This window comes from Talpa europaea (assembly GCF_964194135.1).
Source record: "Talpa europaea genome assembly, chromosome: 4".
Classification (NCBI taxonomy): domain Eukaryota; kingdom Metazoa; phylum Chordata; class Mammalia; order Eulipotyphla; family Talpidae; genus Talpa; species Talpa europaea.
In genome coordinates, this window is record NC_140070.1 from 10,843,715 (window position 1) to 10,987,893 (window position 144,179).

The window sequence follows — 144,179 nt, forward strand, 5'->3', positions numbered from 1 at the left end:
CACCTATCCATCCATTTAGGACTATTCTCAAAAGAGTAAATTGTACAGAAATACCTACCCAAATGTGTAGATGCAAGAAGTTTACTTTGACTTCATGGAAATTAAAAACGAACAATATTAAGACACATAGAAAAGAAGCCCTGGAAAATTAATCATCAGATGTTAATTTAAAAAAAAGACACTGAAATATAGTCTTTGATTAATTTCTAGCTTATTTAATCAAACTTAATCTAGTACCCACTGCACAGTAATAAGTTTATTTAATAATTCAAAAAACATATTGCATTTTTAATATAATCATTAATGCATTCAACAAATATTAAGCATCTGCTATAGTCTAGATTTCACACTAAATAGTGGCCATTATCTTGACTATAGTAGGAAGAGACAAACAAATAAATGAGGAGGGTGAGTTTGTCATAATTAATGTGTAGGAAATAGCTATGGTACCATGAAAAATGAGCAGTTTGGAGATTTTAGCCTTTATTTCATATGACCTTTCTATCCAAGAAACTGGCTAGATATATTTTAATTTGAGGAAGTATAATATTCTTATGCTTTCATTTAATGATAATATTAAAAGTGTTTTAGAATAGCTAAAATTCTCTGATAAGTACATTTAATTTTCTCAATAAAAATATTTTTAAAGATATAGTAAGTAAATGTATTTTTAAAGTAGGTGACTTTTTGAAAGAAAAGTTAGTGGTCAATCAAGAAAAGAATCAGGTCTTCTTGAAGTATAGTAAGTTTTGTTTTTTTGATTATATTTGGTTTCTAAAACAGTATTGCTATTCAAATAATGACAGACTTTAAAAAATTGTGTATAGGGCCTCCCTGGTGGCGCAGCGGTTGATTGAGCGCTGGGTTGCGAAGCTGCCCGCGGCCTCTGCGGTGCCGGTTCGATCCCCGGCTGCTCCCCAGTCACCAGAGGAGGGTCCCACATGGCGCGCAGACTCCTCCTGCCGCCCGCTGCTCCCCTCAGCAGTGTATTTTGGTCCTTCTGCCTGCTCTGCTCCCCGCTCTGGCTCTGGTGAATTCTCTCACCCTCCTGCGCTTCTGACTGTACCCAGTGCTTGTATAAACAAAAACAAACAAAATAAAGAAATAAATTTTAAAAATATTAAAAAAAATTGTGTATAGTGTGCTTTCAAAGAGTCATTGAAAAATTGAATTACTAAAAGTTGTATAAATTTTCTCAATGTACAAATATTTGAAGGGATCAATGATAATTCTGAGACTTCTGAAAATTTGTGATTTCAATCAGAAAACCAAAATGTGGAAAGACATACTTTTAGTAATAAAATATGGAAACAAATCCAAAAATTCTTTCTTTTCACTATATGTAAATAAGCTTGTTGACTAAAGAATAAAGAAATATTTTCACTGTCCTCATCTGAGAAGATTTGGAAGTGATCAATTATTTCAGTTAAATATGGAATTACAAAGTAATTGATAGACCAATAGCTCTTGGAATTTAAGAAGGAATCATTAGTGTAAAAGAGTAAGAAGACATTGGTAGAATGTAGTTCAGTCATTAAAAATATTAAGAGATTAAAGTGGGGTTTTCAGAATTAATATCTGAGGGAATTTTAGAGAAAAGCTAAGACTTGAAGAGTGAACATTTTGATTTTGGGTGACAGTAATTAAAAGCCACTATAAAGATCTAATAACACAGGTATTAATATTTCATTTTGAAATATATGAATAAATACACACACTTTTCCAGTTTTCTAAGACCCCATGTAAATGGTGGGGTGGGAAGCAGGGGAGATGCAGAGAGACAGAGATAAAGACTAGACAGATGATGTAAGATAAGATGGACTATATGACCTAGTTGTCTTTCTCAAGAACTTACTATTAAGTTATGGAAACATGTAAGAAAAAAAGGGGTGAGAATAGCACTGTGCCTCTAGCAACCATCCCCATATATCCCCCACCTTTATCTTTTTCTTTCTTTCTTTCTTTCTTTTTAAATAATAAATTTTATTTTTATATTCCCCATACAATTGCAACCCCCCCATTTTGACCCCAATCCCTCCCCTTCCGCCCCCCACCCCCCAAAAAGTGTCTCTGGTTCATAGTTTTTTTGTTGATTTTGATTTTCACTTTCTTATAGTTATTCATTTTCCTGGTCCCTTATTTAAGTTTTCTAGATTCCTGCTATGAGTGAGACCATCCGGTATTTTTCTTTTTCTTTCTGGCTTATTTCGCTGAGCATGAGCTGTGTGGAGATTTCTGGACCTACTAAACATAGAGCTTCCATATGATCCAGCAATTCCACACCTTTATCTTTATTAGAATTCATATTACGACTGAAGGGTATTCAATTCACTCCAGGTAACTACCCTTCTTGCCGAGAAGCTGGCGAGGTTTGCAAGAGGATTCTAGAAGCAGCTGATACTCGCGTTCCGTTGATGCCCATGCACCCCAACCTGGGCTCTGCCCTAATCCTACTGTTGCTTTTAACACTTGCATTTCAGTGGAAGGTCAAAGAAAGGAGTCCCATCCCCAAAGCCCTTTCGTTACTAAATTGTGGTTTAAAAAGAAAAAAATCCACTGACTCTGTTCATAGCCCTGAGGTCTCCTTCCCCTAGAACTCCGTCCTGTCGCGGTTTAGGCTCTGCACCAGTTACTCGCTGCCCTTTTTTTCTCTTTTCTAAAGGAAGAAGTGCTAAGCACCACCTCCCATCGTGAGTGGCCCGTCACTCGGTCCCGCTGTGTGGTGGTGATTGGCGGACGAGACAGTGTCGCCTGGCCCCGCCCTCGCTTCCCTAAGCCGCGCTGGCGGTCTGGGGTTTTACCCAAAGGTGGAGAGTGGGGTTGGGGCGGGCGGCGCTTGGAGCAGGTGCAGAAACATCCCTTTTCTTGCTGTTGCTGCTGCTGCTGAGGCTGTTCTGTCTCATGTCGTGGATGTGTCAGGAAAGGACTCTTTCTTTGCTTGTAGAGCGCCCATGAAATGTTGCCCTGAATCTAGGCACTTCAGACATTTCATCCCACCCCTTATTCCGCGTCCACGGTACAAATCACCTGTACATTTGCAACCCAGTGCATCTCCCTTTTGCTCAGTGCTCAGAGAAGGGGTCGAACGCGAATTGTTAAGTGTTGGAAAAATCAGGGCCTCTCTGGACTACGTGGAGCTGTCCAAGGTGCTGAAGCTTTCCAGACATTTGTCTACCAAATACAACACGGAGTTAGCTTGTCCATTTTCGTTGCCAGCTTTCTCGTTCCCCATGCCTTGGATAAGGCTAATTTCAGGATCGTGAATCTCTCTGCGTATCATGGCCCACGTGAGACACTTTCGGACATTAGTTTCGGGATTTTACTTCTGGGAAGCAGCACTGTTACTCAGGTGAGTCAACTTGCATTTAACAGTTGGAGTACTAGGTTGCAACCACTTGTTATTGATGGAGCAATAATACAATTCTACATTGACTTGTTGAAAGTATCCCTTAAATCGTATTTTCTGTCTAAGTCTAATGAGCAGTTTATCTATTGAGACCTCTGAAAACATATAACTTTGTTCTATTTTTACTAACTATTGTGCTTTAGTAACTGGCATCTTCTATTACTTGCAGCTGAGATTGCCTTAGCAAAAATATTTCTGAAACCTAGATTTTCCTTCTTAAATTGATTTTAGAATTTCCTCTTTAAAAATGACAATTTGGGGGTTGTTATTCTCATTTTAAAAGTTACCGAGCATTTAGTAACTAGAAATGGGACATACCTTTTAAAAGGAAAAAAAAAAAAAAAGCTTTAACATGGTTTTTTACTGATCAGAGAAATTCTGAACATTGTTAGTGTAGTCAGAGATTGAGAGAGATAAATAAAAAGATAGAGGCTTTGCAATTATTTGTCAATGAGCTCAGTTCAGGTAACACATGGAGACAATATCATAAAGTATTATGCATGTTCTATGTCAATAACAATAATTTTGAAGAAAGTAATATTATAGAGACCTATGTTTTATGACATGTCATTTTATTGTCATGTCCAATAATATTTGGCAGACTTTCTTTTTCTAAAATTAAAGAGTAGAAAAGAGGCTAGGGAAAAGAACAGGAAATTTCATCCCTATTCTAATCACACAATGTATAAACAAGATGCTGTTTATATAGATTTTTGAAGCACCTATATAAATTTTATTACTATCTCATTAAAATTTCCATATTTATGGTTCACTATTTTAAGATTATGGAAGTCAAATGAAAGAGTAACCACTTGTGTAAACTGATTTCCATTTGAAGGATATAGATATTCTTTTCTGTGTTGTTATGTCAATTTGTCATCTTTGGGCACCTTAGAAAAACATAGAGTAACTCATAAAAATGTCTTACAAAAAATTACATTCTTTTGAGATGCCTATAGTAAAAGGAACTAGTTGTGAGGGTTATATTTCTGAAGTTATTGATTTTTTCTGAAGGGCTTGAACCATCACAAACCACAATATATTCAGTGAAAAATATCTCAATATGAAATAGTAAATTTTTGTAGCATAATTGTCACCAATGTTATGTGTAGTGATCAAAACAAAATATGCAGAACTTTCACATATTTCAAAATTTCATAAAAAATAAAAACTTATAAGAGAAATTGGTCATTTTACTATACTTACTGCTTTTCAGTATCTTAAGTGATAATTATTTTTTCAAAAAATAAACATAACTTAGTAGGTACTTATTTTTAGGAAAATTGATGTCAATAACTATAATGTTTTGTTCAATGAGATCAAATTTGTGTAATGGCAATTCACCATGCTATTTGTTAAAACATCAACCTTAGATATATAATTTTTATTACTAGAGCCTCTGACATTGGTCAGTTTTATTGAAATTCATAATAATTGCACTTCAAATTGATGATCATGTTTATAAGAATTTATCTTTATTGATATTGAATAATTTTAATTAAAATGCTTTTTATGAATAGTCCAAAAATGTAGTCCCTTGATAAATACATAGCTAATGTAGAAGTTGTGCGATATATATTCAATTTTTTTGTTCTCCTTTCATAAAGTGAATAGTATTTTTCTGTATCCTAGACTAGTCTTAGATGAAAGAGTAAGTCACTCTATGAAGAATTTTAATTATATGTAAAAATAAATAAATAAATAAATAAATAAATAAATATGTTGTTTTCAGTGATGGCATTTGAAAGACAATTTCATATAGTAAAGAAAGTGAAACTCCCTCTACTGGAAATACTTTGTAAATAAGTATCTTTATGGACACTGTTCTTTGTTCAAGAAATATATTTCTGATGTATTTAGCAAAGAAGAAATATGTAAGGGAAAAAAATAAAGACAAAAAGATCATTGATACTAAATCTCAAATATATCTTCATGGCTTAAAAATATTACTTTTGGGGTACTTTGGAAGCAGAAACAACAGAAAACATATGTCACTACAAACATTTTTTCTGTAATTTTCAAAGATTTTAAACAATTTTATTGAGATATACACATAGAAAAGTGCACAAATAAATGTATCCATGTAAGTAAAGTTTCACAAAAGTCACACCCCCATGAGAAGAGACCAGTGTATAAAGATGTGGAATTGTCAACATCACAGAAGCACTTACTTCCTACCTCTCACCATCATTTCCTCCCCTAAGTACAACCTTGTTCAAAGATAATCACTGTCCAGACTTACCCAGCAAAAGGTACATTTTTTTCTCCTTTTGAACATTGTATGAATACTAATTTGAGTCTATTTTATTTTTATGAACAGTGTGCTTATGTGATTTATTCATTATTGTTTCTTGTAACATTTATCCTCATTGCTGTATGGTATTCCATCATATCAAAACATCGCAATTTATCCATTATCCTATTGAGAAATATTTGGGTTCTTTTCAGGTTTTGGGTAGTATTACTCTGAACATCATTAACCATGTCTTTCTGTGAATATAAGTGAATGCATGTATTTTGAGGACTGTATGGGCTGAGTCCAAGAATTTATCTAGGAAATGATTACTGGATCATAGAGTTGTATGACTACGTTTAGTTTTACTAGATTTTGCAAGTTTTGCAAAGTAGTTGTACCTATTTATGCTCCTATAAGCAATGTAAGAGAATTCCTGTTGCTATTACCAGTACAAACCTTGACCACTGCAATATTGTTATAAAAATTTATATTATTTTTTTGGATTAACATTACAAACTCGCTTTTACCTTGGCAAAATTTCTACTTTTTAATACATGAATTTTATTAAGACAAAAACAACGGAACAAAAATAGTTACTACTATGACACACTTAGAAATTTACTATGTCAGATATAAGAAACGTAATTTTAGAGGGAAGTTTTAGAGAGTGTAATTCTTTAAATAAATACAACTGAGAAAAATGTACAAACTGCAGGCATAAGAATATGAATTTCCACAACCCAAATGCCCAGAAATAAATGACTGGATCAATAAGATGTGGCATATATACATAAGGGAATATTATTCAGCAATCAAAAAAAAAATAAAATCGTGCCATTCGCAGCAAGGTGGATGGAGCTAGAAGGAATTATGCTCAGTGAAATAAGCCAGAAGGAAGAAGAAAAATATTGGATGATTTTACATATAGCAGGAATACAGAGGAACCAAATAAGACATCAGCATAAAAAATAATAACAGTACAAAACACAACAAAGCAAAAGCAGACAATTATAAATCAGAGACATGCTGCAGGGAAGGAGGCAGGTGAGAGATCAGAGGGAGAGAGGGCGCAGCACAGGGGACTGAGGTGATGGTGCACGAGTACATCGGTGAAGGAAGAAAAATTAATTAATAAAAAAAGAGAATATGAATTTCCAAATAGTAAACTTTTAAAAGTTTCACACTTTGCTCAGATATTGCTGTGTTATGAAACATTTCTATGGCTTTTGGGTTCTAGTTCTTTCATTAATAAAATAAAGAACAAAACACTAGTGTTCAACTTTCTTTGAAATGCAGATAAATGATGATTATAAAGTTTTCAGAACAAATTCCAAAGCAAATGAACTGCCAAGACTATTTTGTTTGAATTGATTATTTGTATGACATAAAACTTTAATTTTCATCTTTACAGTTTGACACATTTTTACAAAAGTACAGCTTGACATTTTTCATCTTTACTGAGCTGATCTGAACAGAGACTTGCTACTTGAATAAATTATGGTATATTATGTCAAAAGCTGAACTTGTGAATTTCAGATGTCATAACCACAAATAAAATGTTTTCTTGGTTTATTTCAAAATCTAAGAAAAAATTTAGCATATGATTTCTTGCTCATGCTTTTGGTATGTTTTGGAAGATGGGGGAAAATCCTTTTTAATGCTGACTCTATTTTCTTCTGTAAGATATTGAAAAATATACCTCAGGAATAAACTTATATGATGGTTTCTTACATGAAGATATAATAACAGGACTCAATATAGTTTTAAAAAAAATTGTGCTAGAAGTAATATTTCCTTTCTTTGTGTCTATAATCATACATTTTCCAAGCAGAGAAATATCATGACCCAGTTCTCTAGTCCATGCTTCAGTTTGCCCTGCGGATTCAAAAACAGGCTGCAAAATATTTTCTCTTCTATGTCATTTTTCTCTCCCTTAACAAAAAGACAAAATCTATGTACTGCAACAAGTCAATCAATACGCGTATGTTCAATAAATAATCTTAAATTATTCAATAAGATCCATTCACCAAATTCTGTGCAAGAGTTTTTGAGTTGAATACAATTTTGCTATGGATAGATGATTGATAAACTTCCACCTTTTCCAATATGCAACAGAGCTTAGCTAGTGAGAAATACAAAGTGACAAAAGAAAAAAAATGCAAACAGCAACGTTTCAGGAAATAAGCTAGTTACCCAGAAAACTTGTGCTGGATCTTGTAAAATGCTGGTCCATGAATGAAGAGAATATTCTTTGCAAAATAACTATAGCACATGTAGTGTTTTTAGAGAATGGTGATGGTCAAAAACAGTTGACAATACTCAATTATTTTCCACTAACAGATATTGAGTTGAATCCACTAGTAAACCTGCAGAAATATGGAACTGTCACAACTTCCTTTTGCAATGGGATAGGATAAAACTTAGAAGCAAGTAATTTAATTATAATTGGATAGTTATCGCTACAGGAATGGTCTTGCAACTTGGCTCAAAATATCTCAATATATCCTATTATGGTAATAATTTCATAATATTTGTAAATCAAGCTATCAGGCTGTAAGTCTAAGCTACAACAGTGATTATGTCAATTATATATCAATAAAAGCTCCATGAATTCCTGTCTTTCATAGGTAGCACTTACATCAAAATTGTAGTTAATCATAACTTTGCCATAGTAATTAGAAGCTGTCATGATTACTTTAACAAATAATGACCAAACACAAAACAAAAAGGATTATCTGTTTCTATTAGAATTTGGAGGCCATATTTTTATTTTATAAAAATATGGTGTCCTTAAAGAAAAAAATAAGGTGGGAAATTTGGATTTTAGAAGAAAAGATAACATTGAACTTTGGGGTGTTTGATGTTGGAGAAGCTAGCGGTAGAACTTGGTATCTGCTGTCACCTGGGAATGTGTAGATAATACTTGTATTGTAGATTTAGCAGTTGAACTTTTAAAGGTAACCATGATTTGTACAAAGAAGAAAGAATACAGAAAATATTTACATTCAGTGAGGTTGAATATTCAGAGGCAGGCACAGAGAAAAAATATTCAGAGTATTCATTTTATCTCCAGAATATTTAATTAAATGTCATGATTAGAGTAGATGCTCAGTAAGCAATAAGCACTGAGGTAGCATCTTTCTGTCATATCTATTATCTATCTATCTATCTATCTATCTATCTATCTATCTATCTATCTATCTATCTATCATCTATCAGTCATCTATGTATCTATGTATGTATCTATCTGTGTATCTATCATCTATGTATGTATGTATGAATCTATGTATGTATGTATGTATGTATGTATGTATGTATGTATCTATCTATCTATCTATCTATCTATCTATCTATCTATCTATCTATCTATCTATCTCAGTGTCTATCCATTCATCCATCCATCCACCTACCCACATATCTAAGATTTTAGCTTTGAACTCTATTTAAATATATTTTACTTGGAGTGAATAGTGAATCAAGTCTTGTGTTTGAGGTCCCATGAGAGCTATGATTAAACAAATCTGTTTATAAGATATTATCTATTCTGAGAAGAGGTTTTAAAGCATATAAATGGGAAGCATCTAGTAGAAAAGTAATGGATTCACCTCACTTTAACATCATTATTGAACAATGTATTGTATGATGGATTATTTCAAGGTTTTTTTTTCCATTATTGACTGCTAAAGAGATGTATTTAGATACTTTAACTTTTTTTTCCAAATTGCCCCCCAGAATTGTAATACCATAGAATACTGTAAACTTCTCTACATATGAGATATATATATAGGTATATATATATATATTATAATAGACAAGATTAGGAGTAAAGAAAACAACACTAAATCTTTCACAAGATCTTTCACTAAATCTTTCACATATGTATGCTTTGATATATATATGCTTTGATATATATGTTATGATATATATGCTTTGATATATATCATATATGTGATATATAACATATATATGCTTTGATATATATCAAAGCATATATACGTGTGTGTGCTTAAGAGGATATAACATAGTAAAAGTTTCACTAATTTCTGAAAGGAAACATTATTGTCATTTTTTTCCAACAGCAGATTAATTTCAAATAAATAACTCTTTACAGGCATAACTTAAAAATACAGGAGGAAATTTTGTGAAAGATTTAGTGGTGTTTTTTTACTCCTCATCTTGTCTATGATAATGTATTTACCCACTTGCCTCATCGCTGTTTTCTTACACAGAAAACTTTCTAGGACAAAATTCTACCATGTTCTATTTGCCCATTACTTACCTACGCCTCACTTTTTCCTTTTTGGAATCCACCACATATTTACTAAACAAAGCAGTACTGAGTTTTCTTGTTCTGGAGCTCATAGATTGTCGACTGGCAGGCAGCAGGGTTGGCAGCGGTGGGATCACGGAAAGATGACTCAGAGGTCTCGCACAGCAATGTGAAGCCTAGAGGGGCTGCACAGGAAGTAACAAGTGACTTGCTGCCCCACCCAAAGGCAGTGGCATGTTTATTAGCATTGAGTACAAAGGTGGGGCAAGTAAGTAGGACATGACCATGCCTGGGGGAAGCAGTCATTGGGGATGTAAGCTAGGGTGGTGTGACCAGGGAAGGGGGCTCCATTGTTCCTGCTGGGCAAAGCATATTATCTCTATTCTAATGCCTGCCTGCTGTTATCAGCAGACACAATAGGTCTATCTATTTTAGTTATGTACATTGTGCATGTCTTTGCACTGAAAGAAGACAGTTAAATAACCATTGTAAATAATAATAAATATACATATATGTGTGTATGTGTATATATATAATTATATATATATATATTATACAGATATACAATCTGAAGGCATAATATTCCAGAGTTAAGGGATATGTACAAAATGCTGAGGGTAATAAGTGTTTTGAACATCAGAGAAATGACAATAAGCCAGTGATCTTCATTATTTTTACCACAGGAGCCCCAAGTTTTCTTTCTAACAGATCTATGCTTTCTGTTGTTTGGGGAGTCATTTCTAGGGAATAGCTACATGACTTGTAGGGTGCCAAAAAACACCTGCAAATAAATATTCTAATAATAAGTTTCTCTATTACAAAGGGTTGTATTCTCATTACTTGATTAGGAATAAAGGATTCTGATAAACTACTTTATATTCACGTGTTTTGTTGATGTTAATATATATTCTTGTCAATCTATATCATTTACATTCTGTTCTATGATTAGAATTCTGAAGACTAACATTTAACTATTGGCAGATTAAATGAAACAAAAAGCCAAGAAAACAAGAGATTTATGACTTTTCATAGTTTTGTAAGCAAACAATTATAGTCCTGACAAGGGAAAGAAGAATGATGTATGGAAAATCCAAAACGTAAAAAAAAAGAATTGATCTCTATATATTACTTTTTTATTAGAAAATAATAAAACATGATTATGTGTTTCATGATATTTTCCACTATTTCTTCAATCTTTCCTTTTAGAGAAGGGACTTACTTTTAGTTTATTAAAACCTGAAGGGACCCATCTCTGTATAGTATATCCCACTGCCTACTAAGAATAAATGAACTTCTGTGCCCTTAACTTGCCTCTTCTTTCATCTTTTGGGAAGAATGGAGAAAAGTGAGGATTATATGGCTAAAACTATTAGAAATCTCCCTCAACTTTATGTTGTTTCTCTGTAACAATCTTAAAATACTTTAAAGATAATGAAATGCATTTTTTTTCTTTTATCTCCCTGAAATTTAGGGTAGCTGTTTTTTTTTCAGCAACTCTTAAACAGAGAAAGAATCATCAAAGACATTGGTTCTGCTAGCTTGGCTGGTATCTCCTGAGACTCTCAGAGAATCATGTTTTATGTGTAGCTTAAATATTTCCCCTAAAAAATAACATGTGAACTTAAAATGCTGCTCTGTTTCAAAAGGCTAAAGTATATCCGATTGTCTATATATTTTTGTACAGTTATATGTCAGCTTCCAGCAAAAATTATTCAGGAAAAGCTTAATTGATCATGAAAAATATTCAAATTTCTAGAACAAATAAAAATGCAAGCTCAAAAATATAGTCACTGTAGTAAACAGAAGATGAAATCCATACCTCTATGGGAAATAGCTTATTTTTGATGTTTTCCAGATTGATTTTTCTTGCATTCTGTCTTTTCTGTGCATGTATTTATGCATGTTGTGTCAAAACAAGAAAACATTTGGAGAAAGGAGATTCAGAGTGTTGGGGAGTTAGCATGCGCCCCGGCCCCACTTAACTAGGGTGGAACTGAACAGCCAGGTAAAGCCATAAAACAAGGAAGACAGGTGGGCTAAGAAAGGAGAAAATGAGAGCACTGAAAGAGGGGCCTCTTGATTTTGTGGCCCGATTTGCATCCTAGTACTGCCGGTAAGAGATACATGGAGGACAGACTTGTAGAGACAGTGGAAAGACACACGTGGGTGAGAGGCATGTGGGGAAATTGACAATGGCAGATTTTATCTTGATGTGGTCTCTCCTTTTGTTCCAGCTTTCTGGGATCTGCTTCAGAACTTTTCTATGGTTCCCCCCTACCCCATAAGGTGGAATAACCTTGTGGGAAACTTTCAGGCCTCAGGGAATGGGTGATTTGGGGTGTTTTATTGCAAAACTAATAAATTTTCTTCTCCTCTCTTTCTCTCCACACTAAAATTATGATTTGCCTTTGTATGCTTGGAAGACCAGGTCCCTTAGAGCATGCACCCAGTTATTTGGGGGGTGGTCCATGGGTATCCCTCAGTCATGTACAAATAAGGGTCAGGTCTCAGTTCTGTCTTCGAAGGGCTGAGTGAGTCTTCTGTAGATTGAGTGGTTGTATCGAATGTGTGCCGCCTTAATGCTACAATGTGAACAGCTGTATCCATCTGCAGAGTACAAAGTTTTTCACTACCGGTATACCCCTTAAAAGTTGAAGTTCCTAAAATGGTGCTATTCAAACCTGAACGAGCTTATGAGTCATCTACAGGGCTTGATAAAATGCAGATTACCATGTAGTAAAGAATTCTGTGTTGGAATTCAGCATCTGCATATCCAATAAGCTTCCAGGTATGGTTATCCTGCTGGTTAAAGACCCACACTCAGAGGAGCAATGGGGAAGGACTTTGCCATACCTCCATGTCCCAGTGGGTTTGAAGTATGCTGTATGTTCATAGTTGTCTGTTATGTGGGGGCTGGAAGAGCTAGAACCAGACTTGATGACTTGATGAGTCCCCAAGCTTGTTTGTTTACCCCAATGGGAAGCATCTCTGTGTGCTCAAGTATGAAAAGTGTTGGGAAGCCCTGTCCCAGAATTCCAGCCATCCAGTGCCATCCATCCCCTGGTCTTGTAGCCTGCAGCCTCTATGCTCAAGTTTTCCATTAACTGCATATCGCATAAGCATGACATTCTCTACATGTATCTGGAAATTATGATACTTTCCTACATGACTGTTCCTCTTCTTTCTTGTTCTATGTTCATCATGCTCACCTAAACACTAAAAGTATGATTATGAGGACAGTCCTAGATTATTCTCTTCTTTTGTCTAATTAGCAGGCAAGCCTTTTCCTGTCATTTCTCACATCAAGGAGAATCCACATAGGTGCAGATTCTAAAGACAATGGGGCAAAATGAGGGTCTAGATGCTTGGAGTTGGAATGGTGTAGGGACCTGGAGCTTTAAGGATTGAGGAAGTGGGTCTCACATAAGGAGAGGGGGCTCACACGCTGAAGACTAGATGCTCTGTAATTATACATTATGTATATATAATGAATATATACATTATAATTGTATACAGATACAATTTTATCTATCACATACATGGACTTCTTCAACCAAAAAGTCAATAATTTTTGGTTAAAATGCTAATGCTGGCAAATTTCCTCTAATTTTCACTCTTCTGCATTAACAGAGCAAGTTAAAGTAGTGGTAAAATTTGCCCTAAATCTTCAGGGTCTTGATTGACCTCAAATGGAAATTATCCACAAGCCAAAGAGATATTGGAGAATCTTCAGAATATCTTGAGATCTAATATTCTCTCTTTTGCCCCAATTTTAGCTTGTTTTACCAAATTAAACATTCACTACTTGCCCCGATGCCAGTTTAGCCCTCCCCGCTGTCAACATTCTTTTAAGTTCTCCATATTATGTCTTCCGTGGTATTTCGGAAACACAACCCAACCAGGCCCCTTTGCTACTTGGGCTAGTTCCCTGTGCTTTAGTGAAGCGCTGATCCTTAGGCAAGAACCTAAGACATGAACTGTTGCCTCGGATTTCCCTTTCGATATACTTCCAAGTTCAATACACCACTTCCATTTACCACTGCATGGCCAGCCTTGGCTGCTGGACAGGCAACCTTGCCAAAGAAACCGGGAAATCCTAAAGTCTTTGAAGTGCCTTTAAAGAGAAGCCTCTTTCTCTTTTCTAGTGTCTGGAAAGCAGCAGAGATGAGTAGAGTCAGAGCGTTTATCTTCAGTCACAAGGAGGAAACCCCGTGGCACAAGTGGCAGAACTCATGCACGGTCGACCCTCATCCCACACTCGGCCTGCTCACCTCCATAGATATTCTTTTTGTTTGTTTGTTTTTGAGACAGAAAAAAATGTTGACATCAATATTACCGCACACTATTAGCTGCACTAGCACAGCAAGGGCTCTTCTGTTCCAGTTTACTTTCCTGCCACTTGACACCTCTCACATCTGTAATGGATTTTAGAAAAATAGTAGATTTTTATCATAAAGGCTATGATTTTCACATAAGGTTAAAAATCATAGCAGTGTTAAAGAAAGATGATCAGGGGCTCCCCTGGTGGCACAAGGGGTTAAGATGCAACCTATAAAGCTATTTGCAGCCACTGCAGCGCAAGTTCGATCCCTGGCCAGGGAGCTACCCACATGGCGCAGCAGATCTCTCCTGACTCGCCCACTGCTCCCTTCAGTGGTATATTTCAGTCTGTCTGATTGTTCCGCTCCCCACTCTGTCTCTGGTGATTCCTCTCATCCCCTGAACCTCTGGCCTGTACCCCAGATCTTATATGCATAAATGAATATATATATATAAAAGAAAAAGAAAGATGATCATATTTCTGATTGAGGAGGAGAGAACTAACACAGAGTTTGTCGCAGAACCTAACAGAAGAGTCTTGAAAATGAAAAGTGATCAATCATATAAAATGCCATAAAAGCAAAATGCATACAAGATGATTCAAGTTAATTGGTGATTTTTTTTCACATACATTTTTGGTTAAAAAAAATACACATGCAAATATATGTCAGCATAAGATAGAATGATGAATTAAAGAAAAAGGGTGGATTTAAATTCATTTTATTCAAGAGACTACTAGACAGGGAAGTAATGGTGGACACAATTGAAACAGGCATCTATTGATTTGCTTATTTAGTTGTTGTTTTTTTAAATTTTTAATGGAAAGACATTTGACTTTGTTTAACGATTAGAATGAAGAAGTCTAGGAAATGCTTAGAAAAAAAACAAGAGGGATAAAAGAGAAGGGACAAAGTCACTAATAAAAAAAAAAGAAGCGTTTTAAGAACAATAATTGAATGGTAGTTTGAACCTCACCAGTGCTAAGTCTTTTTCTGGGAAGAGATAGGTGGTTAGAGTAGATACAGAATACGACAGATTAATATGTGCTTAAGCCAGAAAGAAAAAGAAAAATACCAGTGGTCTCACTCATAGCAGGAATCTAGAAAACTTAAACAAGGGACCAGGAAAAAGAATAACTATAAGAAAGAAAATGTCAAAATCAACAAATAACTATGAACAAGAGACACTCTATGGGGGGTTGGGGGGTGGGGGTGGGGAAAAGAGGGCTTGGGGTAAAAATAAAGGGGTTGTAATTGTATGGGGAATATAAAAATAAAATTTAAATTAAAAAAATGAATATGACAGATTATAGATATGGGGGTTGTGATTTCATAATTCAGCAGCTAAATGAGCAATGATCTTTCTGAAGTAGGAGGCAAGGTCATCTGCAATAAAGATGAATAATGAAACAGACAGTTGAAGCTGAGTCAACAGTTAGAAAATACAGAAGAGTCTGCACGGCACTGTACAGTACCAGGCTATGCTCACAGCTCCTGGGGGACTTGGTGGAGCCCCTTACAGCTGATCCTCCACCACTGCAGAGGAAAGGAATGAAGCCAAGAGACATGATTTCATTCAAATCATCACACTGATCTAGGAGGCAAAATCAGAGGTAGAACCCATATCATCCAGTTCAAATTAACTGTTTATTGTCTCAAACGAGCACTGAATTCAGGCTATAAGAAAGTAGGAGAATGAGCAGATCTCTTTAAAAGGTGAAATGTGACTCAATTTGAATCACAAATCTATTAATATCTCCATTGAAAAATATAAGATCAAGATCCACTTTCAAGCGTTTCTCTGTTCTCATAGTTCTGTACCTGGTCACCAAGCTTGGCAGCACTGGCATACGTTTTATTCTCACACCTCTGAACCCTCTGCTTTTGCATCTTGAACGTGGCTGGCCCTTTCCCATAAAGCGTCGTCTCCAGGGATGTGTTTTGCTTGATTAAAGGAAAGCATATGCTCTCAATGCCACAGGAAATAGCTTCTATGATCTAGAAGCTTTTAAAAACCCTTTGCTTCCTGGGTGCTGTAAACACTTTGCCCAAAATAGTTTGGCCATGTACATAGAAGGAGGGTGAAAAGTAGGGGGAGAGCAAAGGATGTGGGATAAGGGGAGAAGACAGAGAAGGATGAGAGAGTGGGTAACCCGGGCTGAGTGTCAGCTGCAAATCCAATACTAGCGTGAGTGATTGTGTTTTACTGACTTTACTCTTCCTATATTTTACTTTATTTTTAAAAAATTTATTTATTTATGCATACAAGAACTGGGGTACAGGCCAGAGGTGCAAGGGTAAGAGGATTCACCAGAGACAGAGTGGGGAGCAGAACAGGTGGATCTATGGAAATACACTGCTGAGGGGAGCAGCGGGTGAGACAGGAGAGGTCTGTTGTGCCATGTGGGTAGCTCCCTGGCCGGGGATCGAACCCGTGCTGCAGTGGCTGCCGATAGCTTCAAAGTGCTGTGCTGAATCTCTTGCACCAACCAGGGAGGCCCTCTTTCCTACTTTTTAAAAATATAGTCCAATGTAAACCTTAGTAGATAATCAAATTTTCAACTGAATGAAATTGAATAAAAAAGTTCTCATTGCTGTATTTAACTTTTCTTACCTCCAATTTTAATCCTTTTTTTAGCTCTATTACTTTTTCCCTCATGATGTACCACTTCTCTCTGCTTACATAAATGAATGGTCAGGCAAAGTAGCTTCTTGCACACAGAAAGGAAAAGGTCCAATCTCTCTTGAATATGCTTTCATCAGAACACCTTCCGCTGAAAGCAGACATTAACATACACATTTATAGTCAAACTAAAGGGAATATCTGCCATAATCTGAAATAGTGCTCTGCTGGGTTCAATATTATTCAGGAAAAGAAACTTAGTATGACTCCACTTTAATATTCTGCCTACATCTCTTTTCAAGTTAAGAGACTCTAGAGATTGGTGCTTTTACATATCATGCTTTCATGTCTTGAATCTTATTGATGTGGGGATTTATAAAAAAATGGATTTTGTTAGTAGGCATGGATTCAAACACAATTAGTTGAAAACAGAAAGTAGAACCCAAAATAAAGCAGTACAATTTCTGCTGTATTATTTCCTTTCTTTGTAAATATCTACAATAGTTAAGATTTAAGAAAAAGATAATTTTTGTATCATTCATCTCTGACTGGTGGCATTAAAGTTGTTTTTTACCTTATTTTTATTGAATTTCTTGATTTTTTTGTAAAATGCACATAAATTAAAAAGAAGTTCATACAACATTTTTTATTTTTTAAACAAGCTTTGTGTCAATTGTGGATTGTAAAGGACAGGGAGGTGTTTTGCCAAATAAGATTCAGAATTTTAAAAAAAATTATTGATCATTATTTCCCCTTCAGTTGTAGAAAAATGATCTTGAAACCACTCGGGGATCTTTTGATAAGTTAAACTGGTTGAGGCTTATCTGGAATATAAGTGACCAAATACTCTTGAACTTCAGATGATCCACCCTTTCTCAATGTAAGTTCTACAAAGTTTCTAGAAGTTATAGCAAACACTATTTTAATAATACTCTCAATCAAGGTTTTAACTATAACACTTTCCAAATGTATGCCTTAAACTTTCCAAAGATGTCCTTCCTCAGTCTCCAGACCCATAGGACTCATTTCCTGCTCAACACCTTGGATGTGAAATAGACATCTGAAACTGAAGATGCCCCAAGCCAATCTCCAGATTCTTGCTCCCAAATGGCTCCATTCAATTCTCCCCATTTGTTAATATCAAATCTTTCAAGTTACTTAAGCCAAAAAAAAAAAAAAATGCAAAACAACCCACGGACTTAATCACTTTTTTTTTAAAGACTGTCAGAAAATCCTTTTGTGGTGAACTTCAATATGCTCCTGAAATATGATCACCTGTCATGACGTCCAATGTGACAACTCACTCTAAGCCACTGTCACCTGGACTGCTAACATAACCTAATATGCGCAGGCCAGCCCAGCCACACCAGCCTGTATGTAACATATTAGTCATGGTGAGTCTTTATAAATGACAGCCATTCTGTGTGTCCATGCAATGCCTTAAAATCTTCACTCAGTAAAAAACATATTCCTTCTAGAGGCTCTTATGCCCCTTTATGGTTTCATATACCATTAAACCCTTTGATCTTCTATCTGCTAGCTCTGTCCTACTCCCTTTTCTGTGATTACATGCAGCATAGCTATCAACACAGGAGTGCAGGTTTCCTTTCCAATTCATGTTCTTGTGTTTTGAGGGTAGATACCTAGGAGTGGAATTGCTAGACCATAGGATCATATGGCAGGTCCATTTTTAGATCTATAGAGGAGATGAAAACCATGTAAATAGAACAGATATATTGTATATAAAAAATACTTACTGATCAAAAAGAGAAAGACTGGGTAACCTTTTCTTTAAGGTTTTTCATTTTGTCTTGGCTGTGATAGATTTTAAACAATTCTTATATATTTATTATAATCCATTACTTATTTTTTCTTTCTGAATAGAAGCTGTACACGGACTTAGAAGTGAAATAGTACAGAGAGCTTTAATGCTGTTCATAGCAGCTGGTTGCAACTCTCTTTTACTCAGCTGTCCTTCCAAACAATAACCTCTTTGATAGATTGATTGACTTTATAAATTATTCTATTGCAGCAATGCTGGTTTATAATACATATGTTTTAGGGGTACAAATTTACAAATCTAAATATATGTTTCTGCATCACACCTACCACAAAACATCTGTTATCCTCTACCACAATCCATTGGCCACAACCCCCAGCCCTTCTCCAGGAGTATCAGTTCTATAGTCAGATTTCTAGGGTTTGTTTCAGTTTAATTTTGTCTGTTCTTTTGTTTTGCTTTATCTTCTACATGTGAGTGAAATCATCTGGTATTTATCTTTTCCCTCTGACTTATCTCACTTAGCATAATACTTCCTGGTTGACATCTCTATTTTGCCGCAGTATATTCTCAATGATTTCCCCATTAAAGCATTTGTGCAGGAAGAGTATTCAATTCCTTGTAGTTGTGGCTGCTTAGTTACTTCAGACTTGACTCAGCTAACTAGAATACCGATTTGTTAACACAGAATACAAATAATTTTCACCAACAACTTTGAAGATTTTCTTGTCTTGCAGCATTAAGAAATGCTCTTTTAACAGTTCTGGTCACATTTGTGTGTGTGTGTGTTTGTGTGTGTGCGTGTGTGTATTTTCTTTCAAAAGCTATCAGAATCCTCTTGTCATTCTCAATGTTTGGCAATTTAACAATATAGTGGGTCCAGACATAGTGCTCTATTAATACAACCTCCTTTGAACTCAGTGGGTTCATTCATTTAAAAAACAAACATGTTTTCATTTATTTCTGAAAATTCCCTCACCTATCTCTCTATTATTTCTTCTTTATCTTCCAGAACTTTTAGGATTCTCTCATTTTTTGATATTTCCTTCCTGTTATCTTCTAAAATTTATACCTCTTTCATCATTTACTTTTAGTTTAGTGGACATTACATTACAAAGGAGAGGTAATAATCACATGCTTGCTCTTGAACTATTTTAAAATGTTTTATTTAATTACTCATATACATATATTTAGAACTTTAATGTATCTGGGGTTTATTTATATTCATGGTGTAAAGTGAGAGATCAAGTTTATATTATTTTCTTCCAAAGAGTGTTGATTGTCACAACCCTATCAGGCTGAAGTAGCTTCTCTGCCCAGAACTTTCTCACCTCAGATTCACTCACAGCTCATATTTCAATTCCATGGGAAGTTTTTACTGACCATCCCACTTAATGTGGCCTCTCTCTCTCATTTTCCATCATCCTATTTTCTTCTAAGGACATAGAAATTATCCTGACTACTTATATCTCTATAGTATAGGACCATTTCTTCTACAGTGAGATGCACTCCTTGGCCTTTGAGATTTTATTGCTATTTTATTCTACTGCATTTAGAGTCTTTACTTTCTGACACTGCACATATACAACTAAAGGAATATAGGAGTATGTGTTTTACATGGGTTTACATATACTTATTTTATAAATGCATATGTAAATCTCTACCAATGCATATGCGTGTGCATATACACACATATCTATATGTATGTTATATATATAAAATAAACCTTTTTTAAAAAAAGATTTATTTATTTTATGTAGAACTGGGGTGTAGGCAGAGGTGGGGAGTGAGAGAATTCACCAGAGACAGAGTGGGGAGCAGAAAACGCAGAAGTAGATCTACTGCTTAGGGAAGCAGCAGGTGAGACAGAAGAGGTCTGCTGTGTGCCATGTGGGTCAGCTCCCTGGCTTAAGATCAAACTCAGGCCTTCGTGGTGATAGTGTTGAGACTTAACCCTAAGGCCACCAGTGAGGTCCATAAAATAAAATCTTAAGGAGCAAATATTCTTTATTTGTACTATCTTGACAATCAACTCGTTTTACTCTCGCTAGTCTACACTTCCAATTCTTATCATTGAGCCCTCCCTTAATTGCTTGCTAATCTTTTTTGTCTGGTTAATTCATAGATTTAAAAAAAAACCTGTTTTTTGTTGTTATTTTGGGAAATGAACCATAGTTTTGCTGAAATGCTTACGCATACATCTAATAGTATAATGATTTTTGTGTATACTATTACTAGTTAAGTTTATAACTTTAAGCCTCACTGTTATAAATGACTAATTGACAATCTTGATCTCAAATTAAAAAAAAATACCAGTATGTTTAAATAGAATATAACATGAACTATAAATTTTTAGAGAGGAATTTCCTACAGTTTTCACCTGATCTTTTCAAGGAAGATATCACTTTTTTGTGAGGAAATATGAATTAGCATTCAGAGAAAGACCCTATGTGCTCTACTTCTGAATGATACAGTAATTTGAAAATCAAATAAAAAATACTTTTACTGCTCTCTGGAGCCATCCTAATTGAATCACTGCCTGGTAGAAAGTATCATGTCAACACAAAACCTTACCTGAACTACTTGACTGAGGACCTAACTTCTATGTTGGTGATGTTGGTAAAGTATGTTATTTATTGGAAGTTTATTGAGTTCCATTTCAACCTATTTTATTATCATATAGGATCTTGGTTAGCAAAGTATACTGTTTATCCCCAGAGTTATTTATCTTAAGTACTCTTTATTCATTTGTGCCAAAATTATTTACCTAATATCGCCATTTTCCATTCTCCTTGGTGTTGAACATACAGCAGTATGTTCAATACAGCACTGCCCTTACAAAGTTATCTTCCAGAAGAGGAAAACTTCAAAATAAACAAGTAAATAGCACTGTAGATAATAATACATTTTATGGAGAAAGTAAAACAGAAAGAGAGAAAATGTAAGAAGAAATTCTTAGCTAAGGGATTCAATTAGAACATTCAGAAGGTGCCATTTTAATGAAGGCATAATGGTGATAGGGAGCAATAAATGTGGCTATTGTGAGAATATTGTTCTAGGCAGAAGGACCATTAGGTAAAATATGATTGCATATCACTGAATGTGCTTCTTAATATAGACAACCTAAAATAGTTTAATTTCTCTGAAATATTTCAAAACTTGTAATTCAGAAAGTCCAAAATTATACCCATAGGTCAGTTATAGAAACACTCAACTCCCCTTATCATTCTGCCCTATAAACAGAAGTTCCAACACATAGTTGTCTGAAAGCTGAGTCAATTTATTACTTATCTATTGCTACATAACTCATTATTCTCAATTTAGTGTTTTAAAACAACAATATACAATTATTAGCCTCAAAGATTCTGTGGATCTAAATTGGGGAACAGCTTAAGTGGGTGTTCTACAGGATCTTCATGAGGCTACTATCAATATGTCAGCCCTGATTGAGTTATATAAAGGCTCAAGTGTGACAGAGAATCTGATATCAAGATGAGTCAGATGACTGACAACTTGGTAAAAAAAAATTTTTTTTCTCAATTTTCTTTTCTTTTTTTTCATTTTTTGCATAGAAGAACTGGGGTATAAGCCAGAGGTGTGGCGGGTGAGAATATTCATCACAGACAGAGTGGGGAGCAAAACAGGCAAATTTATCGAAATACACTACTAAGGGAAACAGCAGGAGAGATAGGAGAGGTGTGCTGTGTCATATGTGGGTCAGCTCCGGTGGCTAGGGATTGAACTCAGGCCCTAGTAGTGATAGTGCTGGATTTAACCCCTAGGCCACTAGGGAGGTTCCATTGGTGAAGTCTTTTGGTAGAAATGCTCAGTTTCCCATCTGAGTGAGTTGGGGAAGAGCAGAGAATCCAAAAGTGAGCTGGATGGAAATGGTGATGAGTTTTATGACCTAACTATAGACTTCACACACCATCATCATCACCTTGCATAGCCAACATGTATGAGGATATAAATTAAAGCCCATCTTTGAAGGGAAGAGTGTCAAAATATGCATTTTTTAAGCTATGATAGTTATGCTGGAGATGTTCCTTTTGTTCATATCCAAAGTTAAACTATATTTTTGTGAATTTTATTAGTTATTTATCTCTTTGATTGTTATATTCTTCTCCAACTCCACTGATATAAAAATTAGTCAAACTATCCTTAACTCTTGCCTTGACTACTGGAATTGTTTCCAGGTGGTCTATGAAGACAAATGTCCATGGCAAGATCTGTAATGTATGGCATGACATTGTCTGTACAGCCTCCTTTGTTATTAAGTGGAAAACCTGTTTCTCTAATATTCATTTAATCTATTGTGTACTCAGCACCACAGGTGCTAGAATACTTTCTCTTGTATCTGTCCATCCAGTCTTTTCCTGCCTGAAATCCTGTACTACTGTTTGCATAACTACTCCTAGAAATTTTCTTTGTATTCTACAAAAATTGATAGACTTCTTTTGAATTATTTAAAATCTTGCTAGAATACCAAAATTGAAACCAAACTATTGAAAAAAGACAATAAAAACCCAAAATTACCTTGAATAGTGAATAAGTAGTTAAGTTCTCAAAGACTGTAAGTCCAGAATGTGAAACTATTTATGAAACTACGGTGCACAAATGTGCCAATTAAGATTCGTACACCTATATATTTTCAATATAACTTGGAAACTCCCTTACTAATGTAGCTTCAATCATGAGCTGAATCCATGGTCTGGGAAGGGTCAATCAGATTGTTTCATGATGTTTAATTTTTCCTAAGGCTTGTTTATATTTTGTTTACTTGGGTTTCCTGAGATACTACTGTAACCATCCAAGACACTTTTACATAAATTTTCACAAGTAATTTTCTTTTTATTACCATTTAATTTGCCCCTTACCAAAAGAGTCATGGTATCAAATGCAAAATCCAAACATTGGCAAAACAATTTGGCATTTTCCTGAGGAAAAATGTAGACAGACTTATTTATTTTACTATTTATCTGAGAAAAACATGTGCCATTTTAAGACTCCATTTTGTGCTGGTAAAAGAATGTTTGGCTTGCCCAAGGCCAAACAACTACTTACTGTCAAAACTGGAACAAAACATAAGCCTCCTGGCTGTCCATCTGGAGCCTCAACCATTGTACCAAGATGACTTCTGTGTAATTATCTTGTGCATTCAACACAAAATAAGAACTGTTAAGTCTATTCTAAGCAATTTTCAATGTTTCTGAAACACTTAATTAGTTTTCTTTAAAATAAATAAGTCATTAAGAAGCTACAAATCAGAGAGTTAATTAGCTGTGTTATGGCCTTTTATTTGAAATAAGCTGATGCCAAAACTGTAAAGTAAACTTGTACCCATGAGAATAGATCGTTTTCACAAAAGTTATAATAGAATTCCTCCTAGAAGTTATAACAATTACCAGGAATTTCAAGCCCAGCATTTTGAAAGTGTTTAGTAAAAATGAATGATTTTATAATAAAAAAAATTTTGTAGATAAAATAATTTTTTTAAGATTAAGAATTAAGAAACATAAAGTAACTACGCTACCTTATCTTTTCTCATCTAGTTTTACTATTGAATAGAGTTCTCACCCACATATCAGCTCTTCATAGAAAAACACATAACATGTAATTAATCACTGACAACTAACAAGAACCCACTAATAAGCACTAATTTATGTAAATACTGAATGCAGCCAACACTGCAACATCAGGCCTGGTTAGAAAGGCACCCATTACATTTCAGTTCATAACTCTCCAGTTTCACCATTAAATGATGATTTTCAAACATTTACCTTTGTTGATTTGTTTCTCTTTTAAATTTCTATATCTTTCTAGATGTGGAGAGTTGTATTCTGATATTTTACCTCTATCATTGTAATTAGTTCATTTCAAAATATTTGTTCAGTTAGTAGTCAGGGATTACTTCTGAGGCTATTAAAATAAACAGGAAATAAGAGCATATTTTGAATGAAATTTTAGAAGAACTAATGTCAGAACAAATTTTGAAAGTCATGATTATTGCAGTTGCCCAAACCAATTTTTTGAAATATCAAAAGAAACTAAGAATTTAAAAAGTAGTAAGAATAAATTATCAACCTTAGAAAAGATCAGAAATTTTATGTTACTGAACTAATAATAATCTTGTTTCTGTTACTCATTCAAAAGGAACACTTGAGACGCTGTGAACAGACAGTGCTTTTAGCATGAGGGTTTGACACATTCAACCTGGAATTTGAGATAATGCAAGTATGATGTGTGTGTGTTTGTATGATATGTGTGTATGTGTGTGTGTGTGTTTTGTGGCACAAGTTCTGATAATCTGGGGTGATGGTAGTGATTCATGTTGCTTCCTTTCAAGTCTGAGGCATAAACAAAAGAAGTAGGGAGAACATGGAATTTTCATGATTATTAAAAGTCAAGTGCAGAAACATCCTTTAGTGGACAATATGACATTAACCACAGAAAATCTTCTCTTGTATGGATTCTCTATGCTGTCTTTCTGTGGGTGTCCAGGATTCCAGGGTTCTTTACATGATGACATACCAACAAGTGGCACATGTCATTAGCACAGCAGAACCGACCACCACTTGAGGGAAGAGAAAACCACAGACAAACTATATACGGAGGATATCTCTCTCCACTCCTGGGAAATATTAAAAATTTCATCCCTCATGTTAGCACAAATATCGAACTTTTGTAATAGCCTGTTCAAGTGGATAGTTTTTTTTTTTAATTTTAAAGATTTAGTTATTTATTTATACAAGCACTGGGTACAGTCAGAAGCGTGGGAGGGTAGAGAATGCACCAGAGCCAGAGCGGGGAACAGAACAGGCAGACTGACGAAATACACTGCTGAGGGGAGCAGCGGGCACAGCAGGAGAGGTCTGCGCCCCATGTGGGACTCTTGCCGGCAGCCGGGGATCGAACTGGTGCTGCAGAGGCTGCAGGCAGCTTCGCAACCCAGCACTCAACCGCTGCGCCACCAGGGGAGGCCCCTTCAAGTGGATTGCTTTGTATGAGAGGAAAGATGTGACTTTAATTCCATTTCACGATTGTTTTTAGAATGTAGCATTTGAAAAAAAATAAACTTAGGATAATAAAAAAATTAATAGAAAAATAAAGACATTTGGAAAGTGGTATTTTATGAATGAATGTAAGTAATTTTTATCACTAAAATTTAGCTTTCATCTATTTAAAGAAATAAAACTACTTTTATCTCATTATATTATAGGCATAAATGAACATATCTGTATAATACAGCTAAAAAGTATCTAACTAATTTTTGAAAATGCTCCATCAATACTCCCTCATGTTGATATTTAACACTTTCTCCCTTTTCTCCCTTCTCTACATATATTAAAATGTGGGTGGTGGAGAGGGAGGGGGGCTGATAAATAGGAAGATGATTAGATAGATATGGGAAAACCCAAAAGGCAAAGTGGTATCCTTTGTTTTCAAAGAATATTTTTACCTTCTTTATGAAAAAAAAAAAGATTTAAATCCTACAAAATAGTATTGGGTAATGCATGCCATGGGAGTAAATACAATTATAAAACAAATATGAATAAAAGCCTGGGGAGACATCATCTCAGGGACAATGTCAGCAAAACTAGAGGCGCGCAGACCTCCATAAATCCCTACCCAAACTAGCAAAAACGTTGAGAACCAACTTTTTCAGTATTCCTGCAATTAATCAGAGTCTTGCAGTAATCCACGAGGTGATTTAGTCAAGTAAAACATCTGAATGTTGGGAGAAGCATAGGACTTGCGGTGTTATCACTTCTTGCTTTCTGTCCTCTCTCTCCAGCTCCACAAAAGCATTAAAAGCCAGCAGCCAGCAGTCACAGTTAAAAACAGCAAACAAGCAGCTACTGCAGACTGTAGAATGGAGTTTACCTCCTGTAAAGCCCTTTTCTTAGAGCTCTATTTGATCTGCCTGGAGATTCTCTGGAAGGCTCCACTTACAAGATTGCTTTTATTTAACCTACCTGGGAGCTAACCCTGTGTGAAAAACCTTTTCCCTGAAAGTGTCAAATACATTTAGAGGCAATTTTTTAACTTTACAGATGCCTAAGGCATTGGGTGACAGTGGGGATAAACAACAGCCCAACCAAAAAGAAGAAAAAGAAAAGAAGTGAAGTAAGTTCCAAGAGGCCAGCAAAGATACACATATTTCTAGGCATTTAGACGGTCACGTATAAGCACAGGGCAGTAAACATTTCCGCTGTTAGGGGGTGAATTGCGTCCTCCCGATATTCTTATATTGACCCCCTAACTTTGAATGCCTCAGGAGGTGACTTAATTAAGAGATAATTAAAGTAAGGGCAATTCACATGGGTGGACCCTACACTGACTGTTGTCCTTTAAAGAAGGGGACTAGGATACAGACATAGAGGAAGGACCACATGAAGAACAGAGAGAAGATGGAAATTTACAACACTTAGAGAGGGGTTCATCAGAGGAAATTAATCCTACAATGATTTGATCTTAGACCTCTAACCTTCAGAATTATGAGAAAAATAATTTGTTATTGAAGTCACTCAGTTAGTGGTAGTTGGTCAAGGCAGTTCTAGAAATTTGATACACCATATGGTGTACATGTTCTGAGCAGACCAGTTGTTCTCAACTCCGGCTGACCTTTAGCTCCTATGCGAAGAGGAGTCAAGACTTAGGCAAAGTTGCCAGCTAGCTACCCACTCAATGTTGATGGTGTGGCCTCATGAACACAGAAGCCCAGAATGTGCTGCAAGGCTCCAGGAATTTAAGACAACACCTGTCCAGCTACCAGCTGATGTCTAAACTAATTAAATAGATATTCCCAATGATAAAGAATATATAGACTTTACAGAATTAACTCAGGAAAGTCCATTCAAAAAACACCTAGGGAGAAAGCAGAGTGCGATTTACAAAGTGGTCACATTCTGTTATTCAAAATGTCCAGTTTTCAATAGAGGTAATGAGACACTCAAGGAAACAAAAAACTATGGCCCAGATACTGGGACCAAAAAAACCCCAAAAAACAATAGAAACTCCCCTGAGGAAGCAAAGACACAGGCATTACTAGACAAAGACTTTAAACAAGTTATTTCAAATATATCCAAAGAGTAAAAGGAAACCACGTCCAAAGAAATAAAATAAAGTATGACACTAATATCTCAGAAAATACAAAAATGCAACTAAAACATTTAGCATATAAAAACAAGCTATAGTGTAACTCTGGGGTAGAAAAGTAGAGTAACCAATATGAAAAAAAAAAATGACTGTGAGGCTTGTATTTATGTCTTAGGGCTTCCATCACAAATAACCAAAAATCAGGTAGCTTCATGCAACATATATTTATTCTCTCACAGTTCTGGAGGTCAGATGTCTGAAATCAGTTCACTGGATTCAAAACAAGATGTGAGCAGTACCAAACTCCATACAGGGGGCCTAGGAGAGCCACTGTTCCTTCCTCTTCCAGCTTCTGTTGACTGCTGGCTTGCCCTCGTGGTGGACACATTGCTCTTTTCTCTGCCTTTCTGTCACATAACTCAAGCTGGGCTAACCTGGATAAGATCTGATAATCTTCCCTAAGGAGTGAAAATGAGAGAGATTGCCCATTCAGCATAGTTATCTGTTATTTTTCAAAAAGTGAGGGACAGGTGTTAATGGTTTAGAGTCAGTAAATTGGTATATTTGTTGATAGGAGAATATAGTTTATTTTCCCATAACTGAAAGGATATTGCAAGGGAGATAAAGAATGTTTTTGAAGCAGCAGTAGGAGCTATTTGAGCATCTATAATGACTTTCTGTTCTGTATCTTGGACCATGGAAAATGAAAACATATTGCTTAAGAAAAAAGGTAAAAGTTACTTAAAATCAGATGGTAAAGGGATTCTTTTAGAAGATAGTGGTTTCTTTCTTCTTATTTAATACATTAGAATAAACTTTGCAGAGATTTCAATGGCAGGGAGTTCAGCTGCTCAGTAAGAATCAGAGATAAAAGGTGATAAGTAATATGAAAGCTACAGAAAGGGGAGAGAAGTTTCCGTTTATGGAGAAAACCAAAAAAGACAAGAGTTCAGGTCACTGGGGAGAAAATGAACTTAAATTCCAGAGCTAAAGAACCTCTAAAACAGGATGTAAGTTACTAGGTGATGATACTTGTAATACTATGCTATCAGAAATATCATTCTCATGTTATCCTTGATAATGATTCTAAGACTGTGCTAATGAATCACTGTGCTTATGTGTGTGATAGACAACTCTAGATGATGACTCTAAGTCCATTTTCACTTCTTATGAAAATTCTAGAAGGAGGAATTCAAAAACCTGATCCTTCTGAAATCAGGTGGTGACCACAAAGGTTCAGGGTTTAAAAAAGCTCTGAGTCGAGTGACAGAGGTGGGAGGATGTGATGATTGACGGTGTCTAGGAAGTAACACCAGCATGAATATTTCAGTTTTAAGCACCATGTGTACTCAGAAAGACTGCTTCATTTCCAGGAGCAAAACTCCATGGATGGAAAGAATTGTTTGATCTTAGTAAGCCGGCTCAGGTCTTCTGTGGACCAACCCAGGGGGTAGAGTTACACTCATGGTTTTCTAAGATGAACAGCTGCATTAAAGGAAAATATTTGAATTAAAAAAGTACAATACTCCTCTACTTTTCTCGGAAACAGGTTCTCATTATACACTATCCAGGTGCACAGATGACATTTATGGTAATTTCTCAATTTTGATGCACAAATTTTAGATCTGAACAAAATGTACTGTCGATCAATAACAAAGTAGAAGCAGGAAGAATTTTTAACAGTAATGATACTTATATAGGAAACACTCTAATTTAAGAAAAGAACATTATTTTTTAATCTAGCAGACAGAAATTTTATTATTGTTAGGAAAAATTCACAAAAGCTGAAAGGTGATATTTTTCTTCAATAAAAGCAATAATAATTATATTTCACAGCTGGACCTTCATATTTTCTTATGCCTGGAGCACTGAGGATAGTTTTAACTAAAAATTGCAATCAGAAATAAAGTTGGAGGAAATACAACTTCTGACAACCTAATCTTTGATGTAGCTTTGTTTCCAGAATCAACACAAAATAATGTCTCTTCTCCGGGGCCTCCCTGGTGGCACAGGGGGTTAAGGTGCAACATATGAAGCAATCCATAGCCACTGCAGCACGAGTTCGATCCCCAGCCAGGGAGCTACCCACATGGCACAGCAGACCTCTCCTGCCTCACCCGCTGCTCCCCTGAGCAGTGTGTTTCAGTCAGTCTGCCTGTTCTGTTCCCCACTCTGTCTCTGGTGAATCCTCTCACCCCCTGCATCTCTGGCCTGTACCCCAGTTCTTGTATGCATAAATAAATAAATCTTTAAAAAATAATGTCTCTTCTCACGTTTAGGTTGAGTTCATATGAAAATTTATAAATATTGACTGTGTATCTACAAATACCAAACTGACATTAGGATATTATTCACCATATAGTGTATCATGGAGAGATAGAGGATCACATAGTGTATGATGGAGAGATAGAGGATCATGATAGAGAGATAGAGGATCATATCCTCTTACATGTGGACACTGTATCACACCCACCAAGGTGGCCACTTTCCTCCACCACCATCCACTGGGCCCCTCCCACTTTGCTCTCCACCTGCCCCTTGCTTATTATTGTGGCCTAAATTCTGCAGCCAGATTTCCAGGGCTTGTGTTGTCTGTCCCACCTATGAGAAATCATCAAGTATTTGTCTTTCTCCTTTTTTGTTTTCAAAGATTATTTTTGCTTAGCGGTTTTATTTCATACATGTAGGTGGCAGTCATTAGGAAGACCTTTATTTGTAAAATTTGTATTTTTTTTTCTGTTTTGTAACCAACTTTATTTCTGTTTTGTAGTTTGGTTGCAACTAAGGAAACAGACAGTGCAAGATCTCGAAGTGCTCCCATGTCACCATCTGACTTTCTGGATAAATTAATGGGTAGGACATCCGGGTATGATGCAAGAATCAGACCCAATTTTAAAGGTAACCGCTCTGCTTACTACTATACATGAAATGTGATCTCAGTATGGTTAAAGAGAACTTATTTGTAAATTGATTTCACCCGGAATTCTAATGCTTATTTCCAATAAACCAGCTCTCTCCCTGTTAATCTCACAATTCTCATTTTATTGTTTATTTTTTATGCACTAGTTTTTTATAAATTTTAACTTATCAAAGTGTCCACCATGGAAATGTCTAATCTGTGTCACTTGATTTGTTTTATTACACATGATTCCCTCCAAATCCTTCCAGTTTTCTATAAATGGCATTTTTGTCTTTCCTTGTGGCTGAATAGTATTCAGTGTGGCTGTAACACATCTTCTTGATCCAATCTTCTATCAATAGCCCTTTAGTTTGCTTCAATGATGGATTGTAAATAATGTTGCAATATAGTAGAACTTACACATTTTTATATTGTTGTTTTTTTTTTGTGCTTTGGCTAGATGTCCAAGAGTGGTGTATGTATAAAATAACGTCATTGAAAAGTACGTTTGACAAGTTAAGAAATATCCAATTATCCCTGTAACCAGCAGTTTCTTGTTTCTTGTCTCCTTCTTCATATCCTGTTCTTTTTTTTAATTTTCAAGTTCTCTCTCTCTCTCTCTCTCTCTCTGAAGAATTTAATTCTGTCATTGTGTTTTGGTCTCATTACCACAATCCTTGATTGTGAGATCCTAGAGGTGCTGTCACAGTTTGCCAGGCAGGTGCTACTTTGTATGTGTAGCTCTTTTTCTTTTATGACAACAGTGAAAACCATGTAACTAAACTTGGTAAAAAAAAAAATAAATTGCCCCCAAAATAATGAAAAGCAGTAATCCCTCACCTCAACAGCCCCCACTCAGAGATCTGCTTATCTGAGACAGTCCAGAATAAAGTTGGTTACTTCTGGTGAGTCCCTGATTGCTTTCTAGATTCCTTTGTACTAACTTTGTACTTACTAATTGTAAGATTCCTTTTTACTAATTAGATGTGAATTTAATGCCTCTATTCTTGCATCCCTCCTCTTCTGTTTCTCTTTTCTGCCAAGTGATTGTTCTAGTCTACCTGTGGGAACAATTGTTTTCATATTGTTCATTTTCTTTAAGCACTAGTTTACTTACATGTGGTAGAAGTGCTGTTTAACTCAGGAAGGATTGAATTGATTTGCATGAGGGCTGACATAGTGCTCGCTCTCTCTCTCTCTCTCTCTCTGTGTGTGTGTGTGTGTGTGTGGGTGGGTGGGAGTCTGTAGGTAGTTTCTCATCCTGGAAAGGGAAATCTGAGACATGTCACTGCCCTGGCCAGACCATTGATCTAGGTGACTGCCGAATATCAAAAAGGCTTTCATCTGGATATGTCCAGATGCCAAATTTCAGCTGGCTATAGCTTTGAGGTACTGCCAGGAAGCTTGTTTCACCCAGTTATCAAGAGTTATTTCTCCATTTTAATATTCTTTTTGCAAACAGAAAATGACTAAGTTCTAGGGATCTGATGCATGGCATTATGATGATAGTTAACAATATTCTATTTTATACTTGAAAGTTACTGAGTTGATCTTAAATGTTTGTCACCATGGAAAAGAAAGAATAATTACGGGAGATGACAGAGATGTTAGCTAATGCTGGGTGGCAATCATATTCCAATATGTAAGTGTATCAGATCAATCCATTGTGTGCTGAAAAGCTCACACAATGTTACTGTCAATTATATCTCAATTAAGCTGGTGGGGGGAGACAATTAAAGAGTCTCCTTAGTGTATTATTTCAGGCATTTCTGTATGCTAGTCTTCCTGCCTAGAAAGATTCCTCTTTCTTCATCCCCTGTGGCCTGTTCTGAATAGCTGCTTATTCTTCCCCCAGCCCCAAGGACTTGTTAAATCTTATTTCTTGTGCTTCCACAATCCCCCATGCTTCCTTATCCGCTCTGTCTGTGGTAGCTGGTTATAGTGCTACATTGCACAGCTCATGCCAGTAAGATAGTAAATAACAGGGGAAGTTAAGAATGTGACATCAGGGCCAGACTGAATGGGTTTGCATGCTATCCTAACTACCATGAAAAACCTTAATCTACCTGTGCCTCAGTTTTGGAATCTGCAAAGTGGAATGGTAATAGAAGCTTGCCTTGTAGAGCTATGAGGATGAAATGAGTTCAGATGTGTTTAGCACACATGTAAGATGTGTAGAACTGTGCCTCATACACAGAAAGAATTTTTAGGTGTTGACCAGCTTTGTGGTCTTAGTTCTTGGCATTTCTGAGGCACCCAATTATTGCTTCTTTGCCTATTTATATGAATCATCATCATGATCTGCAACTAGCTCTGGCTGTCATTCGGTGAGATGAGGATTTTCTTGAGATACTTTTTTAAGAAAGGCAGTATCAATTCATAGAACCCTATTATTTCCAATCACCTTAAGAAACTAGGCTTGCAGGGCCTCCCCTGGTGGTGCAGTGGTTGAGCACTGGGCTGCGAAGCTGTCCGCAGCCTCTGCAGAGCCGGTTCGATTCCCGGCCACCGGTGAGGGTCCCACATGGTGCACAGACCTCTCCTGCCGCCCGCTGCTCCCCTCAGCAGTGTATTTTGTTGGTCTGCCTGTTCTACACTACTCTGGCTCTGGTGAATTCTTTCACCCTCCTGCGCTTCTGACTGTACCCAGTGCTTGTATAAATAAATAAATCTTTAAAAAAAAGAAATAAAGAAAGAAACAAGGCTTGCAAAAAAGTAAAAATAATAATAATAATAATAATAATAAATGGAAGCTATTTCCACTACTTCAGTAATTCTAAGGGCTCAAACCCAGGCCACTCTTGCCCAATGGGAACATGGATGAGAAGTAGGGAGCTTTCTGACACAGGTGATCAGGGTCTTTCTTATAACCACCTCCTATAAATGGTGACCCTAAACATAAGTTCCTAGGTTGTTCTTAGTACTTTAGTTTCTCTTTCCACACATCCTAACTTGCACTCATTTTAGGCTTTGCTCTATTTCAACTGTCCATCATTCTCCTAGCTTTATATCATTAAATGAATGATGACTTTCCTCCATTCTCTCGGGTTCGATATGTTTTTTCATTTTTATTTGATAACATGAATTTTACGGTCTCAGAAAGAAAATTATGTTCAATTTCCCATCTTGAAAGAAAGGCTTCCAGGCATCATTTGAAAGTAGAAGTTAGTTTTACAGATAAAAAGCAATTGAATAGCAAATAAAAGTACCGCCATAAACCAATATTATTTCATCATACTATTCTACCAGTCTTTGCCACATTTTACTTCTTTTCATTAACCTTGTTGTTTGGGCCTTCACAATGGGATCAAATATTCTTTTTATATTTTGTATCTATTTTTTATATTTTATTATAGCCTGAAACTTTATTTTTCTTTGATGTAGTTCATTATTTGTTTTGATTCTTTATGCTTTGATTCACATGAATGATATTGTTTTGATATTTGTCTTTCTCCTTTAGACTTATTTCACTATGTTTAATAACCACTGTGCCCATCCATATTGTAGTATTATTGCAATAATATTGCATAATATACATATTACAATATTGCAATATACAATATGGCAGAATTTTATCTTTTTTTAACCAAAGAGCAGTGACCCATTTTTTATATAGACCACATCTTTAACCACTTATCTGCCTTCAGTTGGTTTTTGATAACCCTTATGTCTAATTTAGATTCAAGCAGAAAGTACTGGTACAGTAGTCATTCTGTCTCCAACTGTGATTGCATTTTTTAAAATCTAGAGATTGCATTTTTTGGGGGTTCACAAAATGTTATCTCACATAGTGGCATCATTACATAATAGATGTCAAATGTATCATATGATATACATTATGATATTTATATCATAAAAACAAATGACAGAATATTGCTTTCAATTAAAAAGGGTGTGACTTTAATATACTACATCAAGAATTCCTTACAAAAGTCATTTTTGTGATCACTTGAGTTATTTTTTGTTTATCTGTTTGTTTGCTCTAGATCTGCCTGGTGGGTAATTTTTCCCCAACATGCATCACAATAATATCATTGCCAAGACATTGCATTGTGCTTTACTGTTTTGCCTTCACCCATCTCTGAACTGAAAAGCCATGTTCTGTTTCTTTATGAGACATCTAAAAGAAAACATGGTGCTGAAAACATCTGCAATTACTGCCACTTATGTTTCATGCCAACACTGGTTTAATGTAATGACAATTTAAAAGCCCCATTGCCATATGGATGCTATAGCAGTTATTTGCTCTGTGGCTAAACATAGCAGTGTGTTCGATGGATATAACAGCTTTTACATTGGCACGGAGACCTAGCAGATTGGCTGAGGACTGCTAAACAGGTGCTCTCTGTAATGGCAATGAAAGATTTAAAATCTTCACTGAGCTCATTCATTCTCTACAACATTTTTGAATCTACATACCAATAGTTAAGGTAGAAAAACTACTCCGAGATTGTTGCCTTGATTGAAATGGATCAGAAACTTTTTTTTAAAAGATTTATTTATTTATGCATACAAGAACTGGGGTACAGGCCAGAGGTGTGGGGGGTGAGAAGATTCACCAGAGACAGAGTGGGGAACAGAACATGAAGATTGACTGAAATACACTGCTGAGGGGAGCAGCAGGTGAGAAAGGAGAGGTCTGCTGTGCCATGTGGGTAGCTCCCTGGCTGGGGATTGAATTTGAGCTGCAGTGGCTACGGATTGAATTTGAGCTGCAGTGGCTGCGGATAGCTTCATAGGTTGTGTCTTAAACCCTTGCGCCACCAGGGAGGCCCTGAAATTCATCAGAAACTTAAAGTATAGAAAGCAGAGCCTTCTGAGTAACCTCATAGCACTGTATCCATTTCATTCTTTGTAATCTTTAAAGTATTAGTCCAGGTAAGTCATTTAGCAGCAAACAACAATGATAAGAAACACTGGCAACAACTATAAATCTAAGTAGAATATTCTAAGTAGAATATCTGGTACCCAGATTGGCAATATTATATTATTTTAAGTGTCCAACATTGAACATAAGTTATATAATGTGCAAAGGAACAGGAGGAAAATATGACCTATACCCGGGGAAAAAATCAACAGAAACTCCCTGAAGGGGCTTAGGTGTTGGACTTACTCAGACATTGATAGTCATTAGCACACCAGAATCAAGAAAAATCTAAGATCCAAAGAAGTTAATGACTAATATCATGGTCAGCATTATAGGAGACCATCAATTTCTGATTTGCAATCCAGATTATTCCGCAGAATAATTGCCTTCATTTATAAGCACCACACCCAATTATGTACAAATATACTTTTCTTTATTAAAATGAATAAGGAGGAGCATTGAAATATTTGAAAATATTTTTGATGAGTATCTAAATGCACTTATGTTTCAATCTTTTTTTCAGGCCCTCCAGTTAATGTCACATGCAACATATTCATAAACAGCTTTGGTTCCATCGCGGAAACAACCATGGTAGGCGCATTTACTTTGTTAACAAGTTCACACCCAAGTAATTTATAAATATGTTACATTAATGGCAATTTTTCTACAAATGTTATCTAACGTAAAGCCAAAATGAATGAGATTTTAAAGATAAAAGGTATAATTAAATTGCTGTACATCACAGGTAATGTTTCACTTGGAGATGGCATAATAGAGAATAATTTTTAGTGCAAACAAGACTGAGTTTTTTCACTTCAATAATTAAATATTAAATCTCAAGATAAAACTAAAATTTTACCATAAAATTTAGTTCTTTTCAATGGTCTTTAATAGCAATATATGCATAACAATAAATAATTTCATGTTTAATTATTCTGTATACTTATAAATGTGTTTATAACATTACCTTTAAGTATTCTATTTGATTTTTCCCAAATGCACATGGTATTTACTCAAACATTGTAAATCTTGTGCAAATTGTAGTATATGCCTTTATTTAAACTTACTAAACAGAGACTTCACTGCTATGTAACTAAGAACATTTTATATAATCAAGGTTTTTAAACCAAAAATTACCATTTCAGACCAAATTTACTCTGTTTGGAATTGTACAACTTTCTCTGAATAGCATGTTGAAACTCTTCTGTTCCCTGTAACTTTTACTCTCCACTTTAGCTGCAGTAAAATGCCAAGGTAGACACACAAAACACTCAATGTATGTAAAATTGTCTAACAGGAAATTTTTTTAATTGAAACTACATATGGTGGTTCTTAAATTACCTAGAATTATACTCCATTCCTAAATTTAGCAAGTATAATTTGCATTAATTTTCAAAATTTGATTTTAGCTAAAATAGGATATGAAATACTTAATGATTTATTAGCTTCCGAAACTGATATTAAGAAAGTAAAGAATCAGGCTTACTTTACATGTCTCAAAGTGATTTCATAGTGAATTATCAAAGGAAAAATAATCTAGCATGCAAACTGCACAGTGATACAGTGTGGGGGGGTGTATATATGTGTGATATTTCAGAGACTGTTTTGTTTCAATGCTATTTTCCTCATATATACAGTATTCGGTCACTTAACTTCTGTCATTCTGTTCAAAATCAACCTAGAATAATTACAATAAAAGCATCAGTGTAAAAAAAAAGGACTCACATACGTGGGCATGCTACAGTATATACGTTAACATGAATGTGTGCATCTTTCTGTAAACAGAGAAAATGTATACATTTTCTTATGCTATAAGCACAGTGTGGGTCTGATGCAATTCTGGGATAGAATCCTGTTTCAGAATTTGACATAATCTGCATTCTGCTTGGCTACCTGCTCCTGGGTTACATTCCACCTTTGGACCCACTTGATCCAAATCCTATTTAAAGATAAGGAATCTCTGCTAGCTTATTTCTCCTTTGACTTTCCAAATTGCTTTTCTAACACCGGCAATTTTCTCATTTAATTATTATTGCACAATCCTGAAACTGGGATATACATGTATACTTTTTTTTTTTTAAGTTATCATTTGGGAGGCTTTTTTTTCTTTTTGTGTAGAAGAACTGAGGTGTAGGCCAGAGGTACAGGTGTATGCCAGAGGATTCACCAAAGACTGAGTAAGGAGCAGAAGAGGCCGATTGACTGAAATACATTGCTATGGGGAGCATCTGGTGAAACAGGAGAGGTCTGCTGTGCTATATGTGGGTTAGCTTCCTGGCAGGGGATCGAACTCAGGCCATAGTAGTGACAGCGCTGAAACTTAAACCCTAGGCCACCAGGAAGGCCCTGATTGGTTCTTTATGGAGACCATTATAAAATATATGAGCTTTGGCGTGAAAACATAACATTTATAGAAGTGTGAACCTACAACTCCTATAACAAAGACAGTGTTATAAACCAACATTACCACACCAAACATGATTGAAAAAAATTAAAATACCATCAGGGAACAAGAAAAATGCATTTAGTCCCATTTGAGGTAATTACTTGACTCTTAAAATCTTTCTACTAGATGTTCTGCTTCTTTTGCCATGTTTTTTAAAGTTCCATTGATTCAAATTTTAACATATTTTGTATCCACTTGCACCACATTGTTTTTATTTTAAATATCTGTTTGCATATTTCCAATAGAATAATTTCAGATTTCATTTTAGCTACTAAGCTCATCTTTTCACAATGTCTGTTTGTATAATTCACTTAATGAAGTGCCAATCTTTCTCATTTGAGTAAAATTTCATTATTCTTACCATGTAGTCATCAACTTTTTTTTTAACAACCTAGGGAAATGAAAGTTGGTGTATTATCTTGAATTATGATTTTCATTTTCACCAGAATTAACCTTTCCATCAAAGAAACCTACCGATATGGCAGGACAAACATCTAATTGTAGGTCATTTGGTCTTTGTCATAGGAGTCACCTAATGGTCATCCAATTCCCCTCTTCTGTCCTTCAAGCCCCAAACCCTATCCCACTCCTGAACTCAGGATACATTCCCTCACTTCCCTCAGTGGAATCAGAATCTACATGTAGGTAGATTCCCCAAACATACGTAATTAAAGTTGTTTTTTTTTTTCTCCCACTAATCTGCCTGATGTTAATTGCATTCCTAGACTAGTTCAAGAAGACAGAAGGATAAGGGAAATTTCCTTCCTTCCCCACATCATCAGTAGAGCCTCCTCTCTCTTCACCATTTGGCAATACGACCTTGGTGAGAGAGGTACCTCTATGCTGTCTTTAAAATTTGTGATGATAAAAGTTGTTCATAATTATCTTTGTTACTTTTGAGAGTCAAAACTTAAGATCTCCACATTAAATGCCTTCAAGTGACAATTAAGCATGCAAATCTGTGATGAGTTGTGTTAAGGTTTAGATGGCAGGAAGAAAGCATTTGAAAGTTGGATTTTTGTTTGTTTGGTTTATATATACTTATGTTGTAGTTTGGGTGTGTCGATATATAGCAGTGATGGAAAAAAGAAATGTTAGCTCTTCCTATCTTCAGAGAACAGATGTCTCTCCATCTTGTTACGCATATGTTAGAGTTAACAGAATTACTCTGCTATGCACCATAAGTCAATATTTACTCACTGAGCTATTCGTTGCTCTTCATCAGTGGCCAGAAATAATTTACTTTTACAAAACAAAAACAAAAAAAAGGTGTTTTGGTAAAATTGTTTTCAGGTGCCTGTATACAGAGATGAAAGGCAGGATTAGGTGAGAGTCTCTGAAGGGCTGTCATGATCTTGAAGAATTGTCAATCTGTAAAGTTTTTCAATTTCCCATACAAATGACAGGCTCACGTTTTATTTATCTTTTATTTTTTAAAGATTTATTTATGCATACAAGAACTAGGGTATGGGACAGATGTAGGAGGGGTAAGAGGATTCAACAGAGCTAGAGTGGGGAGCAGAACAGGTGGATCCACTGAAATACACTGCTGAGGGGAGCAGCGGTGAGACAGGAGAGGTCTGCGGCCACACCATGTGGGTAGCTCCATGGCCAGGGATCTAACTCATGCTGCAGTGGCTGCAGATAGCTTCATAGTGCTGATGCTAACCCCTTGCACCACCAGGGAGGCCCCGAGGCTCACATTTTAGTTGTAACAATCATCACACACAGGTAGAAGCCACTTTAATTATTGGAATTTTAGATTCTCCAGAGAAATCTCAGCCTTATCAATAAAAAATTGATGGTGTCAGTTTATGTATTCTTAATGAAATGTCTTTAAAATTTTATACATTCTTTTATCTAAGTGCGTTTTATGTCAAAAATGTATTAATATGCAAATATGCATAGGTAATAACATAAGTAACACTCAGGCACCTGTCACCACTTTAGGAAATTAATCTTTATAAATAACAAGAATCTGACCATTTACTTCTGCCCAAAGCACTGTTTTCCTACCTTCCAAAAGAAAGCCTTCTTCCTGAATTTGATATTAAGACATAATTCCATTTAATGTGTATGAATAAACTAAGTGACTATATAGTAGTAGTGACATGTAACATGAATTTTGTTGGTTTGATGTATGTTTTTTTTTGTAAGCCATGCTTGTATTTGTATACATTTCAGTAAATATTCCATAATATGTTTATTTATCCTACATTTGCCGGATATTTTGATTGTTTCTGATGTTTTTTGCTGCCAAAAACACCCTCTGCACTGAAAATTTATTGCATGTTATATTCTAATAAACATAGCAAGATGTCCTTTAGGTATCTACTCAGGAGTGGCTATTCAGTCTTAAATACCCACTAACACTTTGTGAGATTTCCTATTGTTTCATAACTCTCACAGCTAGCATTTGTCCACTTGGGACTCAATTGCTGTTATCACATTCTTCCTTGTACAGATAGAAAACTATCTATTTTTCTATTGTGTACATTTTACAAAAGTTTTGTTTTTCAAGGAAATCATCTATTTCATAATATATTTTCAAATTATTGATATAAACTTATTTACAATGCCTTATTCTTTTATCAATTTTTATCTTCCCAGTTGCTCTTTCTCTGAAATCTATTACACTGTATATTCTATGCCTCATTATGTCCCTCAGTTTCTCTTTATCATTCTACATATGCTACATAGTCTCAATCTTTAAGAACTATCAATAAATGAATTATTGAAAATTTATAAAAATTCCAAATAAGCTGTAATTTCATATCAATCTGTTTTGGATTCCTCCTTTGTAAATAATTCAATGACTTACTTAGAGGCAATTCACTCACATATTATGACAGTGTTAAGTTTCTCTTATTCTATTAGTATGGCATTTAACATCTTGTACTGATTTATCCAATAAACTATCAACATCCTATCATTTTATTCAATTCACTTTTAAGGTCTATCTTTTCTTTTTAAAAGATTATTTAAACAAATATGGCATTTGTTTGAAAAAAATAATTACAGGCTCTCATTAGCAGCAACATTATGCTGCAACTCTATGTTCATCATAACTAGGGGGACAGGAGGACTGTTGGGGTGCTGGGGTGGGTGGGTGTGGTGGCACACACCTGCAGGTGTGAACCTGTACCTCTGAATCAGATACAGAGTTGAAGACCAATGTTACCTCAATAAAATCAATAATGAATAATACTTTTTTTAAACATTTATTTATTTATGCATGCAAGAGCTGGGGTACAGACCAGAGGTGCAGGGGTGAGAGGATTCACCTGAGACAGAATGGGGAACAGAAAAGGCATATTGACTGAGATACACTGCTGAGGGGAGCAGTGGGCGAGTCAGGAGAGGTCTGCTGCACATGTGGGTAGCTCCCTGACAGGCTGGGGATTGAACTCATGCTGCAGAAGCTGCAGACAGCTTCATAGGTTGTATCTTAACCCCTTGCGCCACCAGGGAGACCCATGAATAATACTTAAAAAAAAAGGATAATTCTTTTTTTTTTTTTTTTATAAATTTTATTGTTATATTCCCCATACAATTGCAGCCCCCCATTCTGACCCCAATCCCTCCCCTCCCGCCCCCGCCCCCCTAAAAGTGTCTCTGGTTCATAGTTTTTTGTTGATTTTGATTTTCACTTTCTTATAGTTATTCATTTTCCTGGTCCCTTATTTAAGTTTTCTAGATTCCTGCTATGAGTGAGACCATCCGGTATTTTTCTTTTTCTTTCTGGCTTATTTCGCTGAGCATGATCCCTTCCAGCGCCATCCATGTTGCAGCAAATTGCATGTGTTTATCTTTTTTGAATGCTGAGTAATATTCCATGGTATATATGTACCACATCTTCTTGATCCAGTCATCTATTTTGGGGCATTTGGGTTGTTTCCAAAGCTTAGCTATTGTAAACAGTGCTGCTATAAACATAGGGGTGCAGGTGTTCTTTGGAATTGATGTTTCTGTGTCCTTTGGGTAAATACCTAGGAGTGGAATTGCTGGGTCATATGGAAGCTCTATGTTTAGTAGGTCCAGAAATCTCCACACAGCTTTCCACAGTGGTTGGACCAGTTTGCACTCCCACCAACAGAAAAGGATAATTCTTAACACAAAATTTTAAAATATGTATGTATATAAACACACACACATACACATATATTATGGGTAACAAAGTATCTTTTCCAAAAAAGAGAACATTGCAATTGTGATCTGCTCACCATCTTAGATTGTCAGTACAGTCTCTCAAAATAAATAATTTATTTATTTAATTATTTAATTAATTGTACCAATAAATAATTAATTGTACCATCAGGTTAATATTAGCAAATACTGCCCAAACTTGTTTTTTTTTTAATTCAAATCTTCCTAGGTAATTTTATAATATTTCCTCAAAAAGTATTTTTTCAGCTGTATTAATAAATTCATAGGAATGCTAAATCTTTTTAGGGAGAGTTCTTTATGATGAGTATGATGTGAAACTACAATTCCTATTATATAGTATGTATATTAGCAAATATCAATGTTTAAAATAAAAATATTAAATGCAGTTATTTCAGATATGAATTAGATTTCACAGCAATGTTTTTTTTTTTCCATAACAATTGGAAAGGAATATATATCATCTGAGCAAAAATTCATTTTTTCTGTCCTTTTGTATACTTTCCCCAAAATGAGTCATAGATTCTTTGTATTTCTTGCTAATGAGCTAATTTCTTGTAAAGGTGCATTCACTTCATGCATGTCATAATGGCATTTGGTAACTGTTCCTGTGAATCCATATTTCTGAGTTCAATAATGTTAATGCAGAATATGATTAGATTGATGTTATTCCTCTTCCTTTTAGAACAGCCTGCTATCATTTTATCAGTAAGATTATGTCTGCTAACTTCTTATCTTCACTGCCTTATTTTTCATACTTTGTGTAGTAAGTTAAACCTAACTAAATATAAAAATGGCATCAGTCTGAAAGATTTTTAATTTCAAGCATGAGTAACCAGTGACTGGCAGTATGAATGTGTTCTGAACTATCATTTATAAGCATGAATCAGAAACAGGGAATATTTATGGAAGTGTTGCATAAAGATAGGTATGCATGAAGGTTACACATCCTAGTGACCCCATAAGAAAATGAATAAATCGCTGCCTGCTGTATTCATCCACACATCACCCTTATAATCATGGAGGCTCAAAAAGAGGCCGCCGAGCCAATTCACACAGGTAAAATTTCTTATAAAGCATATCACAAAGAATGCAATTGTTTAGTTTTGCTGTGATGTTGCTAAAACAAAGAAGATATTTAGAAGTGTATTTTCAACACTATGGTGGGGGCAGGGAGATGCCAAAGAGAGACTTATGCTAACAGAAAGAAAACTGTGGAGCAGGAAGTTGACAGCACAACCCCCTGCAAATTTTCTCCTTTATTCGACCATCTATCTCTGTACTTTCTTTTCACTCTGGCTACAGAGATTGAAAGGTTAATTGCCTTTTGTTTAGGCATTTGAAAGATTTTGGGCTGGAAAGAAATGATGATTACAGGGGTAAATGCGGTGACAAAGATATATGTCACTTAATTTAACTCCCCTCTCTGCCTATTGTAAAACTAATTTTGTAATGGGAAAGAACTATTATCTGCACATGGTACTCTAGAGAAAGCTCTTGTACTGGTGTCATTGTTACCAATGAAGATCAATGAAGCATTTTTCTTGGACACTTTACATGACATAGAAAGGATCCTGATTCTCTTGACCGGTTCATAGCACAGGTGTTCATCCTCAGAGTCAAGACCATCCTGCACCTCTTTCTTAGAGAAATGGATTTTCTGAAGGAAGAGACTCCAAAATGTCATTTCCACCTCTGAAGCTAAAATGGGCAGCGAGATGGGGAATCATGTTCTCTAGAATGATTGGCACCAGTCATGATTTGTTACTCAGTTGTGGATTTAGCATGTCAATTAATGTTAAGTACTTGGCAATCAATTTAAATTGCAAATTCCTCTTCAGCTGTGATGCAGAATCTCTGACAGATGAATGAGTTAAAGTTAATACTGACACTCTCTAGACCAGTTAGGTGACAAGTTTTTGTTGCTGTGATGAAACTGGCAGCCTCTCCACAAAACAAGTCAACTACGTATGCCTCAGATAGGCTCGAACAAGCCAGGCTGACAGGACCTCTGGCTGTGGCACAAATGCCCTGTCAAATGGAACAGATGTAGGCAAAGGAGTTAGCAGCCCTTGTTGTTTAGGGAGTCAATTAAAAAATGGAAAATTCCTACTGAACAATCACATGTAGATGTATCAAAACCGAGGCCAGTCCCTAACGATTTGGTTTTAAAAATATAGAGAAAATCATATTTTTCTCAGTCTCATAAAGGAGAGTCGATGACAAACCACTTGTTCAAAGAAAAAACTGAAGACACAGATTTATTAGCACATATTACTATCATTTGCATCATTACTATCATTTTTTTAAATTCTCCTCGGGAGGTTTTTGGAATATTACCAACATTGCAGAGTGTAGCTAAAGTATTAGACAAACACACTGCCACAAAGTTAAATTAAGAGGTCTAATTCACAAAAATGAACTTATCACATCGATCAACATTGAGTAGATAAACTACATAAATCCAAGAATAAGTCCTGGGCAAACTTCATCTGTAAAACCCACTTAGTTTCTCAATAGAAGATAATGATGTCTTCATTGTCCTCTTAGGTTAGGGATGACATTTTGAAGTGCTCGGATCTTCTTCAAATCTCCCTGCCTTTTTGGGACTCCTCCCTCCATGGACTTTGGAGCTAATAAAGAATTCTCTCTATTCTTCTTTAACTGAACTCTCAACTCTCTCCACTGGCGTCACCTCTTTTGCCTTCTTGGTGGTAGGCAGTGATTTCTAGAAAGCCTTTGTCTGGGACATGACTCTCCCTCAGAGGAATGAAAAGACCACCCAGGTCCCTCTCTCAGTTGGAGAGGACAGTTAACATTTTATTTGGTGGAAGTCATTTTGTTAGTTTCAGTTTGTTCTTTGACCAGTTTTTCTCTTTTCTGGAATCAATTTCTTTATTTTTTTAGACTTATTTTTATTTATTTATGCATACAAGAAGTGGAGTGTAGGCCAGAGGTGCAGCGGGGAGGGAGAGGATTCAATAGAGTAGGGAGCAGAACAGGCAGATTGACTGAAATCCACTGCTGATGGGAGCAGCGGGAGAGATAGGAGAGGTCTGCTGCGCCATGTGGGTCATCTCCCTGCCTGGGGGTTGAACTCATGCTGCAGTGGCTGGTGATAGCTTCATAGTGCTGAGACTTTAATGCCTGCGCCACCAGGGAGGCCCCTTCTAGAGTCATTTCTTATCTTTTCAGGTCTTCCTGTGGTTTCTGCCCACTCAGTCTTTCAGTGATCCCTGAGGAAGAAAGTTCTTCATGCAGTGCTCTCTGATAGACTCTCTATCACACGCATGCTCTATACATATCTCAGTAAGCAGCTACTAAAAAGTCTAAAAATTCTGATTCTAAATATATTTTACTCTTTATCATATTTTAACTTGCTATAAAGATAATTGCTATTCCTCACTCATGCACTATAAAATTAAATATGATTAATCAAAATTTGACAGCAGGCATGAAAAGAAATGAATATACTTTGCATCCCCTTTTCTCTTTAGTTTTCTCGAAGGCAGTGTTTCTTAACCAGGTTTTTGTTTTTCATTATGACTCCTCAAGGAGACTTTTTCGACATCTTTTTCCATAATTGTCCCCCCCCATAAAATTTTAATTCTCCAGATATATTGCATAGTTGTTTATATACACTATGTATATTTCTGAATTATACATAAGGAGAAAATGATTTTTTTACCTACCGACAACCAATATTGCTACCTTGGGAACAATTTCGTTCTCACTGAGAATGTGTCCTCTAAAGCACATATTCATAGGGGTCCTTCTGAATATACTCGCCCAGGGCTAATATTTCTATCCTGTTTGCTTGGCAACATATGACAAAGCAGTGGAAACGGGACTCGGGCTCTGAGTGTTGTGTGTGGGAGGGATACGTTTTTATGCTCATAGCTACTTGCAACACTATCCATACGAATGTACTGGCAGCCAAACTATATTCTCTCTTTTATTAATGATTTCAATTATTCTCTTTTAGATGCTGGTTTTCAAACATTGTGTGTGTGCACACACATCTATACTAATTATAGGTATACTCAGATTTCTTTTCCATATCTGATTTGTTCCCTTTTCTGCTTCTGTATGGCGGTTGTTTTTATTTCACTCAGATACCATTGTTGTCTTTTTTTTTACTATTTGATAAAATTACTCTCAAAACCTTTCCATGAAGCTCCCAAAATATTTGCCCAAATATTTCTCCAACTTGCTCCTGTGGCAACAAATCTCTGTGAAATGCACACAGTTCACACAATATATGATATTACTTAGTGAGCAGAAATTTCTAGAAAGGTGTGATTAACTCAAAAGTAGATCATTTATTCATAGATAGATAGCTATATAGAGCAAGTTTCATTTTTCTTTGTTATGATGGCAAAAGAATAATTTTTACTAAGAGATTGTGTCTTAGGTAGATCCCTAAGGAGAAAGTTCTTCATGAGACACTTTTAAGAATTGCCTGAAAATGTCCCTGAGAATTTGAAGAATGGCTCACTTATTGAGAAGCTTCTAAAAGAGATAGCCAGGGTTCAGGTACCAGGTTTCTGTTCCATTCTCACTCCTGTACCCATTTACCAGCATCTGGCTGAGGAAAGCTTTTCCTAATCTTGATGCCTTGTTTCACTTTCCACATGTTTTCATTCACAACACCTGAGGTAAATAGTTCTGGGCATGCTTATTTGTTTTACCCTCAGTCTCACCTATGACCCATCTCCCAATTCTCTCCCTCTTAATTTTCCCACTATTCCTTCTAGAATGTCTATTTCTTGGCTAACAACTTAATTTGGTTAACAACCCCCCACACACACACACATATACACACACTTTTTAATAGAGTATCTCCAATTTTAGTATCACTCAAGGAGAGCTCCCTCCACTACCTCCACAACCCTTGAAGAGCATATATTCAGTCCCTCAGAGCCTGAACTTCAAGTCAGAAAGTAGTTTCAATATCTCTCTCGGTTCTTTCTTCTACTTCTAAACTCTTCCTCTTCCTCCTGCTTTGAAGCCACTATCTTTGTCTCTCCACATTCCTTTCCTGTTAAGACTTGTCCTGTACGAGTATTGTGGATGTTCACTCATTTCATCTAAGATTTGGGCAGCTGACTCGTAGTCTTATCTATCGTCAGGTCTGCCTTAATCCTAAGTGGATGTAAAATCCAACCTTCATCATCCCGACTTTCTCACTTTCAATAAACGTCTTCCTTAAAAATTTAACTTAAATTACCACTTCCATGGATATACCAACAACTTGGTCAAAACATAGAATTTCCTTCAAAGTTTGGCTGAATCCAAACATCTTCACCTCAAATGTTAATTTCTAATTTGTTTTTCCTGTATTGCAACATGAATTGCATAAAACCACAATAAACTCAAAGTGTTTTATAATTGTATCATCAGAGCAACAATTAAAATGCTTATAAAAATGTTGGTAGGATTGGCAGAGGCAGCTCTAGTTTGACCATCACTCAAAATTAGCAATCTCTTATTACTTGATTAATGGGTCAAAGCACCATACACAAATGTGATATACACTTTACCACAGTATAGACTAAGTGGGAGCAAAACAACATATTTTTTTATTTTTAAAGTTTTCCATATGTGTTACAATCCTTTAATGCCCTGAAATGTTATTGAAGTCTCCTGGGGTTTATCCATATTCTCTGCTTCTTATAAAGGCATCTGCTATTTTCTACTATCCTATTCTAACAGCATGAGGTCTTCAATATAGTACATTAGTGGGATGTCTTTTATGCTGGCTGATCATTGTTCTCATAATCAGGGCTCTAGGGTACAGAGTTGGATCTATTTCTTTTTTGCAAAACAACAACAATATCTCTACTAGATGAAGCTAATGCTTCTGGTGTACTCTGGCATAAGGAGGTAGGAAAAATGTACTTAATATATCAGTCATAAAACAGGTGCCAGTGGTTCTATTGGTTTGTTCCAATAGAGAGATTACACATACAAGAGCAGCCAAAATAGAAGTAATCAGTTGGAGGAAGTTGAAATAATCCATTGTCACTTTCCAAATTTCAAGTGTCTTCAATCGAGGTCAAAACAGAAGTTAGATGGAGATGTGAAAGGATCACTACCCTACTATCAAAAGTCTTCAAAGAAGTCTCTCTTTTCCTTGGCTCTGCCATAAATCTCATGTGCTCTTCAATAACATATTGGCAAGAAAGGACTTCAGAGAATTCCACGTCTTCCTACCTTACTACACGTCAGAAGAGATTATGTGAGGATTCTGCAGGTGATGAGAATATAGCTATATCACCTCTATATCTAATTTATTTAGCTGTAAACATATATTTATATAGATATATTACTATCTACTTTATTTGTATCTTCATCTATGTATCCAGATCTCTAGCCATTCATTTCAGAATTAAGAAAATGAAACAATGGAATCACAGAACCAATATGAGATAAGTTCTCATCCAAATTTCACCATTACCTGATTCTTTCGTAACCTGCCACTCTGACATGTTCACAGTAGCAATACTTTGTATGTCCAGGAACTGGAGTTAACCCAGAATTGTGGTTCAGTGTTCTCAGAAACATCGGTCTTGGTAGTTCCTGTTTCTCAGTATACAGTCAAAATAAATTGCTGCAGGTCCCTGTAAGAAGAATCACAGGATGCATTTGTGATGTGACATGATGTTCTAAATGGTTCTTCTCCAAAGGAGCTGGAATCTATGAATTCACTGATGTCCTCTGACTAAGTGAAAGCTTGTGTTTTTCTTGGTAACTTAAGTAAATCCTTTGTCAACCCTAGAGCTCTTTTGATTATTCAGAGCAAGTGGGATATTCCTTAATGAGCTACCCATATATTTAAAACCTATTGAAACAGGTTACACATTTTCAATCCATTTCTTTTTCTCTTTTTTCCCTAAGTCTATATTGCTTCTTCTATAAGTGACTAATAGATATATAGTATATCAACTTCCTTCAGCACAGGTCCCTGTTGGTTCCAGCTTTCACTTAACAAAATAAGCAAACAATTAGAACCACTCCAGGCGATTGAGTGAGCACAGAGAATACAGCATCGTTATAAATGCATTCATATGAATAGATTTAACCAATTCTAAAATTTGATTTCACACTCCATGGTCTCATACTCTCAAGACATATTTCACAATTAAATATTTATGCACATATAAATTGGGAATATCAATTCCTTGGGGTATAAATCTCCTCCTGCAAGGGTTGGCTGTGATGGGCTCCCTGCCTGCTTTTGGGCTCTCCCCCTCATTATAGTTCTGAGGGCCACGATGGACTGTGAAGGTGCAGTACAGGGAGGATGAACATGCCCTGCCCCTCCTCTTGCTGAACCCTCCTCACTTTTTCTGCAAACACAGGCACAGTAGAGTTTTGTGGTTCAAGATTTTGGGAGTTTTCCAAATCCTTCCAAATTTCACCACTCTAATTATTGAAACTTCACTCTTTCCCAATCAAGACCCTAACATTTACATATGTCACCCTGCAAGAGAGTGACTATAATGTGCTTTCCAGTTTAGTAACTCACAGACTTATCCTTTGCATCTTGTTTTCAGCTATACTGTCTCCACTTAGGAAAATAAGAGAGTCTTTGAGGAAAAATCTTGAACTCTCTAACCATGGCTTAACTTAAGAATTCAAATTTCTAAACTAGATTCTATTTTTGTCAGTAAATATACACGTTTTCCTCTTTTTTTTTTATTGCGGCAACAATGGTCTGCATCACTGTTTGTTTAAACTCTCAGTAAAGCTAGAAGCAAGTAGTCCAATTCTCATACCTTGACTCCCTCATTTCTACCTGGTTATAATTTGCTAGTGCCCTTAGCACATGACCGGGAGGTCATACACTTCAATTTAGATGCACATGGGTAAAAATTTCAGTTAATTTTATTGCTGGTTTTTATGTCACTAATTGTCTCCTTTCATGGGCCTCCATGCATGGCCTTCAAATACAGGCCAATTGAACAGTCCAACCTTCCCATTCCTGCAAGGTACTTGCAGAGACAAATACTTGTCCAGCGTAGCGTTCAGTACTTATAACAGTAACCACTTCATAATAGAGAATTTCCTACTGGGGGTCTGATGTTTATAAAATTACTGGAAAGATGACAAGGGATAATTATACTGCAGATTTGGTCAGCAAAACCACTACCCCTACCTGAATCAAGAGGATGAGACAATAGGAGTCTCCAGGAATAAACTGTCAAAAAATTGGAGTCAGGAAACCATCACAGCAACTGAGTTACCATGAACTCAGAGATACATGCTGTTCACTGAATAATCTCCATTTATTCCTTCAACAAACAAGACACTGGTGACAGGAAATGGAAACCTGATTGACACTGCAAAAATTAAAACAAAAACAAACATGAAACCATGCTACCATAACCCCTAACACCAAGAGTAAGCAGAAGCTCAGAGCAATACATGGGGGAAAGTCATCAAGTGCGCCTGAGAGATGACCAGCTACCTCAGCAAGAGCCCGAGCTCTAAAGTGAAGTAATCCAGACATGGAAAGGCAGTGGATAACAAAAATTATCCACTTTTGTGCAGTTTTCTTTAAACAAGACACACTCACAGAAACAGAGAGTACATGGTGGTTTCCAGGAGCAGGAAGGTGGGGGATCTAGGGGCATGTTGGTCAAAAGCAACAAAGTTGCAATTATATAAAATGAAAGAGTCTAGTGATCTAATGTATAAACACCATAGTAGTTGACAATGTTTTATTGAATACTAGAAATGTGCTCAGACAATGAATTTTAAGTGTTTTCATCACACACACACACACAAATAATTACATGAGGAGATATATTAATTAGTCATCATTTTATCAAGTCAGCATGCTGTAGACCTTAAACATATGTATGTATAGATGATAGCTAAATGGATAGCTGGATGGATAGATTGGATGGATAGATAAATAGGCAGGTAGGTAGGTAGGTAGGTAGGTAGGTAGGTAGATCAATCAATCGATAGGTAGGGCAGATAAAGATGGAGAGATGATAGTATCTTCACTGTGTTATTTGAATAAAAACTTCAGTAATTGCTTTAGAAAAACTGGTAATTAGTTTTACATACAATAAATCTCTCTCCATATGTATGTATGTATATAGGTTAGGTACAGTGCTCTTTATTGACAGTGTATGACAAGGTAGGACTTTAAGAGCTTCCCCTTCTTCAGCAGTCTGGGATGGACTCTGTGATGATCTGCCTATTAACATGAACATTGATGGATTTGGGTTAGTTTTTCGGTAGTGAAAGGTGCTTTTATGTTCTGACTTTTCACCAACTGTTTTGCAAAACTGCTATTTCCAAAGTATTCAAGAACATAAAGTTCTTTATCCTGAACTTTACTGGGCTCTTACCTAATCTGCCAATGGTGCTCTTCTTGTGAACTCTCTTACTTTGGCTTTTCTAACCCAAATATCTCCTGGATCTGTCTGACCACTGTGGCCCAGGTAACTTTGGATGGTAGACTTCTCTTCTTCCTGTTTCCTGAATGGTCATTCTTCAGGTTTTCATCACTGGCCCTCTCCCCTCTATGTAGGTTTATCCTTCCCTGAGGTTATTACCATCCTCTGTATGTATAATGGTTCTATCTCAACAGCTATAAGCCATCTCTCTGTGTGAGAGGGATAAGAAAGAAAAGAACAAACTGAAGTAACTCTGGGACATGATATGTGGAACAGCACATGCATTTGCTGTAATGTTTAGGACAAAATAAACTAAACTAACCCCTAGCTCTGTACTTTAGTTTTTTCCAGGTTATCTAAATCATTTATCTTACTCAGTTGGACAAACTCCTGAAGTTCACTGGATACAAATATGCTTTGTCTCCGGATTTGCTCTCTCAACGAGTTGGCCAGAAAATTGAGACTTATTTCTTCTCTCATACCTCAATACCTAATGAATAACAAAGTCCCAGCAGTCCTACTTCCCAATTATTTTCCAAATCTGTCACTTTTCTACCACTTTGCAGATCACCCCTCACTGCTGTGACAGACAGAGCATCTAACTGATGCCCAGTCTCTACCTTGCAGTTACAAAGATCTTTCTGAAATTCAAATAAGGCCTTGCTGTTTTTCTGCTCTTTCATTGGTTCCCAACTATTTGCTCTGGGATCAAAAGTTACCTTTATTTGGTTTGCTAGAGCCTATTATCTGTCTCACCTAAATCCTCCAGAATCGTCTCGCTCTTTACCCCAAGTGGCAACTTTCTCTGCATTCCAGACATATCCTGTGAACTTTCACCTTTTCAAGTATGTCATATTTTATTTTGCCTCTGCTTCTTTGCATTTGCTGTTTCTTCTTCAACTATTCTTTCTACCCCACCCCCTCCTATATTGTCTAATTTTCTCACATTTATCTCTGAGATCAAATGGTCACTTCTGAGTGCAGCAAAGGCAGGGGTGTACAATTTCTCTTCAAAGGAAGATCACAAAGAGAGAAGTCAAAATATTTGGTCAACATAGAACACATATACAAAGGATTCATAACATATGTAGTTTATGTAAACTACATATGCTGAGTGTAACTCAAATAAACCTAAATTCTTCAGCTTCAAGGTTTCATTCTTCTTGTGAATTCACTTGTCATTTTAAAGTGCTATCACTTTTAAGACTTATCATTGAATCTTGACTCATCACTAGTTTTAATAATAGTTTTTCAACTTAAAATTATAAAAACGGTGACTTAAGTAAGTGTAAACATCTATTATAAGTATCATTCAAATTTCAAAATGACAAAATGTTTTTTAAATGCCTTAGACATTTACAAGAACAACCGGGTATAGCTCTCACTTAAAGGACCATATCATGTCTCACTTTCCTGAAATGGATAATTAAAGCCATCTTGGATATGGCGTGAGTTTGCTTAAAAATTTAATGAAAATAGCAACAAATAGCAAATAATCTTCACTATCGTTTATCATAAATAATTCTGGCAGACATTCGCTTAACCAGTTAATCAAGCTTAACATCACTGATAAGACACGTCAATATCAAGTGCTTCTGATATGTAATTTCAAAAAGACACTATATTCTTTCTGTGATATTCATGTTAAAAATGAATAATACCAATAATACCAATATAATCAAAAGACAAAAACCACATTGAAGCACATTATATAAAATTGTTGGCCAGTATTATTCAAAAAAAATGTCAAGGACACAGAAAAAGCCTGCCACAGATCAGAAAACAAGTGAGTAGTTAAATGCAGTAGGACATCTTAGACTGGATTCCAGGCCAGAAAATTTTTTTTTTTTTTTTTTTTTTATGCAAGCACTGGGTACAGTCAGAAGCGCGGGAGGGCGAGAGAATTCACCAGAGCCAGAGCGGGGAGCAGAGCAGGCAGAAGGACCAAAGGACACTGCTGAGGGGAGCAGCGGGCGGCAGGAGAGGTCTGCGCGCCATGTGGGACCCTCCTCCGGTGGCCGGGGAGCAGCCGGGGATCGAACCGGCACTGCAGAGGCCGCGGGCAGCTTCGCAACCCAGCGCTCAACCGCTGCGCCACCGGGGAGGCCCGAGGCCAGAAAATTTTAAAAGGACATTAGATGGAAAACTTGTGAAATTCATATTTAGTCTGTAGACAAGTTCCTAATATTATATCACTGTTATTTTTTTTGGTTTCAGAAATGAGCTTGACATATGGGGGGGAGCTGGGTGAAGGGTTTACAGGACCTCTCTATGCTATTTTTGCAACTTTTCTATATATCTTAAATTTTAATGGAGGAAAAAGCTTCTCTCTGGATTTTCCAAAGAAATATTTTTATTCTACCAGATATGTGGAACTTCAAATAATCAGATAGGTTATTCTTTCTTGCAGTTGTGCAATAGGAAGGTACCGTAAAGCCAGAGTGGACAGAATGGGCCTTCAGTTATCCAGGCTCTCACTTCCCCAGCACCATCCCTTCCCATCAGCTCTGCTCCTTAGGATGCAGAGTGGGTTTTTCAGGAATCAGGGGATCTTTAGACAAGGAATGATATATTCACAGAAATTCTCTTCCAGCAATTTATGTCCTTCTGGGAAAGGTGATGAAATGCCAGAAGACAGGCTGTAAGAGCTGCCATTTGTCCGCTGTGATCAGGGAGATTTTATAACTTGCAAATGACTTATATTGCAAGTCTGAATTATTGTCTACCTTCATTACTCTCAAAACATAGGAAAAAGCAAAAATTTCAAACAAAAGAGAGAGAGATTTTCCTCCTTAAAGTTCTGCCGGAGTTTAGCCTTATCTTGACCTATAAAAGTCTAATGAATTTGATTCAGAATGTATTATATTTCTGTAATCCTCTTTCTTTTCCAGAACTTCTATTTCTTATTACTTAAGAGGGCTAAATTGTTGGCCCTTGACGATTTTTAGTACTACAGTTACTATGGACTATGTTATAAAATTTAATTCATTCTGACAAATTCAATGTTTAAAGCAAGCTTGGTGTTCTAATTCTTCAAGCCATATTTCTCAAAATAGCTCACATTAAGAAACACTGAACCATACATTCTCTTAGCCCCAAATGACTGGTCAATATACCTGCTGATGCTGACCATTGAATCAGTTTTGCCTTGTCATCTTCCTAATGAAAATATTTCCTAAAATCTAGTATTTTCTTCCTACTTGTCTCTTTTAAGACCACAATTGTTGAGTGGTCTCACAATTGTTAATGTGTTTTGTCATGCTGTTTTTTTAAAAAATTATCTACAATACCATTGTTAGGGAATTTATAGCTAATGTTGATTTTGTGAGAAAAGGCACATTTTATTTACTGGGATTCAAAGCTGAGCAAAACTCTGGGATGAGGTAAGAGACTTTTGCTCATCTCAGATCTGTTCTTCCTTTGGGACTGCATCTTAAGAGTCATTCCTGTAGTTTTAAAATGATACTTCTTGAATTCAAAATACAGAATACCCTTTCTAGGTTGCTCTCCCTGCCTTTCTTCCTACATATCCCTTAATAATGAACTCTTTGTGACTTTCAGTATATAAATGGGAAAACAAGAAATTTCTTTTTTCTTTTTTTTAAAGAAATCTTTATTTGAAAAAGATTTATTTATTTATTTATACATACAAGAACTGGAGTACAGGCCAGAGGTGTGGGGGGTGGGTGAGAGGATTCACCAGAGACAGAGTGGGGAACAGAACAGGCAGACTGACTGAAATGCACTGCTGAGGGGAGCAGCGGGTGAGATAGGAGAGGTCTGCTGTGCCATGTGGGTAGCTCCCTGGCCGGGGATCAAACTTGTGCTGCAATGGCTATAGATAGCTTCATAGTGCTGATGCTTAACACCTTGCACCACCAGGGAGGCCCCTATTTCTAAGTTTTTTAGTGAAGTCTTTAGGGTATTCCATGTATATCATCTTGTCATCTGTAAATAATTTTAGTTATTCTTTTCTACAATGGATTCTTTTAGACCTTGCCTTTCAGATGTCATCATTTTTAGTAAGGAAGATAGTATATCATACAGTGAGAGCTCAAGGCCTGAATGAAAATTAAAGAGATCTTGGTTTTTGTCCTTTTCCTATAAAAAGGCTTTGGTAAAGACACTTAATTTACTCCTTTTGTTCTCATCAATTAAAATAATTTTCCTGTCAAGAAAGTATTCAAGTATAAGTAGCAAGTTAGTGTTACAGGGAAAATAATGTATCAGCAGATTCAGGAGTGGGTCAGGACAAAAATATGCTGTGTGAATGAAACACTTATATTTAATGATTTGTGAAAGTTTAGGATACATTGTGCTAAATCCACTCTAGGATTTGCCTTTAATAAAATATGTATGTTCTCAAATTTACACATTCAAATAGAAGAACATAACCACAGTTTGCCAGATATTTTATGACAAGTGAAAACCCATGGATATTTGGCAACTTATTTTTTGCTGACAATGATACCCTATACCAAAATACTGTGAAATATGCATGCATAGTGTGAAAGACCTGTAAATACAGAAATATTGAAATGCTGTTCTTTAGCAAATGCAGATTTGCTAAATAAATATGAGTTCTTTAGCAAAAAAGCAAAATACCTAATCATCGATTGCATTTTCTTTTAATTCCGAGTTTGGTGTGCTGCATATGTACTTGTCTTAAGAGTAAATTGTGGATTTTAAAGTGGTTATTTAATTTGATGCAGAAACGAACTTTTCATCTGTTCCTCTCAAGAACTATCCTAAATGAGACTGCAGTATTCAATAACTGTTTCTAATAGAATTTAATTCCTCTGCAACTTAAAGCGAAGTTAATAGCTTCCTCTCAGTTTCTTGGCCTAAGTCCAAATCAACGAACAGCTTGTATAGAATTATCTAGATTGCTCAGAAGGCAAACATCATTCAAAATACAATCTAATTTTCTCTTGAACATATATTTAACTCACCAAGTTTTCCACAGTAAAACATTTCTTTTGATATTCAGCCTCTAATATTTCATGGCAAATGATTTTCAATTTGTGCCTTAGGAATTAAAAGATTCTCCGAAAGGGATAAGTGTCTTTCAAAAAAAAAATCACAGAAAATTTAAATATTGGTTGAAGTGAAAAAGTATAATAACAAGTCTCCGTGTTGAGAAAAAATTGAAAATACTGAAAATAATGACTGGAATAATTTATTTACAAGATTAGTTTTCCTAATGAGGACAAATGTGAAAACAAAATAAAAATTCTTTGCCATTAATATCTATGAAACCATATCTTTTCCTAAAATACCAAACTGCTAAGAATTACTAGCTCATTAAAATTGAGAAAAGAGATGTATTACCCAAAAAAATAGATTCAATTTAAAATATGTATTTACTTAGCTTAACATCTAAATGTGTTTATGCTGGAAATACTTGAAGACTGGAATTGCAAAACAGTTTCCATTAAATCAAATTGTAAATAAGAAAGGCAATGATAATTGTCACTATAATCACTGTTATAGGTGAAGACAAAAGGCAAAATTATGTTTACTTATTGAAAATAAATGAACACTTCTAAGTTTTTGTTCCAAATTGCCTAATTCCACCTGCACTAGACACTTGTGGACCAAATAAAATTTATTTTAATAAAAAAAGTAACATATAAACATGGAATGGTGAATAAGAATACTAAGAAATGCATAAAATATATTAAGCATTTTGTACATTGTCAAATGCAACAAAAAAGATGTAAAAATGTATGTGCAACATAATTACAGTTATATGAAAATGTATAAGGTAAAGAAGAAAAAATACATCAAGATATGAACAATGAGAACAGCATTCATACCTATTTTCTTTACTTTGTAACAATAAAATTAAAAGGCAGACATCATCAATATACAAATTGAGCAGCAGTTCTAAAGAGGGAGGGGTGTGTGTGTGTGTGTGTGTGTGTGTGTGTGTTTGAAAGGGGGGGAGGAGAAAGGAGAGAATGGAAACAGACACAAAAATTGACGAAGGGGCAGAAATGTGGGAATAAGAAAGAAGGAATGAAAAGAGATAGAGGAGTAAGCTCCTGGGTTAGAAAGAGCCTGAAAGCAGTAGGGAAATTAAAGATTAAACAACTTATGAACCATGGAAAAGAGAAGCATTTAAAACTTCATTAAATTAGATGAGTGTTGTTCTTTATTCGTTTTTTTTTTTCCTAATTGGTCATTTTAATTTAGTTCTAGCAACCCTATACTTCCCTATACAACAAAAGATAAAAGATATATACTAGATATTATTTTAGCTGATACTGTGCATTTTTATTTTCACTAAATTTGGTCTTTGCCCAGATACTATTATGAGAAATGACAATCTGGCACCTATTAGATTTAATCCAAGAAAACTGTAACTGTAGTGCTTTTAATTTCCCATCAATGAGAATGTTGATTAGTCATCCCTCAAATTCCTTGTGAAAAGAAACATAAACCACATAAGCCCTGACTAGTTGCGTTAGTTTATAGAGTGTAGAGCATGCTTGGTATGTGTGTAAGGTGAATGCTGGGTGATTGTATATTATGGGAAAAGCAGATCCTGCAAAGTTCTGAAGACAGACGTCTGGGTCTGAATTAGAGCTCTGCTACTTATTACCCTTTAATTCTGTTGAAATCATTTAATATATATTTGTCTCATTGGCCACATATATAAAGTCAGGCAAATATTAATAACAACACTAAGTTTGTAAATTTGCTAGAGGAGTGATTCATGAAGGACCCAGTATACTGTCTGCTACGTGGTGCTATGGACATGTGAACAGCTATATTTAATGTCATAGATCAGAGTCTGCGCACACAGCAAATTTAATATCTATCTAGAGATATATGGATTGTGCATATATGTACTATATAAAGAAGCAGGAGGGATAATTAAAGACAAATTATAAAGATACATCAATGTTGAATGTGAAAGTTAATAATAAGGTTAAGGATAAACATAATAATTCTGCAAATTTTCCACAAGATGTTCACCAAATTTCAACATTACAATTATCTGCCCAATACTTTTACATGGCAAATCAAAATGCCCTGCAGCCCTTCAGAACCTAATTTAGAAAGAGAAAATGCAACCAAACTTCTATTTAACATGGCTCCTAATTTTCAGTCTAAAGCTATTATTTAATGCGTGGTTCTAAAGACTTTGTATAGATCAATTCAATGCTCACAGCTATCCGGTGGAGGGGTGCTGTTATGATCATCCCTATTTTACAGATGAAAAATATCTAGCTAGAGAGAGAGATTACAAAACCATTAGCTGGGGGAGATTTAGTCCCAGAAAGACTTGCTTCTGAGTTTGGTAAGTTGACACTATAACGTTTGCATAATTTAATTATTTTTGTGTGCATCATAATGTAAGAATTTCAAGCAACGTGTCAAGAAATGCAGTGTGGGTTCTATTATTTATTTACTAAGTGATATACCACAGGAACTTAAACTACATCTTAATGGATACTTATCTTCAAAGCAAAATGCCCTACATAATTTTAATTTCCCCATAAAATATTTTCTTGCAAAATTAATGTAATGTAATACTTTAAAACTCTAGACTATCATTCTATAATAATAATAATAAAAATAAATTTTGTCTTCTAAAATGTCTATTTTAGTCTTTCTGTATTATGAATGGTTGTATTTCAATCATTATTATAGAATATTAAAAATATTGTGATAAATAGTATATTATTTGCAAAAATGTGCTTATTATATAACATGCAAAACCAGTCAAATATAGAACAACTTCTGAAGGATTTTCAGATATTTATTACTATGAAAAGTATTTATATGGAAAAAGAATCATTAGTCAGTCATTAGGATAATAGCTGTCTTAAAATTTTATGAATCCACATAAACATAAATTCAGTTGCCTTATGAGAATTATAAATGTCTTACATGCCTATATTTTATAAATGTGAAATAATTTATGATTATAAATACTGACTTTACTTTGACATACTGCTAAAAACTGATCTTAATAATAAATACTGATTTTACTTTGAATATCTATTATTGACTTTTTTTTGCTCACTTATAACCTTAGCACATTTTTATTTTATAAAAGGATTGTCCATATGAGCAAAAGAAAATCTAGTAATCAAATAATTAGTCTTTCTTTTACATGTAATCAATGAATCACGGAATTTTTAAACTGGCCTTGTTAAGTCCAGTGTATTTATTTATTTGTTTGTTTGTTTATTTATTTTGCATGTGTGGCATGCACATGTGTTAGTCTCTGTTTTTGCAAAGCTGTTGGTTTCTTCAGTGCATAATCTTTTATTTACAGTGATTTCAAATTAAGTTACTGGGACTCCTTTGATTTACCCTTATCCTTGCACATTTTTACAAATTAGATTTAAAAAATATATTATTGGTTGTTGGGGAGATGGAATACACTGGATGTATGAAATCAGTCTTAATCTTTTCTAGAATCTAGAATTTTTATAAATTCAATCTTTATTTTTTTAAGATTTTTTTTTACCAAGGTAACATTGGTTTACAACACTGTATATGATTTAGAAATATAAACTTTTATTTTCAAAATGCTGAATTTGGTTATTTGACAGAGTAGCTTCCCAGAACAATGTTTTTTACAGCCAAGTCAAAAGCCAAAACTTGAAGAACTCCTAAAAGCTAAATTTCTAGGTTTTCCAGAAATGGTTATTATTTTTGCTTTGGACCCTAACCCTAAACAGAAGACCTAAATGTGTCAGAAAACAGAGATATTTCAGGCTATTTTCAGAAAGAGCACAATGGAAATAGGATGACACTTTCCCGTGGTGACAGTTGATTTTTCCTTATGTGATTTAGAAACAGACACAAAGGATATTTGAGTTTTGTATTTTTCAGACTCCTGGAGCAACAACTTGTACCTGAAAGTGCTGACATTGTGTCTTTCCATGCAATTTATCACTAAATCAATAACATAAGGATAATGAGATTCAATCAAATTTTATTCAGATACTGTAGCTTAAATGTCTTTTTATTTGAGCCTTACAGTGGGGAACAGCTACAGATTTCTCAATCAATTAATTCCAGTAAAAATGCTTCCAGTTTTAAAATATATCTTAACTCTTGCTCCAAAGGAAATTCTTTACTCATCAGTTATTTTCCCTGGCATATATTGTCCCAATACTCCATACAACACAGAGAGAAACTGGGGTCTCCAGGTTAGGGCAGAGCACAGACTGCAGGACAGCAAAGGAAACAGGAAGTAGCGTCTGACCAGAAAGCCACTTCCTGGTCTAGACGGGGAGAAAATGGCCGCCCTCGGCTGCTAGAAGCTTGTTCGCTTCTCCCCATTTATTTTCTGGTATGTAACCTCAGTTACAGTTAGAAGATAGGGTTCTCAGCACCCAAATAATGATCAAGGGCACATACCCATTGGCAACATTCCCTATAGATGCAGATTTTGATCTGCTTGCAAGATAAGCAATCTGTAGGGTCTGATATTGAGGAAGTGTTCTTTGTGATTGCTTGGTTTTACAGTATTCTATTATTCACAGGATGAACAATTAGATGAAAACTGGCATTCATTTTGCCTGAATATCTCCAGCCCTCGGCTATTTACCATGGAAATAAAACTTTCTTAAAGTGATCATTTTATTCAAGCTTATAATGAGATCTATATATTTATTTGCTCATTTCAGAAATCTTTGGGGAAAATTGTATTTGTAAAGTTATGGTTAATGCTTATATTCTTATATTGTGTTCAAAAAGCACCACACGTACACCTACCTATCGATTGTTGTCATTCCATAGATGGGTCAGAAAATATGAGCAAGAATGCAGTTGAAATCATTGACTCTTTCTCTTTTTAACTTAACAATGAAAAATCTAATCGGGAAATCTCATTATCCTAATCTTCTTAACAGATTACAGGCAATAAAGTTCTTTAATTATTCTTTTATGATTCCAAAATTGCTTTTTAATTTTCCCAAATCACCTATTTCCAAGAACTGACATATTAAATGCAAGAAAATGTGTGCTCATTGTAAAGAAGTATATATATATTCATTTGTATTGTGTAGTTACTAAAAGAAATGGTTCTAGAACATAATTGTGAAGCAGACAATATTTGGCCCAAAGTGCCTAATAACAATCCAGTATTTTATTCTGACAAACCAAGTAGGTAAACTCTTAATGGAGCCACAAAATATAATCTGTCAGTGACTTCTGCTATAATTCAGGGAATTCCAAAATGTAGCACATAAGATTCTAAACTTTTTAAAACCTTGTTGTTTTTCTTTCTTATATTGTAGGATTACAGAGTGAATATTTTTCTTCGTCAGAAGTGGAATGACCCCCGTCTGGCATACAGTGAATATCCTGATGACTCTTTAGACCTAGACCCTTCCATGTTGGATTCCATTTGGAAACCTGATTTGTTCTTTGCCAATGAAAAGGGTGCCAACTTTCATGAAGTTACTACAGACAACAAATTATTGAGAATTTTCAAGAATGGAAATGTTCTTTATTCAATAAGGTGAGTCATAGACTTAAATTTCTGATTTTAGTGAAAGAAATTGTATCTTTGAGGTTTGAGTGAGAGTTTTGAAATTTTTAAGTAAGTGCTTTCATTGTTCAGCTTCAATTTCTCTGAAATCCCATTTTTCAAATATGTCTAATTAACAATACCTGGCTCACATTCTAGATCCAAGGATGATATGAATAATTATTGGAAATCCACTATTTTAATAAATGATCCAGGTTCTTAGCATCCATCAAGTTGGCTGGTGGCTTAAAGACAAATTGGAGACAGCTGAATCAACATGTGATTATCAATTTGTGTGGGCTTACATCTCTTAAATATTATTAGAGGAAGAAATATTTAGATTTGCCCATCTAGGATGCATTTTCTGTAACTTATTTTTCAGGAACATGTTTTTTAGAATTTCTCTGGGCTTCTCTGTTCATCTTTTGTATTTTCACCTTAACTTGCCAATTTTCATTCCTTTTTTAAATTTTATTTTGTTTTTGCATAGAAGAACTGAGGTGTAGGCCAGAGATGTGGGGGTTGAGAGGATTCATCAGAGACAGAATGGGGAGCAGAACAAGCTTATCTACTGAAATAAATTGCTGAGGGGAGCAGCACGTGAGACAGGTGAGGTCTGCTGTGCTGTATGTAGCACCCTGCCCAGGGATTGAACTCAGGCCTTAACGGTAATAGCACTGAGACTTAACTTGTAGGCCACCAGGGAGACCCCAATTTTTATTCTTTCTACCAGCCATACTCTAAATAGTGATTTATTGATGAACTTTGAAGAAGGCAGGAAAGAAAACCAAATGGAAATAGTGACAAATTGATGACAATCAAAAATTTATTACAATCCTTAGAAAAGAGCTTGTTTACACATTTTAGTTATTATACATTTCCAGAAGACCATGTAGCTTTTAAAACTAATACCAAAATGTAAGTCCTAGTAATAGAATTTCATGACAGCTGAACTTTAAATATCATTCAACTTGTTAAATATCAAAAAGACCATGTGGAGATCTGCAGCCTCCAGCAGTACGAAGGACCTCTCCACGTTTTTACCAATAGATACTGATTAGGGAACTTTGTCTTTTAGCTATACCTGGAAGCAATGAGGTAGTACATCTCTCCTTTTCCTGACAGAGTGGTGTCAGAGAAAGCCAATGCACACAGGAAGTTTAAATAAGATTCAGAGAATAGTAAAATAAATATGAAATGTCTAAGCTTCAATCAAAAATTGTTCACCATACAAAAAACCAGGTAGTGCTCAGACTAAACAGGAAAAAAAGATAATCAGCTGGTTCCAAAAGCAAGATGATAAGTATTAAACTATTTCAGGGAGCAGTTATACATATGCTTGAGACAAATGGAAAAATTAGAAAGTCTCATTAAAGAAATAGAAGCTATAAAATGGAACCAAATGAAAATTTTAGAATTGAAAAAAATGATAAGCAAATTAAAACCTAATGTGTGGAGTCAATAGAAAAGTGAAGAGGACACAGGAATGAATGAGTAAACTTTAGGATAGAATAATCAACATTACTCACTTTTAACAACAAAGAAATAATGCATTGTGGTTGCGGGGCAAGTTGTCAGGGACAGGTGGTGATATAGCAAAGATCTGACATTCATGCCATCAGTCTGAGGTAGAGGAGAACAAACATGGAGCTAAATGTATATATATTTATACATGTATGTACATATATTTAGCTAAATATATAAATATATACATATGTAAATCATGGTAGTTTTTTATAAATTTTATAAAAGGCATAAACCAGCAGATTCAAGATGAATGATCCCCAAAGATATCTATACTAGTTAACATTATGCACAAATTTCTAAAAGCTAAATAAAATTCCTGAAATTATTTACAGAAAAAAAATTAGCATGGTAGTAGACATCCTAAAGAAATGACATATATTTTTCAAGAGCTGAAAAAAGAAACTGTTATTCTAAAATCTAGTACCCAGTGAAAATATTCTTGAAGATTGAAGGGGAAATAAAAACATTTTTGGATAAAGGAAAGAGCATTTTCACTAGTAGATCTACCCAGAAAGTATAGCTAAAGCAAAATTTCAAAACAGAAAAGAAACAATAACAAAGAAACAAGGAATATCAAGAAGGAAGAAAGGAAATAGTTTAAGCCAAAATTTAATTATTTACAATAGAACTTTATTTACATGTTGAGTTTTCTAAATTAAGCCTGAAATCTATATAATTTTGCAAACCAATAAAAAAATTAAAAAAGGTAAAAGCTTCTAAAATATATTTAAGAGAAATGGTATATATTTATTTTTATTTCAAACACTTATATGTGAGAATAACTGTGAATGTAAAAATACACATATATGTAAATTAATTCAGGAAAACTGAAAGGACACTAACAAGTGACTAAGAATAACCAATTATGGAAATGAGCAGCAGAGTGTGGGTAGGAAAATAAGTAAGGTATAGATTTTTGCTATATGCAAATATATATTGTTTGAATTTGTATAGGTGAGTTATGTATTATAACTCATGAGTTATGTATTACATATGAATCAAATCAATGTATTTTTATGTGACAAAGTGCTTAACCTGACCTGGTGAGTCTTGACCTCTCTGTATTGTACATTCCTGGTGCATATCATGCAGCTGCCCATAGAGCAAATTTAATACTTTTCTTGGTAAATTAAAAATTAACATTGTGATTTATATAATGTTTTTTCTTAATTATGTGACACCACCTCATCTCAGACAGATTTTAGGTAGCATGGGCTGCAAGAACGCATCCCCAGATAGCAGGGAATAATCACTTTCACAAAATTAGAAAATCTAAAATAGTCCCATTGATAAACTTGGACCTCAATTTTTGTGGATATTTTGTTGTTTATATCAAGTCTTATTAGAATTGGAAACTGGTACCATATATCTTCGAATATTATGAAGAATATTCGAATATTATGAAGAATGTTCGAATATTATGAAGAAAGTTATAGGATAATTCAGAAATGCATCTTTTTTCTTTCAGTATGAATTCAGATGAAACAGATGATATCTCTCAGCTCCTAGTTTTTGTTTGCTATATCCTGGCTTACATGATCAAAGAATAAATTCATATTTTTGTGAGTTGTTTTTGGAAATCTCACAGGACTTTGAAATCTTCAAATGGCAGTTTCTTTGTTAACAAAAGTTGTGCCAGAAACAAAGATCTCATTCAATTTACAAATGGAGCATCTGTGATGTTTCATGAGCGAGCTGGCTTTCCTGACTGTTTAAAGAAAGAAGCAGAATGTCCTGACTATCTGACCTATTGAACTTATCATCTGTGCTTCCTCCTTATACCAACTGAAACAAAGAAATAAACTGTAGAAGGAATAAAAATGGCATCAACACAGGAGAATAAAAGTCATGGGTAGGAAGACAGTGACAGATGAGTGATGACAACATGTTTTAGGAAGCCTGAAAATGAATGCACTTGTGAAAACCAACTTAATAGACATAGTGGGAAACCTAAGCCAAAGCAGAGGAACTCAAAAGAAAGAAAATAATATGCTCTAACTTTTAGAAATTTGAGACAGTTAGGATTTCAGAAAGTGGGAGTAAAAAAAAGCATTTAATAGATGACTTAAATTTTGTAGGAACAGCAGTGAGTCTTCTTGCTGATTTTTTTCACCAATGTCTATAAGGCTATGGACAACTTTTTTCCCTCTGAACTAGGTGGCAAGCAGGAGAGAACAGTTATTTCAAGAGCTTCAGGAGTAAAGACTTCAAGAGTGAGCACAACCGGTGTCTGTCACCAAAAAAAGTGAGGACTATGTGGTTTTCACACTACAGGCTGATCTCCTGTTCTCCCTAAAATGCTGAAAGTCAAACCTAAACCCTTTTCCATGGAATAGTCAGAATACATCTCTGGAAAATGAACTTGCCCAAGAGAAAAGATCGAAAGACACTGAGAAATGGAAAACCACCTATGAACATCTGGGTGGCCCTGCTGTCAGCCTGTATTTAGGATCATTGCCCAACAACCATCAGCTAATTAAGGTCAGATAGTTTTTAGTCATTCTTAAATATAAGATCTTTGAGAGGATCCTGTAATATTTACAATAATTAAAAGAAGTAGGAACCAAAGGAAATGTGCAGAGGGGAAAAATAGAGTAAAGAGAAGAAAATTAGAGAAACAAAAAGAAAATAAATGATTGGAGAAAATGCAAAGAATAGAAGAGATAATTAAAAAAAATTCTCCATGCAGTGGGGACAACTGCATGCATGAATATTTCTTGGAGAGAAAATACAGAGTCGTTCAGAGCATATTATGAGCAAATAGTGATCCAAAGTGATGGGGTGTGGATCAGTAAACTATTTGGAAGATGAAGTGAATGAAGAAGTATCTTAAGAAGTAAAATGAAGATCCAAAAAAATAAAAACAGAGGAGAGCTGAGGTAGAAATGAGAACATTAACAGAGATCCAATATCTGACTAGAAAAGAACAGAAAAATAGAGATTCCCATGAAAAATGAAGAATTGACAGATCACCTACCATTTTTAACCATTGAGAAGGACTTTGAAGCTTGTTCAGTTTAAATGAAGAGAAGAAAGTAGAAGCTGAAATTGTGAAAAGGAGACAATTTTGACAGTAGGGAAAACAAAATGCTGTAGAAGAGCTGTAATTCTAGCAGACTAGTAAATCTTACCCATGAACAAGAATTATGTATTACAACCTGAAACGCTCAATATCAGTCAATTTAATAGTAAATGTTTGCAGAACTAAACTTTGAGTATTGGTGGGAAGTTTAGTGTACATGGAGTATCGTATAAAGGAAATAAATTTTTATTTCCTCTTGTAGGAAATTAATAGACAATTTTAACAATTTGAAAATCAAGTATAATATGATCGTAGTCTAGATTGAGTAATGTAAACTGTAGATAAATATCTAAAGAAAGGCTGCCTTGGAGGAGCTAGAACTGGGCCTAGGGATGAGGAAGGCAAAGGTAGAACTATGTTTTGTATGTTTTCTATCACTGAAATTTTCAGTGATATACATGAATTACATTCATAACTTTTATTTTTTTATTTTATTTTATTTTTTTAAAGATTATTTATTTATACAAGCACTGGGTACAGTCAGAAGCGCGGGAGGGTGAGAGAATTCACCAGAGCCAGAGCTGGGAGCAGAGCAGGCAGAAGGACCGAAGGACACTGCTGAGGGGAGCAGCGGGCGGCAGGAGAGGTCTGCGTGCCATGTGGGACCCTCACGTGGTGGCCGGGGAGCAGCCGGGGATCCAACCGGTGCTGAAGAGGCTGCGGGCAGCTTTGCAACCGAGTGCTCAACCGCTGCGCCACCGGGGAGGCCCCATTCATAACTTTTAAATAAAGTTCTTTTTAAGTGACAACTTTGGAATCAGACACATGACTCCAGATTGTCGTGTGGAAGTTGATTTTCACTACAAATAAGGTGAGCTGATTGCCCATATTCTGGGGGTTGAGCAAAGGCTGGAGACTGCTAGATCAGAGACAATGGAACTAATCACTCACTGCAGCCATGCAGCGCTGGCATCAGCATACTTGCCTGCCTCTCCCTTGCTCATGTCTCTCTGGCTCAAGGTAGTGGCCCAGACACCAGAGGCTGTGTCACACTATGGAACTCTGGGTTTGAGGAATCCATAGCAGACATAAGCAACTTTTCTCTTTGTCCAGAGGAACAGTGTTATCTCATTCCTCACACTGAGCATCTGGGCCTCGCTGGTGGCATAATGGGTTAAGTCTCAGCACTATGAAGCTATCCACAGCCACTGCAGCACGAGTTTGATCCCCAGCCAGGGAGCTACCCACATGGCACAGCAGACCTCTCCTGTCTCCCTGCTGCTCCCCTCAGCAGTGTATTAGTGTATTTCAGTAGATCTGCTTGTACTGCTCTCCACTCTGTCTCTGGTGAATCCTCTCATCTCCCTGCCCCACACATCTGGCCAGTACCCCAGATCTCATATGCATAAATAAATAAAAATAAATCTTTAAAAAAAAAGAATCATTTATGTATCTTTTACTTTCACTAAATTAACAGTACTGTATAAAATGGCATTTGTGGTCTAGAAATAGGAAATTTAAGTCATTTAGAGAATCCATTGCATTGAAACTTTCAATCCCTGAAAAGCAGTGAAAGATTTAGACTCTAGAGCCTCTTGCCCCAAGTCTCAAATCACTGCTACCAATTTCTACTTTCTAATGTCTGGTGAGTTATTTCACAGTTTCCTCTTCTCTAACATAAAGATAATGTAGTTTACCTGTCTTATAAATTTGTAGTAAGAAACAAATGAGTGAGGCGACATATTAGGTATTTAAAATAGTACCTAACAAACAGTACTACAATAGATGTATTATCTACTATGTTATTACAGACAGTATTTCAAAGACCCTTCATAAAAGGCCTAAAATGGAGTTAGCCCTTTTTATTTTTTTAACTTCAAATAATGGTTGTGATAGACACCAGACTAGAGGAAATGATTGTTCAATAATAGGTAACACCTCAATTTTAACGAGGCTAATTGTCAGAGATTAGAGTCATCTTTTCAAATATTACTACCTTACTAAGCCAAGCTTTCTTAAGAGAAAATAAAAAACACATATCCTGTTTATGTGTCTTGTCTCAGAAAGAGAACTCCGTGTCCTCTCTTACACAAGATACTCATTTCCAAAACAGTAGAATGTGATTAATTGTGTCTTGATTTGGTTTTCTTTTGAAGTGGTCAGGACCTATCTTTAATTTATATGTTATGTTTTGATAAAGAAATCCAATATCACACCCACCAAGTTTTTATATATTTTTTTCATCCATAGGCTGTTAAAGAAGCAATTGTATTGTGCCTTCAACAAAAAGAAAGCCAATAAATAGTTTTCTTTTTTTTTAAGAATATGATTTATGACAGAATTTCTACCAAGTGTTTTTCTTTGCCAAATAATTCCTTTCAATTGCCTTTTTTTCTTCTTAAGAATTATGTAATGTCTCTCATTTTATGCCAGAAAAATAGCCTGGATGTGAATTTGACATCACATGCTTGTGGGAACCTGGAAAAGATTCTGAGATGCTATTTACTTCCACACAAAAGGTCACAGACTTCATTCTCTAAGCCAACATTTGAAACTGGCTTTGGGTGTTTGGGAAATCAGTGTGTGCACGTTCAAAATGTACTTGTGCATACACATCCAACAAACGCTTTCACAAGACAGAACATCGTGTCCCCCAAATTTACAATGGACATTTTTAAGAGAGAACTTTGTAAATATCCACATTCATACGTAACCTGACTTAACCATCTCTTAACCTAACTGAGCTAGGAAAAAACTGGTTTTGATGAACTCTGTGAATTATTCTAGTGTGTTATTGGTTCTGACTTGAATGATCAAGTGAGCCTCCTGCGACTCAAAAATTCAGCAACTTCACATGTACAGCCACTTTGGTGTCACAAATTATGTCTGTCATCTACATAGAAATGCTACTGGAGAGAATGTAGTTCTGTTAATAGTGCTTCTGCTGGTTTTTTATTAAAACTTAGTTTTTATGAGTGATTTATTTCAGTTGTCTTTGTGGCCATCCTATATAATTTGGGGAGGGCAGGGTGGGGATGTCTAGGGGTAAAATAATGTAGTAGTATTCCTTAATATTTATTCAAAGTTTTCTATGTGTCTAAGCACTTTGCATTTATTAATTCATGCTTTGCTCACAACATCTCTCTAGAGTAGTTACTATCAACATCTTCCTTTTAAAGATGAGAAAATTGAAATCTTGTGAGTCAAATTAATCTGCCTACAGTCACAAAAGTAAACAAATACTCCTAGGGGTGATTGTCAAATACTAGATTTCAGTGGAAATTCTTCTAAGAAAAGGAGTTGGATAGAGTTATTTGAAAGAAATTTTGTTTCTTTCAATGAACTTAAATTTGTTTGATTCTGGGTCTCTTTCTCAGCAACAGGAGCTATGATTTTTTGGTGATGCCAGAGAATACCTTGGTGATACACTTTTCCAATAAAAAAAAAAATTAAGAGTGATGAGTTAGTTAAAATGTCAACATAAAAATAGTTGGGAATAAGGGGGAAACAGGTTAAAGGCTGATGTATACCAAGCAGGTCATCCCTGGTTGTAAAGTCAAATCTGTGTAAAGTCAAATCAGAAGTTTATTTGACAATCATGAAATTATCCATATATCACAGATTCTGAAGGGCTGTTTTTTATTATTTCTAAAATAATTTTTTAAAGTGTATTATGTTTATTGAGGTCACAATGGTTTACAACTTTGTATAGGCTTAGGAGTTTCTCTTCAGGATGTCACGGCTCCATGCCCACCACCAAAGCACCCATAAAACCCCACCACAGTCCATTGGGCACCTCCCCTTGCTGCCCTCCCTTTCTGGTAGCTTCAATTCTGCAGCCAGATTTCTAGAGTTCCCTTTGGTTTTGATTTTCTGTTCCTTTGTTTTGTTTCTCTCTATTCTACATATGTGTGAAGTCATCCAGTATGTGTCTTTTTCTGTCTGACTCATTTCACTTAGCATGATCCAGCTCAGTCCAAGACTTCATCTTTTCTTCTAGCTGAGTAATGTTCTACTGTGTATGTATTTTTCTTGATCGTGACAAGATCTGGTGAGTGCCCTATTCCCACACACCACTCTAATTAGGAGACTTTTCAATTCTTCCAGATTCAGAGTTTTCCCTCTGCTAAACAGCACTGGCTGTTCACTGACAGTCTCTTCAATGTCGAGACAGAGGCCTCGGAGCCACAACACAGGATTGCTTTTCTGCACCTCAACTTGCCTTTCCACATCCAGAAACTCCCAATCCTGGCCTCCCTGGTGGCACAAGGGGTTAAGTCTCAGCGCTATGAAACTATCCACAGCCACTGCAACAGGAGTTCAATCTCCGGCCAGGGAGCTGACCTACATAGCACAGCAGATCCCTCCTGTCTTGCCTACTGCTCCCCTCAGCAGTGCATTTCAGTAGATCTGCCTCTTTTGTTGAATCCTCTCATTCCCTGCACCTCTGGCCTATACCCCATTTATTCTTGTATGCAAAAATAAATAAATCTTAAAAACAGGAAAAAACCTCCCATTCCCGAGATAATTCACTCTCTTGACTTATGTTGTTCATCTGATTTTTAGGAAGGATGCCTTTTGACATTTGGCATTAATTATATAGAACCCATTCTTAATTTTTTAAAGGTCTCTTCTGGAAATGGATACTTCTTTTGTATAGCTACAGCCCTCTCTAAAGGGAAAAAATAGAACAATGCCTACATATGTATGTAAATGTGATAGACTATTTAAATATATAGACTTTTCTCTCCCCCACATCCAAATTAGAGTTATATATATATGAGTACAGCTGTTTTGTAGTAAACAATATAACCAAGCTGGAGCAAATTTTACTTAAATAGATGTTAGCCACTATCAAAAAAAAACATGTTTTCCAATTGTATCCTCAACAGTAGAGTATTAATATATCATCAATTTTTGTTAAAGGCAAATACTTTGAATTTTTTTCAGATTGACATTAACACTGTCCTGTCCAATGGATCTCAAGAATTTTCCGATGGATGTGCAAACATGTATAATGCAGCTGGAAAGCTGTAAGTACAACTTACCTTTTCTAAATACTTTAAAAAACATGTAGTAGATATAAATGTTAATGAATTATATAGCTAATTTGCTTGATACTATGATAGAGAAATAAATTGAAGACCTGAACATAATAGTTTTTAATCTTGAGAAAGGTTATTTTCTCTATACAAATCCTCAAAGATAAAAGAATGATAATTAGGGAAAAAATAAATGTTTATTTGAATGCATACCATAGACCCAGCATTTTGCATGTATTGTTTCTTCTTAATTACAACAAAGACATTGTTATCCTGACTACATGTCTCCAGATGTGTAGCCAGTGACTTTGAGTGGTAACAAACTCTCTCTAATACTGTGGTTACCTGGAGCCATTTTTCTGGCCCTCAGCTGATATTTATTTAGCATTTACTCTGCTAGGTATGATATGTAGCTTACCTCAGAAGAAAAGAAATTCCTCACATTTTTCCAAACTTGAAGGCATCCCTTTCAATTTCTCCCTTCAAAATGGACCCACATACACCACTAATTGTTTCACATGTAAAACTTCAGATCCCCTAGTTGTTCTGAAAAATCTATATGATCAACCCCAAATTAATTGGTTTGCAGTGTTTAATACCATACAAAAAGTAAGCATTATGCCATAATTTTCTTCTGGTGATGAAATATATATATGAAAGAAAAAGGTCTGGGGTTTCATCATTTTTTTATTTTTGTAAATTTTTTTTATTTCATTTTACTTTTTTTGTGTCTTAAAATATTCAATTTATGTTCTGTGCATTGATAAAGAAAGGGGATTTCCAAGGATGTCCATTAAACATTAAAGAATATTATAGTTAAAGGGCTGAAATAAGTTATGTTTTTCAGTAAATAGGTTTTACTGCAAACAATAATTTTATAGTGTTTTTTAAGTTTATTTTATAACCACACTTCAATCATATTGAAAATTAATGGGACAAGCAGATTATCTTCTTTTGAAGGCAACTGAATTCGCTATGAAATAATAGATAATATACAGTTTTATAGAAGAAACATTGCATTATATTATTACTATATTCACATTGAGAATCAGCATGTGTAATACATTTTGCTAAGTAATGCCTAATATTAAACATTTAATAAGTCTCTATAATGTCACAGAGGAGCATCCAAGGAACCATCCTCAAACTACCATGAATCACAGTCAAATGAATGTTGTTTGCATTAAACCAAGTAAACAAAACCTAAAAATGATGCAAAATAATTTAAACATATTTTACCATGTCCTGCATATTTTGAGTAAATATATTTTTTGCATGATGCTGTCTGTGTGCTTTATGTTTATACTTTTGTAATACTTTTATGTATATACAACATCAAAAGCCTCGTTTTCTCTTATCTAATGTCAAAAGATTATGACATGCCAAAAGGGAATTTCAGAGTGCTACATAATTGATTTTTAACAAATTATCTTGGCTTCATTATAGTTGAGGCATTAGGTGATTTGCTATTTGAAACTATATTTCTTTTTTTGTGTGTTTACTTTAAAAAATATTTTTGAAGTATTATTGCATGATAAGATTGCTTTTCAGGTGCACGTCTTTGAAGATCAACATGTGTATATACTACATTAAGCTCACCACTAAAAGTCCAAGGATAGGAAAAGCTAGTGTTTTGACATATTTTATTCCTGAGGAAAATCTGAACGACACAGACCAAGCCACAGAGCAAGCTGTGCAGTGTGGTGGAGCCGTCACTAGATGGCGGGCCCACTTCATAGGGGACTATGGCCTTGCCTCTACATTTGGTTTCTTTTAAGTATGAAGAAATGGAAATATTTCTTTCGCTGATAATTAAAAAAAAAAAAAAACCTCTTTCTTGTTAAATATAAATACATTTAGTTTATAAGTAGTTCTCGAATTCTAAGTGTACACACAAGAATGTACTAGAATCGATGGGAAAAAAGGATAATCTGGTTTTTGTTGATAGAGCTATTGTATTTAGCAACATGAATGGGTGGGGGAACAAAGTGAATCATAGTCAAATGAAGGTTGTTTGTACTAAAATAAATAAACAAAACATAAAACAAATAACAAAACAAATAAACAAAACAGTAGGGGAGATCTTTAAACCAGATGAGGAAGGCGCTTTGAAGACAGACTGAGTCTGTATCTTAGTTGAAAAATTAGATACAGTAAAAATGTCAAGAAAAAAAAATCCTATGCGAAATATTCTGAGATGGTTGTTACCCTAATTGCTAGGCTGGGTGCTCCATATGGGTGGAGTGGAGCTGTTTAGATTTAGGAGCAAGAAAATGATTTGATCAAAATTGGGCCAAATGGGGCCTCCCTGGTGGCACAAGGGGTTAAACGTCAGCACTATGGAGCAATCCACAGCCTCTGCAGCAGGAGTTCGATTCCCCAGCAGGCGAGGGAACAAACCACATGCTGCAGCAGACCTCTCCCGTCTACCTGCTGCTCCCCTCAGCAGTGTATTTCAGTCAGTCTGCCTGTTCTGTTCCCCACCCTGTCTCTGGTGAATCCTCTCACCCCCTGCACCTCTGGCCTGTACCCCAGTTCTTATATAAATAAATCTTTAAAAAAGTTAGGCCAAATGAACCAAGGTTGTTAAAAAGTTGCCATCATATTCCAATAAAAGGAATTAAAAGCAGGGACAAGAAACTGTGGTGGCTGATTCTATTTAGGAGGCAACATTTTATCTTCACCCTCAGCTTTCTCAGATGGACTTGGAAACTAACCAGACAAAAGACAGATTAACAGGAGAAAAGCGTCCACCTTTATTTAATGTAAGTTTTAAGAGACACAGGGGCCGTGCTAAGGACACGAAGACTCAAAGAAGTGAGAAAACTTCAAAACTCCATAAACTTTTGAACAGAGAAGCAATGATGGAAAAGTAAGTCAACTGTAACAGGAGGCGCAAAGAAGATAAGAATTATTTGGACAAGGTGTGTTTGTGGAATTCTCTTGACTTCCCTTCCCTGTTGGAAAATGTTGCTTTTTCCCTGATACAGGGAGAACATTTTTCACTCGGGAGTTTTATCTCCTGTTTTCAGGAAGAAAGGGGGAGACAGAAGACCTTTCTTGCATCTGCTTTGCCATTAGCTCAAAATACTCCTGATGCTACATAGACTATCTGAGAGCAGCGTGTTCATCATTTGCTTCAATCCCGAGACTGTGTAAAGGACAGGAGTCCCTGAGTCAATGGTCTCAAACTTGGACAAGTGGAACCATATTGGAAACACTGACAGAGAAGGAAACCAAAGGATGAGAAGGTTGTGTTGATGGACCCAGTTTTAATACATTTGATATTTGGGAAATTTAGAGCTAAAGCCAAGGAATTATGAGTAGAGATCTACTATTGAAAAAAAAAAAAAAAACCAAGCAGTCTTCAAGCAATAAGATGACATGGAGAGGAAAGCAAACACACACATCAGATCCTTAAGAAATGCCTATGTTGGGCCTCCCTGGTGGTGCAGGGGTTAAAGTCTCAGTGCTATCAAACTATCAGCAGCCACTATAGCATGAGTTAGATCCCAGGCAGGGAGCTACCCACATGGCGCAGCAGACCTCTCCTGTCTCGCCCGCTACTTCCGTCAGCAGTGTATTTCGGTGGATCTGCCTATTTTGCTCCCCACTCTGTCTCTGGTGAATCCTCTTACCCCTACATCTCTGGCCTGTACCCCAGTTCTTGTATGCATAAATAAATAAATCTTTAAAAAAATAAAAAGTGAGTGAGAAAAATGGAATCAGTGCATGAAACTTATTATTCCATGAGCGTTGCTTATTTAAGAAAGAGAGAGAGATTGCAGTGTCTGGGGGTAGCTGGGTCACTGCACTTCCATTTTTAGAATAAGGAAAGCTTACTGGGACTATTTTGCAGGCACAAGGAGTGACGTAACAGAGCTTTTGTTGTTTCTGCCTTTCCAAGGACATTTCTAAATCCATCAAACACTCAACAGGGGAAAACAGAACCTCTGGCCTCCATCTTCCTGGTTTCCTAATTCCTTTATCAGGAATGAGTTGATTGCCTCAAAGGTCCCCTTCATACTTCAGAGTCATTAAACATGGTCTGCCTTCTTCTTAGAAATTAATTTAACTCACAATAGAGATATTGTTTATTAAACTCCCTTCGGAGATGCTAAGTAGACGTTGTCAGTCAAAGTAGCTGCTGAAGTAGACCATGAAGTGATATTAATAAACATGGCCTTTTCATTATAATTCTATGGGCTGCTTCTTTTTTTTAAGATTTATTTATTTATGCATACAAGAACTGGGGTGCAGACCACAGGTGCGGGGGGTGAAAGGATTCACCAGAGAGAGTGGGAAGCAGTACAGGCAGATCTACTGAAATACACTGCTGAGGGGAGCAGCAGGCAAGACAGGAGAGGTCTGCTGCGCCATGTGTGTTGTTCCCTGGCCTGGGATAGAACTTGTGCTGCCACGACTTGCAATAGCTTAATAGCACTGTGTCTTTAACCCCTGCGCCACCAGGGAGGCCCTGGGTGGCTTCTGCTGACTACAGCTTCCTACTCTACCTACTCACAGATTAAATTTAACTTCATTAAGGTGAATTTCATCTTTAACTTTTTTTAGCTTTAATATATAAAATCTACCTATTAGTACACTTAAATATACTCTTAGCTTTTATCTCAAGTTTTTCAGTTCTTCATCTTTGCATGCTTCAGGATAGTTCTGGCTATCAATTCTTAATGAGCTTTTCCAAATCACTTCCCATTCCCATTACCCTTAATAACATGAATTACTCTTTGAAACAATCTTTTTATTTCTCTGTTCATGTGTTTTTGTGTGTGTGTCTCCTCACCTAGGCCTGCTACACTGTAGCTCCATGAAAACAGGGAAATTGTCAGTCTTGTTTACAATTTATTATCCCCAGAAATCTGGTAAAAATCAAAATAACAGTGCTCTCTTTCTCAGTCTTAATTATAGTAAATCATGTGTGCATGGTTACAAAGGGCAGCTAATGTGGGCCACTTGTAATCATATTTAACTCAAGGAATCTTAAAAAGAGCATCAAGTTAGCGGCCTGGAGCAACTTACCTCTTCACAGAGAAGTCTAAATAGCAACATAGGGCCTCCCCGATGGTGCAGGGGTTAAAGTATCACAGCTATCAAGCTATTTACAGCCACTGCAGCACGAGTTCGATCCCTGGCCAAGGAGCTGACCCACATGGCACAGCAGACCTCTCCTGTCTCGCCCCGCTGTTCCCCTGAGCAGTGTCTTTCAGTAGATTTGCCTGTTCTTCCCACTCTGACTGGTGAATCCTCTCACCCCCCGCACCTCTGCCCTACATCCAGTTCTTGGATGCATAAATAAATAAATAAATATCTTTTTAAAATAAATAATAAATATTGACAGAATGCTTTCTCACCTGGAGTTTCTTCCAAAGAGGCAATCAGAACATCCCCTGGGCCTCAAGTCCACCCAGTCCTAGCCTTTCCACCCCTCTGTCAGGCTCCACAATGGAACATTTTCTGACTTGCATTGAGATGCCTCTGAAGAACTTTGAAACACCGTGTGTCCCACTGTATGGGGTGACTTCATGAGATCGTGAGCCATGGAACAAAATTATCAGTGAGACTGTCGTTTAAACACAGCAGTTAGGAATCACAAATTTTATTTCCACTGTTATCTGAAGAGAAGAGTTGGAAATCTAAACCTGTGGTTTTCAATTAAGTGTTATGTCTTCAGAGAGAAATATAACCAAAGAAGAATAATGTGTGTAGGTTGGTTATGCCAGAGAGATTGAGCGAAAGTACACTGACTAAGAAGATAATCTGGCAGGTAGGTCTATAACTTAAGTGAAGCCACATGGTACAGCTTGGTTTTTGATAAGATTATTCAAATTAAATGCACAAATTAGAAATAAAAATGTTTTGGTTCAATACACTTTTGACATAGCAGTTATTCCTTGTCAAGTCAATAAAATTTACTTGAGTAATATTTCTCCTGGCAATGGTCAGCAGTTGTGGGCCAAGGGTGAACATTTCTTCCCTTTGTTTTTTAAATCCCAGCTGCTCATTAAGAACATTCTGGATCAAACCCAGGCATCAATATCTCTCTCTCTCTCTCACGCTTTCTCTCTGCACACCCCCCTCCATCCCGCCACGCACACATTTGAAAAAGAAACTGGACCAAATATGATTATAGCTCACTTTTAAACTAAATATAAAACCTCTAATTCATTAATAAGTCTAAAAAATCAATTTAGGGCCTCCCCAGTGGTGCACCGGGTTGAGTGCAGCACTGTGAAGCTGTCCGCAGCCTCTGCAGCACCAGTTGAATTCCTGCCAACTGCAGAGCAACCCACATGGCGAAGCAGACCTCTCCTGCCTTGCCCACTGCTCCCCTCAGCAGTGTATTTCAGTCAGTCTGCCTGTTCTGTTCCCCACTCTGTCTCTGGTGAATCCTCTCACCCTCCTGCACATCTGGCCTGTACCCCGGTTCTTGCATAAAATAAATAAATCTTAAAAAAATAAATAAATAAATAAAAAATCAATTTGAACTTATATATATTGTCAGTCCACATTTGTCCTTTGAATAAGTATTTATTTCATATATTACTCATGGTATCAAGCACTTAACACTAACCTCATTTTTTTCAACTGTAATCTTTTAAGCTATTTTTTTAAACTAACCAACACTTTTCATCTTAGAAGTGATAATATAGTGTATTTTAATGATGTCTTCACAATTTTCATGTTTGTACTAGAATATTTCAATAAGAGAAACTAAAAATATACTTTAGCCTCAATTCCCACTCTTGCCAATGAGTATTCCCTTGTGACTAATCACGAGCACAGTATGTATACTCTGTGCATGATTGAAAATATGAAAAATGCATATTGTGAAAATTAATTCCAAGAATACTGCATCTCCAAAGATTTCTTAATTTAGTAAGAACATAGTTTTTACCCGGTAATGACTTTCCCCAATTTTTATTCAGATCTGTTACAAATAAATGAGAGTTTCAGCATTCAATTTTTTAATGAATTTAAGAGACTTCACAAAAGAAATTGTAATGACATCACATATTTCATCTTCAACAAAAGTAATTCTAAGAGCCTTACTTTGATTACAACATAAATTAAACTCTTTTAAAATTAGTTTAATGAATTTTCTCTTGGAAGCAGGAAACAATGCAGAAACAAAATCCAACATCATTTAATCACTTGCAAATTTCCTGCCATGTGCCTTTCCAAGAAAACTTGAAATCAGAGAAAGAGTGACATGTAGTCAGAAAAACTACCATTTTGATCTCAACACTTATGTTTCACAGCAATATGTAAATATTCCCCCTGCAAATGATGCTTCAAATAGCATCTTTACACAGTGTTTTCAAAAGACAATAATTTTTGAAACAGATTTTTATGTGTGTTTAGCTTGTTTGTGTTTTTTCTGTGGGTGGTACTAGTCTGGAACCATTTTGAATATTAAATGTAAACATTTTGCTCAAGATGCACATCACCATCAACTGCCTTGTGAGATGGAAATTAGTGATCAGTTTACAATAATGAACTTTTATTTCTTTTCACCCATTGCTCTTAAAAGGGTATATTACAGAATAAAAGCATTGCCAAAGCATAAAATAAATAAATATTTGTAGATTTCAAAATGCTCAGATTACTTTCTATGCGGTCGGTCCATAGTTGCACTGCTCAGCTTTCACTTGCAAATAAGTTATACTTTTCCATGAAACTTGGACGCTGACATTTTGCTGATGTCCTAGGTTCATGCACCAGACGACTAGCAAGAAAACAGCAGTGAAAACCTCAGCAGCTACTCAGATCAGGCTCTAACTGCCCTAAAGTGGGAGTTGCTATCTTGATTGTTCCTGAAAGGGTCTGATAAAACTCGCTGAGTCATCGCTGATGTTGGCTGTTTTACGAAGTTAACCTAATATTAAAACAATTTTACATGTTTTGAAAAACTGTATTACTTTTATTGAGGTAGCATTGGTTTATAGCACCATATGTGATTCAGAGAGAGTCTTTTGCTCTTAGACCATGGGAGAATTTAGATGTAAAGCTGAAAAATCTACCAAACCAATAGTAGTAATAACAATACCTAATCTAAAAATGAAAAATGTATAAAAGTGCTCAGCCTGAGAGGACAATGAGGGAAAAAAAGAAGTTATCTATCACTGTCTTGGCAAACCAAGATTCTCCTTCTTAGAGCCTAGTGACTTCGTGACTAGGAGAAGGAAAAAAAGAAAATCCTGGAAGACTGACCATTTTCTCTTAAGACTTTAAGCTCCCAGGATAAGATGTGCTTTTTCCATTGGTCAGTTTCAATTGCTCCCTCTGAACTTGGCCCGTTCACATGGAATGGAGGTAGCATGTTTGGATTCAATCAGTTACAAATAACTGGAAACAAATGCCCCTTTATCTTTCATGTCTGAATATAGTATATATTTATTTTAGCTCTGCTGTACCTGAGTCGGTTAGTTCAGAGCCCAGTTCTACTCCATAGAACACGCTGCTTATTTCCCTAGGAGACTCTTCCCAATCTGCTAGTCTATCTGTTTGTCAGTTGCCACTGTACTATGAGCTATTATGGTGTGAATCAGGTCACTTTGCAGTTCCAGAATCTTCCATTAGCACTGAGAAGGAGAAGCACCCAGCAATTCATCCATTCACTCCAAGATAGTAGTTTAATAATAAGATTTTTTTCTTGTTGGTAATATTTGAATGTTCTTATTGATGAGATTTTTTTATAAAAAAGACTATCTTTTAGAGTTTTAGTTTCACACCCCAACTGAGTATGAAGTACAGCTTTTCCCTACACCTCTCGGCTGCCCCATTGCATAATTTCTCCCAATATGAAATCTCACACCATAGTGGTGCATTTGTCACAATCACAGACCTTTATTAGGGTTTGCTCTTGGTTATGTACTTTTTCTGAGTTTGACAAATATATAATGATCCATACCCTATCATAATATCAAACAGAAGACTTTCACTGCCTTAAAACTCTGTTTTGTATTATATCTATTCATCCTCTCCCTGCCTCTCCTGTAATCACTGATCTTCTATTGCCTCCATAGTTTTGCCTTTTTAGCATGCCAGCTGGTAGGAATTCTCCAGTATGTGGCCTTTTCAGATTTCCTTCTTTCATTTACTGATATACCCATTTAAGGTTCTTTTGAGTCTTTTCATGGCTTGGTTGCCTCTTTCATTTTAGTATTGAATAGGATTCCATTGTCTGTAATAAAACAGCTTGTTTATATATTGACCTATTGGAGAATATCTTGTTTGCTTCCAAATTTTGGCAGTTATGCATAAAGCTGCTGCAAATATCTAGGAAGAGGATTTTGTAGGGATATAAATTTTCCAATCATGTAGGGATATAAATTTTCCAACCCCAAGACAGGGGTTGTTGGATTACATGGTAAGGGTATGTTTGGTTTTGTAAGAAATTGACGAACTGTGTTTCAAAGTGTCTGGACCATTTCTGCAGTCCCATCAGCAGTGAATGTGTGCCCTTATTGCGCTACATTCTTTTGAGTATTTCATGTTGTCAGTGTTCTGAATTTTGGCCATCCTAATAGACATGCAGTGATATCTCATTTTAGTTTGCAATTCTCTGGTGACAGAGAAGAATTTTTCAAATGATTGTGAAGTTATATCTCCTAATATTTTACAGTTATGCCTTCCCCCATTTCATACATTAAATTAGTTTAAAAAGCTATTTTCTTATATAATGACAGGAGGTGAAATGAGAAATTGGAATGAAAAAATTGCTTTTTTCAGAACGTTGGAAAATATCTTTACCAAAGTTACTATTCTTTCCTTTGAAAATTTGCAAACTTCCATAGCATGCTAATTATATATATGCACTTCAAATTCTGATTATTTAAATATATATATATATATCAGGAATATTTTTTTCTAGGAGGTTTGCATGCAAGGAAATTGTACGTAATTTTTAAAGAATTTTAAATAAATTCATTGTAAACTTTTAACTCATGAAGTCTAATTAGTAGTCTAAAGTCATAAATTCTTCAGGACACACTCTCCCTCAGTATAATTAATAAAAGTGTCTGGATCTATGGAGGAATTGAACCAGTCTAACAGGCTACGATGGCCCATATTATTGCTTTTCCTTATGAACACCAATGTCATTACCAAATGCTGAACATTTGCTGTTGTTTAGACACTGGCCCCAAAGATATCACTCAAGAAGGTCAGGCTTTAGGTGTCCTTTCTGCACCTCTTAAGAGTTCCTCTACATCTTATTTTCCAGTCTCATAGATATTCACACTATGGGGTGCATTTGATCATCTATCACCCGTACAGTGCTACATGTAATTAGCATAACCTTTTAATGTCTATACATACTTAAATCTCTTTGTAACCTTTACCTATGGTTTCTTTGCTCAGTATTCCTCTTTCTAGAATAACATTAAATGTTCCTTTTCTTGTTTTATAATGTACTTTAATTAGATAGATTGGTAAGACTATATTCTACTGCATCATAGAATCAAAAGTCTGGAAAAGATTTTGAGTTCATCTATTTTAACTAGTACAATGATTGAGTGTCTCTTTTAAAGTTCCTATCTCAAACTTTTATGAAGTTTAAATTATACGGGTCAAGCTAGAAAATAAAACAAAAGCTTGATGACTATCAATGTCAATAAAGGTAATTTCTAAACTAAGAACATAAGCAGAACATAAGCAGGGAAAGAGCTACTATCGACTGATTGGAGGAAAGCTACTTTATAAGCTGGTCAGAGCGGGTATGCAGATCCCATGAGATGTCAGACAAGACTGAGGCATGATGCAGGCAGTGACTTAGATTTTAAACTGAAAATATCTTTAACTTTTTTCCTTTATATATCTATTAATCAATTCCCAATTTTGACAAAATGATCTATTGAAGTGCCTCCTCTAACTTCTACTTCTGATAGACCATTGTAAAATGTCCTTGACCCTTGATGAAGCAGTAATGATTATAATTGTATTTAAATGTGGACCCTTTATAGATGTCTTTCTAATTATCTGTATCAAAATGGGAAATACATATAAAGCACTCAGCTGCACACCAGAATGTGGTGATTCTTTTAAGAAAAGCACTGGCAAGATTGATTTGCAAGTGAAAACAGCATTGCAAAGGAATGAATGTTTTCACTATCTTCTCAAAAATACAACTAAACCTTTTTTTAACTTAGTTTATTTTATCATGGAAAGAATACTGGCATGAAATCTACCCTCTTGACAAATCTTTAAGTGCACAGCACATTATTGGCGAGTATAGGTATGATGTTGTACAGCATTCTTTAGAGCTTATTGCATCTTGCTCCATCAAAACTTTATGCTTGTTGATCAGTACCTCCCATTTTTCTTGTCCCCCAACCTTGGCAACCACCATTCTACTCTTTGAATTTGGCGATTTTAGATACCTCGTGCAAGTAAAATCATGTTTGTTTGCCTTTCTGCAACTGGCTTATTTCACTTAACATACAAGCCTTAAGGTACAGCCATGTTATTGCAAAAATTTAAAATAGAGCTATCATATGATTCAGTAATCCCAGTTCTGGGTATACATCCAAGAGAATTGAGATCAAAGTCTTAAAGAAATATAGAACACCTATGTTCATTGAAGCACTATTAACAATAGTCAGGATGTAGAAACAAAAAAATGTCTATAAACATATGACTGGATCAAAAAAAATATGTATACATATACAATGGAACTCTTTAGCCTTTCAAAAGAAGAAAACTATATAATGTGCATAATAACACTTTGGTCTGAAGGTATTAGCTTCTTAAAGATTAGTTACATTGTGAAACAGAAAATAAGCAGTTCATGTTCTGATGTTAAAATCCATTTGCAAGTCTGTGTAACACTTTGGATCTTTTACCTATATGTGATTTTCAACATCATGTTTTTTTGATTATTTGGAAAATGAGGAGTCATCAGATATTCCAAGTATTAATACATGTCATTGTACAGTAGTAAGAAGTCACATTTATAAATTTCATCAAGTTTATCCAAAAAAACTGGAAGTATTGGGTAAATAATGTGTCCAAAATTCTAAAATTGATTTGAAAGCTCAGAATCCTAGACAACCAGTACTCCCCATTGTTTGCTCAACAAACTAGTTTTAATCAGAATAATAGTCTACCACATACCTAATCATAATAACCACAGTGTATCAGTCATTTTTTTTTAAGGAAAAGAAAATGCTGGTTTAACTTGCAAATCATTCTTACCAGTGCTTTCTCTTGAAAGAATCATCACATTTCAGTGTGCAACTGAGTGCTTTATATATATATATGTACTTCCCATTTTGATACAGATGATTAGAAGGACATTTATAGAGTGTCCAAATTTAAATAAAATTATAATTGTTACTGCCTCATCAAGGATCAAGGACATTTTAAAATAAAAGTGGCATCGTTTTTACAGCAATATACTGCAGTAAAGGATTCCCTGTCTGCAGGCTCAGCTCGGTGACCCTGTTCATTGTGTTCAAGCACTAGAAGTTTTACTCACCATCATTTTTTTCACCATCTGGGCAAATGTCAACACAATGAAAAAGGCAAACAGTGTCTCATTAAGAATATGCAAGCGGTTGGAACCCTGTGAATTCCATGAAAGATTTCTGCACAATTCACCCCCTGCTCAAAAGGTTTCAGTTGTTTATCACTGTCCACAGAGAGCTTAAAAAAAACACCTGGAAGCTAAAGTTTACACAGTCTTACAGTAATTTATCTTTTCATCCCATATGCGCCTCCACACAGACTGGCTCTAGCCCAGCGAAATTATTACTATTCCTATTATAAACCTGGGAGTTTGCAGTTTCTTTCAACTTGCCATGCTATTTCCTTTGCTTGGGTGCCTCAATTTCTCACACATTCCTTATTTGTCAGTTCTGCCTTTTCTCAACATCCAGCTAGTTCCAGTGAGCATCATGGAAAGTTTCCCTTTCTGCATATACATAACACTGTGTACCTTTCCTCGCCATTTATTTTCAACCTGGTATTAACTCCTCAGCCTCTGAAGCCTAGCAGGTGGCCTTATGCACGGTTAGCACTCAGTAAATACTTGTTGGGATTTGTATGTGTGTGTAGAAGAAGTGGGGTGTAGGCCAGAGATAATAGGGGAGTGAGAGCATTCATCAGAGGCAGAGCAGGGAGCAGAACAGGCAGATGTACTGAAATACACTGCTGAGGGGAGCAGCGGGTGAGACAGGAAAGGTCTGCTGCGCCATGTGGGTTAGCTCCCCAAGGGGGATGGGGGGATATAATCCAGTCCTTAGTGGTGATAGCATTGAGACTTAACCCCTAGGCCACCAGGGAGACCCCCAGTAAATACTAAGTATTTGGTGACAAGCTGCCATTCATTTACATGTTGACTGTAGCTGCTATGTGAGATTGTTGACTGAAGTCAGAGTTAATGTCTTTGTTCCCTCAATAAAGTATTTCTTGTGAAACTTACTATGATATAATTCATCTGACAATCTTGATCTCATTAGCCAGTCTTCTCTCCTTAACATTCCCAAACTAATAAAAAGTTTTGCCAAACTAAAGCATTAAGATGCTGAAATTCTTTGAACTTTGTAGAAGAGAATTGATTTTTCTAAACCTATGTCTGAAGGCTTGTTGAGGCAAAATTACCATTGTTATTTTCCTTGAACACTCAGTAAGTTACTCGGAATAAAAGAATTACTCCCTAAATATTCCATCTCACTATTTTCTTTCTGACTTCAAAATTAAATATTTCTAGAGACCATAATAATGAAGTTTCATAGTTTGATTATGAAATGTCCACACTCCCATCACTTAGCATGGATGATTATTTAGCCCAAGAATAAACTAAAAAAAAAAAAAAAATTGGGTGCCCCTGGTGGCACAAGGGTTAAAGTATTAGCACTATCAAGCTATTCAGCCACTGTGGCAAGAGTTCAATCCACCCCTCATGCCCCCACTCCCCACAGAGAGCAACCCACATGGCAGAGCAGACCTCTCCTGTCTCTCCCACTGCTCCCCTCAACAGTGTATCTCAGTAAATCTGCCTGTTCTGCTCCCCATTCTGTCTCTGGTGAATCCCCTTACTGCCCACACCTCTGGCCTGTACCCCAGTTCTTGTATGCATAAATAAATAAAAATAAATCTTTAACAAAGAAAAACACTTATTAAAAAAAATAAGCCAAATATGCTGCCTATAAATTGCATTGGGAACTAAACTTGTCTTTGAGGGAATGTCAGAAAACCAGTTTCTTTGCATGGAAGCCCCTAAGAAAAATTTTGACGGTGGAAAATAAAGTGAGTTTTCTGTCCATTTCGCCATTATCATTCTCAATTTGGATAAGCCAGTTTAGTCATCTCTAAACAGTGACAATTTCAGTTTCTATTGAAAGTGTCCTGAATAATTTGAGCGATTGTGGGGGGAAATCAAGGTGAATTGCTGAATGAATCCAGGAACTGTCTATCTAAGAAGAAAATATGTACATGTTCTTGAAGCTTTCCATATGCTATGGTATATTTTTTTATCAGCCTATTCTATTTTCTTACATTAGTTGATGCATATTCCATATGAATAGACTTTGGCGGCCTCTAAGATGGAATTGTGCAAGTGTAGCTCCATAAATAGAGTTAAAAAAAAAAAACAAACACAACTATGTGGTCGTCCAGGTTATGTGAACTTCCAAGTGCTTTTGTTTATTACTTTATTTCCTTGAGTGTTCTTTTATACTATAAATATTTTTATTATGTTTTGCCTAGTTGGGTACACCATGAATGACCTCATTTTTGAATGGCAAGATGAGGCACCTGTTCAAGTGGCAGAAGGACTCACTTTGCCCCAGTTTCTGTTGAAAGAAGAGAAAGATTTAAGATACTGCACCAAACATTACAACACAGGTAGGGGTTGACTGTTCTTCATCACACTTACGAATTTCAGATGTTTACATGTGGTTTTATGATATTCAGGTGTTTCTTATAGTGCTAGGTTAATTATTTTAACTATAACTCAATGTTTTTCATAGTCAGAGAGCAGAAGACGAATGCCATTGAAGCTTACAAATGCTTTGACTCATTGCATAATTATATAATTAGTTTGTATAGGGCAAATAAATACTTGGTGTTCAAATATATTTAAATACGCTTTTTTGCAAAATGTCCATCATTACCCAGTAATGAGATTATGAGATTTCCAAAAAAGTCCCTTTAACTTCTAAGTAAGCAATAAAATATACATTTTAATCCTTCTAAATTATACTTTTTAAACATTACTTGCTAGCAAAATATAATAAATTGCCTTTTTATTACCTTATGGTTTTATTTGCCTCAAGTTTTCTTTTGGTCAGTGTCAAGGTATTGCTGTTTAAGCACCTGCTACTCATACTCACACAGTCGCCCTTTGCTTTGGAAGCAAGATATCAGACATAGTCATTCACATCAAGGATTGGTGGACTAAGGTGATATCTGTACATTCATGAGGAATGTTCACTTCTCTCAGCTGGTGTGAGCTGTCCCATATCCATGCTAACAGCATAACCTCTTCTTACAAATCATGGAAACTGCCCGCCATTGAGGCATCGCTGCACCGTGATTGATGCGTGGCCTCCCAACAACACTAGCCACTGCTCTGAACATTCCCTTACAGTCACTATGATTCCTCTTGACCTCAAAACTTTCCAGAACTGTGCTGTGAACTTTCACTACACAAGGTCACTAATCCCTTTTTATCTCCTTAATCAATTCACAATATCAAGTGAAAAAGTCACTGGCATTTTCTTAGTTCAATGGTAAACCTGATACCTAATTTAATATGGAGTTCCAGGTATGCATCTCAACCCACAAAGGGCAGGAAGGTCAATACCTTGCTCAAGGCTTTTGTGGCAGATGCAACAGTCAGCAACTTTCAGAGAAGTGCAAGGGAGCCTCTGATGATGGGTTAGGGGTGAATCAGTTTCCTCGAGCTGCTGTCATGAAGTACTGGCTTGCTGCAACCTCTTCTACCACGCACCCTCTTGCTCTGTAATCTGTCCGCAGTGACTTCCTTTCTGACATATACCACTTTTATTCATCTTCTGGGCCTTTGCGCATGCTCTTTCTTCCATACGTTAGCCTCTTTTCCCAAATTATCCTAAACCTATACTACCACATCCTTGAAATATCAATTCAAATACCTTCCTTCAAATACCAGTTCTTCAAAGTCTCTTGGTAGTGAGCATAAGTGAAACCCTCAGCCCTTACCCCTTCCACTCTGTTTTTTTCACTGTCTGAAATTCTATCTTTAGTTTATATGTTTACTTATTGATATATATAAATTCTGTTTCCCTCATTAACATACATTCATAAAGTCAAGGATTGGATCTACTCTCTTGATTTCTGTATTTCTAGAATCTATTGAAATGTATACATGCTCAATAAGTATTTATTGAGTGCAATACAAAATAAAAAGTGGACTTGAAAATAGAAATTTTGTCACCAAAGTGCCAGAAACAGTAAGTCAGGTCTTCTATAATAGATACACATTTATCTATACATGAAATCAAGTGAAATAATAGATCTTTGAGTGTTTTGACAAAGCAGAAGTATAGCCAAATGCAAAGCATAATGTTACATACTATTTACTAAAACAGTACACTTCATATTAAGCTGCTTCTGGACATTAGCAGAAAACTAAGGAAAATATTTTTGGAAGCCAATTTGCATATATTGGCTTTTCATTTCATCAGAGTAGAAAAATTTAGGAACAAAATTATTATGAAAATAAAACTGTGACATTTGCTGCCTTAGCTAACACCTGTTTTTACCAATCACTGCATTTATTTTCTAACCATTTAGGAAAGTTTACATGTATAGAAGTGCGATTCCATCTTGAGCGACAAATGGGATACTATCTCATCCAGATGTACATCCCCAGTCTCCTGATTGTTATTCTGTCCTGGGTTTCATTTTGGATCAATATGGATGCTGCTCCGGCCAGGGTAGCTTTGGGAATCACTACCGTGCTGACAATGACTACACAGAGCTCAGGATCGCGAGCTTCCTTACCAAAGGCAAGTGTGCCAAACAGTCGTACACATAGATTTGCACAAGTATTGACCTAAATGCATGTACTTATTGTATATACCATATTTCATATGTAATTGTTAATTTTTGTTAGATCATCTTCCGTAGCATTTATTATTCATTACCAATTTTAAAGGAATGTGTAACTACAGCAGGAAAAAATGTGAAAACACAGAAATAGAGAAAAAAATTCTATAAAGCAGTATCTTCTGTTCTGTTGGTGTTATGACCCTCAATTATGGAAATATCAATAACACTTTTTATCTATAGATTTTAATCATTTATAAATGTCGAACATTGATATAAATTGAATTTACATAATAACTATTAATAGGGGTACTATACTCCATTGGTGGATGCTTCATAATTTACTAAATTACCTTACTATTAGCACTAACAATAATTGTATTTATATAATAAAGATACTCATTATGCATAATGTATACCTAATAATAAATATAATACAGAGGAACCACATACATATACACACATATATTTTGTTTTATTTTCTTATTATAAATTCCTAGGTCTGGAGTTCTGCAGTGATCTCTACACACAGTGAATGTATTGCCAGATTACCCTCCAGAAAAATTGATAGCAATTACACTCCCACACATATTCTGTGAGAGGCTCACCTGCTGTTCCCTGCACCTACTGTAATGTGTATTATTTGTGTGTGTGTGTGTGTGTGTGTTTTCCTCTAGCTTCTGGGTAAACAAACATAGGTCAATGAAAAGGAGAGCTTATTTAACAACATTATTTTAGTCTGAGCTACCAGAATTAAAATAAAATTCTTCCCTCTGTAAGGTTTGTAAAAGACTCAATATTTCTTTCCATAAAATATGCTGAAATGAAACATAGGAAGTTCTTTTCATCCCTTTAGCAGCACAGCAATAGATAATTATTTTCTTTCCCTAAATGACTTTGGAGAAATGAATTTCTAGATATAAATTAAGTTGCCTTGTCTATCTTCTGACAAGCTTCACTATTATTTTCATTACAATGTACTTCACTGTAATAAAATGATGTTTACTTTTCTTATGCATGTTTTAGCTACTACCTTCCACATCATGCATATTATAAACCCACTGTTGTGGTTCTCTTAACTCTTACTATAATTCAATTTATTAGACTAAAACATCTAAATAAATAAAGTGGATGGCAGGATATTTTATCACTAAAATGTTACTTAATGTAGCTAGGACTTGATATGTAAATATGCTAAGATTTCATGGCTGTTTGAAAAAAAGATCTACTTTTATTAATGCTCAATTTTATTTTCAAAATGATCCATGTTACTAGTGTTTTATAAAATATTGCCCTAGTGAAAATTATAAATCTGCTTATAGGATTAAGCTAATAAGTCTCAATGTTTATTTATACATGTATAAATATCTCTAGGGCTCTGAGTAATAGCTGAAGTTCCATAGTCAATTTGTAAAGGATATTGCCAATTTACTCATTAATTTTCTTCATGAACTAAACAGAAATGAAAACTCATTCATTTTGCACGTTGTCAGTCAGGTCAGAAAGTGGAGAGAAAAATGCTCCATTTCAGGAAAAAGAGCTTCTCTGAAACACAGCCTACGACATTTGGATCAAGAGATTAATGCAGAGCTGGGGGAATAGGAGATTTGAGCTGAGGAAGCAAAAATGGAAAACAGCAGTAGTGTAAAAAAAAAAAACAGAATAGAGAGACAAGTCTTTTTTTTTTTTTAATAAAAGGGAAATGAAGGTTTGGGTTTGGGATGGCTTCACACTTTTTCTCAAAAAATAAGAGAGGGTGCTTTTTAAGACATTGATTTCACCTTGATCTCACAAAAAGAATAAATTTCAACCAAAACTTCAACCATACACATAAATGTGAACTAACTATGTATCTCAGATCACAGAAACTATGATCACTGGCAATGTGATAACAGATTTAATTCTGACACCTTCCCACACACAAATGTTTATCAAGGTCATATCTGGAGAGTAGGTGACCCTATCTATAATCTTAGGCTTTGTTCATAGTAAGAAATGAGAGGTTGAGCATATTCAGTTACATACATTATGAATATACATTAGATTTCAGGAAGATAGATACTCAAGACCCAGAATAAAGAACAAGGATTGACCTATTGGATGAAATCATTCAAGGGAATAGAAAAATCTCTTAAAATACAACTGTAATTCTATTTGAAAGGTTAGAAAAGCAAGAAGCAAGGACCCACACTTGCATTCAGAAGTAGATTTTTGAAAACAATACCTTAAGATTTGCTATTCTCAACCTCCAGATGCCTGGAAGTCTTGCATTATAAGAATCGCCATTTCTCCTGGATTTTGCATATTTCTATTCTCCAAGTCTAAATCGGTAATTAGTACATAATATTGTGTCTGTTAAGTAAATATCACACAAGCCTTTAAAGACTTAGTACTTGTGTTTCAGTACTTAAGTCTTGAAAAGGAAGATTATGTCATTGTTTTTCCTCTCAGCAAAGAATATATAAACTCAGTGGAACTGAATCTTTACACATGTTGAAACATATCTTTCCCTAAGAATCGCCAACTTAAAGAACAAGAATTTAAATACTGCACATGTCTACCACAGATTATAATCAAAGCATTGCCTTTTAGAAAACATCACGAAGACAGTTTTCATATTAAATTTTTATTCCTCATAAAAGACACCAATGACCAAAGTGACTACAAATGTTAGAAAATATAAATTGAGCTGCTTTATTTGGGCAGTACTATGATTGTGTTGGCACATAAAAATTTATATCTGAGATTATACTGAAGAGATGGGGTGGGGGAAAATGAAGGAATTATATTCATTATTGTATTCTAATCTAATTAATTCTCATCTTTCTAAAAATTACCCTTTAGTTTTTAGGGATAGTGAGATGTTGACATTTGTCAACAACAATGTGAATGGAGGTGGAGGGCTGCATAGTAATCAGATTTTCTTACTAATATATTAATTAACAACGTTAATAATATTTTGATCCTCATGATTTAAATAGTGTTCTAATAGCTATTCAAAATGCAGTGAACTAAAATTACTTCAGTCAAATTCATACCAATAGGATGCAAGTGGGTTCATTTTTAATTTATTAGTGGGACAAAATATTTAATAAATAAATTTAACTTTACAATGTATTATTTGCTGTAAGCAATGTATTTAATTTTTTAATTTCATTGGGCATACTAATGATTTGATTTCATATTACATCCACTTAAGGAAATGAAAAAGGAAAGGGCACAGAAAATGAGTCATGTATTCATATTCTTTTTATTAAAATCAGAAGATAGATGTGTATGAATATCAACCAATTGTATTACTTCTCTGTCAACAGAGAATTCCTAAACATAAGTGGGTCTCACCATAAGAATAGATATTTAGTCTACATTTGACTTTACAGATCTCATTTTCTAAGCTAACTAGATCTTAGCATGCTGAGAATGAATAGTTAATCAACATGCTCTCCTTAGTTGACAGAAACAGAGCCACTGTATAACTTCTTAATTCTGATGGCATAATTGAGAAAAATTATAGAATCAAACTTCAAAATATTTTTAAATGATAGAGTAAAGTGATTTTGGCATCAAACTAAATTTCAAAATAGAAAATACAAAGCAGATGTAACGTTGATACAATTTTACCTAAATAATGTCTTATCAACCATGTGCCACATCCATTTCCTTTTTGGTATGAGACCTTGATTCCTCCTGAGGGAGAACAATTAATGTCAAAATTGCCTTTCACCTGTGGAAGAAAGAATTTGGTCCCCAAAATCAGTGATTTAAAGCACCATACAGGTTTTATCTGTCTTTTTGAGTCCTGTTGGAAGTTAGAAATGAAGGTCTTAGATCTTAGATCAAAAAGGATTAGGAAGGTATATGGTTACAATAAAGATGATGTTATAGAAACACAAAACCTCTGGTACAGAAATGTAGAAGGGAGAGAAGACACAAATATAATTCCAGATTAACTGAGGAGTAAGTCAAAAGGGGTATATTAAGAAGTGCCAGTAACCAACAACACCTAAGAGCCATTTCCAGGGACATCAAGATTTTATGGTCTCATTGAAGCATTAAACTTGAATCATGAGCTGTGGAAGAGATGACTGGAAAACTCCCATAACTGAAGCAGAAGTCAGAGATAACTGGGTGACCTTTCAAAATCCCTTGGCCTTATTGCTTCTAGTTCTCTTCTCTGATGACTGGAGGCACTGGTCAAGTTCACCATTTTGGAAACAATGCAGCCTCCTGTTATATAACCCTGTTATATTAAATCTCTTAAACTAAAAGCCTTCACATGGAAAATCAACATTCTGTTCAATATACTATTCCTTGACTAAGGGTTATGAGGATGGAATGAAATAGACATCACTCTCCCTGTTATAGTTTTGAACAGGAGTCTAAGGGGAGAAAACACTGAAAATGAGACTCAATTAATGGCTGGTCTGTGTTCATCTAAAATACAATAGTTCACAAAACGCAAGGAAAGACTGAACAAACATTACACACTGAAAACTAAAGAGATGTAGTGACAAAGTTCAACACATGATTTTGGATTAAACCCTGGACTGGAAAAAAAATATGTTTTTGCTAAAAAGAGCATGATTGGAATAAATGGTGAAATGGGAATGTTCATTTAGGATTAGATGGTAGGATTTTGTCTATGATAACTTCCTGATTTTGTTAGGTGTTGCTAGATTTCTTTTAGAAAATGCACATAAATGTTAAGGGGCGATGGGCCATCATGTTCTGCAAGTTACAAGCAAATCTTGCAGGAAAAAAATAAAGCTCTAGATGTAGATGACAATGATAGCTGTGTGAGAGAGAGAGAGAGAGGAGAGAAGAAAGAGAGAGATTAGAGAGAAAGAAAGAGAAATGTGACCAAACTAGGGAACTTGGGAATTCTCTTTACTGTTCTTGGAACAGGTTAGAATGACTTCAAAATATAAAAACTTTTTTAATAAAGAAATATGGTACAAAATGTCAGTAGTAGCATTATATATATTTCAGCGCTGCTCACACTTTCAAACATTATACTATACTACCCTGGATGTAAAATTTTATTTCATCTTATTTTTACTCTCTTCATTCATGTTTAATCTAGTGCCTCATTTGAAAAAAATATTTCAGGCCAAACACACATCTTAGCATATGACCAATATACAAAACTTGCAAAGTTAATTTCTGAAAAATTCTGACTAGGTTAAAAAAAAAAAGGTGTCATTTCCTTTTTTCAAGTTCATCTGTTAATGATAGAATTGAGATCAGACATTCAATTTTGTTCTCAGTCGAAGTAACAATACATGTCAATTTGCTGATTCTCATCTTCTGTCTCATTTAGGTTTCATATGTCAAAGCTATTGACATTTGGATGGCAGTATGCCTCCTTTTTGTGTTTTCAGCCCTTCTGGAATATGCAGCTGTAAATTTTGTATCAAGACAACACAAAGAGCTTCTGAGATTTCGAAGAAAGAGAAAGAATAAAGTAAGCAATTAAGTCCATTGGGTTCCCTGGGATGTCACTTGTCACTGCAAAGTCAATGTGTCATATTTAATAAAGTTACACAGGGAAGAAATGGGAACTGGGCACTAATGATGCTGTCCCTTTGGCTTTGTTCAATTAAAACTAAATTATCAAAAATAGCTTCAATGAGAAAGAGGTGACATCTTCCTGTATTTTACACAACTCATTCAAACATGAGATTTTTATCAACCTCTTTCTAATGTAGTTTCTAGAATGACTTTGTGCTTCAATTAACAAAATATAGCATTTCTTTTTTGCAATCTGGTGTTTCTTTCTGATCATTTTACTTGACATAAATCACCACATGTAACTGTTAAAGATAGAAGTTTTAAAGTTTTTTCTTTTTTGAACTAATTTTTCTCATGCTCTCTCTCAAATATTACCTATTTGTTAATACTGTGATGCTTGGGTAAAATTATGTGGCTTCTTTTTATGCATATTTTCATGTTTTTAAGACATGTCTTCTGAATCCCTGTGGGAAATGCAATAAGATGATATTTTTACCTTGCTATCACCAGAGAAATGAAACCTCAAAGAAATTTTATTTTACTTAGAACATCATGAGGAGACCACAGGAAGTTGTAGAATTAGCCTTATTGGTGCTGGAAGTACAGAACAGGGAAGCTTCCTCTAGTAATTTGCAATGTCCATGCTCTTTACATGTGCCTTGTTTTAATCAAGCGCCTTTCCTTTTCTCTAAGGGAGTTTTTATTGACCAGAATAGTTAGTGGTTTACATTTTTAAATGTAAATAAACCAACTGATATTTTCAAAGTGATGGACTCAAGCATCAGGAAATATCAAAGTGTGCACAAGAGAAATTGTGCCCAGGATCCAACATACTGGGATACTTACATCAAAACATACTGGAATCTTAAAAATAATAGTCTGGTTCTGTAGTGTGCATTTTTAAAAATTTTAGAAGGATTTAATTTTTTAAGGTTTCCTATGTGTTCTGAATTCCTAACTAAAACCCATATATTTGTAAAACATTTTTAAGCCCCTAAGCCATGATCTTACAGTGTTGAACCTGCTAAGATATAAACATACTCTAAAACATGTTCTAAAATCTTCACCTGCTCCAAAAAATATCCAGTTCACTGTAGCATGGAAGGAACATCAGCATTTTGATACTCTGGTTAATACACTGGACAGAAAATAATGTTAGAGTTTGCATTGGATCAAACATTTATGAGAATAATAACATGTAATTTGTACATTGAAACCATTGATGGGAAGATTAAATTTTGAAATCAGTGTTTTCAGTAAGGTAACATTGGTCCCTCTATTGTATATGATTCAGAGGTCTAGACTCACAGCTCTTGGGGTGTAATTTATGACATCACACCCATCACCAAGGCACCCATAGTCCTCCACCATAGCCTCTTGTTTTTTCTTTTTAAATTTCATTAACATTGGTTTACAACCCTGTGTGTGATTTAGAGGTATAAGACACCCCCCCTCCAGATGGATGTCACCACACCACACGCACCAGCAACGTACCCAGAGTCCTCCACCAAGGTCAATCCTTTCTTCTTTCCTGCTCCCACCTCAGCTCTGTCTACTGTCACCCTTACCTTGCCCATTCTTCCTCATCCTGCCTTTATCTCTCTTCTCTCTCTCCATGTTTCTCCCCTGACATCCCTACACACACACACCCATTTTTCCCTCATGATATCTTACACTGGCTGAAACACTACAACAGGACAAACAATTCTGTATCACAGGAGTAAAGTTCTTGTCTCTCTTTCCCACTGATGGTTGATAAAGACAATTTTTCCCTTGAATACAGTGAATCAGAAGTAAGGTAATAATTTCTCTTTCTTTCATTTTTTTATTTCTGTACCTTTCTCCTCTTTCCTGTACAATTTCAAACATATCGACTCTGTGCTATAAACGCTAGAAATGAAAAGTATCATGCATATGATGTCCAAACAGGGTGAGAGCTCATTGCTCATCTTCTACACCCCCGACGAGTCAAAACCTTCACTGCAGCCAGGAGATAACACAATAGACTAAGAATCTAGAGACTCAATTCTGGCTCCTTTAAAAAAAAATATGCTTACTAAAGGAGTTCTTAAGTTTTAGCATATGTAAGACTATTAGATTAAAAGTATTTGACACTGCTTATTCTTTAGCTCACAGAAAGAGAGTAAGATCAACTTTTCTAGTGATTGACACTCTAGGAAAATGTAGAAATATAAAAATAGTAATATCTTATTATTTAGTGATTATTGCTAATCACTGGTTGGAATACTCAGGGAACAAATATTATAAATAAGATTTAGTGCAAGGAAAAAAAATCCAGGTTTTTATTAGTTCATTTCATACTTTGGGGGTGGATGCCTTGCATCTGGGAAAATCTAATAATTTATACATATGTATGTTAAAATGATATGTGCAACTAAGGCCAATTGTGCAATTATATTTAAAATATATGACTTGATTCTCTGGTTTCTCAACCTTCTTGGTCCACTTTACCTTCCCACAGACAGAAGCTTTTGCATTGGAGAAGTTTTACCGTTTCTCAGACACGGTAAATTTGCTTTCTTGACTCTCAGTAGAGGAATGTGATCAGTTAAAAAAAGCAAACAGCATATTCTGCACCCAGGCAGTGTTTGGTGGGGAAACACAGCCCCTGCACACTTAAAGCCAAACAACCATCATCTTCCTTCAGCTACGAAGGATGTTTTCTTTTCTAACAATTTTATTTGTCTTTCCTCACTCACTAAAGGAATATTTCAATACTATCCTTCACCTTTCTAAGTCATTAAGTGATTTTTTTTTTTTTAGAAAATATGTCTTCAACAGACCTGTCCCATTATCTTATAGTGGTCTCCATAAGAAACAATCATCTTGCTTTAACAAATAAGTGGGAAATTTATTTATACAATCAAATTCTAAAATCAGCACCTTGCTTAAAAGTTAGGCAAAAAGAAAAGCTTTATCAAGCCTGTGAGTCTTCAGAACAATCTATTCTTAATATTAAATAGGTTGAGGTTCTAGATGGCAAATGAAATGATTTGGTTTGGTAATGGCATCCTTTGAAATGCTCGATTAAAAAAAAAGCACAAGACACTTATGCAAGAGTAGCAGCTAAAACTGTAGAGAGGTGATCTGGAGTAGAATGTATTAGTGGCTAGACTTGCAAGTTCTAAGCATAGCATTCAATGACTGAATATATATCTAACAAAGATAAGAATTTAGCTAGGAAATCATACACCAGTGACCCAGGCTACTAAACTGAAATTTCTGAGTTAAAACATTTTAAATGCCTCCTTGATGATTCCACTGCATACACAATTAAGAATAAACATAAAATTCAAAGAATAGACAAGGGACATAATGTTAAAGACTGAAGTGGTCTCAATTTCATATCAGATATTTAGACTCAGTATTATTTTAAAGCACTTGCTAATGTTAGAATATAAAATCACTCGACAACTTTTCTTTGCTACCTAAAATTGCGTATTTGTTCCCAACATAACCACTTCTTCATTTTTTATCACTGAGAAAAAAAGTTTCACATCATTCAATTACTTCTATCTGATTATCTTAATGGTAACTTTCAAATTTCTAATTACACTGAATTTGCATATATACAAACAAGAGTTTCTATTTAAATTTCCAGTAACTAAACCAATAATGCTTATGGAGTTTTAGTATCAAAAAGATATATTCCATTTTATACTGCTTTCCAAAACAGTGCACAAAGAGCTCTAATGAAAAATTATTTTATGTTACCAACAGTCAATAAATATCTAGTTAAAACAATATGGTAATGCAAATATACTCACTAATCAGGGTGCAAATTTTGGGTTGATGTTTTTGACATTTTGAAAATTATTTTTCTCCACCTTAATATCCCTCTGGGCCAATTGAATTCATCATTTTTTAATAAAACTGCTAGTTTGCTTAGAACCACTCTGAGCAATCTAATTTTCAAATTGCCATAATTGAAATGAGTCTTAATGTTGACCCAATGCCCTTTATTTTCAAAAGCACTAGTTTCATTGAGTTTTTCTTAGCACTCTAATTTGGCAAAACAGGCAAAGTAAATAAAATGACCTCATTATAGAAAGTTTGTCACGACAGGGGGACAGGGGACCTTACACAGATATAATTTTAGGAAAGTTTTAATTTGATTCAACCTTTATTTAGGCATTGTGTACAATACTTTATACCCTACTTTTTCTTACCTTTTCATCTCTTAAGCTACCGAGGAAACTTTTGCCTATCATGAAAGAATACAAGTTTGCTCTTTTATCTAAATTTCCCCACCCCACACTGTCATAGCCGCTGTGCTGGTCCCCTGCGTACCGCAGATGCTTATCCCTGTGCTGTGAATGTGGGTGTATGCATGGTATGGGAGCACTTTGGTTAGAAGTTGTTCTTGCCATGTGTGGTATCTTTACTTTTGTCCTGTAGGTTCATAGAGACATGCCAAAGTATTTTTGAATACATGTTATTTCTAGTGTGATATGGATCTGGGATTTCTTTAATGCATTTCATGAAGCTTCTTCTGCATTGCAACGTAATGATATAGTGGTTTACTGAGGAAAAAAGACATTCACCAGAATTCTAATACATCCCTCTTCCTGCTTGTTATTGTACACTAATTATTATTTATACACAGAGATGAAGTGAGAATGGACCTTTAGTACCGAAATGAAGAATGAATGTCCATATTTACTTTGCTAGGCATAATGGTTCTTTTTGAATTAAGGATATCATTGACTGCATTTTGACTATCTGTACAAAAACTTATAATTATCTCCTTTACTTATGTATTTATATGCTGTCTTACTTCAAAAATAATTCAAGAAAACATTTAAAAATAACAAATACTTGTTTTTTCTGCCCTGTACTCTTTGTCAACTCTATAGTCTTAGGACACATACAAATATACATGTAGATGATTTTGGTTGAAGGGCTGAGACTCCTGCTAGGAAGCAATGTGAGATACATACACACTACGTTATTTAATCAAGTCTCCATTATGTCAGTTTGATTCATACTTAAGGAAAAGCAATTTCCCAACCACTTCAATCTAAATTCTATTTGAATAACCCTGACATACAGGGGTTAGAAGTTTTGTTCTCTCAAGTGAAACAAAAATTGTAAGATTTTTATTATTTCCTGCAAACAAACATTTACTAAATGTTCATCAGCTATTTCCAGAGTTATATCCCCTGTAAAATATTTGGTTAGGAAAATAATATTCAATATTCAACTAGTAATATAATCTCTAGTTACTCTAACTTCTGCCTCAAAGGTAAGCAAAAGGTCACTCCATAATGAAGAGTTGCCGCTGAAAAGCTCTAGCATATTATGTAGAAATATATATATATTTAAAAATTACTTCACTATCTCATCAACTCCTGAAAAATATGTGTATTATATTTTCATAATATTTTACTGTTAAAACATTCTTCTTTTTAAGCTTACATTTTATCATTCAATAATCTCCAAAACATTTCTGAATATGAATTTAATTTAATTCATAAGATCATATGTTATCTAAAATAAATGCAAAGTTAACCTGGTAACTAGATTTCAAAGAATTTTATATTGACAATTGGCTAGCAACGATAAGCCCATTTTAATGCCATCTCCAGCTGCATTCTTTTAACGCTTCCATTTTTAAATGATACAGAATTATATAGAGAAATGCATTTATTTTAGTTTAGGCTGATATTTATTTTAGAAAAACAAGTTTAATTAATTTACTATTTCACCTTAACTCAGAATTTTCTGTGATAGTGATCTTTAGCAACAAAATAAGTCCTTACTGTGTTTATCATTTTTTTCCAAAATTCACACACTTTGAAATCACATAAATAGAAATTAATGGTGATTCACTTGAACATCCTGTTTTCTTTCCTATTTGACAATTAAAAGTTATAGAAAAATTATTTTAAATTATTTAAACAGAGAATCTTAGGAAAAATTTACTTAACATTTAATTGTATTAAAAACCCTCAAATATATTTACTAAAGTAGAAAAAGGTGATGATAATGTGTTAAATACTACTTTATCTCATGGCAATTCACCTAATCAGTCACACAGTCTCAGTTGCTTGCTGCTATATTTCCATGTCTCTTCACTCCTATTCCCAAATAAGACTTTTTTGGTCATTTTTGAGGACTGAAAGAGGATAGAAAAATTAATTCTTATCTCCTAAGTTAAGATGAAACAATTCCTGGGCCTCCCTGGTGGCGCAGGGGTTACAGACAGCACTATCAAGCTATTGCCAGCCACTGCAGCACAAGTTCAAACCCCAGCTGGCCAGGGAGCTACCCACATGGTGCAGCAGATCTCTCCTGTCTCACCCTCTGCTCCCCTCAACAGTGTATTTCAGTCGATCTTTCTGTCCTGCTCCCTACTCTGCCTCTGGTGAATCCTTTCACCCCCCCCCCCCGCACCTCTGGCTTACACCCCAGTTCTTTATGCATAAATGAATAAATCTTAAAAAAAAAATGAGACAATTCCCTGCAATCCATGACTACAGTCCCTTGTGCTCTTCTGTTCCCTCTTTTGACCCCTCTCCCTCCCTCCAACACTGTGTGCCTCAGATCTATGGTCAGCCTGCAAATTCTGTCTTTTTCCTGACCTTTTGTTCAGTTTCTTGATATTTATGGTGGTGGGGAATCTAAGGGGACTTCACCTGAGGGGAGAAACCGATCATACAGTGATGTAAAAAATTAATATATTAATATGAAAAATGATGGAAGAAAATAATTTTAAAATGTTAAAACAAAAGAAAAAAGATGAACTCATTCCACTGAATGACTCGCCCCATCCTTGGATTTTCTCTCTCTACTATTTCTAATTATAATTTGGGTATTACATGAATTAGGGCTTGGCATGAATTTTTAAAAACTAAGCACTTGCAGTGTTTTACAACATCATGTTGATGCTTAATGACTGAAACATTGTTCTCATTTCCAGTTAGTGAAAAAGGTCTTCCTGCAGGAAGAATTAAATGCTAAATAACTAAATAACATTTTGCATTTTTCATTGCTTGCCCTTCTCACTTGCTTGAAGCACATTAGGAGGATTTTCTGGTGGGTAAATTAGCTTACTTCCACATTTTACTGTTCTTTTTAGTTCATCCTGTTTAATCTTTAATATTATCTATTTTTATATTATTTTTTAAGGTAACAGTGCTTCACAACACTATATGATTCAGAAGCCAGAGTCACCACCAAGGCACTCTAGTCTACCAGGGTCTCCAGGGCCCTCTCCTGTTTCCAAAGAAGTTTGATGACTCCAGACACATCCATGCACACACCTGAAACATCTGTGTGGTTTCATATCTATAACACAAAAGACTCCTTGTTTTCAGAGATTAGATTTACAAAGACTCCACAGTCATATAGCAAAACTCACTTATTATGTTAACAACAGAGTGAGGCTTAGGGGGTCACGTTGATGTTTTCACTTTTGTGCTGTCAGTTAATTACACAAAGCCACCTAGAAAGTCTTTTTTATAGATTCTTTAGTGCTAGTTCAGTGTCTTTGGATTTAAAGTATCTGAAAGTGAAATGATTCAAGTTGCTTTTTATATTCCTCTTTCATAATATACAATATGCACTTTATCATAATGCAATTATATCAAAATATCAATAAATAACAACAATTTTAATACTTTATCAGGTTTTGTATGTTTTTCTCTCATCCTAAAAATTAAAAACCTACTAGGGAATACTATTATGTTCTTTTCTAGAATAAGAAACCATGAATCTGAGAGACAAGTAATTAAAACAATTCAGATTCCTGGTAATAAATGATGAAGCCACAGAATTGTTTAAGTATAAAGAATTTGCATTTTGAATTTTAATTTGAGTCAAATTTTAACCTTGGACCATCTTATATATTAAAATATTAAAAACTATTTCCTAAGGTACACACATTTTTATAGTGCAAATACCCAACTTATTTACATTTTTTAGATTGTGAGTGTTTTCTAACATCTTGCTTTCTATTACCATTGCCAGAAAATAAATATTTGAGCAAGACATTTTAATAAGGAAAATATTTGTACTGAAATTTAAAATTTCTATTTCAACTCCAAAATTAATAGGAAAACCAGGGATGGTATAATTTACTAGTGAAATCATATTCCAAATGCTTTTGAAGATATAATAATAATAATAATATGTTAAATTTCTTTATATAACATTAACAAACCAGTGTCTATTTCCTAATATATCTCTGGGTTCTGTAGTAGATTTAGAAATTGGGACAGATTGATACAGCTCATATGTATAGTTTTACTTAAAATGGGGATTATAAAAAAATAGTTCCATGCTAACACAGAAGTCATAAACTACCACTGAAAATATAAATTATAAAATATTAGAGGAATTCAAAAAAATGTTACATCACTTGAATTCAAGTTGACTAGGATAAGTACATCATGCTTTTTGAAATTGGTTCTACAACTTGATTGTGAGATATAATCAGTTAAAAACTCATTGGAAATGCAGATTTCTGGGACAAACTGTGTGCTAGTAAGTAAGAATCTCTGCAATTGAGATCCAGAAAACTACCGAAGCAATTCCTCCTAGTTGTTCAGAGACAGGTGTTACATGGACCACAGGGTGAGAGAGTGTCCTCACCTGGACCGTTATTATTTCATGCACCTAGGATGGTGGCTATTTTACAAGATGTTGCCAGCTCTTTTTAAGCTTTTCCTGCAAACTCCAGTTTATATGTGTTTTAGTATCAGATACCTTCAGTCATTGAATTTTAAGACCCCAGAGAGGCAACTTGAGCTACTGTCTATTCAGATCTCTTACAGTTTGCCTACATTCCCCTTTTAATTTCAGTCTGTCTTCTCATCACTTTATACAGTGTGACCAACAGAAATTCAAAATGCATCTGTCAGATTTCAAATAGTGGGAGAAGCTGCTTATCTCATAGTAGAATCTATAAAAAATAGCAATTTGTCCTCTATTGTTTGCAAGTTTTCTGTGGTAGTTAACCAGGTGACTTCCAGAAACTAGAATGATGGGGTTGGACCCTGAGTCTTCGCTGGATTAGTTCCACCTATACCTACTCACGTGCCACGCATTTCCAAACCTCCTCAACTTTCTTCTTGGAAAGAATATTATCATACATCATTAACCAGCTTACTCTTGACAGTAATCTGAACCTGTTTGCAGCCAGGTGGTTGCAATAAATTGAAGTCTTCAGGTTTCTTTAAGGGACAGCAATAAGGTTATAATCAGGTCTCCCCCTCTCGAAGACACACTACATTTGACTTTTTTCTTTAACATTGGGCGTAAAAATAAAGACTTAGTCAAGTCTATCACAGCCATTCAGCCCCCTTCTCCTTCTGAAACTCTTGGAAAATTTTACTATGTTCATCATGGAGATGATTGGGGGACTTCTTAGTGAACCCAAATAGTCTGCAACTAGCGCACAGCACCCAAGAGTATTGTCACAGACAAGACGAGCAATTCCAGAAGAGAGTCACGAGGATCCACACGTCTGGTTCACCATTTCCTTAATCAGAGCTGAGAGTTTCTATTAACTTCCTGAATCTTGTACTATTAAATATTTACTATGGAAGAAGGTTCAGACAATTCCAAGGGCTCACATTCAATACATCCTGTCCAGGATCAGGCTCAAGCCAGCAAAGACAAGATCCTTTATTGGTATGTCACATCCTTTCTGATTATGCATTTAGCCAAAGGCAGTAACTCCCACTGGGTATATATTAATTCCTTATTTCCTACCTGCAGTTTTTACTAGCATCCTGATAGCTACAACCAGTGTCACTGTGCCTCCTTCCCTGCCCCACCAGCATCTCTGTCACTTTTAGTAGTGCCTTCTCGTTCTCCAGTAGTGTTTATAGCACAGGGCACAGTGGCTTCAGCAATCCAGAAGCTGTGCTCCACAGCCCCGGCCAACTCATCTTAAGCAGCAACATCGCCTGCAGGCCTCTCAGAATTGGGCAAAAAGGTCCTGGCCTTCATGTCAGTCCTCTTGGTTTCACTGCTTTGAAGAAAGATAAACCGGCCACTGATGTCAGTACCTTTTGTTTCCATTCCCCACTGGCACCACTGGATTCCCTTCTGAGATGAAAGAAGCAGATTCTATAGGTTCTTTAAGGGAAGCAGCTGCCGGAACTGAAATGGATTTCCTTCCTCCCAGCTGGCGCTAATGTGCCAGGAAACCATTCACAGGAATCCTGTCTGTCCATTTTGTTCTGTTCATTCTGTGTCTTAGCAGCCCACTAAATAGCATTGATTCACCTCTGGCCATGATCTTTCTTCTGAATATCTCACATTTCTCCTTTTCCCATCAGAAAAAAGCTAGCATGGCAGCTACACACATATGTGCATTTGTGAATCAGGTTTACACTTCCTCCCTGCCCTTAAGGAAAATGTGTGGGGACCCCACGGTGTCCCCTAATCTCAGTGTCCGTCAGAGTTGAGATCAGAGGATATGACTTGAGTAAGTTCATTTGTTTAATTTTCACTTGGCCAGCCTGGATCGCTGCTGCTTCCAAAGAGGCTTTCCATTTCAGAATGCTGGTGAGGGAGCCAGCCAGCCTTCTTTCTTAACTTAGCTTCACCCACTTCAAAAGGATCATTGATTAAATCCCTGCCAGGAATTTCTGAATGACAATGCTCCAGCAAATTGAGGCTTAGCATTCACAATGAACATTGCCTTTGATTTTGCAACCCGCAAAAACCAAACAAACATTATCAGCTCCTACATCAATGGACCTAAAGCTCCTGGAAAGCATGAATTACCCAGGTATCTGCTGGCACCTGTCAGCAAAATTTAGAATTAAACTGGTGGCTTTTGTGAGTGACTCCCATTATGTTTCTGTTGGATGTGGCTGCTCTATGCTTACTGGTGTCCAAAGTCATTGGCCTGAAGTTGCAGAGGAGTGACAGAGAGATTTAGCGCAGTGTTATTCCAAGTCCCAAATGAATTTTTGCTTTCATCTGGAGCTCAGACCATGCAGCTGTTTGCTTTACTTGCTCTCCTTTCTCTTTCTCCCAACTGGTTTGGTTCACAAAGATAATCCATTAGTAGGAGACAAGGAATTTATTGTCTTTTGAGCTGCTCTCCTCTGGGCATTGTCACTCTGTTTTTCTGTATTTTATCGCACAATCACCCATCTGTTGATTCAACGGATTACTCTGTGTCATCTACATTCCAATAATAAGACTTATCCTAGTTATTTTCCTTGGAGTTTTTGCTAACTCAAACCCAGGGCAGATAAAATACTAAGTTCTCAGCAAAATCCCCTCCCAGAGGTTTGGCTACATTAAGTCTGAACAGATCAGAAAGCCAGGCCAGCTCTGTCACCAGTGCTGAGAGTTAGACTCACATTGTCTACCAGATCCTACGTGCTCAGTCTTCTAGAAACTTGTGAGGCTGAAGACACATTAACTTGGCATTTTGCTCTCACCGGGAGGCCCCGTGGGTGGTTACTCAAGGGCACAGCTTCTTGTGCCCCCCACCCACGTGGGCATCTGGAGCACCTACGTGGACCAAGTCAAGGACTCTCTGATCACTTTGACACAGAGAAGCCACACCTTTATTTCCCAACAAAGTTATATGCCCTTGGGTGACATAGGCCAAAGCTTAGGAGACCCCTCGTGAGGTACCATCCCCCACAGTAAATGCCCCACTCCAGGGTCCCCACCTAGCTGACCCATATTGTTCTCAAGGAAATGCTGCTGGAGGATTCCCTGTTCATTCTCTGCAGCCCTGCAACAGCCTGGGCCTCCTGTTAACTCTTTACTCACTGTCAGTTATGCAGAAAAAGACAACTGAGAATAAAAACATAGAGTTCACTGAATGTTTTAAATCTTACAAGGATTATCTCTTGTAATATGGTACAAGAGAGTCTTGTACCATATTTACTATGGGAGTCTCTAAAGTCTTGAAAACAGTGAGTCTTTCAGAATAGATGGTCAGGGAGATAGTGGGTTCTGTTACTAAACACAACAGGTAGACTCCTGAAATCTTAGTATTTTTATAATCAATTTCCCAGTTGGTGCAACTAATATGTTAATTTCTCATTGTCAGTGTGCCTGTGTTGTGGCAGACTTTCACGTGGGTAGAAGTTTGAAAAGCTGTTTTATTCTTCAGCAGTCAGCTGGTTTGCACATAAAAATTGTACAAATCATCCAGGTGACCTACATTTCCTTCTGACATGCAAATACAGCATGATTGATTAACTTATAAGAATGTGATTTCAGCATTTACCATAAGAACAGTTCAATTTCTTAAGATATAGAACACTCAAAGCAAATAGTGATTAGCCTAAACTTTCCATGGAAGCTTTAAAAAATTGCCAGTATACATGAACATCCCTGTCAAAGACTACTGGAAAACCAAATTCTAATTTTTTTGAAAGATTATAACAGTAGTTACATGTAATTTGTATCCCCAGCTTTTATTTCAGACTTGCTTCATCCAATTTACATTGCTTATATATCTCAAAGCTGAGACATTTTAAATAGCTATATTTTTCTTCAGGTGGAATTGCCTTCTTAATTACCAAAAAAAAAAAAAAAAAAAAAAAAAAAAACAAACCAACTTTCTACATTACTATCTGAACTTTGTTCTTTTCATTCTTTAGAATCCATCATAATTTCCGTTTTTTACTTTCATATTTTGTAAACTACTGTTCAGTGAACCTTTATTTCATGGGCCTAATATAATTTTCAAGAGCCCATTCATTACTTTTCTTTCATATATTATCATCAAAAATTACCTTTTTAAAAGGAAAGGTATAGCAACTTTTGTAAATGTCATCTTTTAAACATGCAATGTTAGTAGCAAAAGAATCCAACCAATTGACAGTCTAAATAAATGGATTAAATTTTATTCACTAATGAAATTCAAGATGAACTATAAAATACCATATTTTTCTATCACAAACATGTTTCATTTACCATATTTTTAGTAAATATTTTCCTTTAAATTTTGATCTTTAAAGAACTTGCATGGAAAATTCACTTCAATTTTCAACATTTAATAGAAAATTAATATTTTTAGAATACATTATAATTTTCTTTGATGTGAAATAAACTTCAGCCACATTTCATTCATAATTTCAACTAAACCAATGTCCCTGAAAAGTAATTAAATATAAACAAATATATATGACTATCTTATCATCTTCCAAACAGGTTAGTTTAAAAGAGAAGTAGCAGAAAGCAAGGACAGCAAAAGTGTTATAAGCTAGATTGCATTTTCCAATGAGGAGACAAATTGTAGGGATCAACCATTAAAAGGTTTGCCTCCATGACAATGAAAAATCCAGTCAATGATCCTGGTATTTTCCCCTTTGACATCATATATTTATTCATTAAGACACATAATGCAAAATACTCTCATATATGGAGACATACAATAAAATATTCCAATAGATTTTCTTTCTTGCTCAAATTTAGATATTATAGAAATATGTAGACAACACAGGGTATTTAGTTTTTCCATTAAAATATACCATTTCATTTATTAATAGGCACATCTGTATGAAGCAGCAAGATAGATCAATTAAACTTCAATGGGAACAAAAGCAGCTCATCATTACATGCTTCAATTTTCCTTTCATTACAATTGTATTAACATTTATCATGAGAAAGCTGAGGTTATGATTCTGAAACACCTTTTATACATGCTCTTTTCTGGTTTTAAAGGGTTTCCTTATATTTCTTCTTATGATAGGATGATGAGGTAAGGGAAAGTCGATTCAGCTTCACAGCCTATGGAATGGGACCGTGTCTGCAAGCAAAAGACGGTGTGACCCCAAAGGGCCCAAACCATCCTGTCCAGGTGATGCCGAAAAGCCCTGATGAAATGAGGAAGGTCTTTATCGACCGAGCCAAGAAGATTGACACCATCTCCCGAGCTTGCTTTCCATTAGCCTTTTTGATTTTTAATATTTTCTACTGGGTTATCTATAAAATTCTTAGGCATGAGGATATTCATCAGCAACAAGATTAAATCTCTGGGGGCATGCACTGCAAATGGTCCATTGGAAAGAATTCTTTGCCAGAGGGGTATGTGTGCATGTGTGTCCGAGCCTGTGTGTGGAATATAAGTGATGGCCATAGAGTAACAACAGAATACAGGAAGGTAGTACTACGATTTGCTATGCAAAGTCACGAGACAGATGAGATTCTCTGAATGGATATAAAATAGATGTATTATAGGAATTCTCCCTATTTCATATAAACATAAAATTTCTGCTCTTTCACAGTAAATCATATAAGTGAAATTATCACTGCCAATGTGTCCATATGTTATATAATATCACATAATTGTACAAGTGAACACGGATTTGAATTTTCTTAATTATTAATTCAATGACATTGTATCTTACAGAATAAATATTGCACAATAAACTATGAAAGGAAAAGGGAAAGGTTGAAAGCTATTAATCAAGATCAATATTTTGAGACTAACATGTTTTCTTAGGCTGTAGTTACAAAGCAGGAAAAGAACCAGTTATTTAGTAAACCACTCAATACCAATCAAAGATAAACAAAAACTGTCAGACCAACTTATATCGTAACAAAAATGTTCAAATTAGATAATTAAAATAAAAACCTATGTTGTTTGGATATCAAATATGGTTTTCAAAAAGTTAATTTCCCTCTTTTGAAATATAAAACAAATGGCTTAAGAGATCAAAATATATACAAAATCTACTTTTCTTTATCTTTGTATCTGTATAAATGAATGTAGAAATAGTAAAAACAGAATTATTGTTTTTAAGTGTACTAACTGTATTGCCAACACCGAAAAATTCAAACCAGCATCCTTGTTTTTGTTAGATTTTTAATAGCTGCCTAACTGTATCTAATTATGTTTGATATTTTGATATAACAATATTGAATGAAGTTCAGTAAGACTTTTATATTTTAGCTTAGAATGAGAATTTAAGATTCAATGGATTAAAAGTATTTGCATTTTGATAAAAATGAATTTAATGAAAACAAAAATGGATTTATGAAAGTTTTTTTTAATAAGAACAGTCTCCCCATCAAAGTTATATGAGTTTAAATTCCTAACTTCATGTGAAAGGAGGGAAGATTTTAATTCTAAATTATTTAAATGGCATTTCTATAAAGTGTGAATTGATTGTTTTTATATTTCTAAATTAGTGATTTCAGTGTACAAGCCATTCACTAGATGTGAATAATTTTAAATGAAATTTTTACTTAAAATTTATCAGCAACCCCATGAAATCATTTCAACAATGGGGCATTAACTCTTTTTCATGCAATGCAATTAAGTGCAAATATGTGATAGGGTTCTTGGTTAAATTGAGCCAGAGTCATTCTTTATTCAGATTTGCTATTTTTGCATTATTTTTATGAGCAATGTATATTTTAAAGTTCTAGGATGCTTTTCAGTGCTTAATTATTTGTCAGATTTGCTGAATGGAAATTCAGTGTACCGAACTATTGAGAGACAAAGGCTTAAACATTCAGAAAGTGATAAATTTGGATTTAAAGGGGCAAACAGCTAGCTCTTGAACAAGATGTTACTATTTTGAAGTAACAAGATGTTACTTCAGTCACCCCCAATCTAAAGCAAGCACTGCCATGTGAAGCTGAAAACTTCTCAGTGTTACTGAACTTTGGTCTAGCCAATTCTAGTTTTTAAAAATAACTTTTTAAAAAATAATGTATGTGTAGCAAATTTTTCCCAGAAAAAGAACAAATTCCCTTCCTTTCAAGCAATTTAAAATACTATGAGAAAACTATCATCCTGCTTAGGATAAAATGCAGATGCCACTACTTGGAGAAGTTAGCACTAAGTCCTTTTACCTAGTTGAACATATGCTTCTTCATTTGGTATATATGTTTGAAACAAAATATCTTATTTGTTACTTTAGGCATTCAGTTTTGAACTAGATCATTTTCTTGTCTATGTTTGGCTTCTGCACCTTGGAAGTACCTTCTTGTACTAAAGACAAACTAGAGCAAGTTTGTTGGTGGTGTTCTCTGAGGATAAGCTGGGTGCTTTCAAGTCATGATCAACTATCTTGTCGCAATGTGTCTTGGAACTACTTGAATCCATAGTTCTATTCTTCACACATCTTCTTCCAAAACTTTTTCATCATTGCCTAAATTAAGGGAACTCTTCCAGAAGCAAACGGAATATAATAAACTTATGTTCCAAAAGAAATCCACGGACATCACTTGCTTCCATATTTGAGAATATGAAAAATGTCTCTTTTTGAAACTTGAAACTTGGACTGTGAAGATATTAACTGTGTGACAACTTGTCGGCGGGGGCTTTAGTAGGGTAGACATTTCTGTCTTGAAGTTATTATATTTAAGCATTTATATGGATTATTGTCTCACAACGCTGAGGAAATACTTTGACAGCCTTCACTTATAGGATAACAGTGACAAGGCAAAATTGGCTGTGATGTCAAATGGAATGTTCTCTCTTCAGTGAATCCTTACAGACCTATAAAATTGGAAAGCTCTACTTTAATTACCTTCCCAATCCACTTGCCTCAGTAACCCCTGTGGCAAACCCCAATATTTCAAATTATACCAATCAGGAAGTTATTTATGGTGTAAATGTCAAAGTGTGTGCAAAGAGTGTTCACTCAGAAACTGGAATTCCAATGTGGATATTCTGAACTATTTTGAAAGAACCACATTAGGAAGCATATCATTTTCATGCATATAGATTACTTTACTTTTTTGATAATTACGTTTCTTAACTATTGAAAAATGATTTCATAGTACATGCATTTTTAGGAAATCTTAATGTCTTAGCACATATGTAGCCATTCTTCTCTTTCCTTCCCAGACATTAGAGTTGGAGTTCAGCTATAGTGGGAATCTAGAACTTTCCTGACCACTTAAAATAGATTCCAGAATTACTGTGAAAGCAAGAAAGTCAGGATCTTTAAATCTTCTCCATCCTCTCTAGATATCTTTCCATGATAGTTACTCACTGGGAGAGCCCATCCAACTACTAGCTGCTATTTTTAAGGGGTCAGTGTGTATTCTTACCTTATTGAATAATGATTTCCTATTTTATGGGTACCTCTAATAGCCTTTATTTTAATTTTGATGTATAAATGTTTTAAATATATATGTATGTATATGTATATGTATATATATATATATATATATATATATATTCCCGAAACATGAATACATTCATTGGTTTTTATGGACTTATTCTCAGAAATTTGGGAAAATAATGGAAATTTTAGGGTAAAAACATGGAAAAAGAAATCCCTGTGCTTAACAGAAAGCAAATTGTTAACTACTTTAACACTCTGTGCATCTTAAGTAATTATAATTTTAAGAGAAAAGTAGGTGCATCTTTCATACTATACATCCATTTTTTAATGTCTTTCTTCTCACTTTTTGAGATATACTTTTCAACCTGCTAATCACTTTGGAGGACTGAATATTATATTGATGACTAAATTTCCTTTCATCTGAAAAGCATATACTCCATGAATTAGATTCAAGGGAATAAGGGATTTACACATGTTAAAAGCAGAAAATAGTCTGAATATTAAAAAGTAGGTAATTGGTAATAGTGGAAATGAGAAATAGTGAAATAGGGCCTCCTTGGTGGCCTAGGGGTGAAGTCTCAGCACTATCACCACAGTGGCCTGAGTTCAATCCTCACCCACATGGTGCAGCAAACCTCTCCTGTCTTGTCCACTGCTCCCCTCAGCAGTGTATTTCAGTAGATCCACCTGTTCTATCCCTGGTGAATCCACCCACTCTATCCCTGGTGAATCCTCTCACCCCTTGCCCCTGCCCCTCTGGCCTACACCTAGTTCTTCTATGCAAACAAACAAACAAACAAACAAATAAATAAATAAAATCTTAAAGAAAAGAAATAGTGAAATAGGTATTCCCTAATAGCAACTTAGAGCACTCAAAGAATGAAATGCTAAGAATGAAAATGAGTCACAGTTCTTAGACCAATCAACCATTAATATGAGGTCATGTCTCTTAATCCACAATAGAGTCCACACACTTTGCAAACCTGAAAATGTATCAATATTTACCATCTGTGTTTGTCATCTAGTTGGTACTGTACTAGTAAAGAAAAGCAAATCCAAATGCACAGTAAGAACTTACATATAGTCCATCAGTATCCATCAATGCTGATAACGCAAATCGTAGAAAATAATGAACTTGATCAAAACATATTAAGGAAATAAGTATGGCTTCTGCCCACAAGGCATTTTAATTATAAGTCTATCCAAAATAAATAAGATCATTGTAAATATAACCTAAAAACTAACAGCCATCTAGTTAACTGAGGGGATTAGTCAGGAATTATCTTAGTGACTCAGAATATATTTTGCCTCATTTGATTTGCAAGCTTGTCTTTTGAATTATACTTACCTGTCAAGCACAGTTATGATAAGTAGATCTTATTTGTTACTTAGGCATTCAGTTTTTGAACTAGATCATTTTCTTGTCTATGGTTGGCTTCTGCACTAAGTTCCATGCTATTATAGAAGTATTGAAATTTTTAGCCCCATCAGCACTGGCAGAATACAAACCTAACTTACATTTTCAGTTGCTGACTTCATGTGCATTTTAAAAAGGAATTTAATTAAATACACTGTGCAATGTTTTTTTAAATGAGAAATTTCAGTATCCCCTTTAAATCGTACCTCAAATAGTCCGATCCACTCAAGCAAAATTAAAGGGCTCTCTGGTTGCAATTTTTCAGACAATTTTGATGAGACACATTTCTTTAATTGTCCCTGTGTGAATAACCAGAGTGGCAAAGTACATATGAGCATGAAGATTTGCATTCTATAAACGTCAGAAAATTTGAATATAATGACTACTACTTCTTTTTGTTCTCAATAGTGCCTTTATCCTCTATTTGTGGCCATAATGCCGCGCACATCACTATAGGAACAATCACGTCCACTGCAATGATCACTGAAGCAATCTTTAAGCACCCAGTCTTCTCGTTTCCCCATATTGTAAACCTTGAAGCTTATGGACCCATCACTTTGACATGTTAAAGGGATACTGAAAAATTATAAGAATTACAGCTTGAAGCTATAAGACCATGTGCTTTTTAATAAAATGGTTTAGAAGATACAGATATATGGTCACACAGATTCCTCTTGACTGAATGCAAATAAAATACCCATAATTCCAGTTGCCCTTTTAATCCTTTCTAAGAGACGTCCTCCCAGCAACAGACAGTTTTCATTTTCTTATGCATGAACTACAAAGAGTAGTAAAATACAGGCATCTCATTTTATTCTCATGGTGAGGTAAGCTCTTCATGAATAAATATGCAGTTTTTGTTATAAATTGTATTAATATAATTTGTTTTGCATTTAAGCTTTTTACCCAACCCCCATTCCTCTTTAAAAACATTCTGATATTAAAAAGTGAACTTCCAGACAAAGACAGCTGCTATTTTAAATTACTTAAAAAGGAAAGTGATGCCTATTTTTCCACAACAAAGATGCATAAAATGTATAAACTCATGTATAAAATATAATTCCAAAGGACTTGAAAATAAGTAGAGAGGGACACAGTCTGGAGAAGCTTCTTCTAGAAATCTTTCAAAAGACTCAGAAATCCTGAGTTAATAGCTAGAATCATCTCACCCCTATTTTTTCTTTTGCATTTTCCGTGTTAATGCTGGCTTTATCTCTTTCTTCTCCCCTCTCTGCACACACGCATACACAAACACACACTTACAAGTTGTTAATGGAATAGATCCCTTCAAATTCGTAATGCAAAGGAAGCCAACTTTTCTGGACAAAGATCCACAATTCTGTGACATGTTCTGCAATGTTAATGATTCCTGGGTGGGAACTGTATCGTCATTTGAGCTGATCACTTAACTATGAAACAAGACTATTTTGCCTCAATAACACATGAACAAAGCTATGTGGACCAAATATTTCTGCAACTGTGAACAATAGAATTCTAAAATATTATTTGGACTACCTTGGAAGGATGAATCAATATTTGTCCAACAATTTTTCCAAAAGACAACTATTAAGTCGTACTAACATTGATGATTTTATTAGGCCTCAATAGGCAGCTTTCTTGGGGTTTTTTTTTGTTTGTTTTTGTTTTTTTTTTTTGCTTTTTATAGTTCACACATGAACAAAATAAGAGGAGAATTTTAAAAGGCGGTGAAGTATTATTTTTAAAAGTGTTGGTTCTGTACGCTGGCTGTACATCAAAACGCTTTATGTATTTTTAACAACATCTACATGCTGGTGTTGATTAAGCAAATATTTTTGTGGCATCTTCTACATGCCTCATAATGCTCTAAGTGCTAAATTCAGTATGTTTGGAATAAGATGTGCAATTCTGGATTATTGACAAAATTCTACAAGTGTGAAGAATTAACATGAATATAAGTAAATCTTCTAAAACTATATAAACACTGTAAGCTTTATCTATTTATTTTCTTCAATTTCATTTATATGTCTCTCCTTTATATTCTTAGAATGGAAGGTAAATCATTGAGACGTTTTACTTCCCTTCCAGTTTCAGAATCTTTACCATTTATGATGCTGGTACAAAATTATCCACATTCTCCTAAAACTGTTAGAGCAACAGGTACCTCAAAATTCTGAGGACAGCCTGTTCCATTGTGACATAGCTCTAAATGATTTTGTAAAAAGTATATCTTCATCAAAAAGTGACTTATGCCTCATAAATTCCAAATAAGTGTATTCTGTTCCTGTAAGGTAACATTTCATATATTTTTTCATGGCTGCTGCCAATGTTTAGGCAAAATCAGTGTGATTTTCCATCCCTTACCTCTAGCTGTATTCTTATTTAAGCCATTCATAGTTGCACTTTAAGTGTTAAACAATGAGATATTTTCATGCTTATAAAATAATGAAATATAAAACTAGTTGCCTATATAGCACGAAAGAAATAGAAAATTTTGTTATTTGCGGTAATTGTAAATGTCTTTTAACTTAGCAATAATTTTAAATTAAATATTTTAAAATGTATATCATGATATGAAAATATAATTATTACAGAAAACCCTATAAGGTATTAGGAATTTTTAAAAAGTTATCAGCCCAAACATAATTCATATTTTTAGCATAAAGTTTAATAGGTATATAATAAATGGATGTATTTGTTTTATTTTGATAGTTAATTTTTCTCTGGGGTGGTTTTAGCAAAGGTGCCTTCGAACAAAGCCACTTATGGATACATGATACAGTGGGACTTGCTAATATGAATGAAGAGGTAAAGAGTGTGGAGAAAAGGTCAGGAACAGAGCTGATGAAAGACTGTGAACATGCTTGAATAATTTTGTACTTCTTCACTTTCATCTCTATGAATTATGCAATGTTCATTCCTTAAATTTGCATTTTAATGTATGATAGATGATAATATATATGGGGGGTGAGGATAGAGTGAAAGTAGCCTGCCACTCTATTACTAGTATATGAGATGCAGTGGGAAATAAAACAAAAAGAACACGTGCTATATATTTTCAATGTACCACTTAATATCTTATACAGTGACTTTATTATTTGTGAGCCAAGATGTTTAAAAGACTACCAAAATAAATATTACTCTCTTATGGTGTTAATTCTTTTATTGTAGATTTAAAATATGTTATCCTGAGTCTGCTGTCTGTCTTCCTGTCCAGATGATGTCCATTTTTTTCCCAAGAAATTATGCTGAAAATATACTTATGCATGATTTTATCAACTTGCTTCTTATTTTATTATCTTCCATTCAGTTCGGCAAACAAACGCTCTAGTCAGAGTTGCTAACTCATGTTCAATAAATGATACTTGCCATGTAACTGCAGATAATTTGATCAAAAACAATAAAAATTAATGCTTTCCAAGAATATGGATTCCTCTTTTCTCCCATTTTTCTAAAGGGCTGATTTTCATAAAGGATCATGCTGTTTTCCTGACAAAAGCCATCCCATAAGATATTTTTTCTGATGGAAACTGGCATCTAGGTTACAAACCCAGTGGTAGTGTTCAGAAAATACCACATTTCATGATAGAAAAAGTCCAGTGGGGGTGATGGTGAATGAAAGTTTTCCAATCAGTATTGAAAGAAAAAAGATGTGTTACTAACTAGAAAAATGATGTCACATTCTCATATTTATGATATTTCTTTGTTTGGAAATCGTTTTCTTAAAATCTGCTTATTGGATAAAGCCCTTCTACTAAGTCTGCCTAAAAGAGCCATTTCAAAATAAAATGCTAGTCAGTTTTCCTTTTTTCTCTACACAATTAGACTGTAATTTAGTATATAAGAGTAGTAAACAAATAAGAACAATTAATGCATAAATTTTTTTAAAAATACTGAAGTATGGTGTATGGCAACTTGCCTTCCATTTTTAGAGTGCTTATAATTTGCATGTAACAGCTTTTTAAGTATTCTTTTCTATTTGTTGACCACAAACATTCATGAAAATTAATAAATTGAAAATGCTATGTCAGTATTATGATCTTCCTTGATGCATTTTCCTTCACTAAAGTGCTTGGATTGCACTTCATTGGTTCAGGTCGTTATGTGAGCAGAAAATCTTGGCTGAAATATCGACAATGGGATCATGCAAGGCCATAATGATAAACTATCATTTGTAAAAATCAATTTGTGCTACCATGGTTTAAAATATATTTTCAGTATCTCATTATCATCACCATTTTCAACACCACTAAAAAACAGCTAATTTCATACAGCTTGGTTTTTTTTAAATCCTTTTTCTTTGAAAGATCATCTCTATTAATGTAATTTTGGAATTTCCTTATTAATATTATCTTGGAATTTCCTCAGTGACTAATCAAAAAAGTATGGAATGAAGTATAAATAGGAATGAAAGTGAATTTATTCAAATTTCCAACTTTTTTGAAAGAGTATATAAGTTAAAGGCATAGATTTATTGTTTATTTCCAGAAAATGACTGATAGAAGTTTGATGATAGGTTATTAAATCCCTTGAAATAAATACAATTTTAATGTATTATATCATACTTAATAAATAACAGAATTGACACTAAGATGTCCACCTGGAGATAATATTGTTATCCGTGGCTGTTTCCTTTGTTCGCTATCTCATCATCAACAAGTCTTTTTGAGTCCCTCCTGATTAGGCTGAGCAAACCTCAAGGGGTGACAAACAGGAAAACTTCCCACATGTCCAAAAGCAAAGCAGGGAAGGAAATAACATCTGCAGGAACCACATGTCATAGACAAGAGGCTTATTTCACGTACACTTTATGTCTGTACTCTCTTGGTATCCAATAAATTCTAAACAGAACTCAGCATTTTCTAAAATTATAAAATATTGATTGATGTGTTGCCTACAGTAAAATAAATTATTTTTCTAATACAGGTTATTGATTTTTCCTCTTTTGGAATAAAAAATAGGAATAATGAGAAATGTTGCCAAAATGGTTACATTTGAAATACTGTCTTTATGTTGTCTGTGAAATTAACTAATGAAAATACTGGCATATGCGGAAAATAATGTTAATTTATAGTATAGAGAAATATTTTAGGGAAAATATGTTCATATGACTTATGCACTACACAGATCATATAACATAGTATGATGAGATCACAAACCACTATAAGTGTTTAAATCTCTAAGTAATCAGTGTTTGATTCCTTTTTTGCTTAAGCATAACATCTTTTTTTACTGAGGTAACATTACAACACTGAATATGATTCAGGGGAAGGTTCACAATCTTTAGATATATATTATTCCATCCCCATCACTGAAGCACTTTAGTCCTCCACCATAGAGCATTGCGTCTTCTTAACCCTTTACTTCACAGCCTCCACATTCCTCTTTTAGAAGCCTCATTCTGAAGTTAGTTTTCATTTAATTTCCCCAGTTTCTTTGTTTTGTTTCTCTATATTACAAGTACAAGTGAAATAATCCCATATTTATCTTTCTCCTTCTGACTTCTATCACTTAGCAAATCCCTTCCAGTTCCCTCCATGTTGTTGCGAATGGCAAGATGTCATCTACTTTATAGCTGAGTAGTTTCCATTTGTATATATGGGTTTGATTCCTTTTTTTTTTTTAAAGATTTATTTATTCATTTACACAAGATCCGGAGTATAGGCCAGATGTGCGGGAGGGTGAGAGGATTCACCAAAGACAGAGTAGGGAACAGAACAGGCAGGCTGATGAAACACACTGCTGAGGGGAGCAGCGGGTGCGACAGGAGAGGTCTTTTGTGCCATGTGGGACTCTCGCTGGCCGGCCGGGATAAAACTGGTGCTGCAGAGGCTGCTGACAGCTTCACAGCATTGTGATCAATGGCCTGTGTCACTAGGGGAGGCCCTAGGTTTGATTCTTATGACTTATAAGAACAGAATATAAAAGTTCCTATGTAACTGTTTTAATATTATTATTCTATCACCTGCATTATTTCCTCAGTGAGATGGCCCAAACCTTTTTAGTTTCTTCAGCAAGGATTACAACCACTAAAACAGTACAGTCATTAAATAAGAAAATAAATCACAGGCAATAAGTGCTATCTGCTAATAACCCGTCCTATCAAACAAGTCCCTACAATAGTCTAAAGAACAAGTACTCATACCCAGAATTGGAAATTTAGATATTACTTATAAATTAACAATACAGATTAAGGCCATTATATGTTCTGAGATTAGACATTCCTTTATCTTCTAAATGTAAGCCACTCTGAACCTATACCACAAGATGGCTCTCTCTCTTTGGTCTGGAAATTACGAATGTCATTTAAGATACAAAGACTAATTTTGCTAATGATGAATGGTAATATTTTGCCATAAAAGATTGTATTAAAGTGAAAAATAATTATATCACTCAATATAATCCTGCTCCTTACACAGCTGTATTAAAGGGAGCTTCCAGGGATAACCTAATCAAAATCTTTATTTTACAAGTGATGACATGGAAGCTAATGACACCAGACAATTTCACTTAACTCCACCGATCCCAGTAACTGCAGAAGGCAGGCTGCACTATCAATTGGTCCTGGCTCTTGATCTTCAACTTGAGCTCAGGAGGCCCTGGTTTGCTGAGATCAAAAGTTACAAAATAATTACTAACATCTTCCTGAGGTGGCTATTTTAACATAAATTTTAAGAAAAACACATCGTGAAAGAATTGTGAAGTTGAACTCTTCTGCACTGTTGGTGGGAGTGCAAACTGGTCCAACCACTGTGGAAAGCTGTGTGGAGATTTCTGGACCTACTAAACATAGAGCTTCCATATGACCCAGCAATTCCACTCCTAGGTATTTACCCAAAGGACACAGAAACATCAATTCCAAAGAACACCTGCACCCCTATGTTTATAGCAGCACTGTTTACAATAGCTAAGCTTTGGAAACAACCCAAATGCCCAAAAATAGATGACTGGATCAAGAAGATGTGGTACATATATACCATGGAATATTACTCAGCATTCAAAAAAGATAAACACATGCAATTTGCTGCAACATGGATGGCGCTGGAAGGGATCATGCTCAGCGAAATAAGCCAAAAAGAAAAAGAAAAATACCGGATGGTCTCACTCATAGCAGGAATCTAGAAAACTTAAATAAGGGACCAGGAAAATGAATAACTATAAGAAAGTGAAAATCAAAATCAACAAAAAACTATGAACCAGAGACACTTTTAGGGGGGCGGGGGCGGGAGGGGAGGGATTGGGGTCAGAATGGGGGGCTGCAATTGTATGGGGAATATAACAATAAAATTTATAAAAAAAAAAAATAAAATAAAAATGTAATATATGGATGTTAAAAAAAAAAAAAAATGAACTGAGCATAAAACAGGAAACAGAAATAGAAATTTCAGTGTTACCGAGAAAATTCACCACAGGTGCCCATTTTGTTTTCCAGCTCCATTTGAATTCCATTAAGGACTCTTGGTGGAAAATTCTAACATGTGGTCTCTTTTATGCTAATTTAAGAAATATAACTGAGGAGTCAGTACTGATGAGGATATATATTAATTTGAAGTCAAAGAAACATGTGCAGGGGCCTCATCATCACTTGCATCCCACATTATGGTTCCACTTATCTATTTTGTCATTTTTTGTCAATTTCCTCTTCTACAATTGCCTAGATATTCAAAAGAATGGAAATACTAAGTGTAGAGACAATTGTGTGCAAGGCAAGGAAAAGGAGACAAAGAAAATCCTCTCTCCATTGTCCCAGCATATGAAAAACACCCACATAACTGGCGTGATTTCTTTGCCTGAGTTAATAGGCGACAAACTATACAAGAGATAACCTCAACATGTCAAATATTTGAGAGAAATAATAGATGGGGGATTACAATAGGCTGTCAAGATCACCAAGTTTTAGTCATGTTCTGCACCCAATTACGATGATTTAAAATCTATACCCTCAGTCAACACTAGTGTCTTAATCATGTTATTTTAACCACAAAATCAAAGCTTTGTTCATTTGATGTTTTGCTATTTCTTTTTGGCTATATTTAATATAAGATCAAGTACTTTCACCTCATGTATGACTCTCTCATTTTGAAAAGCATGGGGATAAAATAAAATTCCTTTATTTTTCTCTATGTCATTCTGAAGAAATTTAATATTGATTATTCATGGAGATATGATAATTTAACAAGAAACATTATAATCTACCCTTCCAACTGCCAAATAATTGAAAAATCATGTTGTGTCTGCTAAAATTATAATATAGAAAAACATGTACTCATGACAGAAAGTAAATTTGGCATTATTTGAATTGAACTAATATTGAAAGATTCTTTGGGCTCCTCAGTGCTTTTCATTATTCATCCTAATATTTTTCTTTAACTATGTATTTGTTTTTAAATAAATATATGATATTGTTATTGTTTGACTTTCAACATAAAAATTAAATCTAAGTTTCTTTTTAGTTTCTATGTGTATTTTAATAGTAGCATTTTCTTAAGATATTGTTGCAGTTTAGAAACTTTACATGACAGTCATCTTCAACAACTAAAAGCAAAAAGCAAGCACATAAACCATAGTCATGGTTGAAATAAATCACAAAAGTATTATAAATAAAATAGTTTTGATAGAACTTTCTGGGAAGTTAGAAAACTTTGCATAAAATCAAATTGTGTTTAATTAAGATCTCCCAAGATAAATACGTTTGCCTCTTCTAAATTCCTGTCTGCCCTATTCTTTATCCTTTAACTGCCATCCTTTTAGAAATAGGGGAAATTTATTAAGCTCAGGTTTCCCATTCATTGAGTACCACGTAATTAAAAAAAATTGTTTCAATTGTAAAAGCAACTTAAAGCTTGGGGGTGGTTTAGGATTAGTTAAGTTTCTTCTAAGCTATCTAGTCATCTCTAGCGGTAAATAAAAGAGTAAAAAAAAGAGTTCTTGAGAACAAAATAATGTGCATTCTCCTTTATTATAAATACTGAAATTCATAGCCTCCTACCTAACACTGAACTTGATTAGTCAGTCACCTACGTCTCTCGCTAATCCTAGTAAGTGTTACTGCATGCATGAAACCATGAGTAAGAGGCTTCTCATATACAACAACATTGTTATTTTTTATAATCTCTCCATTAATGGAGTTAAATGTTTAGTAATATGGATCAGGATCAGCAGAAAGCTCACATGCTCTCCCTAATTCCTATTTCTAATACGTGACTGTAATTCCTCTGTTTGCAGGTACCTGTTAGAACTGCAGTCTTGAGAATAGGGACCATATATTATTTTTGTAACCTCACCATAAAGCCCTGATCTACAGAGTGATCAGTAAATATGTGGTTGTTTTCTAAATTAATGAAATACAGCATGTGACCAAGTGTTGGGTATTATAGAATTTGAGGAGATGTGGAAAGGTCTGTGAAGATACATGTCTCTCTTCCTTAAAAATGTCTTTCAGAAAATTAAATAACAATGTTCTGACTGGATGTAAACACTGATCCAGTTTAAGGCATATTATTTTGCCTTATGCTGATGTCCCTTTATACGAGATGGAGTTAAATCACCTTCAAAATAGATGAAATAATACATTTATTGCACCAGATGCCTCTACCATTCAGAATATTTGATTCCATACAGGTCTCGAAGCTGGGAAGTTGAGAGTTGAAAAGGATCTATATCTCAAAGTAATAGTCAATTTCTATTATAAATACCTAATGTGATAAAAAGGTCATTCAAAAACACAACATGATCTTTTATTTGTCTGAGAAAACATTACTATAAGGCAAGCTTTTACTCTGGTATGAAACCTGTTTGTCACATTGCTCCCCACATTATCAACAGTCAAGTGATCCAGATCATTGCAGATAATTAATTAAGATTATATGTGTCATGATTCAGTCTAACTATTATTACCATCACAATTGTAGAATTGTTTTTCTGTTTGAGTTTCTCCTAATTCCTTCCAACCAAATTTTTTAAATCCGAGAAATTATTTTTAATCAATGTTATTTTCTATTTTTTCTTTCCTTACTGAAAAGAAAATCAGAACAATTTTCTTCCAGACAGTTCTGTTTAGTTCTTTGTAAGACAATAATGTATTTATAGATATAACAGGGGAAGAAGCTGCCAACAGCACTCTACAAAATGGGCTTGAAGACACACAAACCACAGGGACATGTGAGAAAACAAGTGAGTGAGAGGGGAACCGGAATTTGCAAAATGTCTCCTTGGCAACAGGGTCTTACCTCACAGAATATACTTGAAAGCCTGCTGCAGCATTTCAAACATCTTCCTCCTTTTGTATTAGAGAGTTTTATCTACATATGTTTGTCTCCAAAGGCTAGCAAACACCATCCAATAGGACTACTGGGTAAATCTCATGAACATCTGTAGTAGGTTGTGAGTCTGTGGTGAATGACATCAAAATGTAATATGTTGGCATTATGATAAATCATACTCAAAATGTGTAAGTCATTTAGTGTGAACATGAGACTTTGCATCTTCTGTCTACCACATCTGGAGGATGTGCATAGATTTTACAAGTGTCTACATATTTTCAACCTTTTTCACATAATAAAAGAAGCTAATTAGATGCCAAAATAATTATAACTTAACCAATAGAGACTTACCACATTGCAAAGGTGTGAAAGAAATGAAAAACTTTCTCAATGATGTTACATAACAAAGGTGGACTTTCAGAAGAATTACTGTGATAGCTGGAGGCTGGTTGTGTTATGTCAATTCACCCCCATGACTCAGTGCTTAGCACATATAAAAGACATGGTAATATGTACATCCCTCTGAGAACTGCTGTGATTCACCGTGGTGTTCCTGCATCTTACGTGTGTTTCCATAATGATTGACAGTCCTTGGAAGATTTCAAGAAAGAAAAATTATTACCTTCTGATATTATTGGTGACCAGCCTAACCAGTAGTATTTTCACTTCCTCATCCAATAATACTTACAGCCCCTTAGCTGTAGCTACTTGTAATGACATATAGTAAAGACTGAATAGAAACCCTGCCCTCAAGAAAAAGAAAATTAATTAGGAGATGCAAGATGAGCACTTGGTTAGAAGAATCAACTCCCTATAAATGTAGTTACCCAGAATGAAGAGGGAACTCTACCACAAGTTTGAAACTGCAACTTAAAGAAGTTCTTAAGCATGAGAACCAGAACCAGGCCCCGTGAAGTAGAAACTAGTAATCTTGTTTCATACCATTAACGCCTTTTTTTTTTGAGAGTTATTTATTTATTTATACAAGCACTGGGTACAGTCAGAAGCGTGGGAGGGTGAGAGAATTCACCAGAGCCAGAGCGGGGAGCAGAGCAGGCAGAAGGACCGAAGTACACTGCTGAGGGGAGCAGCGGGCAGCAGGAGAGGTCTGCGCGCTATGTGGGACGCAGTTGGTGGTGGATCGAACCCGCACTGCAGAGGCTGCAGGCAGCTTCTCAGCCCAGCGTTCAACCGCTGCACCACTGGGGAGGCCCCAATTAGCACCTTTTCTTAGGCAATTTTTAAACTCCATTTTCCTTTCTTCTGAGAAATTTTGATGCTTCTAGAATTAATGAATTACTATTTTTTTTAAAATTTAAAATAATGCCTGTGGAAATGAGATAGAAACATATAGCTTTGCATTACATAGATTCTTTTGGATTTCAAGGAACAAAGGCACACAAATTAATTCAGGTGATAAAGGATTATTTAAAGATATGAGGGAAATTAGGGCCTCCCCGGTCGCACAGCGGTTGAGCGCTGGGTTGCGAAGCTGTCCGAAGCTGTCCGCGGCCTCTGCTGCGCCAGTTCGATCCCCGGCTGCTCCCTGGCCACCGGAGGAGGGTCCCACATGGCGCGCAGACCTCTCCTGCCGCCCGCTGCTCCCCTCAGCAGTGTACTTCGGTCCTTCTGCCTGCTCTGCTCCCCGCTCTGGCTCTGGTGAATTCTCTCACCCTCCCGCGTTTCTGACTGTATCCAGTGCTTGTATAAATAAATAAATAAATAAATCTTTTTAAAAAATTAAATAAATGAATAAATAAAGTTATGAGGGAAATTATAAATATAATTTTGACTGGAATACAAGGACAAATACTGGAGTACAGGACGAATACTCTCCTGTACATTAACGAGTGCTTTACATATACAAACACTTAGTCCATAGATACTTGGTAAGTATTATTAGAATAAATAGTGAATGAAGCACAGTAAAACCAGATATTAGGATTACTATCTACTAGAAGGATTTGCAAAACATATAGATATTTATATAGCAATCAATAACCTGGCCACACCCTCACATCATGCACAGCTTCCTGTTCCCACTGACTCACTATTTCAAGACGTACTGTGCTCTTTTTCCTGATTTCCAAAATCTTCTATGTATACATCTCTTATAACAGCCATTGTCTATGCTACCAATGTTTTCTTGACTATCTTCCTAATTTACTTTTAGTCCCTCGAGATCAAACTTTTTTCTTTTTAATTTCTGTACACATTATTAAATCATCAACTAATGATTAGTAGTACTCTCCATAATTTTTGAACAAATATAAAAGTGAAACTATTAGAAAGAATTACAATAGTACTTTAGGGATGGCAAAAATGTAATAGAAAATGCCAACCTCAACCTTGTTATCAGTAGTACATAATTTATTGTAAATATATAACAAAAGCAGAAAGTAATATTTTTTAGATGTTTGGAACATGTGCTTCTTTCTGTGATTCAGTACATGGAAGCACTAAAGAAACTACAAGTGTGAAATGGCTTTTGTCTACCTTTCTATCAGAATGGAGAGCAAACTTAATGACAGAATGAATTATTTTGAAACCCATTTCCCAGTGACAATTCTGCAACACCCAACTTCAAGTGGTAGATACTTATTTTACTTTCATAAGGCATTTTGTGGTCAGTAGAACATATCCAAAAGGGTACAAACTTCCAGATGCTTATTACTTGAAGTACAGAATGATTGTGAAATTGTGATCCTGTTTAAAATTTAAAGAACATTTTGTACTAAATTGACAAAGTCTTTAGTAAGCAATAACATTGTTGTATGTCTTGAAGGAGTGGATGACATAGTTTTCAATATTTAGTATTAAATGCATACACTCAGTACTGTGGCAGTCCATATTTTTTGTTGTTGAAGTAGGAAAACCTTCATAACATCATAAAAGTCACCATACATTGAATGACCATTAAGGTCATTTGACTTTAATATATATATAGATGATTAAAAAATAAACTTCTTTTATTATAATTTCAGTGGTCACTAAGAGATATCAGAAGGCTGAAACTGGAAAAAGTCAAAAGAGCAAATGAATAAGAACCTAACTGCTAACAGCCACCAAGACTGGTGCAGATCCCACCTGCCCCACTTACTTAGTGGCTCTGTGAAGGACCATTTCTTTTTTTTTTTTTTTTTTTAAACTTGAAGAACTGGATGTAAGGCAGACGTGTGGGAGGGGAGAGGATTCACCAGAGACAGAGTTGGGAACAGAACAGGTGGATTTAACACTACTGTTATACTACGAAGGGGAGCAGCGAAGGGTGAGACAGAAGTCTTCTGTACCATATGTGGGTCAGCTCCCTGGTCAGGGATAGAACTCAGGCCATAGTGGTGATAGCATTGAGACTCAACCCCTAGGCAACCAGGGAGGCCCCTATGAGGGGCCATTTCAAGCCATTGTTTTCTTAACTCTACAGTAGGGAGCAGAAGAGGGTCTTTTATGACAAGGTTGTGAAATATAAATGAGATCACCATACTGAGTTCAGTTCAGTGTCTAGATGGTAGATTCATTTTAATTGATTAGATGATATTTTAATTTATTAGACCATATATCCATCTAGAACAATAATTTTATTGAAAATATTTATGAAATTATTTGTTCATTCTTTCTAAAAATATTTCCAGGAATCTATTCTGTGTCTTCTGCTGTGCTGAATATTACAGACTTGAGAACACATTATTTCTGATTAATGGGGAATATAGGTTAAACTGTTAGGTTACACTACAATCACAGATCCTAGCTGGGAGCACAGGTACTATATACTTTCATTTAACATACCACCTGTCAAGGAGTGTGGAGTACATACATATTCTAAATAAGAAGGATGAAGGGAAAGAGAAGGGAGGAAGAGAATAGCAAAGAAAGTACTAAAAATGAACTAAAAGTAAATAAATGTTTCAAATAACTTGAGAAGAAGAAAGGATATTTGAAAGAGTTTTAAAAGATAAAGTGCAAAAAGTGAAAGAAAACTATCCCAGGATGAGTGGATACATACTATGTTTAAAAATCATTTTCAGTAACATGGATGGAGCTGGAGAGAATTATGCTAAGAGAAGTAAATTGGAAGGATAAAGGCAAGTATTGGATGGTGTTAATTATGGTTGGACTAAAGAGAAACCAGACAAAGGGTCGGATAATGCCATATTAAAAACAAACCCTTGAAATCTAACCATGGAACTGAGGCATCCAGAAAGGGAGGGGGGATGGGCAAGAGCAAGGGGTAGGGAGCCCCATGGATTAGGGTGCTGGACAACAGGTGCTTTGGTGGTGAGTGTGTTACGGTAGCAACAGCCTGAAGATGGGGTCTTATACTTCTAAAATGTAAACAACGATGTAAATTAAAGATACCTCGCTAAAAAATATTTTCAAAGAATTATTTTTCTTAATAATATTAAAAATTACAAAAAATTTGAGGAAGTGTCATTGGAAGGCAGCATAGCTTCCCGGGGGTGCATGGGAAGTAATGGATAGTGAAGGGATAAGACTTGAAAGATGGTGTTGGTGCAAAATTGTTAAATCCAGGGCCTCCCCGGTGGCGCAGCGGTTGAGCGCTGGGTTGCGAAGCTGCCCGCGGCCTCTGCGGCGCCGGTTCGATCCCCGGCTGCTCCCCGGCCACCGGAGGAGGGTCCCACATGGCGGGGAGACCTCTCCTGCCGCCCGCTGCTCCCCTCAGCAGTGTACTTCGGTCCTTCTGCCTGTTCTGCTCCCCGCTCTGGCTCTGGTGAATTCTCTCACCCTCCCACACTTCTGACTGTACCCAGTGCTTGTATAAACAAAACAAAAAATAAACAAACAAACCAGCAAACAAATAAATAAAAAGCATGCCTCTATTAAAAAAAAAAAATTGTTAAGTCCAGTAGTCAAGCTTGGACTTCGTTTGAATAAGAGGGTTTACTTTTAGGTAAAGAAAAGCAGGAAAAATCATGTGCTTTAAGAAAGATATTCATGGTGTATTTTTGAAGGCTTGATGAGCTAGAAAGAGTGGTAGCAAAGAAGGCACTTAAGAGGGTGGTGCACAAATTAAAACAAATCCTCATCAGTCAGGCTGGGTTTGAATTAAACTATACGAAATCACTGGGAGACAGTGACCATGAGTGCTCTGCCACTTCTTTCACCTAAGGACTGTTCAGAAGACTCTTGACTTCTTCGGGTTGCCCATTGCATGGCTTGAAAATCCACCCATACCTGTTCCATGATCCAGGAAGTGAGTCATCATTCAGGCAGACTTACAAGCTGAAACCAGCATCTAAGGTCGGGATGAATAGGAAATCATCCTCTGGATAAACTAGGGTGGGGGGAGCAATGAGGGGGAGAGAGAAAAGGAAAAAAAACATAAACTGAAAAGCGGGAAATAGTATGAATGGACAAGAATAGACCAAGAAAAAATGTGAATTGAAATGGGCCCCTGTAATATACATCAAACATTCAGATATGCAGCAATGAAATATCCAAGCAGATGGAAAGAAACAAAAGGAAAAAAAATAAAAATAAAAATAGGAAATTCATAGACTTTAGAAAAGCAGGCAAGTATATAGCACCAATGCTGAGGTTTAAATAAACGAGATGCTTCTTTGTTTGCCTCCCTCTGACTTACTCAAATGATTCTTGCTGGGATGTATCTTTCTTGCTCATGGTTTTTTTGAATATACACATCCACACTAAGAGTCCCCCCAGCATGTGCGTCTGCACACATGCATACACACACACACACACACACACACACTATGGCTTACACATAAAGAAACTGGAAAATGTGTTCCAAGAAATAAGCTGGGTAGCTTAACCTTTTTCCCTTATTGTCTCCATTGTCTTACAACTCTTGGCTCTGAACCTCGCTTTCACTAACACCTGCCTCCCTCTGGGTCTTTGGTTCTGGCCATCTGCCACCTTGCTGGACCCTGACATCCCATGAAGTTCCTGCAAAAGCAAATTCCCACAGCCCCCCACTGACTGAGCTCCCTCATTCATCATGCTTTTGATATCTTCACTTGGAAAGTTCTAGAAGGGGAAATCAAAGTCATGATCCAGGAGTCTGAGTGTGAGAGCACCTACTAAGATGAAGGAGTGGACCTTCCAAAAGGACATTTCCATCAAGTAGATCTGAACAGCCTAATGATCCCTGTCACTTCAGATTATCTGCATATTTCTATCGTTTTCACTTGGCATATTTTAGACTATTTTACCCGTAAACCATGGTCATCCCCTCTAACATGTTGACCTATAATCCTAGAAAATATTTTATAAATCAGCTAGAAGAAATACCTTTAGGACAGTCAGCAGAAGACACAAAATTCAAGTCCTAATGTCCCTGCCTTTCTCACCATTCTTCCAGGGAAGTGGACTTCCAGCCGCCCTCATGAGGCCTGTTGGTACTGACAACTCATAAGAAAATGGCCTTAACTCTTTTTCTCATTTCTCTATAGTGACTACAGCATCTCAATATGATTTTTAGGAAACAGAAAGACTGCTACCCTAGTGACAGAGGAATGTACTAAGAATGTTATATATAGTCCATTCTTATCGGTTTGCTTTATAAGGAGGATGGCTTATCTTGAAATCCAGTCATCTCTAGTAACTGATACAAATTCTGCCCCCAAAAGACATTCTATACCAAAAAGCAAAGAACAATGACAACAATATTGATCATTTTCTATGTTTTATTATGGCAAAGCATAGTAAAAATGGAATTTTAACCATCCATTTCATCAGATTCAGGGCCTTGTTACATGATTGCAAAGTTAAAGCATTTAGAATACATTTGGCAATATATTTTATTAGCTTTTAAAAATCTATTGTCTCTTTTAGTCTTGATGATACCTGTGAACTTCAGTTTCACAGGTACAAAAGCACATATGTGAAAACAAAGGTAGATTACATATGTAAAGACAAAGTATAGTTATGAAGAGGATTTTAAAGTTATGTGTATAAATCAATCCAAATATTTCATTCATTCAATTTCATGGTAAGATTCTCAGGTCTGCTGAGCTGAGAATAGGAATCTAACTGGTCACAGACTTCTTAAAAAAGAGAAGCAAAAGATCAACTTTCTCTTGTCAGCTTTTATCAAAAAAGACTATAATATTGAGTATCATGATCTGTTAATTATTATTAGCACGATAGCTTTCACAATTATGGATTGCTTGATACTTTCAGTTAAATCTATCCTTTTTAGCAAATTGTTTATTGAATCTCTCCCATGTGGCACACACCATCTGATATGCTGGAGATTTATGTGAATATGGAAGGCACTGCCCTGACCGTCATGGAAACTTAGATAAATGAAATCATTCTTCAATGTTTTATGGTGACATTTTCTCCTTTGCATTTCCCTTCATCTTACTGCTCCCTGTTTTTCCAAAGGTATTTTCGGCCTCAAGGTATTGTAAGGATCGCTAGTAAAGAAGGTAAATATAAAGAAAGATCTAGTATTCTGATTTTGAGCTAGGAATAAGACTTTTGAGACTCCAAAAAGCATATAGATTAAAGTAAAACATGTTGCCAAATGTATTCTAAATGCCTTAACTTTCCAATCATGTAACAAGGCCCAGAATCTGATGAAATGGACAGTTAACATTCCATTAAGCAGGGGTTGATAAAAACCAAGATATGTAAGAAGGTAAATCTTTGCCATGTGGGAAAGAGAGAAAATTCTTAGCTGCCTTTTTCTGCAAAGTGTGGAAGTTTCAGGGAGGCAGAGAGCCAGGGAATGCACGAGTGGGAAACCCCCGGGGGTGGATTCTCATGGGGTAGGTAGGTAGAAGAAAAGCTGACAATAGAGGGGCTTGTGTCCCCTTGCCTTGGTAACCTTCTTGGTGGGTTCCCAGCTGCCTGTCATGTAGAAGCACCTAACCCCCACGCGGAGCTTCTGAAGCAGAGTAAACTGAAGCCCTGGCATGGAGAAAAAGGAAAAGATTAGCATCGAGGCAGCCCTTGATGTCCAAATGCTATTAAAGGGATCCAATCTGTCAATGGGAGGCAGGAAGGTTGAGAGTGAAGAGGCAAATGTGGGGATGAGGGTCACAATAGCAGCAGCAATGTGACAAGCCAGAGAGCGCGCAGCGGTGGAGGCCACACTGACCGAGGCAGAGAATACCGTGAACAGGGTGGGAAGCCACCTATTTCAGCAGAATAACCGTTACATTTGCAGCTGGCTTTCCGAAATCTGACTCCAGGCTGCCACTGCACCCACAGGCCCCACTCCTGTCATCCTCATACTTTCTCACTGTGCTGGACTCTTCGTGCCTCCTGTGTTTCTATGTTTTTCCGTGTCCTGAAAATTCACTCCCTTTCTCAACAGTCTAGGCGTTCTAATTCTTCACACTCAGTTCAGGCACCACCTCCTACCAGACACCTGCCATGGTTGACAGTCACCCCTCTCGTACTCACGATAGTCTCCACCTGAGGCTAAATAAATGTCTCCCATCCAGGTTTCCCAACCCCTGCAATCACCCTCCTTGTTGTCTCCAAGAACTTACACTAATGCATTGTAATTGCAGGTTTTCTTTCTTGCCTTCACTGGACTGATCTTCCCAAAGGCAGTTCTTTTTTATCTCCAGAGAATGAGCATCTAACACAATGCCTGACACACAATGGACACTCAATGAGAGGTTCCATGAAGAAAGAATCAAAAAAGGTTGAGAGGTAGTGGGGCAGGCCCTCCTGATAACTACCTGGAAAATCAGAGTGGAATCTTTCTTGGGAGAGGGAAAATAAATCTTATAAATCTTACTTCTTGATCTTGTATTTTCTCCTTTTTAAAAGCTTAAAATTAAAAGTCTAATAATGATATTTTATTTAAACCAATGTTATGTAATTCATAGTTAAGTATATACCTGCATAAGTGTCCAAGTATCCTCTCAAAAGTGGCTACTTATAGTTGTGCTTCATGTAATATCAGTTATCTGTCTTAGTTATTTTTTAAACCCTTCAATTTCTTTTCATTGCAAGAGATCAGTTGAATTGCATTCATTTCCTGCTGAATTGTATCCATTTCCACTGTTGGAAATGTTACCCTAAATAGCAATAAAGCAAATTGTTTTCCTCAATACATTCATATCCCATTGTGAAAGACAAACAGAACACTAAGTAATATAATATAGACACATTTTATTTTGTAAAAACTATTGCAGTTAGGAAGAGTCCATTGTAAGATGAACTCTAGAGATTTGCACAGAGGTCACTGGGTTTGTTTTAAAAGGAAGATAAGGGAGTAAGGGAGGGTGTGTGTGAAGGTCCAAGTGGAGTCAGGGAAGTGAAAGATTACAAAATGCAAGGGAAGAGGTCAATGTCCCTGCTTTTGGACCATCTGTGCCCGCTGACTAGCACTTACTGAAGTTATGCTCCTACCCTCCCAGGGGGAGACTGTGGCCATCTCCTTCCAGATGATTCTATTTCAAAGGAACGGCTTTCAAGTCCTTAAAAAAGACTTGTAGGGAATACACATACATTTCAATGGGCGGAAGAAGAATTTACAGTAATGTTTGTTTTTGTCAATGAATGCTCTAAGCCACGGAGGTCTTGGGGCCTATCCTCAGGTGTGAGCTGGAACAATTGGAAAATTCATTTGGTGGTGTAAGCTTCTCCAGACAGGGTCTAAAGGTAGGGCTGGGTCATCCCAGGGACAGAGGCTGAGGCTCCTAGAAGCCGTGTCAGAGCTAAGCAGAGAATTTGTCACAGCTCTTATACAGTGTTGGCTCCCTCTTTTTGAAGACAGACTGACTAGACTGCAAGGTCTGGATTCAGACCACACGCACACTAACACACTTCTCTCCATCCTGCGGCAAAGTGACGTACAACTCAACTTCCTAAGCTCCCAACAAATCCAGCTCATAATTTACAGAAAAGAATAAGCAAGGAAAACTACTCGTAACCACAACACACACACACACAAAAAAAACATCCAGGCATTCCTGGAAGAAAAACGAAACAAAACAAAAATCCCTCAATCAGTCATTTGTTTATTGATTCATTTTGCATGAATTATTCTTGGATTACGACACATTCAGAGATACATAAAAATCACCATCCATGAATTCAAATGTCTGACATCCAAAATTGTTTACAAATAAAATTTAATGTGAAGTGGTATTAGGTAAGTACCTTTTATATTGTAAGATAATATAGAAGTTACAGAGAAGACTTGAATATTAAAAGCTTCACAATAGAGGTACAATTTAACTTATCCTTTGAAGCAATAGTCAGATTTCCATAGTTAGAGAGAAGAAGCCATCCATGGTTATCAAAATGAGAGAAATTATCTTTAAGTAAGGGGAAACTGCAAAAAATAGTGCAAAGCCCACAAATCAGAAGAGAGTTTAGAGATTTTTGCTCCCTTGGTTAATAAGTATCGTACAATCTACTACTACATACAGGCCATTCAATAAATGTCAACTATATTTGCAACTAAGCAAAGTCAGATCCATCACCAGTGAAATTTTAAGGAGCCTTTGTTAAATCAAGAAGAGTCACAGCAATTATCAATTCCAACATCTGACTTTTGTAAATAAATAAATGGGGGGGGTGATCTTGCACAGTAATCTATGCGGGTAGTGATGGCAAAGTGGGGTTTGAAACCTGTTCTCCACCCCATGTTATTCTTCGCTGATACACTCTAGGTGCAGTGGGAAGGAATCCAGAGGAAATATTGACAACACACTGTTAATGTCTAGTGATTTTGAGTAAATTGTTAAAACCATTAATTGGCACCGAGACACCACAGAGTGACTAAAGGATGACAGCTAGTTCCATATTGGGCACATCTGTGGTTTCCTAAAGATAAAACTAAATTATGTCTATTTGTCTGTGGGATTTATGAGTCTGGAGCATGAGAGAAGTGGAAATCGAAGATATAGACCGAAGAAGAGTGAAAGAGAGGCCTCCAAATATCTCTTTGCTCATTAAGATAATTGAAAATCAGATTTAAAAAACATTAATTTTACTAGATGTACAATTGTGGGTTGAAAAACATCATTAAACTAATATCAGAATACAGTAATGTGATCTATATTATCAAATATAGTGTTTATTTAAAAGCATCAGTAGGATAAATGAGTTTAGGGCAATACTCAGAATAAAGTCATGAACTTTTTAACCAGAAGCCCCGAACATCTGATGGCATATTTCTATTTTAATTTCATAGTTTTAGCCTCTCAATGGAAGGGAGCAGGTTAAGAATTTAATTCAGTAAGTTTTCAGGAAGCTCCTCATAGTTGCCAGGCAATAAATATGCAAAGATGAAAGCTATTGCACTGGAATATACCCTTTCTTTGTCTTTTTCCACAGATTTGATTGAGTGTCTCTCAATTTCCGGAATATGTGCTGGCACTAATATTGCAGTGGTAAACAGGAGAAATCCACACCTGAAGTGTTTATATTCTGTTGGGTTTCAGTTCTGATTGTTTAGTACATGTTGAATCAGCATGGGGAGACGGGGGTTCTTGTGCAATGTAAGTTATTTAGGCAATAGTAATAATTCATTAGGTCATGTAAAGTCTGAGTAAAATAGTCCTTCTTTCTTCAAGAGCACATTGCTTGGTGATTTGAGCATTTGTGTCCTCCATCTACAGGAAGGAGGCTCTTGTGAGTCGTTATTAAGCAATGCTGACAGATGCTTAGTAAACACTTAGGTACTTTCAGATTATATGAAAACTATTCTTTGGTTTGTCTTTGAAAAGAACATATTGCACTTTCCAATATTACCTCTCCTTTATATTCAGCTTGTATTGTCTGCTTCAAGTATGGGTATCTTTCAAATTATAAATATAACAATTTTTAAAATTCTCCTAGGTAAAAAGTTCACTGCTCTATTGTCAATAAAATCTTGTTATTTAGGTTATCCTTTCTCTTATCATCTTTGTATTTGGTTCCAGTATCAAGGTTATTTCTGAACCTTCATTTAATCTTTTGGCTGCATTTTCACTGTAAAGAAATGACATCACTATTAGAAAAAAGTTGTATTTAGCAGTTGATCATAGTAATCCTCTGCCTTTTCCTTAGAGCTCAACATTTTGTCTTCCCTTTCCTTTAAGTTCAACATTGTCAACCTTAACACTTTTCCTAGAAAATATAATGTAACATATATTGTACTGAGACAATAGCCAGTAGAAAATTAGAGAAGATGGTTTGCAAAAAACACTTGAAAGAGTAAATACTATTTTTCAGTGTATCTTTGTTGACAGATGTAAAGACTAGAAAATAGTAACAATTCCAGATGGATGGAAATGGAGTTGGGGGCCAGCTCCCCTCTCCCAGAAGAGGACCCTTTAATCAAGCCAGTGGGCAAGATTAATTGACTTGCCTGTGGCCACTTTGGGCCCACACCTTGGGAGAATAAAATCTCAGGCAGAAGAGCTCTTAACGTGGGGGAACAGGAGCACACCCCATAGCACAGGCTATGCCCCACACCCAGCTTGGCTCCCTCTCACTACACACTTTGACTCTGCAAGAGGAAGTCTTCATAGTGTGGGGGAGTGAAATTAGTGAACTTGACTAAACCTATTGTCTTCCATCTGCCTCATGCTTCAGTTTTCCTCCTCTGAGTGATTAGCCAGGTTGGAGCACCAGGCCAGTCGGTAACCCAGTCTTAACCTAAAATGAGTCCTTCAAGGATATACATGTTTTAGTCATTGCAAGGTCTTCAGGCCCACAGAGGTTGCTGTGTTCATTGTGGGCTGGCTCTAGTGAAAATGACCATTTTTAGTCCACCTGGGCTGCTATCACAAAATACCACAGAAAGGGTAGTTCATTAACAGCAGAATTTCAGATCACAGTTATAAGGCTTGTAGACCAAGATCAGGGACCAGCAGGATTGGAGAAAGGTCCCCTGCTGGGTCACATCCTCACAGGCCTAGGGCTAGGGAACAGTGACATCTCTTAGGGCACACATCTGGTTCTTGAAGGCTCCACCTTGAAGACTTAATCTGTATTCAAAGGCCTCACCTACAATGCAGTCATCCTTGGGTGCTAGGATTTTAACATATAAATCTGGAAGGGACACAAACATCCACACCATGACAGTATTCAATAGCTAGCCCCTTTCAACCTGCAAGTTACGCAATAAACTATCATCCTGAGGTGTTACCTTCTGAGGCTGCTTCATAGATTTTTTTTTTTTTGAGGAATTTCCACTAGTGAAAACATATTAGAATTTATTTTCTAACCAGTCATAGCTCTGTACAGATATATTTCTTTGTCCTGTTCATATTATGGTATTGGGGAGCTTTACCAGAATCTTGCTATACTTCATTCAGTATAGCAAAGTCCAGCTCATGAGGGGCTTATCACCAGTTGGGGTTGAGGGGCGAGGGACTGCTTGTTTCTTGTTATTCTGTCTTGTCTTCTCCACCATGTCTCGCTTTTCTTCTTTGCTCCTGCACTACTTAACTGCCAAAGGGCACTTCCTCTCTGCTTTGCCTTTTCTTCCCTAAAAACTGCTCCAAATGCTTTCACTTTCACATCCTGATCACTTTTATGGCTTTCCCGACAGACAATACTCTAGTCTACAAGGACATTCCTTTTTCGTTATTTCTTTTTACACTTCGGAGGCACTTACATTTGTAATGGTTAAGATCACCTTCTGGGCCAGCACTTTGTCCCTCCTCTCTTCTCACAGTATTTTTTTGACTTTTGCTTGCCACAAAGCCTGTAGCAGAATAAGGGAGGAATCGATTGCTCATCAGAATTTTATCTTTCCTTTGATGTTTTCTAGCTAGTTTGCAATCTGGGAATTCTTTTTGCCTTTAAGTTGAGGGCATAGGTTGGGGGAAGGCTTTTCTTTTCTTTTTTTTTTTTTTTTGAATGTCTTGTTGTTCTATATCATTTAGGGAAGACATCCTGGGAAGCAGGGACCAAAGTAACTACCACTGTTTTCAGCTATCTTGAATTCCCCGAAATTCTTATTGACAAATGGTACTGAGACAATGGAATGTCCTCTAGGAAAAGAAATGAACTGCAACTCCTACCTCCTTCTAAGCACAAAAATTAATTCAGGATGGATCAGAGGCCTAAAAACAAAACCTAAAATCATCAATTTTCTGGAATAAGCTATTAGATAATATTCTCTTGATCTGCTGGTAGACAAAGATTTTTTTCTAACAATTTTTTTTTATTTTTTACATCATTGATTTTTAAACAACATTTGCTTCCGCCCACCCCCTCAGGTGTAGTCCCCATAGAATTTCCTTCCCTAATGCACCTGTGCACCATCACCTCAGTCCCCTGTGCTCCTCCCTCCCTCCCTCTGATCCCTTTCCTGCCTCCTCCCCTGCAGTATTAGACAAAGATTTCTTAAGGTTAACATAGAAAGTAATAACCATAACATTAAAAAAAACTAACAGATTTCATCAAAATTAAAAACTTCTCAACAACAGAGCATGTAAAAAGACTCATATTCAATTTCTTTTAAAGATTTATTTATTCATGCATACAAGAACCAGGGTACAGGCCAGATGTGTGGGAGGGTGAGAGGATTCACCAGAAACAGAGCAGGGAACAGAACAGGCAGACTGACTGAAATACACTGCTGAGGGGAGCAGAGGGGAGACAGGAGAGGTCTTCCACACCATGTGGGATTCTCAACGGCCAGCCGGGATCAAACCAGCGCTGCAGAGGCCGTGGACAGCTTCATAGTGTGGCACCAGGGGAGGCCATCATATTCAATTTTTAAGTGGGTTACAGATATTTCAAAAAGGATATGAATGGCTGAAAGTCACTTTCATTAGCTGCTAGGGAAATACAATCTAAAACCACAATGAACTATCACACACATCCATAAAATTTGCTAAAATTAAAACACTGACAATATAATTTGTTGGGGAGAACCAAAACTCTCGTACATTACTGGGAGGAATTGAAAATGGTAAGAGCTTGGGAAAAGATTTGGCAATTTAAATTACAGATTAAATTGCAGATTAAATATACACTTAAAATATGACACAGAAATTGCACTCCTACATAATTACCAAGAAAAATGAAAACATATGTCCAAAACAACTTGTACGGGACTGTTCAGAGCAGCTTTATTCATAACAGTCAAAACCTGTAAACAACTCCAATGCCAGTCAACAAGGCAATGCATAATCAGATGCTGATATATTCATGCAACGGAAAATTTCTTAACAATAGGAAGAAATGAACTATGTCTGCCGTCAACGTGTAAAGACTCTCCCAGGTGTTGTGGTAAGTGAAACCTGGACACAATAGCATACAAGAACATGCAACCCTTGAATGGCACATCTAGAACCCGTGGGACTAATCTGTCATAAAAACAACAGCCACAGCAAACAAAAGCCCAAAAACACACCATTGCTTGTCTCTGGTTGTGAAGAGAGGTGGTGACTATACAAAAGTATTTTTCAGCAACATCCTACAACTTTAAGAGGCTTGTAGCTGCATTTGCAGAACTCACAAGCTTGCAGGTTCTTCCATTTAGGGAATTTCTTCTCCTGAAGACATAAGTGTGAATTGACAGGAATTGTGGCTGTGTATCACTTTTGTGTACTGCAATTCCTGGGGAAACCATAAAACACCAAAAATAACAGAAAGTCTATGGAAAAAGAAATTTTCTATTAAATGGCAATCCCATAGAATGGATATGCTTTAATTATGCATTTGGCCTCGTCTCAAGCATGTTTTATATGCAGCAAGCTCTTGTGCTAGCTTGTAGTCTATCAAACGATTACAGTGAAGCCGGCTGGAAGAGTTGAAGGAATGTCAGCAGACGACCATCAGACTTGCTGTAGCAAAAAAGGGTTTCTCCTAAAATCTAGACTGATTTCAATATTTTCAAGCTGTGGCTACTAAAAGTAATCAGATGGAGCTCAGAAATTACTCACATAGCCGATTCTTAGTACTTACGCATCTCTCACCCATGAGAGAGAATGGGAGGAGCTGGGACAAGGCCTAGAATTCCATTATCCACTTTAGTTGGGTTGGCACTTGTTGGATACTAAATGCTCTAAACTTGTTTCTGATGAACAATGATGTATAGTAAAAAACCAAACCATAATTTGGCAGAGAATGCTAAGAAAGCTCCAAAAAAAAAAAAAAAGAAAAAAGAAAAAGGCCTAAGGCATTTGTGTCTTAGATACACTGCCTGAACAATTCGGGAAAGGAAGGAATGAAGCCAGTATCCTGGTTTGAACAGTCCTATCATATCATCATTTCATGAGAACTTGGCACTGCCTTGCGAAAAAGCCAACGTCTAAAGTTGTAACTTGTTTTAGTAGGTACTTACGTTCATGTATTTTTTTTACAGATACAGTTACATTGACAGTCTCCTGGGAATCAACTCTTTTGGTTTTCTGATGCAAAATAATCTAAGAGAGACATCTGGGATTTCCTGAGGCCTTGCCATATTTTGAAGAAGGCAGTAGAGTCATAAACAAATGCTGAACAGTAACAGCATATGTTTGGACAAGTGTCTTGGATCTGGTTCCCCAGATACAGATACCAAGATCAAAATTTGCTGGCATGTGATCCATTAAGGACAGATCCCCTAGGGTATGTGGGAAGAAATGGAGAAGGTGGGTCAAACAAAAGGAGAGGACAAGCAAAGGTGTATTCGCAGGTTGAGTCCCATACCTCAATGGACTTCAGCCGATGACACCAACCAACTGAAGCATAAGTGATGTCTCAGAGATACTCCAGCTATAGGTGGCCAAGTTGGGTTTTCATACTCTTAGGCCCATTGTTTAGAACAGGCAGAGCACACGGTGGAAAACCTCCAGGCCCTTCTTTTGGCATCTGCTGGCTCATCACTTCCAGTGGCCCCAGAAGAACTTCTCAGCAGAGTTACCAAGGCCATGAAAATCAAATCTCAGGCTGTGCTCCCACCTTTCAGAGAAAACATGAAAGGGTATCCAAGAAATCTGGGTGGATAGAACATTGCCCTCTAAGTCGGGGTATTTACTAAAAGATTGTCCAGAAAAAGTAGGTCTAAGTTTACAAATGCTTATCAATTAGCAACCTCTCTTATATTCTTTAGTAGTCATTACAGCCCTCTCCCCACCAACAGGAAAATACATTCTAGATATGGATGAGTGTGTTTGTATATGAACATTTAGGTCTATTTTTTTCTTTTTAATAACTGGAAAATATTCTATAATATGCATTGATTAAGCTTTAAGTGTCCATCATTCACAGACTATATCTTTTCATTAACTTTTCAATGTTATGACATTCAGTACATTCAGTAGAGTTTTAAAGTTATTCATAACAATGCAATGTATTATCATTTGATTTGCCTTTCCAGATGAGATTATTTCTTCCATACATTTTCTTACTGATTATGATTTGTATTTAAGGAGTTAATGATTTTGACCTATTTAGTAACCCTCTACATTACTGAATGATTTGATTGTCTCAACTAGTTTTAGTTCTACTTCCCACAAATATGATTTCTCTTAATCCTTCTATGTGAACGTTTCTTGTTGAATCTGATGTTTAGGAAGATTTTTCTTTTTATTTTGTTTTTCTCTTGACTCATATTAATTTCTCTGAGTAACTAATCACACCTCTTTCTTTTGGTAATTCTTAACAAAGTTTTGCTTTTGTCATGCTAACTAAGAAAATTAAAAAAAGAACCCAACACTTTCAGTCTCACATACCCTAGCTCAGGAGCACAGAGAGGAATGATCTTATGAACTCCATCATTCCATTAGCACTACATAGAAATCAGCTCATTTATTTGAAGTAGTAACAGGTACTCATGTTTTATTAAAAGATAAAAAGTCTACTTATTTCCTATGGATTGACTTTGTTTTCTGTATCAAAACATGAAACAATAGATGATTATGTGAATCCCTGTTCATTTTAAGAAGATTTCTGCAATGTGGAAATTCAAAAAGCAGTTAATGAATGATTGTTAGTTTATCAAAGGATATTTGTTGAAAAGGTCTGCAAGAAAATTTAGAGAAAAGATTCTCACAGGAGCTGTGAGCCAGCTGGCTGGCTCTCAAGCTGTCAATCTTGCTCTCTTTTTAACATGTCCCTGTTCCTTCAATGGTGGAAATGGCCCTGTTGTCTGGAAGTCCTTCATCTTTTCATTTTTGCTGTGATTTACTTCTTCAACTAACTTTTATTAGGAATCTAGTTTGATGTATCATGACCTATATGTTCCTGGAAACATAATGACAAAATAAATATTTCCTTCCCTTCAGCTGCTGAGTGTAATGAGGGAGATTCAAATGAATAAATTGTTAAAATATAGAGGGACATAACAAATACAATACACAATGCTATGGAATCAGTTATCTAAAGGGGAAGAAAACCTTTTCAGGCAATGTAAATGGGAATAGTCACTATGGAAAATGGTGTGGAGCTTCCTTGAAACTAAAAAATTAAAATTGCAGTATGATTCAGCAAATTCACTTTGAGTTACTAATCTGAAAGAAATGGAATCTCTATCACAAAGAAATAGTTTCACCCCCATGTTCACTGCAATATTTTTCAAAATAGCCAAGACAAGAAACAATGTATGGTTTCTAAGTCCTGAAATAGATGGGTGAATGCATTTTTAAAATGTGGTATTTATACATCACACATATATATCAGATGTATACACAAACACACACACAATGGAATATTATTCCTCCATAAAATAGAAGGAAATCCTGCCATTTATGACAACACGGATAAACTATGAAGGCATTATGCTAAGTGATATAAGTCAGACATAAAAACAAATACTGTATGAGTTCACTTATACATGGTATCTAAAAAACTGAACTCATAGAAACAGAGTAGACTGGTGGTTATGGGGGTGGGAGGCAGCTGAGAGGTGGGGTAAATAGGGAGATGATGGCCAAAGGGTACAAACTTCAGCTATTCAGATGACTAAGTTCTGGGATCTGATGTCCAGTATGCTGACTATGATTAGCAAGATTGTATTATATACTTGTAAGTTCCCAAAAGAATATATCTTTCATGTACTCAGCATGTGCGCATGCGTGCACACACACACACACACACACACACAGTAGCTGTGTAAAGTGAAAGATATATTAACTAATCTTTTGTGGTAATCATTTCACAATATATAAGTGTATTGAATCATCATGTTGGACACCTTAAACTTGCACAATGTTACATATTAATTGTTCCAGGGAAGGCATGCTTGAGAATGATCAGGAGCTATCCAGCAAAAAAATAAAGCATCTTTATAGTCAGAAAAAGAGGCAAAGGCTTGGGACACAAGTGGCATTTAGACAATTGCCAGTCGCTAGGCACAGTACAAGCATTTTCATCTTAGAGATCACAGTTTGCCAATTAAAAACATATCAAGCATGAACAATATTCAGCTGCACAGTATGAATATAACTCCAGAAAAACACTGAAGAGGTAGCTTCAGCTTCCACATGTTGGGCTTTTGTTTGACTTTGCAGATTTATCACATAGATGGTCATTGCATTTCTTTCAGAAATTGTTATAGAGGTGAGGGTGTATTTTTTCATGGACTTGTCATTCCACAAAACATACATCAGCCTAAGGATACTGAGAGAAATGCTGTGCAAAATCATCCACCCTAAATTGAATATCCAGCCCTAGAGTTATTTCCATTTTTTTTTTTCTGTCATAAAATGATCTTATGTCGTTATGCATTACTTAACTATGGGATAGAGTCAGGCAATACATCATTATACAATTTCATTGTTGTGCAAATGATACACTGTATAATTACACAAACCTAGATAATGTAGTCTACAACACGCCTAGGCTATTGAAACTGAGTAGCCTGAGGCAGCTGAGGTTTGCACCCCAAAACCTCAAGGCAGCAGGTGATGAAGGGGCCAAATTTCCTTACTTCTAGCTACAGTCAGATGGGAAGAAACCTGTGCAGTGCCATGGCCTGACTCCAGCCCTGACTTCCTGAGCAAGGGGGATGCTGGGAAAGGAATGGAGTTGAGCGGCCATTTTGTGAGCCTTTGAAAAAGAACAAAGTATGCGGGCTTGCTCTTGCTCTTTTGTTGCAGTTGCTATGGAAGGCAGCTGCGTTACCATGCAAAGTACCTTCACCCTCCACCCTGCAAGAGAAGATATCTTTCCCCCACTGCCAGCTCCTGCAGCCACAAAGCCACCTAGCACTCAGTCAGTAACTGGACCTTCTCCTCTATCCTACTAAATAACCCTCTCTCTACCCTGTTGCTTAGAATAATTTTTCCCTCCACTTCTTGCTGCACCAAAGGCTTTTTGTTTGCATTTGTGGTAGCAGGGGGGAGAGAGAGGTTAGGGGAAAGTGAGAGGGGTTTGCGACAGTTTTTAGATCCTTGCCTGGTATATTTGTGGTCCATTGTTGACTAAAAGGACATTAAGTGACTCGTGACTATATTATGTCCTCTTGTTTGAGTGCCATGACCTGAGAACTGGCTCCTTGTTCTGGAGTTATAACAGGCAAATTGTCTGAGGCAAAACCATCTGATAAGGGACTATTTACTGTCCTTCCTCAATACAGATGCTGAAAACAAACTTTCCAGAGAGTGCCTTTTCCCCTATAAGGCACACCCAGACTCTACTATGACTCACTAGTGAAATAGCTCAAGCTCATTTAATAATAATCATTTAGCTAAATAACACAAGTAAAAATGGATAGCAGAAATGCATATTTTTAAGCCATTAAAGTCTACCTCACCAACTGAAATCACTCTAAGTGTTTGGTGAGCTCCACGAACTGCAGAACAGGGTATGAAAGGCTGATGTTCTGTGTTCCCCTAAGTATTGATAGCTGTGGCTGCTTAATACTCCCTTTTTATTGTCTTAGGACATGTTTTCCGGAATCGATAAGTAGCTGGGAGGTATTACCAGGCATCTGTAGTCCCAGAAAACTGAAGCACAATGCTGGATCAGAACATAAGCATGGTCTTGGTGGAGTGATATTTTCAGGTCAGTTGGAGGAAATGACCATAGAATCTGTTTTGAAAACTGGTTCCCTGATAAATGAGCAGAAAGTTCACACGCAAAGGAGTGAAAGTGGTAAACAAACACATAGATGAATGTCCACCCTTACTAGCAATCAAAAGAATGTAAACTAGAACCAACTTCATGGCCTATTTTAGGCCATACTAAGTAGATTTTTCTGTACACAAGGGCAGATATTTTTATTTGTTCTCGTTCACAGTCATATCCCAAACTCCTAGAAGGCCTCCAAGCATAAATATTTGGTGAAGGAGTGAATGAGTGACAATCCTCAAGCATTAACTATCATGTAGGAAGCCAGAACATTCACATACTGCTTGAAGTAAAACAAATTGAAGCAATTCCTTTAAAAACTATACCAAGAGAAGTTACTATTATCTTCACTACTA

At 35.7% G+C, this 144,179-nt stretch overlaps 1 protein-coding gene across 2 annotated transcripts; it reads left to right on the top strand.

Annotated features, from left to right (window-relative positions):
• Positions 1-3,272: 3,272 nt before the first annotated feature.
• GLRA3 (glycine receptor alpha 3) lies at positions 3,273-108,161 on the top strand (the record flags this gene model as incomplete). Of its 2 annotated transcripts, XM_084231544.1 has the most annotated exons (10): positions 3,273-3,349; positions 30,504-30,631; positions 36,023-36,090; positions 61,794-62,017; positions 71,526-71,608; positions 86,345-86,482; positions 88,415-88,629; positions 93,990-94,133; positions 96,663-96,707; positions 107,883-108,161. In XM_084231544.1, 10 exons carry the CDS (start codon positions 3,279-3,281, stop codon positions 108,159-108,161), a joined length of 1,395 nt encoding a protein of 464 aa, XP_084087670.1. The 2 variants fall into 2 exon arrangements, with proteins under 2 accessions (XP_084087670.1, XP_084087669.1); XM_084231543.1 differs by lacking the exon at positions 96,663-96,707 and having other exon boundaries at positions 3,279-3,349.
• Between the last annotated feature and the right edge of the window lie 36,018 nt (positions 108,162-144,179).